Source organism: Leopardus geoffroyi, chromosome C2 (assembly GCF_018350155.1).
Source record: "Leopardus geoffroyi isolate Oge1 chromosome C2, O.geoffroyi_Oge1_pat1.0, whole genome shotgun sequence".
In the NCBI taxonomy this organism is placed as follows: domain Eukaryota; kingdom Metazoa; phylum Chordata; class Mammalia; order Carnivora; family Felidae; genus Leopardus; species Leopardus geoffroyi.
Window position 1 is genome coordinate 12004451 of NC_059333.1, and position 142614 is coordinate 12147064.

The window sequence follows — 142614 nt, forward strand, 5'->3', positions numbered from 1 at the left end:
GCCTAAGGCAGGGAATCCACTCCCCAGGGGCCAGAGGGTAACTCTGAGTGCAGGGAGGCCTGCTGGGGCCGGAGACTTTAAGCTGGAAAAGCACTCATGAGATTTATAAAATACTGGGTATATTGGGCCAGCTCACCAGCCCGCCAGTCTCGTCTTGCAGGGTTTATCTTCTGCCCTTTTCAAGGAGAATCAAGAATTGTGTATCTCTTGAACCCACTGAATTCAATTTTGGGGAACTCCCTCCTACTCTTCCCCCGCCCCCTCCCCCCCTTGTTTCTGGAAGCCAGCCTGGATGCAGATCGTCTTGTGTAACCCCCCCACCCGTCACTTTTCCTCTTTGATGCAAAGAGGGGGAGCCCATAAAGGGAAGGCCCAGCAGACATCCCTTAGCACCTGTTAAAAAGAAACCACAGGCCCCAGATGGTGTCACTTAGACCAAGTTCCCAAAGTGGGTCTTAATACCTAATCTAACTGCAGTTTCAACCTCCCCCAGAAATGTAGTCTTAACTGGGCAGGGATTTTTCCATCCGTGGCAAGGGGTCTGCCACACGGACACTCTCTGTCCCCCAAAGGAAGATGAGGTAATTTCTATGATAAGACCCCTTGCTTCTCCCCCTCGGGGAAATCCTTGCCTAGAACAATCTTATTCTTCTGCTAATACCTTTCTTGCCCCTCCTCCGAAAACTTTCCATTTTGTACAACTCCTCGAGCTTCCTCTACTTGCTAGATGGGCGGCTGCCTGATTTCATGCATCGTTTCTTTGTTTGATTACGTAGGCTTCACGCTCGGGGCAGAGCCCAACGCAGAGCCTGAACTGGTGACCCTGAGACCAGGACTAACCCTAACCCTAACCCTAACCCTAACTGGGATCAAGGGTAGGACACTTAACCAACTGCGCTACCCAGGCCCCCTATGAATCATGTAATAAAGCCTGCTTGGTCTTTAAAATCTATTCAGTTGAAGTTTTGTTATTTGACACGGCTTTGTGGTTCCAAGTGTTGGGGAGACAGAGATGAGACCAGAATATCGTCCTGCCACTCTAATAATGAACAGTGGGGACGGACGCTGCGGAAATGTAGCCGAACTAACGGGAGTTCGCTCCTTGGTGAGTTCCAGGTAGAGACTACACCAGGTGAAATTGTCGTGCAAAGGACATTTTATCTGCAGCACATAAGGAGATCGTGGGGGATAACTTCCAAAGCAGTGACTCCCTGAGTAAGGGTGGGTGGGTTTCTTCTATTTAGGGTTGGGATGAATCTTCAGAAAGCGGGGTTTTGTCATCGTGTGTAAAAGCGGGTGTAAGGTTCAACAGGCGTGCTTAGAAATCATGCCTATGCACGCATCCTATGTTATGTTAAAGAAGCTCGTGCTCCTTTTTGGGTGGAGATTTTTCCCCCCTATTCTATTCTATTCTATTCTATTCTATTCTATTCTTTCTATTCTATTCTAGGGCGCACATGAGAGAGGGAGAGGAGGCAGAGGGAGGGATAGAGAGAATCCCAAGCAGGCTGTATGCTCAGTGTGGAACCTGACATGGGGCTCGATCCGATGACCCTGGGATCGTTACCTGAGCTGAAATCAAGAGTTAGATACTTAACTGACTGAGCCACGCAGGCGCCCTTTGGGTGGAGATTATAACATTATAATGAGGAATCGGTAACTGAGACACTCAGTTACCTGTGCAGGCGTGAGTCGGTGGTCGAGCTCAAAATGGTCCAGGCCACTGGAACTCGACTTGTTCTCCCCTAAAAGATGAGGTTAACACACCGGTCAAGAAGAAAAGGGGTCGGCGGGGGGTCTTGCTGGTGACAGGTTTAACCTCATTAACCCTACGGGGCATGGTTTCAGAAAGACTGTTACAAAGTGCAAAACTGCTCTGGAAAACAGTCTGGCCGTTCATCAAGCAGCTAAACATAAAACTGTCGTATGACCCAGCAGTTCCGCTCCTGGGTGTCTCCTGAACTGAACTGAAAACACGCATCCACACAAACACCCGCACGCAAATGTTCATAGCAGCTTTATTCATGGGGATCAAAAAAAAAAAAAAAAAAAAAAAGAATGGAAGTGTCCCGATTGCTCGTCCGCTGGTGAACGGATAAGCAAAGTGGGGTCTCTCCGTACAATGGAATGACAACCAAGCAGTAATAAAAACAAATGAAGTTATGACCACACACTACAGAGCTTGGATGACTCTTGAAAACCTTACACTAAGTGAAAGAAGCCGGTTACAAAGGATCCCATAGTGTATGATTCCTCCTGTATGGAGTGTCCAGAAGAGGCGGATCCATCGACACGTCAAGTGGATTAGCGGTTGCCAAGGGCCAGAGGGGAGGGGAGAATGGGGAGGGGCCGAGAACGGGGAGGGGCCCCCTTTCTTGGGGAGATGAAACTGTTTGGCCGTGGATAGGGGTGTTGGCTGCCCAACTTTGTGAATACGCTGAAAACGTTTGCCCTGTATGCTTAACGGGTGCGATGTACTGAATTACATCTCAGGAAAGCGGGTATTACTGTTATTTTTCAAAGTGCTGAAATTGCAGTACACACAGGATGCGGAGGCGGGACCGAGGGGAGCCAACGACTCCCTTGAGGGTTCACGGAGAACTTCCTGTGTTCTTTGCACTGATAGTAGCATTGGGTGTCTGCGCGGCTTCCTGGAGGCCCTCCCAGGTTGTCATCAGCCACAGGTACGTCCCCCAGTTTCCAATAGGAACCCTCCGAGTATGAACGTTCCCTGGTTGTATTTGGCAAATGCAACCTGTTGTCCTTTCTTAAGACTGAGTTCTACACAGAATGTCTGGAAGGCTAGAAAAAGAAAGGGAAAGCAGCGATTCTTGTTGAGCTTTTCTTCCGCAGCATTTGATCCACCCTCATCATAGCTCTGTTTTTGGCGAGAGTGAAGGTATAAGTTAAATGGCGTGCCTGGTGACCGAGGCTCGAGCAAACACCAGGTGATGATGGCCGTCTCAGGATCCCGTCTTGGGAGGAAGCTTCAGAGCCAATCTTCGAGGAAAAAACAAACTTGGGGGGCACAGCAACACCTTATTCTCACATCTGCCTCTAAGGATGATCAGAGCATTCGACGTGGCCTGAGAACGCCTGACTAAACACTGACTCTAGAGAACTCCTTGACACTGGGCTCATCTTAAACGGCCAAAGCTTAAGGATGGTTTTTAATACTAAGAGTTTACCATGGGGCGCCCGGGTGGCTCAGTCGGTGAAGGGTCCGACTTCGGCTCAGGTCACGATCTCATGGTTCGTGGGTTCGAGCCCCACGTCGGGCTCTGGGCTGACAGCTCGGAGCCTGGAGCCGGTGCCTCCCTCTCCCTCTGCCCCTTCTCTACCTCCTTACTCTCCGTCTCTCAAAAATAAATAAGCATTGAAAAAAAAGTTAAAAAACAGAGTTTGGCATTGAGGGCGTGATTCCTAACGACTTTACCGCTTCTGACTACAATACAGGCTACATTTTAGCAACAAGCTACAAACGGATGAAAAATGGGGAATGGAATGGAGCTGCTGTAAACTTCTGAGTGACTTCTGATACGCAGCTGGACGTGACCAACGACTCCGTTTAAAAGCAGTCGGGGTCCCCTGACAGAACACCACCCTCTTCTTTCACCTGGAAAATTTTCACTGGTTTTGTTGGGCTCTTTTACGTGTTTTATGGCGTCTTGTTAGCCTCTTTCACGTGAGCAGAGTCAGCTCTGTTTAACCTGCGTGTTTATGACACGTGTCATTGTCACGTATTCAAGAAGGCTTCAGGTTACCACTTTTTATTCGCCATTAATTCGATAGAGGTCGCTTGGTCCGACGCTCCGTGACGGGTGCTGGCCCAGAGACAGGGGTAACAGCCCCAGAACTGCTTCCCAGGTGACCCCTGGCGAGCCGATCAGAAACCTGAAGTGGGGCTGGAGTGTGGGGCCGGGGTTAAGGTGTCGGCTTCCCAGAGATGCTCACGACCCCGGACCCCAGACGACTTCTGACCTGCCTACAAAAGCTGGGTAGCAAAAGCAAGATTAACCCTTTTGAAGGCTAAAGACCAGGAAGACAAAGGGAGGTCAGCGGGTACGCAGGTCAGCGGGTACGTAGGTCATACCGTTAAATAACAAGAACTCCACCAAGTAAATTGGAAGACCTAAGTGGTGTTATTGAACGATTCGTGAATGGTGCAGCATCCCATCTAGCGAGCAGGAGGGTGCTCTGGGGATTTTATAGAAGGAGGCGGGGCAAGACAATTATTAGCAGAAGCAAAGGACTGTTCCAGGCCAGGCTTTCCCTCAGCCTGGGTGGGGTGGGGGGGGGGGGGAAGCATGGGTTCTTATCAAGCAGATTACCTCATCTTCCTTTGGGGGATGGAGAGGGCCAGGTGGCAGACTCCTTGGCACTTGGTGGAAGAACTCCTGACTGACCAGTTAAGACTGTGTTTCTGGGGGAGGTTTCTGCAAATGGATCATGTATCAAGCCCCAGCTTGGGGACTTGGCCTAGGAGACGCCATTTTGGGCCTCCTTTTGAACAGTAGTAGCATAAATGCTCTAAGGGAGCCGCTCTTCTCCATCATGGTTGCGCCCTGGAATAACCCAGAGGGGAGTTTTATCAAATAGAGACGCCCGAATCCTGCCCCAGAGAGCTGGAAGTAACTGGTCAGGGCAAGGCCTGGGTATTGACATTTCTAAAGCTCTCCAGGTGGCCACAATGGGCAGCCACAGATGCCAAGAGGGGAAACAATGCCTTGGAGGCTAAGGGCAGCAGGGTAGCAGCCCCATGAGGAAGCGCGGTGAGTTCCTTTCCCACAAGGTGGGTCTCCCAGAAAGAGCTGGCAAGGGGAGGGATGGGGGTGGGGAGGGGAAGTGGGCCGCGCTGGCTTCCCTCAGGGGAGCCTTTTCAACAAAAACAGGACACACCTTTCTGCCACAGGGTCTTAGAATTGTCTTGGCCCACAAGATGATCTGATGAATTCCCTTCTGGTCTCAGACTTTTTGGACATTTTCCTCCCAAGTGGGATTCTTCCCTCCTTCCTGGCTGTGAGATTTGCAGCCTCGGCAGCCTGTCGGCCACATCTGCCTCAGTACAGCCGGGCTCCAGACCCTCGACAAGGCAGCAAACCCCACCCTGAACAACCTGCAGGGCTCGGGACCACAACCCTTTCCGTGCATCCTGGAGGAACTCCTTCTGTCACATAGTTTCAGAGGGTCCTACTGAAGGCTCAACCACAAAGGATCCATGAGATAATAAATCACAAAGCCTGGCACGCAGTAAGCCCTTAATACATGATGACTTGGTCAATATTATTTCTTCGTTACAAAGAAAAGAAAAAAAAAAAAAAAGAAAAGAAGGTTCAAGTCCGTTTGAAAGGAAGACCCCTCAAACGGTTCCATCACGGGAGAAAAAGAGATTTGAACAATTCTGGGGAGAAAAGCCTCTGGGGGCTTTGAGCCAACAAAAAGCAAGAACGCAAGTAAAAAGGAATCGACCAGGGGCGTCTGGGTGGCTCAGTTGGTTAAGCGCCTGACTCTTGATTTCAGCTCAGGTCATGATCTCATGGTTTGTGGGATGGAACCCCGCCTCGGGCTCCACGCTGACTTGTAGCCAGTCTGCTTGGGATTCTCTCTCTCTCCCTCTCTGCCCCTCCCCTGCTCAGTCTCTCTCTCTCTGCCCCTCCCCTGCTCACTCTCTCTCTCTCTCTCTCTCAAAATAAATAAATAAAACATAAAAAAAGAGAAAGGAATCAACTGGACAGTTAGCTAGGACCGGACTCGGTTGCCCAGTGTCCACACCTGCATCCGTGTGGCGTGTGAATGTCGCGTGAATGTCAGGAGCCCCGCTGTTTTCTGGGACTCCACCAGAAAGCCCAGAAGGCTCTGCAGGGACCCCTGGCTCAGCCCCTCCCCCTCACCACCAGTGTGGACCCTTCACATCCCAGGGCGTGGTATCCTCTGCTTCTCCCAGTTTGGGGGCCACCTCTCCATACAGGCAGACAACAACCCCTCAAGGAAGGTCCCCAGCAACACCTTCCCTGTCAAACCTTCCCTGTTACCTATCAGACAGGAAGATACTGGGACAGAGTCACTGATAAGATTAAAGCCTCCACAGATTTTTTTTTTTTTTTCTGAGACAAAGACGCATCACCTCATTCTGAGCAAATTCTATGTATTTTGAACATAGGTGGAAATCGAATACTTGATTTGTAAGTATTTGTATATTTATTATAATTGTCCCCAACTATGTCTCGTGAAAACTTTTAAACCTACAGAAAAGCCGAATGTCTAGGCACTCTGCATTCTATTAACACTTTGTCACATTTACTTCCTCTCTGTCTCTCTCTCTCTCTCCACACACACACACACACACACACACACACACACGCTTTTTAAAAAATGTTTACTTATTTATTTGGAGACAGCGTGTGTGCACGAGTAGGGGAGAGGCAGAGAGAGAGGGAGAGAAAGAATCCCAAGCAGGCTCCCCCACTAGCCTGACACGGGGCTTGAACTCACAAACCGTGAGATCATGACCTGACCCGAAACCAAGAGTTGGATGTTTAACTGATTGAACCACCCAGGCGTCCCCCTTCCTCTGACTTGTAAACTCCAACTATTATAGTTTGCATTTCTAGAGAGTCTATTTACACGATGCCCTCCCCCCTCCCCCGCCCCGTCCCCCCCAATCTGTATGGTCATTTCTCAGTTTGTAGCACATTACAATTATTGCTCCCAATTCTCTCCCTTCCTTGTAAGAGGACTGTGAATTCCTGCTTGTTGCTCTATGACTCACAGTTCCCCTCAGGAGGAGTCCTTCCCCAGTCTCTTGACCTTGGCTTTGGCCATGTCTTTGACCAAAGGAATGTGGACAGAAGTGACATGCTACATGTCCAACCAGAAGCTCTAAGAACTGTTGTAGGGTTGGCATTCCTTTCCCCATTTGGCACGTCCGTCAGCCTAGACCCTAGAATGAAGCCACTGAGATTGGAACGGACTCACAGTTGACCTCTGGCCACACATCAAATGAGTGAGAAACAAGTCGTTGCTGTTACAAGTCACTGAGGTTTGGGATTCATGTGTTACCACAATAAAGCAGAATGATCCAGCCTCTTGTGGTTCTTGATATTATCAGTGCCCTCTTACTTGTATTTAACTATCCTGTAATATTCTCTGCTGTATATTCTCTGTTTATACGATGATCTGAATGGAGTCCTTGTGGGTCTGGCTCAGCTGCTTGTTGTGTCTGCTGGTTCTTGCTCATGATGCTTTCCTTTTGGGTTTCGTGATTTCTAACGAGTTTTCCTTGACCACCCAGACAGTGTGATTTGGGGCTGCAAAGCTTTGGTTTGAGATGATTACCTTTCAGGGAAGAAGTGTTTTGCCCCTTCACTCAGAAAACACAACCAACACCCAAAAGGTTCCCTTGTAATCCCTCGTAGGGGTATGCGGTAGGCTGAATAATAACGCCCAAAGATGCCGGGTCCTAATCCCTGACACTTGCGAATGTGACTTTATTTGGAAATAGGGTCTTTGCAGAGGCGCTTAAATTAAGGACCTTGGGATGGGGAAACTGTCCTGGATTATCTGTGTGGGGCTTGAAGGCAAACACAAGTGTCCTCATATGAGAGAGGCAGAGCGGGGAGCCTGGGTGGCTCAGTCGGTTAAGTGTCCACTCTTGGTTTCGGCGCAGGTCATGATCTCACGGTTCTGTGAGTTCAAGCCCCACTTCAGGCTCTGCACTGCCCGTGTGGACCCTGCTTGGGATTCCTTCTCTGTCCCCGCCCCCCATTCTCTCTCTCTCTCTCTCTGTCCCTCCCCCCCCACACTCTTTCTCTCTCTCAAAATAAATAAACTTAAAAAGAGAGAGAGAGAGGAGGAGGAAGACACACACAGAAGGGGGGAAGGTCATGTGGACACGGAGGCAGAGACTGGAGTAAGTCCGCCATGAACCAAGGGTCACCGGCATTTGCAAGAAGGAATGGATTGTCCCCCAAAACTCTGAAGCATGTTGAATTAGGCCTAGTGATACTGATTTTGGGTTTTTGGCCTCCGGAACTGTGAGAAAATACGTTTCCGTTAAGTCACTGAGTTTGTGGTACTTTGTCATGGTAACCCCGGGGAAACAAATATGGCGGTGGGATGGGATTCATTTATTCCTAGTCACCCTGACACAGAAGGCTGGCTCTTTAGGATTTCAGATTCAGGGGAAGGGCTCCTTTAGACCCCACCCTGGGTAAGCCCCGATCTTTGTCTTCTGTCCCCTGAGGCTTCGTGAGGAGCTGATACCTACAGGGCTTGTCAAACGCCCTCAAAGGGAAAGGTCAGCTTCTGTGGGTTTTGGTCTCTGAATATTCCTTCCTTCCTTGTTAGGAAAACATTTGAAACGCTTTTTTAAAACATTACATCCAGGGGCGCCTGGGTGTCTCAGTCGGTTAAGCGTCTGACTCCTGATTTCGGCTCAGTTCATAATCTCACAGCTCATGAGTTCAAGCCCTGAGTCGGGCTCTGCGCTGGCAGCTGAAAGCCAGCTTGGGATTCTCTCTCTCCCTCTCTTTCTGCGCCTCCCACGCTCTCTCTTTCAAATACATAATAATCTCTAAAGTAATAAAAAGTAAATAAAATATATTAAAAATACCCATTACGTCCAGCATTTCAGTTGATTTCATCTGAGGGTCAGGGACATTGCATAGTCAGCCATATTGCGGGAAATGGAAGTCTAAATGGGCATTCCTTATCACCAAGATTGCCAAAGGATAGATGTGTCCCCTATTTACTGTTGCAGAAGACATGAGCCAACTGCATCATTAGCGAGGTGGACAAGAGATAAACGGAGCGCTTAAGAGGATGGGGACTATGTGGGAGGACTTTTCAGCACCAACCAAATATCGACCAGCAGTGGGGTTGGGGCATGTGTGGAGGGTCCGGGGAGCAGACAACAGGGCTTTTCTCAGAGTGCTTAGAGTCCTCGGTCCCAGAGATGCCTCTGGTTCCACCGCCACCACACAAAATACCCGGGGGGCAGGGTAGGGGGCTCACCCAGCAGCGTGGGGCAGAGGCTCTGTTGTTAGCTCTTGGCCCAGGAGAACCCCCGCTTTGATCTCCCTTTGTTCTCCCTCCCTGTGTCTCTCTCCCATTCGAGGTAGGAGACTGATGAGCCCCCCAGACTCCAGCTAGCCAATCTTGGGCTTCAACTCCTTCCCCTGAAGCCCTTCAGGACCTCCCACCTCTAGAGGGAAGGTGTTATTACCGTCAACTCCCTCTGCTGAGAAGCCAGACAGAGAGAGATCTCATTCCCACCTGCCTCCTGCACTCGCTCGGTGGATTTCCAGGACTGGGAAATCGACATCCAGTCCATTTCACTCTTGGAGGTCCCCTCCGAGTCGTAGATGCGAACACTAGAAGACGATTCTGGCCGATACAAGAAGGAAAGGAGTTTCTCAATATGATCTAGAGGAGCTCACAGATTCTCCGGAAGGCTTGGGGGAAACAGACTTAGTGGGGACCCAGGCAGGAACAAGGTCCAAATCAGACCCAGTCTGATGGGCACGTCGCTGTTGATGGTGTCAGCTCCCCTGGCCACTGGCTACGTCTCCCAGGAGCCCTGCCTCTTTCTGCTGCCCGTCTTCTAGGTCAAAGCTGGGCTGGAGCCAGGCTTGTGTGCCCTGTAGCCCAGCGGCGAGGGAACTAGGAAGCAAGCGTGCAGCATTTAGAGCCCCCAGAAAAGGGGAGGGGCTCACATTTGCAAGGTGAGGGAGATTCAGGTGTCCGGTGGGCAAAAAGAATCCAAGCGTCCGCAGTAAGAGAGGGTCGACAACGGGGTGTCTCATTTCTTCCCTCCTGAGCCAGATGCCTCCACCCGTGCAGAACTTGGCAGTCGCCCCCTCCCCCCTACTCCACGTGTAGGGAGGAAGAACTCAACCGGGGAAGAGAATCAACGTCTCCCCTGTCATGAGACTAGCCTCACACCAGAGGAAGATCTTTGGGGGCACCGAGAACTGAGAATATGTTGCTCGCTCCTTCACAAGGCTACTGAAAACGATGAAATCACACTGAAACGTCAAACGGGAGCCAGGAAGGTCAGCAATTCTCCGATCTCCCAACGTCTCTCCCCTCCGAACGCCACCCATGATGTTTCTTTTTAAAAATGTCGAGTTATTTGAAGAGTTGTTTTTCCTACCTTTGTGGCCTTCGACGCAGCTGTTTATTGGGCAGTCCGGCGCAGAGGAAGGGACACTTGTCGCTGACCTAAGTTAGGAGTTAAAGTGATACCCGTGACTGGTTATGTTGCTGGTAAGAACAGCTACCATTTCCTGAGTGCCTACTATGTGCGGGCACCGGGAGCAGCACTTTTTTTTAATTAAAAAAAAATTTTTTTAATTGTTTTTATTTATTTTTGAAGGAGAGACAGGGCATGAGCAGGGGAGGAGCAGAGCGAGAGGGAGACATAGAATTTGAAGCAGGATCCAGGTTCTAAGCTGTCAGCACAGAGCCCGATGCGGGGCTCGAACTCACGAACTGTGAGATCATCACCTGAGCTGAAGTCGGTCCCTCAACCGACTGAGCCACCCAGGCGCCCCCCCTTAGGTCTTTTCATCTCCATGTACAGATGAGGAAACTGAGGGGTCACAGGCTAGAAGTTGCCTGAGGTAGAATTTAAAGCTTTCTAGACCGATAGCTCCCAGATGCCATTAGACCCTCATATACCCGGCACAGCTCCTGGATGATGGCAGGAAGGGACTAAGGATTACCTGGCGAATGAATGGACACCAAAAATGGCAGATGAAAGCCTCATTCAATATCTGACGACTACCCAAATGTAGTACCATTAATGCATACAGACTAAACAGAGAATAAAACTTTAATAGAGTACCAGCACTATAGAAAATGTATACAGTAGAAAAATAAATCCAGGCCAAGTATCTCTGAGAACCCAAAGTTTGCTGACCACATCTGAGTTGAGGCTGTTTTTTGGAGGCAGTCTATCGGCAGTCTGGTTGGACTTTACAGCACCTCGGTTTTTATTCCTCATTTAAAATATTTCTGTTTCTTATAATTAAAACTTATTCCTTGTATTAGTGACCCTAAGAGGCTGAAAATTATACTCCCAGTGGTCAACAATTTTTTTCTTAAAGTTATTGAGGTCTTTATAAAGCAGCAAATTCCCAACGTGGAGTTATTTTTGTCAAGTGAGTCTTTAAAAATCTAGCTCTTTCATCGTTCAGATGTTGTCTCGGAATCTTCGAGATCCAGATTTGGGGTTTGCCCAGGTGGTTTCCCGCTCCATTTACCCTCAGATGCAGGCGAGAGAACCAGGGGGGTGCCCTACTCAGCTGGGTGCACTTCCCCTTCGGGGACCAGCCTGGAGGAGCCCTGCCCCGACAGGGTCCCCGGGGTACAGCCGTTGCCAGGATTCTGTGTGCTGCTTTCAGAGACTGGCGTAATGACGCTCAGTTTGTCAAAGACTTCATTGTCATCAGAGGGCGGGAAGGAGAACAGAAGTGTATTGTGATGAGGGCAGCCCAAAAACTGCAGGAAAAAAAAAAAAAAAAAGATAGTTAATGATCAAATTTTCCCATTTCTTTTTCTGGGCTTACACAGATTTTATACAGAACTCCTGGCCAGAGAATGCGAGTTTAAAGGATGTGACAATCGCAGAGGGAGAGTTCCTCAAAACGTTAAAAATAGAATTATCATATGATGCAGCAATTTCATTTCTGGATACACGTCCAGAAGAACTGAAAGCAGGGTCTCAAAGAAATATCTGCACACCCATGTTCACAGCGGTATTATTCACGAGAGCCAGGGGGAGAAGCAACCCGAGTGTCCGTCAACGGTGGAATGGATAAGATGTGGTCTGTTCATACAGTGGAACATTATTCAGCCGTAAAAAGGAATGAAGTTCCGACACATGCTACGTGGATGAACCTGGAGGGCATTACACTCGGTGGAAGGAGCCAGGCACAAAAGGACAAATGCTGTATGGTTCTACTTACACGAAATCCCTAGAGTAGTCAAGGTCATGGACAGAAAGCAGGACGGGGGTGCCAGGGGCTGGGGAGGGGGGGATGGAGAGTTCCTGTTCAATGGGGGCAGAGACTCTGGTTGGGATCGTGAAAAAGTTCTGGTGACGGAGGGTGGCGCTGGCTGCCCACCAATGTGACCCGCACTGTCAGAGCAGAACCTGACCCGGGGCTTGATCTCCCGAACCGTGACATCATGACCTGAGCCAAAACCAGGAGTTGGCTGCTTAACCGACTGAGCCGCCCAGGTGCCCCCGATGGTTCCTCTTTTAAGCTGGCATTTAGAGCAATCACAGCGCTGTGGCACTAACACAGGCCTGAGTGTCATTCCCTCTAGGAAGCAGGATGTCGCAGGCACAGGATGAACGTGTCTTGGAACAACGAAGAGAACCTCCCGTCTGTCTTCAGGCAGGGTTAGGCGGGCTCTCTTTGGTGTTTGCCAGTACCTGATGTGCCCCTAGTCTCAGCCCTCAGCCCTGTGCCGCCTGGCAGCCACGAGTCACATGTGGTTTCTGGCCACCTGAAATGTGGCTACTCGAATCAACACGTGAGAAATGCCAGATTTTGAAGACGCTGTATGACAAAAGAATGCAAATATTTCCAAAATTATAAAGACCATTGATGACCGGTTGAAATGATAGTTTGTAAATACTGGGTTACAGAAAGTATATTGTCAGTGTTAATTTCGTCTGCCCTTTTTTACTTATAAACAAATAAACGACAATGTGGCTACTAGCCAATTTCAAATACACACGGCTTGTGCTATCTTTCTGTCTAGCGCAGTGAATGCACATGGCCTTGTTTACTTCTCTCTCCTAGGGCATGGGGCTAGTTATGAGCAGGAACCCTGGTCTAACCATCCGGGGCTTTCCTGCCCTTTGAAGCATGAAAGATGCCCAGGTGTTTCCTGGAATATCTGCCGACTTCATGTTTGCCGTTTTCCTCCCGGTAGGTCCACCTACCGGGAGGATGCCCTTGGATCTTCAGGATGCCCTTGGATCTTCAGGATGAGGTGGAGACAGTCTCAGAGCTCTGCAGTTTCCCTCAACCCTTTGATGGGACTTGGTTTAATGCCGCAGGATTTCCACCTCCCACCTGATGGAAGGGAGGGGAGGGGCAAGAGGAATTACACCCAGATCTCAGTTTGTGCAAAGGAAGACACTGCGGAGAGGAGTAACTTCCCCAAACTCTCAGATCCAGTGGATTCATAAGAATGGGCCAGGGCCGCTCTTGATTCTCCTGGGAAAGGGGACAGGAAAGAACAGAGGAAGATGGGCTGAGTCTCAGGAGAGCACATGTCAGGCTGGTGTCCAGGCGGGACACATCTAGAAACGCAACAGATTGGTGTTGGATAAGGCTCCGTGTTGCTCTAACTCAAAGTCCCTGTCCCTGCCGAGTCCCCCGAAACCCAGAATTGTTCTCTGGGCCGCGGTTGGCGAACCTTTACATCACACATCAGGCTGGAGCATCCCATGATGCAATGATCCCAATCTTTGTAGTTTCCCGGTGCTTCCTTCGTCCCTCTCCCCGCTGGCCCCCTTCTCCAGCTACCCTGCCCGCATTTCTCAGCCATTCCAGGGGCTGCCTCAGCAGGCAGGTGGGGCAAGTCTTCTAGTCTTGGAGCAGGGGCTCGTTCCAACAGATCTGCTTTGATGTGCCTTACGGCAGGTGGTCCCAGTTGTCCTTTCCTGTCTGACCAGTCTGTGACGACAAGCCACAGGCAAAAACAGCAGGTGAATAGTTTTGCTTCCTTCTGGGTCTCCACTTACAAAATGCCTTCTGCCCAGAACAAAGGGTCTGCCCCTCTTTGTTCTTCCTGCTTCTCAGGAGCTCACAGAGGCCTCTTGGCTCTTTCTGGCTGAGGCGGTCTTGATGAACTGATTAATGATCTTGAGAGAAGGTTCTAACTGCTCGGAAACACTTGCCTGTGGTCATGTGTCTCACTTTCCCTCCACTGTGGACTGCGTGCAGCCTGGACCAACCCTCACGGTGCTTCTTCCGCAGCTTCTGGCAACACTGGGGCTGGCCTGGCTCACAGCAGCGTCCGGAAACTGCCCTATACAGAAGGGCGCGGGACGCCAGGGACCGCGTCCTTCCCAGGGGCAGTTGCTACCAACTGACTGGGTGGTGTGGGGACGGGGCCTGACACCAGCTATCACGACAATATGGTAACGGGACCAGAAGAGAAAGAGATGGCGAGGCCTTGGTAAGACACATGCACCTCGGAGCTTGGGAAACTCACCGTGTGGACATTCAGGGACCTGCCATATCAGTGAAGTTTTAGGGGTCCCCTGGAGTAGGACCCGCTGGACATCTTCTCTAAAGTAAAGACCAATGGCTGTGTCTCACCCCTCCCACCGCTAACAACTAGCACCATTGCTAAGTGGGCCTCTCTGGGTCTGGAGGCAGCACATTCCGTACCTGGGAACCCAACTCCAGGGTGTTTGTAGAGGGACACAGGACAGCTGCCAAGGGCAGGAGAGGCCCCCGCAGGACGAACGGGCTGTAGAGCAAGCCGCCCTGGCCGCATCTCGTGACCGGCCGACGCAGGGGCACGAAGGCCCGGCATTATCTGTCAGTGACGACGTGTTAACTGGACCCGACGAACACGAGGTGTGCGTGGCCCGGCAGATCCTTGACGGGTCTGTGGTGGGGAGCCACGCCGGGTGGGGTGGACGGCAAATCCTACAAGGAGAATCGCTAGGCGGATGACTGCTGTTTGGGGGCCAGGCCCGGCCACTGCCGCAGAGAGTTATGCCCGATTTGTAAGACGGCTCCTGGACGTTACAGGGACCCAGCAGGGACACAGCCCGTGGCCAGAAGCAAGGTCGGAGGCTGCACGTACCCGGGGCCCAGCCTCCCACGCCACCCAGGGCCCGGCCTCCCACGCCACCCACCCCCGCTGCACCAGCGCCTCCGCCTCGGTCCGCACCACGACTGCGCGGGGGGCCGGCCGAAGGAGGAGGAAAAGGCCAAACGCGGTTCACAGGGCGGCTGGCGTGGTGCGTGGGCACACACCCAAAACGGCCTGTGGCGGCACTGCGGCCCGAACCAGGGAGCCCTGAACGGCAGTGGAGAGGACAAAGCCCTCCGTCGGCGGAGTTTCGGGCCACGCATCTGGTCGTCCTCTCGTGTTGGAAGAAAAGCGGCCCCGAGACCGGGCTCCCTGTGGACTCACGGGCGGAGGTCGATGGCTGGTGGTCAGGGACCCAGAAGGGGCGAGCGAGCCCGCGGGAGAGGCATGTGTCTTGACTCAGGGGAGCGGCTCCAAGTGGCTCCGTGTCGTGTGTGGACTCTGAGACCGCCACGGGACCCCGTGCCAACCGAGCCCACGCTCTGTCAGACCTCAGCGGCGCTGACCCAGGCCCTGGCAGACAAGGACGGCAAATCATTCCTCCCACAAGCGTCCACTACAGTCAAGTGCTTTTCCGCCCCTTCTGGTGTCACCACCGCAGAATGTGACCCGATTTGGAGACGGGGTCTTCACGGAGGTATTCAAGTTAAAGAGACCTCCTCAGGGTGGGCCTCTAATCCGTATGCCTGGGGTCCTCATAAGGAGAGGCAACGTGGGCACGGGCACAGGCACACACACGAAGGACACCACGTGACGATGAGGGCAGAGGTTGGGGCGACGCATCTACAAGCGAAGGGATGGTAACGGCGGCCAGAAACCACCAGAAGCCAGAGGAGAGCTGGGAACGGACTCCCCGTCACAGCCGCAGAAGGCAGCCACCTGCCGGCGCCCCGATGTCAGGCCTCTGGCCCCCACAACCGAGGCACAATAACCTTCCGCTGCTTAAGCCACGCAACCTGTGGGGCTTTGGTACGGACGCCCCGGCAAGTTAACACGGCCCCGCCTAGTATCGCGTGAGACCGGGGGCCCGCTCACAGCAAAAAAGGCCTGGAGCGGGCACATGTCTAAGGGGCCCACTGGTGATACCACGCGGCACACGACCCAGCCGCGGCCAGCCTGGAGGGGCGGCGGACCGACCGGCGGAAGGGGCGGGTGACGCGCCAGCCGGGAAACGGTGCCCTGTGAGAACGGGGCATCGTCCCGCGGCACCCGGGGTGCACCCAGAAGCAAGGACCGTTACGTGACGCTGCACCTTCGATAGAGAACAAGGGTTCAGGAACCGAGGGGGAGAAACCGGAGTGGCCGCGCTTACCATCGCTCTCAGGGACCCACCTAGGGTGCGCGCTCAGTTTTAGGCGGAGTCTGGAGCAGGGTCCGCCAACTGTGGGGAAGCCCACGGATCAAGAACGGTTTCAGGGGCGCCTGGGTGGCTCAGACGGTCGTTTGCGAGTTCGAGCCCCACATTGGACTCTGTGCTGACAGCATGGAGTTTCTGCCTGGGATTCTCCCTCTCTCCTCTCTCTCTGCCCCTTCCCTGCTTGTGCGTGTGCGCACGCTCTTTCTCTCTCTCTCTCTCTCTCTCTCTCAAAAATAAATAAATAAATAAACATTAAAAAAACAAAAAGAGAGAGAGAATGGTTTAAAAGTTAAACCATTAAATGATTACCTATATAAGTGGTTGTATAAATACCTGCATGATATCTTGATTTTTGCCTCCTGGCCTACAAGGCCTGAAGCATCTGCTTATCTGGTCCTTAAAGGAAAAGTTTGCTGACCTCTGGTCTAGAGAGTTCCCAAAGGGGGAGCCTTCTTACCAGGGGACACAGTAGGACAGTCCTGGTAAACTTACATTATGGCCGCCACTTCTTCATGTCAGGAACCCAGCTGGCAAGGAAAGGAGTCACCGGATGTCTCAGGGTGTCCCCTGCACAGTTCTTTTTTTTTTTTTTTTTAACATTTATTTTTGAGAGAGAGAGAGAGAGGGAGCACAAGAGCGCGGGGGAGGGGCAGAGAGGGAGACACAGAATCGGAAGCAGGCTCCAGGCTCTGAGCTGTCAGCACAGAGCCCGATGTGGGACTCAAACTCATGAACCGAGAGATCATGACCTGAGCCGAAGTCGGACACTTAACTGACTCAACCACCCAGGTGCCCCATCCCCTGTGCAGTTCGAACGGCAAGTGAGTCACTGGGTGTCTCAGGGTGGTCTCTGTGCCGTGATGGCAAGTGGACAAGTGCAGCCGCCCAGGCTTCTGGTGCCCCGTGACTAGAGACTCAGAACTACTCAGGGCTGAGGGCCTGGGGCACCAATGAGACAAACAGCAGTCATGGGAGGGGAGTGGGGAGAGGGTCCCACAGGGGGGCCAGCAGAGCTGTGAGACCGTGTCACCTGTGCTCCTGAGACAGGCCCAGAGTGGCTCCATTAACCTTCCTCATGTAACTTTCCCCAGGAAGAGAGTGACTTAAGTCTCGGGGGTGCTGCTCTGGTGGGTTCCTGTATAAGGGGTGGACTGTATTAGACGCTGAGGTGTGTCCCCCCCGGATCTCCTTCTGGAAGGAGGCCCTCGCTGCCCTGGCCACCGGGGGGCACTGCTGGCAGCTGTCTCACAGCTGAGTGCCCCCCTAACGACTTGGGGCTTCAGGCAGGGAAGGTCAGAGAAGGAACAACGTCCAGGTTGGAGGGACGGTTTGCCTCCTCCCCGTGGGCTGTTCCGTGACCACAGACTGCCCCGCAGTGGTGTCCTTCTCCAGGACAGTCCGCCACGTGGGAAGAGATGGCCCTGACTTAAAAGGAAGTCCCCTTCCGGGGCACTTGGGTGGCATAGTCGGTTAAGCGTCCAACCCCTGATTTCTTGATCTCACAGTTTGTGAGTTCGAGCCCCACATCGGCCTCTGCGCTGACAGCGTGCAGCCTGCCAGCGTTCTCTGTCTCCCTCTCTCTGCCCCTCCCCTGCGTGCTCTCTTTTTGTCTCAAAAATAAACATAAAAGAAAAAAAAAAGAGGTCCCCTTCCAGTCAGGCTCCCTCGTAGGCCTACCTCTTTCAGGTGCTGAGGCAGACAGTTCCCAGGGGAGAAGGCGTGCTTGGTTTTCTTGTACAGGCACCACAGCAGGGCGGAGCAGCCGAGGAGCAGGAAGGCCACACACACCGAGGCAGCCAGGACGACGACGACAGTCCAGGACGGGGCGGTCTCTGCGGGGACGGGACAGAGGGCTACGTTACCGGCTGCTCAAGTACACACGGGCCACGTGACCTCGACACCATCCCACCGTCACCATCCAGTGGAAATGCCGGCAAGCAGGGCCATCCGCTCATCTCGGAAGGGGTGAGGAGGTACCACGGGAAAGCTGCTCAAGAATCCAGGCGTTTCCAGCAAGGGTCACCCCCTCCTATCTGTTCCCAGGTTTGGTTTCTGGCAGGACTGCTGACAGGCAGGGTAAGAGTGAGCAAGAACCCTGGGCAGTGAGCCTTCCCGTTCTGAGAAACCTCTTCTGCCTTGAAGTGGGAAATGGGACTCCCTGGGGCCCCAGAGCCCCAGTAAAACACACGCACTGCAGCGTTTTGTACTGAGAACAGCAAAAGGTCTTGGCATGACGTCTCCACCCGAGCCTCTGCGCCCAGAGACGCGCCCAAACTCCAACGTTGTCTCCTAGTGGCCTAAGGCCACGCTGCTGGGACGGGACGCCCCAGCACCTGCCTTGGGTTTCTGTCGGGGGAAACTCAAGGCTGCCAATACCCGGCCTTCCTTTCTTAGAGCGTTTACCATAAAACGTTTATGACTGTGAATCCTTCCTCTGCCCCTCTGAGATGCATACGTATCTCGTGAAACCCAGGGGTGTCCTTCTCAAGGACCCACAGGCCATTCCTCTAAACTGCAGCCATCAGGAAGGCGGGCCCCTGTCCCCCAGCCTCCGAAGGAAGGTAGGAGCTGACCTGTTAATGCCAGTTAGCAATAGACACTGATGGCCTAACTGCATTGACGCTGACCGACCCTCTCACCTGCTTTTTGTAATTTTCCTCTTCCCTGATTCTCTCTTCTCTTCTCATTTTCCTTTAAAATTTTTAAAAATGTGTATCTGAGAGAGAGACAGAGTGTGAGCAGGAGGGGAGGGGCAGACAGAGAGGGAGACACAGAACCCGAAGCAGGCTCCAGGCTCTGAGCTGTCATCGTAGAGCCCGAGGCGGGGCTCGAGCCCGCGAACCGTGAGATCATGACCTGAGCCGAAGTTGGGCTGAGTCACCCAGGCGCCCCCTTGTTCTTCCTTTAAAATGGCCAGGCAGCTCAGGGCGCCTGGGTGGCTCAGTCAGTTGAGCGTCTGACTCTTGATTTCCACTCAGGTCATGATCTCACGGCTTGTGAGTTCGAACCGTGCATCGGGCTCTGCGCTGACATCACGGAGCCTGCCTGGGATTCTCTCTCTCCTTCCCTCCCCTGATCACTCTCTCTCAAAAACAAACAAACAAAAAAGATAACCTGCCCAGGCAACTCTTTCTCTCCTGCAGCCCTCACTGAATAGGTTTTCACTGCTTCAATTAATGCCCAGCTTTACCTCTGACCTGGGTATCTGTGGTCCTGGCTCCCCTCAGGCAGCACCAGGAGCCTTCTTCTGTCGCCCGGGCCACCTACCCTCCCCGTGCCCAACGCCTGGCAACTGGCGCCACCCTCCGATCAAAACCCAAAGCATCTGGTGCTGAGAGAGGAAAGCACGTGAACCCTGCCCTCTAAGAGCAAGTCATTTTATTTTATTTAAAAAAAATTTTTTTTTCAACGTTTATTTATTTTTGGGACAGAGACAGAGCATGAATGGGGGAGGGGCAGAGAGAGAGGGAGACACAGAATCGGAAACAGGCTCCAGGCTCTGAGCCATCAGCCCAGAGCCCGACGCGGGGCTCGAACTCACGGACCGCGAGATCGTGACCTGGCTGAAGTCGGACGCTTAACCGACTGCGCCACCCAGGCGCCCCAAGAGCAAGTCATTTTAAAGAGAGTCATTTTATTTGTCGAGAATATGCTCGCACGGGGCAGACCAAGCCTGCTGGAGCCTCATCAGCTGCTACCCTGCCCCTGTCCCCCCGCACTTAGCAGTATGAGGCCTGCAGGCACCGTGCTCAGATATCTGCTCTGGGGTGGCGCCTGCAGGGGGCGCAGGGGCTGGGCCCAGCCTGCCTTCCTCCCTTGGCCCCCTGTGTTTTCATTCACAACAGTGGCCTCATCCTCCTCCTGGCGGAGGGGAACTCCTCCCAGAATTCCCTGGTGAATTCTTGCTTCATTTGCTGGACCCAGGGGTGGTGCCTTCCAGCCCCCAGTTTCAGCACTCAAACAGGTCCTTTCTCGGTGAATGCAGGGTCACGTGGCGATCGAGCTGGATGCAATGGTCCCGGGGCTGTACCTCAGCGAACGACAGGAGGCTGACTTGGGATCTGCTATCTCGGCTCTTAGGGAAGCCCCAGGCCCCTACTCGTCCACCTGTCATTCCATCTAGCATTTTGGCAGTTCTCTGTGTGGCGCACAGCAGGCTTACTCACTGAGTGCTGACTAAACACTGCTGGCCTCGACCCCAGACCCTGCGCCGTCGATGACACCGTGCCGAGCCGCCCACGACCCCCCCCCGCCCCCGAGGGCAGCGCCTGGGCTCCTTGTGATCCAGCCAGGATGTGCCGGCATCTTATTGGAGGACGTTCCATGGGCACATCTGGTTGGTGGTGACAAAATTCAAAAGATGCACTTGTGACTCACCCCGAGAGAGAAGGAGTAAGGACAGGTCACTGTGTCACACGGGCTGAGAATTACAGGAGGATCTGTGAGTCAAAACCCTCTGCTCTCTGACCTGCTGTGGGTCAGGAAGGACTCCCTTCCTCTGTGTTACGTGCAGGGAAGTCATGCCTGCGCTCGCCTGCGGAATTCATCTGTAGGCAGTAAAATTACAGGGAAGATAACCTGCTCCATCCCCGGTCATTCACTGGCTGAGCGACCGACTGGACTGACCGTGGGCAAGTTACTTCCCCTCTCTGAACCCTGATTTTCCAGTTTGTAAAAGGGGCGGGGCCCAAAGCTCTCAGGGAAAATCTGTCTTGAGGTTTAGAAGAGAAGACTGTGTTTGGGGGCGCCTGGGTGGCTCAGTGGGTGAAGCGTCTGACTTCGGCCCAGGTCATGATCTCGTGGTTCATGAGTTCAAGCCCCGAGTCGGGCTCACTGTTGTCAGTGGCAGAACCTGCTTGGGATCCTCTGTCCCCCTCTCTTTGCCCCACCCACCCCTGCTTGCACTCTCTAAGATAAACATAAATTAAAAAAAAAAAAAAAGAGAGACAACTGTGTTTAAACAAACCTAAGATGATGTTTGACAAAAGCAGGTTTTCAGCGGGTGACACTTTTCTTTTATAAAATGTTTGGGGGGCGCCTGGGTGGCGCAGTCGGTTAAGCGTCCGACTTCAGCCAGGTCACGATCTCGCGGTCCGTGAGTTCGAGCCCCGCGTCGGGCTCTGGGCTGATGGCTCGGAGCCTGGAGCCTGTTTCCGATTCTGTGTCTCCCGCTCTCTCTGCCCCTCCCCCATTCATGCTCTGTCTCTCTCTGTCCCAAAAATAAATAAAAAACATTGAAAAAAAATTAAAAAAAAAATAAAATGTTTGGATTTTGTCAGTTCGTGGGTAATCACTTACAGTCACAAAACATTTGAAATATTTCTCTTGTTGGTCAAATTGTGGGCCTCACACTGTGTCTCATGACATAAACCTTGAGGAGCACCTGACAATGTGATTGTAATAATGTCATTATTAGTAACCATAATATCTAACGTATTAAGGCCTCACTTTGTCCCAGGCACCGTTCAAGTCCCCCAAGCCCCGCGTGTGGTGGCAATACACTGCTCTCCCTATTTTGCAGATGAGATGGCTGAGGCAGAGGGCAGTCCGGGACTTGTCCCATGGCCCATGTCATGTTAATGGGGGAAGGAGGGGACACCGGGTGATCCCGAAATGTACTCAAGGTTTTGGGAAAGCAGATGACAGGTGTTCAGAGCAAAGGATGATTCTAGACCAGCGATTCTAGTGATTCAAGCAGGATAGGGGCTCCCAAGGTACAGAATTCTAAATCAAGTAAAAACGATTCAAGAGGGGAATAAAATGAGAAAAGACTCAGAGGAGGTCTATAGAAACAACATGTGGGCTAGCAAATAACTTGTAGCACACAGACAGGAGGCTTTTTATTATTTAAAGGCACTGCAGAGAGGCTCAGCCAGCTCAGACCATGGAAGCAGGGACACAGGCAGGTGGACTTGGGCACTGACCTTGGGCCTACAGATGCGAGGCACTGAACTGGGGGCTAGAGAAAAAAACAGAGTGACAGAGAATGCCCTTCAGGGAGACCGCAAGACTTTCATTCTCTGTGTGGCTCTGTAGCCCTGAGAAAACTTCCTACTACAATTGCAGATCTTTGGCTGACACCGTAAAGATCATGGACCTGGAAGATGTGAAAGCATCCTGGATTCAGGCAGAGCGCGCCTGGGTGGCTCAGTCGGTTGAGCAGCTGACTCTTGATTTTGGCTCAGGTCATGATCTTGTGGCTCGTGAGTTCGAGCCCCGGATTGGGCTCCATGCTCACAGCTCGGAGCCTGTTTCAGGTCCTGTCTCCCTCTTTCTGCCCCTCCCCCACTTTTGCACACGCGTGCATGCTCTCTCTCTCTCTCTCAAAAATAAATAAGTGTTAAGAAAAAAAAAAAGAATCCTCGATTCAGGCAATTTGTGCATTTAGAAAACAAAGGGAACAACAACAATAATAAGATTCAAGGGGCGCCTGGGTGGCGCAGTTGGTTAAGCGTCCGACTTCAGCCAGGTCACGATCTCGCGGTCCGTGAGTTCGAGCCCCGCGTCAGGCTCTGGGCTGATGGCTCAGAGCCTGGAGCCTGTTTCCGATTCTGTGTCTCCCTCTCTCTCTGCCCCTCCCCCGTTCATGCTCTGTCTCTCTCTGTCCCAAAAATAAATAAACGTTGAAAAAAAAAATTAAAAAAAAAAAAAGATTCAAGACACTACAGGCCAGCAAACTTGATGCTCATCTCCAGAAAACAATAACAAACATTCCAGAATGGAAAATTAAGGGTTAGTTATCAACACATAAAAAGGATAAGGATGGGGGCACCTGGGTGGCTCAGTCGGTTAAGCGTCGGACTTCAGTTCAGGTCATGATCTCACGGCTCATGAGTTCGAGCGCTGCATCAGGCTCTGTGCTGATGGCTCAGAGCCTGGAGCCTGCTTCAGATTCTGTGTCTCCCTCTCTCTCTCTCTCTCTCTCTGCCCCTTTCCTACTCACACTCTGTCCCTTTCTCTCAGAAATAAATAAGCGCTGAAAAAAAATTAACAAAAAAGGATAAGGATGATAACTGAAAACAATATTAGGGCACCAAGAAGCAATTAGTTCAAAATGGCTGCCTTTCTTTTCTTGGGCAGGGTAACCCGCTGGTAAATTACGGCATATGATGGGCTGGTTTTTCCCAGGCTGCGTTCCTCAGAATGCTAGTCCTCAAGAAAAGGTGGTGAGAGGTCAAATACACTAAAAGTCCTAATATACAGGGTGGCTTTTCTGACCGCGCAATCCAGCGCCCCGTCGCTTCTAAGCACCCTCAAGATTACAGGGCTCTTGTTTTGAGAAACATTCATAAATAGTCCTGGAACACAGTTGATGAGGAGCAGAGATGATGAATCAATGAGACTGTTGTTGCATCGCAGGTTTGTCTGCTGCACTGTGACACGGAGGATGAAAAGTTTTGTTCTCTCTGGAGGGAACTCTTTCTGACTCTCCTTGGTATTTCTGTAGCCCCAAGATCAGCGCCTTGCTGCCAGGAGGGCCTCGGTAAATGAAAACGGCCAGGAGTGGACCTGCCTGTATTCATCCTTCCATGGTCTGAGCTGGCTGAGCCTCTCAACGATGTCTTTAAATAATAAAAAGGCCTGCCGTTTGGGGGCAGACACGCAGCCGCAAGTTTGCATGACCCCGTATGCAATGTGCCTGTATGTAAATGATCACAGCGTCTGGGCCGATGGTACTCTCCCCTCTCCCCCTTTTCCTCCTTCCCTCTCTCTTTTCTTTTAAGAAACAGGGAGCATGGAGGCACTGCGAGGGACGGTGTTGCGATCCTGGTAGCCAAGACAAGTAGCCTTGCTGGAGACAGTGATAAAGGTCTCCAAACTCTCCCTCATGTATCTGAAGGGACTGGAGACATGCAGCCTGGGAAGGAAAGGCTCCTGGGGGTGGGGCTTGACCCTGCTGGGTGGTCTTGTGGGGGGGGCGGGTGATGAGACTCGCACCAGGAGGCCTGAGGGCACAGAATGGACACGGTGCGGGTGGGTGCCAGGGGGCAGAGCCCAGCTCAATGAACGGAAAACGTGTCCATCCGTCCCTTTGGTCTCAGAGTGTACGAGTTGCCTCGGAAGGTGGTGTGGTCTCCTTCCGGCGGGAAGCGGATCGGTGAGAGCTGACCTGGGCTGGAGTTTGAGCTGGACGTGTTCCTGTCTAAGGAACTTTCCAACGCTAACACTCGGTGGGTGTCTATAGGCTCAGAGGAGGCGGAGGAGGCTCTGAGGCTCAGAGGAGGCTCAGAGGAGGCAGAACTACAGACGGTCATTTTCAAGACTCACCGGCATTGGTTGTTGGCTCACAGACAGGCTCGCTCCATTCCCCGGTTTTGTTCCGATCAGGAAGAAACCCTTGAACTTGAACACAGTAAGTTGTCCGTGGCTCAAGATCTCTGAGGACCTCAAAGTCATACTGACAAGTAATCGGCCACTGGGAACGAAGACAAAAGTGAAAACATGCCTCCGCAGTGAAAGGACACCAGCTCTTTTCCCTCCCCTATGTGCCAGTTATAATCTTTACTTTGGGCTCAAAGCAGGCAGGTGAAGGAAGCGGGTGTTCCTCCCAGTTCACGTCAGGGGGCCCCGAGAGCATTTTAAGGCACGGGGCAAGGATGGACTGTGGTCCCGATGAACCGCTCCATTTCCTGAGTTCTCTAGTTTAGACGCCATCTAAACCATCCTACTCCTTTTTTAAAAAGAATTAAGTTGTAGGGGTTGAATATGTGTAACCAACACATTCATATGCTGAACGGCTAACTTTTAGTACCTTGGAAAGTGACTTAGTGGGAGCCTGGGTCTTTCCAGAGGTGATTAAGTTAAAATGAGCTCATTAGGATGGGCCCTAATCCGGTATGACCAGCGTCCTTCTAAGAGGAAATTTGGACACAGACATGCACATGCCACAGAAGGACGGAGGCACAGATTGGGCTGTCACTTCTACAAGCTAAGGAACCAAAGAGGGCCAGCAAGCTGGAAGCTAGGAGACAGGCATGGAACAGAGGCTCCCTCACATTCCTCGGAAGGACTGGCCACCACTGCTGACACCCTGATCTCACACGTCTGGCCTCCAGAACCTTGAGCCGACGCCTTCCTGGTCAATCTGTGGTACTTTGGTATGGCAGTCCCAGAACTGCTGCCACCGGTCATATACAGTGAGACTCTGTGTGGTTTTCCTTCTAAGTCAAGGGCAGGTGGCTGACCCTTAGCTGCCCAGCCTTCTCCTTCGAATCGCTTCTCTACTTGAGCCCCCGGGATGCTCTCGTCCTGCGGCGGCCTGCCTCCCCTGCAGGGCGCACATCACAGCCTGCCTCTGGAGGAACATCCCTGACTCAGCTTAGTTTGAATAGAAGGTATCATAATTGATATATTCCTGAATTTGGGAAACCAAGACAGTTGCCGGCAAAAGAAAGGAAACAAGAAGACGATCTACCAGCCACATCTCCATCACGGTTATCATTTCTGAACAGAAGGCTCCTACTTAATATGCGTTACACGCATAGGAACTTCCACAGAAAGTGAGCACAGACTCTTCTTTTGCTTTAGTAATTGGTTATTTTTCTTTTAGGGTTGGGCTCGTTGAAAACTTGTCTCTATTCCTTTATTGTACGAGAAAGTTAAGCTCACTGAGGACAAGAGCCGGATTATACCATCGACTAATGAAAAGCATGGTGTCACTTCCAATAATTAAATTTATTTTTTTTAATGTTTTTATTTATTTTTGAGCCAGAGAGAGACAGAGCATGAGCAGGGGAGGGGCAGAGACAGAGGGAGACACAGAATCGGAAGCAGGCTCCAGGCTCCGAGCTGTCAGCACAGAGCCCGACGTGGGGCTCGAACTCACAGACCGTGACATCATGACCTGAGCCGAAGTCAACCGATTGAGCCACGCAGGCACCCCGTAACTTCCAATAATTAAAAATAAGAAAACCCTGGCTTTCATTTCTAGAACTCCAATACCCCTAAGACCTTACGGTGCTCTTTCTTTCAAAGACTAAACTCAGGGCTGACTCACAGTGGCAGGCAGGGAAGGACAGATAGGGAGGGCCCTGTTCAAGTCCCCTCTGACTGCTTTTTTCCAGTTGTCTTTCACACCTGGGCAACTTCTCACTTTATCTGCCCACTCTCTCCCAGCAGGAAGAAATAGAATTTCCCGAAGCCTTTTATGCGATTTGCTTAGGGATCTAACATGGCAGCCTTTTAAGCCTGCATTCGAGAAGGGAACCACACTGTCCTATTCCTTGCAGACTGCTGTAACAGAACAGGTGGCTTATAAACAAGAAACATTTATTTCTCGCGGTACTCGAGGCTGAAGAGTCTCAGATCGAGGCATGGGCAGATCTGGTGTCCGGGGAGGGCTGCTTCCTCATTCACAGCCAGCCATCTGCACGCTGGGTCCTCACATGGCAGAGGGGCAGAAGGGGCTCTCTGAGGTCTCTTTTATAAGGGCACGAATCCCAAGCCTCCTAAAGGCCCCACCTCCTAATACCTTCACTTTGGGGATTAGGTTTCAACACGAGTCTGGTGGGGGACACAAACACTGAGTCTACAGCACGTATAAACCGGTAATGGTGACAGGGCAGACATCAGCGAGGGAGGAGCGGGGGAGCAGGCAGCCTCCCCAACACTCGGCATGTCACAACAACAACAACAGGCAGAAGTGACAGGACGAACGTGCAGCCAGACGCCTATCCTGTGGGCGCATCCTGGATGAGAAGCTAAAGATAAACGAGGTGTTGCATTTCATGCCTGGTGCAGGAGGCACTCAGGCACGACAGCGGTGGAAACTGATCCTTAATAAAGGTTCGCTAACTCCTGTCTTATCTTTGCATCCCAGAGCTTAACAGAGACGCCTGCACTTGATAAGTGGCTATAAAACTCATTATTCTGGGGGAGTTTGGGTGGTCCAGTCGGTTAAGTGCCCAACCCTTAGTTTCGGCTCAGGACATGATCTCCCAGTTGGTAGGATCAAGCCCTACATTGGGCTCTGTGCTGATAGCATGGGGCCTGCTTGGGGTTCTCTCTCTCTCTCTCTCTCTCTCTCTCTCTCTCTCTCTCTGTCTCTCGCTCTTTCTGTTTCTCCCTTGCTTGCGCGTGGGTTTTTTTTTTTTCCTCTCTCTCAAAATAAATAAATAACCTTAAAAAAAAAAGCCCTTATTATTCTGTATTGCTTTCTAGGCATACATTTCCTGGGATCTTGACTATAAGCAAAATCATCTATTCTGTGAAGAAGGCTGATATCCTGCGCCGTTTAATGGAGCACTTTTTGAGGGAAAAATTAACGTGAGATTCTGGGGGGCCGAGCAGTATGTACCTATAAATTTAATTACACGATTCCTAAAACAATACACATAGGTGACTCTTTCCTCCCAGACGCTTGAGAATTAAGTGATAAAAGCACCATTTAATATAGAAGGGATAACATATACATAATCTAACTTATATGACATATACATATGTCAGTTTAGGACCACGAATGGCATTCAGCTTGGAAGCAGTAAGTATAAGAACAAAACCTGACCAAGGATGAATGAAAATAGCCTTAATGCATCTACAGAAGGGGAAGGGAACCCCATGTAGTGACCATATCATTGTTCAGGTAATGGGACAAGTTTATTTTTTTTCATTATGCCATTAAACTCCCCCAAATCCTGTGAAGGAGGTTATTAGTCCCACTGTATTAATGACATGGGTTTTCATGCCCATTCTGCAGACAGGAAGGAGCTGAGGTACAAAATGTGACCGGAGTCACGATGGCAGGAGCGATATCCAACCAGGTCAAACTCCTAGCTCCTTTTTTTTTGTTTTTTAAATGTTTATTTTAATTTTGAGACAGAGAGAGAGAGAGAGAGAGAGAGAGAGGGCACAAGCAGGGGAGGGGCAGAGAGAGAGAGAGAGAGAGAGAGAAGGAGACAGAGAATCCGAATCAGGCTCCAGGCTCTGAGCTGTCATCACAGAGCCTGACGTGGGGCTCAAACCCACAAACCGTGAGATCACGACCCGAGCCGAAGTCGGACGCTTAACTGACTGAGCCGCCCAGGCGCCCCCTCCTAGCTCATGTTTTTAAAGGAACCATCCCCTGGAGAGGAGGAGAGTGATGGGGAAAAGTGGGGTCAGATGGGTAAAATGTGACACTCTTCATCTAGCATCCAGGGGTGGGGCTGCCGTGACCATGGCCTTGACTGTTCTGTGGTGTACATGGGGCACAGGGGTTCATACCGTGGAACAGCAGTTATGTAGCACGTCACCCTATTCAGCTGACTCCAACTTCCGTCAGGTGACTGCTGAGTCAGTTCTGTATTTTCCTACAACTTCCCTTCAGGGAGAGGAAGGTTTGCTCTCATGGAGCTAGTACCCTGGAAGTCATTTCCCTTGGGGCCCGGGAAGCATGAGCCAGATACTAGGCATCCTTCAGACTGGGAAGCTTCTGGCACTCAGAGGAACTGGCCTTAAACCCTTTGGACCATAAGGTGCTACCACCTTGCAAGACCCTGACCTGGATGGCCTCCTAGCTCCCTTTCTCCATAATCACGGCCTCAGACTAATACTAGGCAAAGACGGGGAGGCGACACATGAAATGCATATGATTTGCTGAGCTTACCTTTTCGTCAGAGCCATTTTTCCAATATTGCACATTATAAGCCCACGAGTTATAAATATTCCTCATGGTCCATGTTTCAGGTTCATTCTCTATTTTGGGGGCTAAGAAACGCATATGTAAAGAATTAGCAAGTGCTTCTACTTGCATTCCAGGTGGTCCAATCATGGCTAAGGAAGAGAACAAAGCAAAATGGTTGTCAAAAATCACATTTAAAAACGTCAACATTTCTTTTTCATAACGGTGCAGACCAATGGTCTACTGAAGGACTCTGCTCTTTGATGTAAGATGGCTATGACATTGACTGATGTGGCCAAGGAGGGTGGTTGGATTTCGTTTGCTCCAAGGTCAAATCTGTCATAAAATACGTGTCTATTTATTGTCTGATTTCCCTCATTAGAGTGTATACTCCACGAGGGCAGGGATTTTGTCTTGTTAACTGTTACAGCTTCTGCACTAAGAATGTGTCTGACACACAGTAGGTGCCCATTAACAACTGTACCGTGAATAATAAATATCTCTCGGTGACTGTGCTATTTGAGTCATATCCTGTATTCTTCTCTGGCTGTTGTTACTTCTTTTGAGGCTGTTAGTGGGCCTGCTTCCAGCATTCTACTCTTGTTTTTAATCTGCTGGTAGCTGAAAACCAGATAAGAAAATTTATTATTTGCTTTCAAAGCAAAATGTGTAAATAGATTTGACGTGACGTCTTGCAGCCTTTCCTGTCATGTCAACTTCAAGAGGCAAATACCCAGAGAAGGGCGGTTGTTGCTAAGAGTGTGAAGAGAGCAGCCTGGTTCTCAATCCTTGCTGGGCCACTCCTTACTTGCATGACCTTTGGGCAAGCTGCTCAGCTATTGTGTATCAGTTTCTAAAGGGAATTTCCACAGGTGGGTCCCCAAACGGGAACTGGAACCAGTCAGGACCCGGTCAGTCCCTTAGCAATTACAGGAGCAGAAGACTGGACTATGTTTTGAAAACTTGACTACTGTTAAGCTGCTTGGTATTTTTTTTTAAAATAGAGAGAGAGGGGAGGGGAAGGGGAAGGGAAGGGGAAGGGAAGGGGAAGGGAAGGGGAAGGGAAGGGGAAGGGAAGGGAAGGGAAGGGAGGGGAGAATGAGCAGGGAGAGGCAGAGAAAAGTGGGAGATGGGGAATCCCAAGCAGGCTCCATGCTGCCAGCGCAAGCCCAATTCGGGGCTCAATCTCACAGACCAAGAGATCATGACCTGAGCTGAAATCAAGAGGTGGACACTTAACCGACTGAGCCACCCGGGCGCCCCAAGCTGCTTGTATTCCTCAATGTTTCTTTTTCTTAACTTTCATAAAGATAACCTTTAGAAAAGATAATACAACTTTGATGACTTCTGACTCCAGAAATAAGAGTTCTGTTGTCCAAGGCTGGGACAGAACTGGGAAAGAGTGGAAGGGTGTCCTAGCTGCATTCCCCACCGGGGGTGGGGGGTGGGGTGAAGGGGGCGGGGGGGGGGTGGCAAAGTTGTGGGAGCCCCGGGGGTCCAGAGCAGGGAGCAGAATAAAGGCCCCACCCCGCACAGACACAAGCCTTCCAATGCTTCTCTCCAGGACTCCTCGGAAGACTGCACTTGAGTCTTGTTAGTGAGGGTTTCCGGCCCCTCCTGTCCTCTTACTCTCTCCATTGCTATAAGGTGGTTTAATTAGTTTTCAATTCCTGATGTTCTAATTATGTTCATCTTGTGACCTCTGGTGAGTCCCCACGACCCCCCAGATCTAACCTGGGAACATTCTTTTTTTTTTCCAACGTTTATTTATTTTTGGGACAGAGAGAGACAGAGCATGAACGGGGGAGAGGCAGAGAGAGAGGGAGACACAGAATCGGAAACAGGCTCCAGGCTCTGAGCCATCAGCCCAGAGCCCGACGCGGGGCTCGAACTCACGGACCGCGAGATCGTGACCTGGCTGAAGTCGGACGCTTAACCGACTGCGCCACCCAGGCGCCCCATAACCTGGGAACATTCTTTTTGATGCTTACCAGCCTGCCTGACTCAATGTACCGGACATGCACCGAATCCGTTGCTCTGTCCTTCATTCTGCGCAAGCTGGCTCTCTGCATCCGGTCAGCCTGTCTCCACACCTGCCTTGAATAACCTTTATTCTTCTGCCTGCCACGTCACATTTCCTTACGTCCTAACTTCTAACTGATTTCCTCCCAGAAAATGCACTACATTAATCTTTCCAGTTCTTTTCATTAACAACACTGGCCTCAACTCCTTCTTTACCCACAAGCCTTGACATTCTTAGATTTATATTTAATTATCGTATTGACTTTGTGACTATGCCTTCCTGTCTCTCTCATAAACTTCTTTACGACCACAGCCCTTGTTATATTCCCTAAGCTCCTTGTGCAAGGCCACCCACTTTGTGGGAGCTCAAAGAATTCTTGCTGATGGGCTACCCCATGGGGAAAAAAACCCGAGGCATGATGACGCCATTGTAATGAAATGGAAAACAAAGCGACTTACTGTCATCCACAGGACAGAAGGTGATGTTCACCCAGTCTGAGTGCTCGTCTGCAAATTCAGCCCTGACTCTCAAGGTGTGATCACCATACTTGGAAAGACTCGAGAAGTCACATTCCATCAAGACAGTACTTGTGCACATATCTTGGAATTTCTTATAACTGTAAAATCAGAAAAATACAATCATGAACGTTCTCACTCTGGTCTGAGTCTGACTGTTACTTTATTAATCCCCACTACCAAAGGATAACGGAGAATGACGTGAGAAAAATACACCAAATTCGAAATCATCAGTTTTGATGAGTAGCACGCCTCGTCTATAAGAGCATTTCCCAAACTGTGTTCCATGGGACTTGGGTGATCCTTGAGATATCATAAGTTGTTTCAAAAATAATCTGTCCAAAGTCAAACGACTTGGGGCAGAAACTAGGTTAAACATAAAGAGGCACCTGTCTTCATAACAGAACTTCTCAGTGACCTTCGCATCTTAATGAGCACGTACCTCTCCAAAACAGGGTTGAGTATTCAATACATTTGAGGAAGAAAGCTTCCCTCCTTGATTATGTGGGACACGGTTTGTGAATACTGATATACCCAGAGGAGCCAAAATAAGTATGTTACAATAATTTCAAACAATGTCCTACAAATGACTCTTGCTGTAATTCCTCTGGAAAAACCACAAAACAATTCATTTTTATACAGATGTCTTTTTTTTTTATTAATTTTTTTTAATGTTTGTTTATTTTTGAGCGAGAGAGAAAGAGCGTGAGGGGGGAAAGAGCAGAGACAGAGAGAGGGAGACACGGAATCCGAAGCAGGCTCCAGCCCCGAGCTGTCAGCACAGAGCCCGACGTGGGGCTCGGACTCACGAGCAAGATCATGCAAGATCGTGACCTGAGCTGAAGTCGGACAGTTAACCAACCGAGCCATCCAGGCGCCCCACTCCTATTTTATAGATGAGGCACAGGTATGGAGGACCTAAGAAACTTGCCCAACGGAACTCAGATCTGTTGGACTTCAGAGCCCACAGTCTTAGGAGCCACACCACCTCGCCACATTCTTGGCGACGGGGCCCAGAACAATTTCCCGCTAAAAGTAGGCAGAGATCATTGGGATCATACTACTCTACAATCTGCTCTTTTCACTTAATATAGCATAAATCTTTTGTCAATTGCCTCTTCACGGTCGCCTGACATCCCACCATTTGGAAACTCCAGGGGTCACTGCATTAAGGGGGCTTTCTCATACGTGGCCACTTCCTTCACTTAAACTAACGCATCGAGATGCCTGGGTGGCTCAGTCAGTTAAGCATCTGACACTTGATTTCAGCTCAGGTCAGGATCTCACGATCTGTGAGTTGGAGCCCCACTTAGCGCTCTGCGCTGACAGCGTGGAGCCTACTCGGGATTCTCCTTCTCTCCCTCTCTCTCTGCCCTTCCTTCCTTCCTTCCTTCCTTCAATCTTTCCTTCTGTCTCAAAATAAATACATAAACTTTAAGAAAATATTAAAAAAAATAAACTAATGCATCAACTGGCTGGAACACAGGGTATTTCAAAAGCTGTTCTGCCACAATTTCTCCTTCACGAGTCATTTTTATTGCACTTAAAAAACATTTTTCTCCGGGCGCCTGGGTGGCTCAGTCGGTTAAGCATCCGACTTCGGCTCAGGTCATGATCTCGCGGTTCGTGAGTTCGAGCCCCGCGTCGGGCTCTGTGCTGACAGCTCAGAGCCTGGAGCCTGTTTCCAATTCTGTGTCTCCCTCTCTCTCTCTCCGACCCTCCCCCGTTCATGCTCTGTCTCTCTCTGTCTCAAAAATAAATAAACGTTGAAAAAAAAATATTTTTCTCCCCGTTAAACAGGTAATATGACCCACTCCCCATATTTACATCTAGTTTTCAAAGACGATTCCATATTCGAATCACCCATACATCCTCTGAAAGTGCCCCTCCTCTGGTCACCCCTACCCAGCGCACATATATGAGAGAGTCTGTGCTATCTAACCCCTCAGGCTAAGTTCGAACAAACCTTTCACAAGCCACGGAACAGTCATCAGATTTTTCAGGATCAAATTTCTTCCCCAAGGGCACCCCCAGCACATGTTGTGTTTTCCTCAGCCCATCCCGTGCTCGGTCTACACTTCCATGCTAAGGACACCTGGAGCCCAGGGACTGACCTTTGTTTACTGGGAAGCCACTGGGAATTCGCACCTGAAAGAGCAACATCGAAACCAAACGCCTCTACCACAAGGGCACAGAACAGAACGCCAAGTAATAAACTATGGGGGAGAGAGACAGAGGGAAAGGGAGGGTGATTTTTCCACAGTGAAATCTCTACCACTGTCACCACCACAGAAACAGACATGAAATTATCGAACCAATGTCAGTGGGAGAAAATACACAGCAGGGAAAAAGGAGACACAGGACGACCCTTCCTAAATCCTTGAGAAAATGGACAAAGAGGGAAGTACCCACATTAAAGCTGCAAACCTTGACAGCTGCCCTGTGGTGATGTAAAAGATGATCCTTGCTCTTAGGAAGTTCGCCGTGGAACATTAAGGGGCAAAAGGGCATGATGTACGATAGAGAGAGAGGGAGAAACCTTAAAGGAAGGCAAGCCTTAAAAAACGGAGAACTGGATGGAGGCTATTCGGGAGTCCTTTGTACTGAACTTGAAATCTTAAAATGTTCTGTGAGCTGGGAATTACTTGGGATTCACAAGTTACAAGACAAGTAAAGACTGTCTTATCCATCTTCCTACTTCTTCTCTGACTTAGCAGGCCTGGGATAGGTTTGCAAAACAGAGCCGGACGAGAAGCGTGGGATGAATGGGGTCTGGGACCTGGGTTTCCTCCTGCTTCGCCGAAGGCGCGGTCTCCGTGTGTTTCTGAGTCACACTGGAGGCAGGTGTGCCGGCTCATCACCCTTTGGCCTCTCGCGGTTATTTGCACTTGGCATAAAGGTGCGTCACCTGCAGTCCAGACTGTGGCGCGTGACGGCAGGCTGCTGAGGGAGGGCTGGCAGAGGGAAAAATCGGCGGGCAGGGCAGGTGCTGGGAAGTCAGAGCCCCACTGAGATAATAGTCTTGGTGACACTCACCCTTCCTTCATAAGCCTCTGTGCGGTTTTCGGAGGCCAGAGCTTTTCACAGTCAGTAGGTGGCTGACTTTCAATTTGGGGACACAGCCACAGAGTAACTGAGCACCCACTGTGCAAATGATCGGCACCCCATAGCATGGGAGTGTTCTGTTATAATCTGCCGGAGGGGGTGGGTGGTCGGATGGCCAGGGCTTTCCTGTTCCGCATACCTCAGTTTTCCTGGATGGCTTCCTCCTCCAAATGGCTGACTTCTAGCAATGCTACTCTAGTAAGTGGAGACGGTATTGGTGACATTTTTCTCTTAAAAAGCGTCAAATGTGACAAACCTGATACATTCGCATTGCAACTGCTACCCCTGTGGCCAGTGACATCCATAGCCGTGTGATATAAGGTCATCATCTACCGGTGGCCCCGCGATTGTCAAGCTATGGACCAACACGACAAGAAAAAGTAAAAAGGGCTTTCCCTGTCTTTTCTCAGAGAACAGAACTTTCACGAGAATTTCCCGGACAGAATGAAGGCCAGCCGGGAGGCTCCCTGTGGGATATCACGGTCATGCAGGGGACAGCAGTCAGACCCTCTCCTGTCGTCCAGCCCAGGGACCAGCTCAGGGCCTTCCTGCCCAAGGATGCCCCAGACTCACCTTTGGTACTGAGCTGTGAAAGTCAGATTCCCTTTGGGAAAAGCAGGCACCTCCCACTGTAGAACGTTCTTGAAATTCACTGACTTCATTCTCACGTTTTCGGGAGGTGGCACCATTCCTAAAGCTGGAAAAATAAAAGGAAAAGCTTTGCAACTTGGTTCCTCAAGAGTTGCACAAGTAAATGACCACGTCCAACATGCAGGTCTCCCTTACGGCTCCATGCCTTCAAAGGGGCACACAGGCGAGGGGAAAAGACCCACCTCAGCTGTGCCGAGGAGTCTGGATTTTATCTGGGAGGTTGGGGGTGGGGTGGGGCAGAGAGTGAGCATGAAGAAGGGACAGATGGGGGTGACCTGGATTTGGGTGGTGGGAAAACGGTGTAAGGGGGGGGGGGTGGGTACACGGGTTTTTTTAGATATATTTCCAGAAGTATAGACTTGAGACGTTCTGATCCGTTTGGCGTGGAGACATTAATATTCATTCCTGGCTTAAGCACCTGATGCCCTGACTGGGGCTGGGGACAAGGACATCGAGAGTCCCATTTTTAGCTGCATTAGGTTTGAGATGCTGGAGAGCTATGCGAGCAGGGACGTTCAGGACAGCTGGAGGAAGGGGCCGGGTACACAGAGGAGAGAGCTGGGCTAGAGACAGAAATCTTTTTTTTTTTTTTTTAACGTTTATTTATTTTTGAGACAGAGAGAGACAGAGCATGAACGAGGGAGGGGAAGAGAGAGAGGGAGACACAGAATCGGAAGCAGGCTCCAGGCTCTGAGCCATCAGCCCAGAGCCCGACGCGGGGCTCGAACTCACGGACCGTGAGATAGTGACCTGAGCCGAAGTTGGATGCTCAACCGACTGAGCCACCAGGCGCCCCAGAGACAGAAATCATTTTTACAGGTGCTTAGGTGGCTCAGTCGGTGGAGAGACCACTCTTGATTTCGGCTCAGGTCATGATCCCTGGGTCGTGAGATTGGGCTCCTGGCTGAGCGTGGAGCCTGCTTACAATTCTCTCCCTCTCTCTCGCTCTGTCCCTCTCCCCGCCCCCCCCAAAAGAAAGAAACCATTTTTAAACTTTTTAATAGAAAATATCAAACATACACAAAAGCAGAGGGAAGGGTATGATAAACCACCACGGGCCCACCACCCAGCTGGTGCCAATAGAGATACATGTTTGCATCACAGGCCGGGATAGCTGGTATCGAACGCCAGGCTTCTGCTGGTATCCCCTACAGGGATAGTGCGGGGGAAGGGGGTAGAGGGCCTGGTTAAGAACTTGACCCCCGACAGGGATCTGGCAGAGGGGCAGGATCCTAGGTAGAAACAGCCTGAGAGGCGGGAGGAAAACCGGGGCACTGTGGTATCCTGGAAGTCCGGGGATGAGTTCATCAGAAAGGAAGGGGGGTGGGGGTGGGGTCCATGGTTATCTCAACCCGGGCAAGAAATCTAGGGGCGGGCACAAAAGGTTTCAGTGGATTTTGAACTCAGAAGCCCCGCAGCTGTGGAGGTGAGGAGCAGAGCTCAGGTGCTGGGGTGCTGAGGACTGAATGGGAGACCCTGACGGCCGGACCGGGCACTCGGTCACTTCCAGGGCGCCCATGGGGTCCGCTCAGGGTTGGCCCTGGGGCCATCGCTGCCGGCGTCGCGGCCCGGCCTCCGGGTCCCCGGCGCACGTCCGGCCGCGCGGCGGCCGGGAGCCCCGGAGGGCGCGGCGCAGGGACCGGCCCGCGCCCCCTCCCCGCGGACCCCTCACCTGACACCAGGAGGCAGCCGCCCAGCCAGCTCCGCAGGCCCCGCGCCATGGCCGCGCCGGGAGCCGGGAGGGCGCTCGGGGGGCCGGGGCAGCCGCCGGGCCAGCGCCCCGGTGCCCGCGCCCCGAAGCGCCCGTAGCTCCTCCTCCGCCCCCGCCGCGGCCGCTTCCGGGGGCTGGTGGGGCGGGGCGAGCCGAGGCCCCGCCCCCGGCCCGGGCGCCGCCCCCGCCCGCCGGGCGTCCTGCGCACCCCGGCACCCCGGGGAGAGAGAGATGTTGGTGGGGCCTGGCGACGGGAGACGCGGAGGGAAGGGGACTTGCTACCCCCAACTCGTGGGTGGAAAACACCGGTAGTAAACCGTTTGCAAAACTGTACGTAAGGTACCTGGATTGGCTTACAACGCCCACCCAGAGGTTCTGTTTGGGGTCATGGGTGGTGGTGGGTTTTCTTGACACCATTCCGTATCCCCCCACGTTTTCTCCAGTGAAAACTGCCTCCAGGGTTTCTCTAGAACCCCCTTTCCCTGAAAGTAAGCTGATTTTAAGGCGCTCTATTAGCAAAGACGGTTTAAAAGAGTCTACGTCACCCCCTCCCACCTAGGGGTAAACGACAGAGAACCAAGTTATTTATTGGGCAAAAACTTGTTTCTCTCACGAGATTGCTGAGAAACGTTTAATTTCCTCCTTCAAGGCTTGGGCAGTGGTGAGGTTGGAAAGTTCAGAGCAGGGTATAAAGTACGTGGTGATATAAGGCACTGCTTGACGTCTGACCCTAGAATGCTCCACCATGAGCACAGCAAGGGACGAGGAATGTTCCCTTGGTCCCTACAGGCCACCGCACACGGAGGGACTTCCGTGCAACCCTAGAGATGCCGGCAGAGCCACAAATCATCTGTGTATTTACCCCCTCTAATGAGAAATAACTCCGAAGGCATTACCCAGTTTTATTAAAAAGTATTTATTATCCTTCACCAACTTATGACAATTATACAAAACTGAAGCACACACACATACATAAACACAGCCATAAAAAGTTTATCCCAAAAGATCACTCTGGAAATCTTTCAAAATATGATAGTTGCTTTAAGAGAACGGAGAAATGGACACTTTCCATCATAAAGTTCCTTTCCTAGGTGATTTCATTAGGTTATTAAATAACCCCTTCCCCTCTCACATCCCTCTCCTTTGAATTACTTTTGTTTTTGAGAAAGGGAGAGAGAGAGAGAGAGAGAGAGAGAGCGAGCACGCATGAGAGGAGGGGAGGGGCAGAGAGAAGGAAGAGAGAGAGAATGCTAAGGAGGCTCCCTGGCCAGCAATGGAACCAGACACCAGGCTCTATCCCTTAAAACATGAGATCATGACCTGAACCGAAATCAAGAGTTGGATGCTTAACTGACCAGGCTCCCCTCTGAATTACTTTTGAGCAGTTACAAAAATATTCTCTTCAAAGTCCTTGAACTAGGACTCATAGTTGTTGTTTTCCCCCTTTTGGATGGACCTAGCAGATCTGAGAAGCCTGCTCTTGGGGTGAGGGGAGTGGGATAGGAGGTCCCGCACAATTCATTCACCTTGGGGGCCTCTCAGGGTTGCAGCACCTTCACCGGAGTCTTCAATTCCTGCGTATTTTCTAATTTTTAAAAAAGGTTTATTTTTGAGAGGGGCGGGCGGGGAGGGAGAAGAGAGAGGGAGACACAGAATCTGAAGCAGGCTCCAGGCTCTGAGCTGTCAGCACAGAGCCCGATGTGGAGCTCGAACCCACGAACCGGGAGATCATGACCTGAGCTGAAGTCGGATGCCCAACCGACTGAGCCACCCAGGCGCCCCAATTCTTGTGTATTTTCTACTATTTCTCCTAGCACCACAGGATCTTGGAGATTACCTAGTCCAGTCCCATTATTTCCTAAATGAAGAAACTGAGGCTCAGAGAGGCTCAGCAAAGTACCTGGGGTCACACAGTGAAATAGCAGAGTCAGACCTCTGAGTCCTAGTTCTTGTACTGTTTGCTACATGATGTTCTAGAACTTCTCTTCCCCTGCCCCCCCCCCCCTCCTTCCACAGGAACTGTGGTCACACATAGGACAGTTGGAATCCGTGCACACAGCTCTTCTTAAATTGCTAAGTAGGACTTCCAGGGATTTTATTTCATGCCTTATTTCCTCTGAAGACCTTGAAACGATTTTGCATTTGTTCTCTCGCTTTTTTTTTTTAATCTTAAAATTTGGCACTGAGATTCTATCCCTCTCCCTCAGGCAGATATTTCCTAGTAGTCACCTGCCTGACACTAGAGTTATTTCTATGTGCGAATGTGTCCTCCTCATTCAAATTGAGGAGAGCTGAATTCTGAGTGTAGGTGACAGAATGTGACATCGGGGAGGAGCCCAAGACTGGGCTCCACTTTCCCCACTTCCAACTCGGAACCTGTGCTTCTGTTTCTTTGTGGGTCCCCTTTCTTTCCTTCTGGTGGCCTTCCCTTCCTGCTTTTTCCCTCCTGGCCCCTTCCTTAAGCCTGCTGGACCCACCACTGCTGACTGTACCTGCTAGGAACCCTGCTGAGTGTCTTCCTTTTCACTCTCCACTCCCACCCTGGCTAATTTCATTAACTTGCAGGGTCCTGGACCACCCACGAAAGATGCAGGGGACCCTGCTCCTTACTCTGGGAGACAGGATGCAGAACCATTATAAATGCGGGGAAGGAAATGGACAGGACACTTTCCCTTGAAAGTGCATCCCTTGGGACATGTAAACAATACACTGCAGGATAGGAGGGTCCCATGTGGCCATCCTGGGAATCTGCATAGATGACGTCACCAGGAATTACCCAGCAGACTGCAGTCTCCAGCACCTTCCCTCCGACATCGCTGGCAGGCCCCGGAGGGGCTGGTGACCGTACACGGAGGGAGAACCTCATCGGTCCTTGTTAATTAACTATCCTTGGGAATCATCTCGTTATATAACCATCCCTGATGTCCGCATCTGACTCGGAACTGTCACTTTTGTCAGAAAGAGCGTCTTCAGGCCACGGGCACTCTGCAGAGGGGCTGGTGAAGGGTGGCTGTGTCCCTTCCCCACTGGCTGCCAGAAAGCTTATTTCTGTTTCATCTGAATCCTCTAGGTTGGCTGTCTCTTCCAGAAAAGATGGTGACGTTGGGGGTACTTCTGAGTCGTCATCGGGGATCCTCACAAACACAGAGTTTAAATTTACATTGAAGGTAATTTTGTCCCCAGACTCCTCGGTGGCGCTGTCATCATCCTCGGAGACGGGGTCCCGTGGCAGCCTCCCTCTCTCCTTGTAGGCCCCACTCTTGCAGCATTCCGACTGCCCGGGGCTGGGCCATGCTGCCATCAGGGGCTCGGTGTCAGCCTCAGGTTCGGATTGATCCGGTTCCTCAGCGTCCGGCTGGTTGCAGTCTTCCAAGGTGGCCGAGGAGGCGGAGGCCGGACCCAGAAGCCTGCCCGTTAGCCCGTGCATAGTATAACCACCTCCGCTTATTGGAGGGGCCACCTCATCATTGCTGTCGCTCTCATCGTCGTAATTATAATCCCACACTTTCTTCTTCCTGTTAACGTGAATCACCTCCACGAAAGCCACTGTTTCCAAGGGTGGCCTCTCGAGAAAGACCCAGGATGACAAGTTATTAAAATTCTTAAAAACAAAAGAGAGAGAATCAATTCTGAGTGTTTGCTCTTTATTTTTTGACATAATAAAACTCAGTGAGATGAACTGTTCAGGGACGAGGATGAGGACGGTGAGGCCAACAACAACAGCTAACGGTTACACCGTGTTTCCTACCTGCCGGGCACTGGTCTCTGTGCCTCACTCGTGTCATCATTCCTTTTACCCTCACGGCCCTGCCATGAAGCAGGCTTACTATTCTTATCCCCACTTCACAGATGACAAAAATGAGGCAGAGAGGTTAAGAAACATGCCCAGGGGGCACGCACACTGAGCGGCGGAGGCTGCCTGCGGCAGAGGCTATGTTCTGGCCTCCACTCCTTCCCGCGGGGCTCCCCTCACCGCTTCCTGCTGCTCAGGGGACTCCGGCCACTTAGGTTCTGGATTGCCATCTAAATCGGTCCCTTGAGATTCTCCTAGGGCGTGTCAGGGAACTGTGGGTGAGGAGAGACTCTGGAGAGCCCATTGTATCCGGGTCACAGCCCCCTGGACTGGAGGATCTTCGGGATGAAGAGGGGATCCTAAAAGAGTTGGGAGGGTTAGAGGAATGGCAAGACTGGAGCTCACTCTATTCCAGCTCTCGGAAGAAAGCACCACCAGGACAAAGCCGAGCAGGGAGCTGTGGAGAACACAGGAGAACAAGGCTGAGTCTTGCCCCGTCGGTGGGTCTGTCTCTAGGTTAACTACGGTGGGGCGAACGAGGAGGTGGTCAGGAGACTCCTTTCAGAGACCTGGAATCGTCATCAGCACCACCTTCCTATTTTCCTAAGGCCTGCTTGGGCTGCCCACTTGGGCAAACCTGCTCTTCCCCTACTCTACCCAAGCCAGGCGTAGGGACAATTTTTCTGTTGGGTTGTTCGCCTTTTTTCCCACAGGATGCCTAGGGGCGCTTCAGATCACCTGGATGCTAATTGTTTGCCGATTATTTATGTCACATGTGTTTTCCCCTAGCCCGTGGTTCACCATTTTACTCTCTTTGTGAGGACATTCGATGACAAGAAATTCTTAGTTTTAACGTCAGAAAATGTATTGATGTCGAGCCTCTATGGTGTCTGCTTTTTGCGTCTGAGAGAATCTTCCTTACCCCAAGGTCACGTAGAATCTCCTACAGTGCCTTTCATGGGACAGCCTTTAATATACCTGGAACCGGTATTTGTGTGTGGTGTGAGGTAAAGTTCCAGTTGCATTTTCTCCCATATACATACGCTTATTGACCCAGCCAATCCTGTCCCCATGGCAATATCATTAAACATGTTTCCATACGTGTGGGTCTGTTTCTGGGCTCCCTATTTGACCAAATCCTTGTGAATGTCTCTCAAGAAGCCATTTTCTCCACAAACGACCTGTAACATCCTCTGATAGATTTATTCTTTAATGTTTTAAAAATATTTTTTTATTACTATTGCAATGGTATTTAAAATCAACTATATGATTCCACTTAACTGTACGATTTCAAGTTCAAAACCAGATAAAAGGAACCTATGCTGTTAGTAACCAGGATAGTGGTTACCCTCGGTGGGGGTTAGTTACTCGAAGGTGGCAGGAGAGAGACTTCTGGAGAGGCTGATTATATTCTCTTTCTTGATTTAGGCATGAATTACATGGGTGCATTGAGTTTGCGAAAATTCACAGGGCTTTACACTACGAGTTGTGTACCTACTTAATTTCTTGGAGGTTGAAAAGCAGCTTCATGTTTGTTTTCTGATTATTGCTAGTGTATCAAAACGCAAGCATTTTTTATATTGATTATTTTGTGACCAACGTCACTAAACTTATTAATCCTAATCATTCATCTCTAGATTCATGTGAATTTTTTACTTTGCCAGTTATATCATCTATAAATTGTCACAGCCCCTACCCTTAGTCCTCAGACTTTAAGATCTAGGAGGGCAGACGTTTTTGTTTGTTTTGTTCTTTTCTATATCCCCAGCACCTAGAACATGTAAACACATGGTAGGTACTCGGTAAATATTTGTTAAAAGCAAAAAGCAAAAAGAAAAAGAAAACTTTAACATCTGTGCTTGATGAAACACATATACACACAAATACACGAGGCCTAGAGTGTTCTGCTTTGCCATTCCTAGAGTTTTTACTTAAACACAGAGCAACAATTTTTCATGAAGAAGTATGAGAAAGACACAATAACAACACGTCCTCTCAGTACTTGGGGTCAACACACTAACAGGCGTATTTATAATTGGTGTATAATTTGGACGCGCCTTAGGGATGGGAGGAACCCCAGGGAGACCTGGCGGGGGGATTAGTCCATTTTAGGTAAGTCAGGCAGAGAATTTATCTAGAAGGGAGTAGGTGTGGTAATAAGGACCTTTATATCTCAAGGCTACAGTGAGACATATCGGGGTAGGATTTGTCTAAGACCTCAAGGCCAAAGGAATAAATACTTGGCAGACAGGAAGAGGTGAATTAAGGCAGCGATAAGGCCGCAACTGACGGCTAACATAAAAGACTGAAAGATACGTTTACACTGAAGGATCAAAACTGTCCGTACTTGAAAGGCAGGGATCACAGTGTGGATGAAACCCAATACAGAGTCCTCTACGTCTAAGGCGTCTAAGGCGGGGCCAAATGCGGGCTGGGTTCAAATACTCATTGTAATTAAAATCTCCCCAAGCACACTCGCCACCCCCTAAACAGCCCCCAAACCCAACCCGAAGGAGTAAAAAGACAAAGAAAAAGAATAGTACAATTTTATCAACTGGGGAGGAATATTTAAATGGGCAGTTGTTTATAAAAATGAGAAGAAAAAGATGAAATGAGTTTAGAGAAAAATAAGATATCTCTGAATGGAAACTGATAAAATGAATATAGGAAGACAGCAATGGGATGGAGAAAATGACAAATGAGGGGCAAATTAATTCTTTTATCTTTTCATAAGATAAATCCAGGGGTGCCTGGGTGGCTCACTCGGTTGAGCGTCTGACTTCGGCTCAGGTCATGATATCACTGGGTTTGTGAGTTCGAGCCCTGCGTCGGGCTCTGTGCTAACAGCTCAGAGCCTGGAGCCTCCTTCAGATTCTGTGTCTCCTCCTCTCTCTGCTCCCGCCCCCCTCCCCCCCCCCCCCATGCTCATGCTCTATCTCTTTCTGTCTCTCAATAATAAATAAACGTTAAAAAAAATTTAAAAAAAAAGATAAACCACCTTGTGTATATGTTCCACTGAAGTAATCTAAATTGAAAGATAATCTTTATAAAATGTTAATGAAACATACTGCATTATTCATAAAGGCGAAAGAATAAAAAGGAAGGAAAAGAAAGGAAAAAGAAGTCAATTCGGATGGCCTACAGCTGGCAAATGATTAAGGGAAAAATAGGACATTAATAACAATGGGATACTATGTGACCATTAAAAGTAACACGTGGGCCAAGTATAAACAGAAAGCATCAAATCTAAATATATATTTATAGGGATGGGAAAGTCACCCAGAGTGATAATGCATCTTAGTGTTTTTAGAAAACGTTTTTTTTCCTTCTGTGAAAATAGTTAAGAATATAATAAAAATTCTTAAGTTATAAAATAAAGATAGAAATTAAAAAAAAAAGACTACATACCAAAACTTTGGGGAAATCATTTCTTAAGCATATATAACCAACCCGTTTCAGTATTAATATGGTGCTTATGAAGACAGCTGCTATTAAAAACATAATAATTATTCCTCCTATTTTGGCGGATTCTGATGACTCTGTTGATGAAAAATGAAATGACTTTATTTCAAAATAAATTCAATAAATTATCACAGATGAGTGGAATAAGATATCAAAGAACAACAAACATGGGAAAAACTATTGTTACAGACAAAAGAGTGAAAGTAATCCAAGCATACATATTCTTAAATGATGAAAATGGCAGATTTATTTTTAAAAGTGAAATTTCTTCCAGTTTATAATGATGTTTTATGACTGCCCCATGCAATACAGTAGCCATCAGCCATATGTGACTACTTAAATTTAAATCATCAAAATCGAAAAAAAACCTGTTTCTCATTCATACTGGCCATATCTCAAAGGCTCAATAGCCACCTGTTAATACGGTTAAAAAGAAAACTCAAGGCCCAAAAAGGAGTCATTGATGCCTGGCCCACATCACCAAACCGTAATCTTCACTGGTCATTCTGGAATTTCCAACTCAGCACCATGAGGTAATCCACCTAATATAATAAGATCCTTTTGTCCCTCAAAGGGAGGTGACCTCACCTGAAAATAATCCTATTTTTGGTCTGACTTCCTCGTTTGGCCTTTAAAAGCATTTCTCTTTCTGCAGCCCTTTGGAGCTCCTTTATACTTGCTAGATGGGATGCTGCTCAACGCACAAATCGTTCAATAAAGCTAATTAGATCTTCAAAAGGGACTCGAAAGTTTGTGATTGAACAGTAGACATGACGGGCAGAAAGAAGTGGAAGAGGGGAGTTTGTCTGAGAAAAACAACTGGGTTATTCTGAGGCTGGACTTTGGCCACACCAGGGCTCTACAGAGACCACTTTGTCCTACTGAGCGCCCCTCAAGTTTCTTGTCAAAATACCTTTTGGAGAATTGCAACCTTCTGACTGCAAGTAGCTTTTTAAGTTTTGTTTTTCTGTCTCTCTATTGCAATGTAAGTTCCACGTGGTCAGGAAGTGTTATTTTTATTTGTTTTGTTCACTGCTGTTTCCCCAGCATCTACAAGAGAATCCAGCAGACAGCGGGGCCCCAATAAATATTTGTCAAATGGACGGGCACAGCTTTCCCTCAGGGCCTTAGCAAAAGAACCAATCGGTTAATTTGGGACTTGACCAAAGGGGAGACATTTCTCTCAATCTCTGGACTAAACTCCCCCATACGAGTGATGCCCCAAGCTAGTGGTATTCACCACTGAGTCTGAGGAAGTTAACACTGGTCCCAGGTTGTCTTTCAAGCCCCAGCAACCCCCCCCCCCCCCCCCCCCCCGCCATCCTAACCTGTCTGGTTCCCAAGTTGGGCCAGTTGAAGGTAGTTCAGATGGCAAATCTGGACAGTGAGGAGTCCACATTATGTGAACCTGCTTGGTCCCTGAGTTTCAGACAATAAGAATTGAGACATCAAATATTTGGATAGCGAGGGGTACCTGTCCTTTCACTGTCTGGGGCAATGATACAAGAAGGGAGGCTGACTTCATGTGCAAATGATGTGTTCACACCACGTAAAGATGAAATGACACGACGCCATGCTATTGCAGGACTATTTTTAGCAGGGGAAACAGAAAAGGCAGGGCAAAAACCGAGTAATCACAGCGCACGTCAGCCTCCAGGGAACGTGTGCCTTTGGTCAGTCTTACATTCATCTTCCAAGTGGGGGCTGAGTGTTAGCCAACCATCGTCTGTCATGTCACGTTACTAATCTGAGTTTTTATTGCTGCTGTTGTGATTTACGATAAAAAATATTTACTTATTTGGTCTTTGTCCCCGGTTCCTGCAGGGCATAGAGCTCTGAGACCCCTGACAACTTTGACCTGCATGTGAGGTGGTGGTGGAGACAGTCTTGTGGGACTGAGCCCCGAACACCAGGTAGACAGTGCCAGACTTGAGTTAAATTGCAGGACCCTGAGCTGGTGTGGGAGAATTGCTTGGTATAGGGGAAAAGCCCCTCACCAGAGGAAGTACAGAAGTATTCCATGAGGAGATGAGAAAATAGTTCTCTATTCAGCTGGCTTTGTTTGTAAGATCGTTGTCTAATAATAATAATAATAGCAATACAAATATAGTAACAACAATAAGAAAAATAAAATAATAATAATAAAAATCTGGTCTTTGCCCCTGGTTCTTGGCGCAGACCATTAAAAACCCTTGGAATTTCCTGAGTGACAGGAGTGTCTTTGGGGGACCATACCTGAGTTTATGCTAATGAATCAAGGGAGGGTGCTGGATAGCTCCAGGAAGGGGGCTGGTCACCAGAAAAACCAACCTGGTGTTTAGAGAGTGGAACGGCTGGCCCCTGACTGTTGGGGAGGGGGGAGGGCTGGGGATGGGAGTTCAATCACTAGCGGATGACGATTTCATCAACCGTGCCTACGTAATAAGACCCAGTATAAACTCTTGGACGGCAAGGCTGGGGGAGATTCTGGGACAGGGAACACACGTACGTATTGGGAGGGTGGTGCACCCTGACTCCATGGGGACAGAAGCGCCTGCACTCAGGACCCTTCCAGACTCTGTGCCTCTGCATCTGGCCGTTCATTGTATTCTTATGATAAAACAGTAATCCTGGGGCACCTGGGTGGCTCAGCCAGTTAAGCGTCAGACTGGCTCAGGCCATGATCTCATGGCTCGTGGTTTCAAGCCCCACCTTGGGCTGTCTGCTGTTAGTGTGGAGCCTGCTGGGGATTCTCCCTCTCTCTCTGCCCCTCCCTTGCTCACGCTCTGTCTTTCTCTCTCTCTCAAAAATAAATAAACATTAAAAAAAAAAAAAAAGTAATCCTAAGTATAGTGCTTCCTGAGTCCCATGAGTCCTGGTGAGTTATTAATCTGAAGGGGGAGTGTGGGACCCTCTGAATTTGTAGTTAGAGCGCACAGAAGTTTGGATGGCCAGACTTGCAGCTGGTACCCGAAGAGGGGGCAGTCTTGAGTCTGAGACCCTAAACCTGTGGGGCCTGCTAACTCCAGAGAGTGTCAGAAAGGAATCGAATCACTGGACACCCGGCTGGCGTTGGAGAATTGGTATTAGGGGATACGTATGTAGATTTGTTTGGGGTTCCCATTTTCCTAAGAGCTACAGGCATAAGGAATTTATAGGCAAGTTCAGGTTTGCCCATATTTGACTGACCCTACACTAATGATGCAAGCTAATGCCTTTTTCCTTTAAAGATATTTGAAAGGAGCTACTTTTTCCTTTAAAATCGCTCCAGGCGTCGTTGGACCCTGCGGAACACGGGAGCGTCAAATCACACTGAGCATCTCCAAGCACTAGGCGCCAGGCCTGTGTCCACTGAATCCCCAAGGAAGCCATACCATTGCGGTCGCTTTCTTCTGTCCCACCTGATCTTGTCTGTACTCTGGTAAGTCAGACCATTAAAGAAACTCTCGTCGGGGTTGGGAAATTCAGAAAGGCTTCTTTGGTGGAGATTTTCACTTTTGGCAAAACAATTAGGGGCCTCGTTACTTCCCAAGCACATAATCAGCAACGAACGTCCCTAAGCCTGACTGTTCTCACTGCAGATTTCTCCACTCAGAGGAAGGTTCGGGGACTAGGCTGTTTCCTGTTCTGATGCCTTCGCAACAGGACTTTTTAGTCGTCATGAGGGACTATGTCATACGCACTGGTGAGCTTCCCTTCCATCTACAAGCTATAACGAACTTTCCTGCAAGCTGGCCACGTCCGTGGGCCACACCCAGCCTCCACAATTTGACCCTCTGATACCTGTGCGTGCACTTGGTCCCGGTAACCCTGCCTCCTCCAGCAGCTAGCTTGAATAATGGCCAACCCAAGGGCACCCAGAACTGAATTCGATCCCGACTCCCTGAGCTAAACTAGAAGCGTTGCCACTTCAGAGGATCTGACTTTATAAAGACAGACACCTGATTGTCCCTCTGCTATGGGAACTTAAAAGTTCAAACTTAAACTTCACCGCACAGTAGAGACTGACCAACAGAAAGCATCTCTGTGATGGGCTTTTCGTGGAAGGAATACCTTCAGGGCTCCACGACTTTCAGATTCTTTTCATTAACCAGGTTTTCCCTCGGAGTGAAAGCAGAACATGAGTTTTCAAACACTTATACCTGTTTCCTGTCCAGGTTGAAGGAAGGTACATTTGACTGGAGATCTATTTAATGCTCCCATATCTTTAGACTTAAAATAGACAGATACACAGTAGTTTGTGTTTGGAATCAGCTTGTCGATGACATAAGTGACATTTCCAATGATGTTTCCATTTAGCTTGGGGTGATGCTGTAAAAAAGAAGCAAAAAAATCAGGAAGGCTTTGAGTGAGAATTTCATCTGGAGGCAGGCCCTTCAAGCCTCCTTGGGGATTTGTCTTCAGATCTTAAATGGGGATAGAAAGATCTCAGGCTTGAAAAGAAAAAGTATTTTTAAGTCATTTGGGGCCAGCAATTTAGCACAAAACTAGATGCGCATTTTTAAACCATGAAATCTAGTCTAGCGACTGCACTTTATAACGAGTAGAAAAAGTTTCCACGAGGAATAAAAGTTTCCATGATGTTTGGGCACCTGGGTGGCTCAGCTGGTTAAAGGGTTGAGAGATCCACACTGAGCATGGAGTCTCCTGGAGATTCATTCTCTCTCTCTCTCTCTCTCTCTCTCTCTCTCTCCCTCTGCCCCTCTCTCCCACTTGTGCTCTCTCTCTCAGGCAAATAAAATGAAAAAAAGAAAAAAAAAGAAAAAAATGTTTCCATGATGTCACTTTTACAAGATTATTTTGTCATGCATTAAGATAATCTTGCAAAACTAAGAACATAAAAAAATGAGATTATCTTTTTTCATTAATGATATGTGTCTACTCTTCAGGAAGTGCCTTCATACATATTAACGAATGTGATTATGAAAACAGTCCACAGAGTTGCAATGATCTCCATCCTCCAGATGAGGAAACTACCACTCAGAGTGGTTAAGTAACTTTCCAAGGCCACACAGCATGGCTGTGGCAGAACTGTGGCTGATGTCTAATTCCTCATCTTCTCCCTTTAGACACCTTGCCCCTTCTGTTCCTAGGTAGTTCTGTTCCATTTTGGAATTAGAGAGATGATATGAAGTTTCTTTCAAGAAAAACAACTTCGGGGCACCTGGGTGGCTCAGTCGGTTGAGCGTCCGACTTCGGCTCAGGTCACGATCTCGCAGTTTGTGAGTTCGAGCCCCGCGTCGGGCTCCGTGCTGACAGCTCAGGGCCTGGAGCCCTGCTTCGGATTCTGTGTCTCCCTCCCCTCAGCTCTTCCCCTGCTCACACTCTGTCTCTCTCTCAAAATAAATAAAGATTAAAAAAAAATTAAAAAAAAAAAAAAGAAAAACAACTTCTGCGTGAAGTTTTATGGTTTTCAAAATACTAACAGTTCTACAAATCAGGATTTTCCAGCAGTTCATATACGGCCTTCTGTAATAATGTTTTTCTGCAAATTTCTATTTGGAAGGAGGAAGAATTGAAAGAAAGAAAGAAAGCAAGCAAGCTCTAACAAACTAAACTCTCATGCAGTGCCAATAAGCAGTGAAGAAGAGAAAGGGGGCAGATGTAGAAACAGTGTCACGGAGGGAGGGCTCTTGCCTCCAGGAGAAATAGCCAAAAGTAGCTGAGAATCAGACTATCTGGGTTTCACACCTGGTGTTGCCATTGTGTGATCTTGATGAAGTCTGCCATACTTCCTGTTTCACCAGGCAAACAGAAGCTGGCCTGAGTATTTTGCCCCCCGCCCCCGCACTCGCCTTGGATGCACAGTCCCTGCTCTGCACCAAGGTCAATCCCTTCTTGTGCTTATGAGATTCCATCCCTCCTCACTTCCTCAAGCACATGGTCCAGCAATCCCTTTGGAACATCCCATCTGCATATGAACATGCTGTAACTTCTTCCATTTTATTTTATTTTATTTTGAGACGGAGAGAGAGAGAGAAAGAGAGAGAGAGAGAGAGAGAGAGAGAGAGGATCTTAAGCAGACTCCACACCCAGCATGCAGCCCAATACGGGGTTCGAACTCACGACTGTGAGATCACGATCTGAGCTGAAATCAAGAGTTGAATCACCCAGGCACCCCATAAGTTCTTCCATTTTAAAATGTCCCTCTTATGGGGCACCTGGGTGACTCAGTTGATGAAGTGTCTGACTCTTGATTTTTTTGGTTCGGGCCATGATCTCATGGTTCATGTTCCAACCCCGACTCAGGCTTTGTGTCCTGATAGTGCAGAGCCTGCTTGGGATTCTCCCTGTCCCCTGCTCTCTGCCCCTCCCTCATTCCCTCTCTCTCTCTCTCTCTCAAAATAAATAAACTTAAAAATAAAATAAATAAAATAAAATAAATAAAATAAAATAAAATAAAATAAAATAAAATAAAATCCCTCTCTCTTGACCCCAGCTTCCCATAGCTACCACAGAGTATCTCTCCTCTTTACAGAAAAACTCCTTAGAAGAATTAGTTCTCCTCACTGTCTCTAATTTCTCTCTTCCTTCTCTTTCTGGAATCCATTCTTACCAGGTCCTCACCCCATCACTCCACTGAAATCACTCTTATCAAGGTCACCAGGACTTCCATGTTGCTAAATCCAACACCCAATCCATAGTCCTCATCTAACGTGTCCCATTTATAGCATTTGATTCAGTAGATCACTTTCTCCTTCTGGAACTTTCTTCTCTCAGCTACCAGGACATCATTTTCACCTAGTTGTTCTCCTACCATGCTGGTTGCTCCTTCCCAGTCTCTCTCTCTCTTTTTTAAGGTTTTTTTTTTTTTTAATTTTTTTTTTCAACGTTTATTTATTTTTGGGACAGAGAGAGACAGAGAGAGATGAACGGGGGAGGGGCAGAGAGAGAGGGAGACACAGAATCGGAAACAGGCTCCAGGCTCCGAGCCATCAGCCCAGAGCCCGATGCGGGGCCCGAACGCACAGACCGCGAGATCGTGACCTGGCTGAAGTCGGACGCTTAACCGACTGCGCCACCCAGGCGCCCCTTTAAGGTTTTATTTTTAAGTAACCTCCACACCCAGCGTGGGGCTTGAACTCACAACAACCCCTAGATCAAGAGTTGCACACTGTACTGACTGAGCCAGCCAGGCACCCCTCTAGTCTCTTTTGCTGGTTCCTCATTTGCCAGATCTCTCTATTTTGGGCTTCTGGGGCTCTGACTTTGGACGTCCTCTTTCCTCTCTGCATATCCACTTCCAGGTGATCTCACCTTGTCTCAAGGTATCAATATGCACCAAGAAGCCAACGACTCCCCAGGACGTCTCTCCAGCGAGGAGCTCTCCCCTGAACTCCAGACTCAGAGCATCCAACTCCTGCTCACTATATCCTCCTCGATGCCTTATTGGCACCTCAAACTTAATATATCCAGATCCAAGCTACTGATACCCAATTATCCACCTCCTCCATCTGTAATCCTCCCCATTTAAATGTTTTTAAATTTATTTTTGAGACCGAGAGAGAGAGAGAGAGAGAGACAGAGTGTGAATGGGGGAGGAGCAGGGGGAGAGGGAGTCGAAGTTGGACGCTCAACTGAGACACCCAGGTGCCCCTGTAATCTTCCCCATTTTAATCAGTGGAAACTCCATCCATCCAGACGCTCTTGTCTCTTTCTTCACCCCATGGCACATCCAACCCATCCAAAAATACTGTCAGCTCCACTTGCCAGATATATGCAGAATTTAACCACTTCTCATTACTGCCAAGTGGTCCAAGCCACCACCATCTGTCACCTGGATTACACCAGTAGTCTCTTCTTTTTTTCTTGGTCTAATTTAATCTAAAGATTACTTTTCTTGGGGCGCCTGGGTGGCTTAGTCGGTTGAGCTTCCGATTTCGGCTCAGGTCATGATCTCACAGTCCGTGAGTTTGAGCCCCGCGTCGGGCTCTGTGCTGACAATTCAGAACCCGGAGCCTGCTTCCGATTCTGGGTCTCCCTCTCTCTCTGACCCTCCCCCGTTCATGCTCTGTCTCTCTCGGTCTCAAAAATCAATAAACGTTAAAAAAATAAATAAATAAAGATTACTTTTCTTTAATGAAGAAGATGCTTATTAACCGTCATTTTCCTCTCATGGTGTTGTCAATATCCTAATACCCATAGCTTTCTTATTTTAAAAATAATAATCTCAAACAGAGTTAGTAGCTCACGGGTTGAATATCAATGAGATGTGACTGGTTTATGATATTTAAAGAAGCTTCGTAAAGTCTCTGAGCTACATAAGCTGATTTTTTCCCTCTGTTATTTTCATTTTGTTTTGATTAGGGCGTTGATTATATCCAGGTAGATATTACAGCGAAAATTGTAATTTGCCATTTCCTACTAAGCAATTACCATCTCCACAGCCTCTTAACTGGTCTCCCAACCTCCACCTTTGGCTCCTGTGGTTTATTCTCAATACGCCAGCCAGGATGCCCTGTTAAAGCCTCTGGACCTCCAGCAGCTTCATGCTACTTCAAAGCCTCAGACCCACAAAGCCCAACAAGATTGGGCCCCACTGCCTCCCTGATCTCACCTCCTTCTAGTCTCTTGTCCCGGTTACTCCATTCCAGCTCCCTGCCCTGGTTCTCAAATCTACTGGGCCCACTCCAGCCTCAGGACCTCTGCTTCCTGTGCCCTCTGCCTGACATGCCCCTGCCCCTGGTGACTTGTGGGCTGGTACTTGCAAGGGTTTCTAATCGGCAAAGGGCTATGCACATGTCAGGTGCTGTTCTGGGAGGGCCCACTTCCACTCATCCCAGCACCCTGGAATTTCGCCCTAGTGTGCTGAAATTAGCCTGTTCTCTTTGTCCACACCACATTCTTTTCCCTTTCCTGTGTGCCCCTCGATGTTGCGCATGTGGCCTCTTCTTTGAAAGAAGACCACACTGCTAGGCTAAGTCAACATATTTCCACAATGAATGAACTATAGAGACTTCTTTGCTTAAAGTCAGACCCCGCGGATTCAGACCCTTTAGGCTCAATTGCTCAAATCATTACAAATGTCTTTTTCCTTGTTTTGGTTTTTTTTTTTTAAGAAGACGGTCAAATATATTCACTGCCAGCTCAGAACTGTTTTAGCCACTTACCTTCTTAACAATCTTCCCTGACTGTTCTTCGATGACGAGCGGTAAGTAATACTGTAAGATCTCGCCATTTAGTATCTTGGGAATGACTGGTGGAAATTTCACTATTACGTTGATGTGGTTGGTAGAGCCAACAATATCAAAGTCCGGTGGTTCCAAAGACACTGTGGAGAAAACGAAACCGGAGACAGACCCCAATGATGTCAGCCAATGACTGCATCGCAGCAACGCTCCCGTGGCTGTAATACAACCTGACCTCTTGACAACTATCTTCTCTCTAACCTACGGTCTTAGGTGAGGCATGGGTTGTATTCTTTTTTTTTTTTTTTATTGGTGAAAAACCGAGACTAAAAGTGATGTGATTTGCTTACTATTACCACAAGAAACGGAAGGTTCCAGGATGGAAGTCAGTCCTTTCGGAATTTTCAGCCTGTATTCTAAACAAAATGACTTCTTATCATATCACAGTAACAATGATACCCAACCATTGCAGAAATATCAGAAAATACAGTAGGCAAGTGTCCCTGAATGTGGTTAATCGTGTTTTGTCTATATCGTATCAGTGTAAATATAGACACACACGTATATAAACGGAACTAGTGCATACACACACACACACACACACACACACACACACACATCTCATCTAAAATTAAATCATTCTTACCTACAGCTTTGCATGGTATATATTTCACTTAACTCAATTCACAAACATATCCATGCATATTTGTCTACATCAAGGGGTGGAAAATGGGCCTGTGGGCTGGAGTTTTGCACAGCCTGCCAGTTCAGAATGGTTTTTATATTTTAAAGGGCTGTGGGGTGCCTGGGTGGCTTCGTTGGTTAAGCCTAACTCTTGATTTTGGCTCAGGTCATGATCTCATGAGCCATGAGTTTGGGAGCCCCAGCATTGGGCTCCATGCTGACGGCGTGGAGCCTACTGGGGATTCTCTCTCTCCCCCTTTCTCTCTTCCCATCAGCTGCTTGCTCTCTCTCTCTCTCTCAAAATAAATAAATAAATAAATAAATAAATAAATAAATAAACTTACAAAATAATAAAAGGGTTGTAAAACAACTGAAGAAGGATAGGTGATATGGTGTATGATACGTGGCCCATAAAGTCTAAAGTATTTCTTTTCTGGCCTTTACAGAAAGTTGGCTGACCCTGGATCTTCATCGTTAACTTTTTAGGGGTGACTCTATTCCACTAAGCATCTGGCTGCACTATAATTTAACTGATCTGTTGCTTTGATTAATTTTTTTTTAACGTTTATTGATTTTTGAGACAGACAGAGACAGAGCATGAACGGGGGAGGGTCAGAGAGAGGGAGACACAGAATCGGAAACAGGCTCCAGGCTCTGAGCTGTCAGCACAGAGCCCGATGCGGGGCTCGAACCCACGGACCGCGAGATCATGACCTGAGCCGAAGTCGGCCGCTTAACCGACTGAGCCACCCAGGTGCCCCAATCTGTTGCTTTAAATAGATTGTCTCTACATTTTCTGAATAGACCCACTGTGTCAACGAGCATTCTTAGAGCTAAATCATTACATTTGTCCACAATTATTTCTGTAGGACAAACCATTAAAGAGGAATTCTGGATGAGAGCAGGGACACGGCAAGATTTGAATACATCCTGCCGCAGATTTTCAGATGTTCAAAGCACACTCTCCGCGTTTCCCCTAAGCCTGGGTATTTACATGTGCTTGACATTTACCATTTTGAGTCTTGACAAATGACGTCTCATCCTTACTTTAATGTACTTTCTGTAATCGTCTGAGCACCACGATCTACAAGTTGTGCTTTTCTTTCTTTTCTTTTCTGGACGCACACATAAACATACACACACACACAAATCCAGGGAATCTTGTCTGCGACAGTGGGATTCGGTCATTGTCACTTTGCTAAGCACGTATGTGTGAACGCACATCCACACAGCCTTTAACAGGGAGCTGAAACCAAATCTTTCTCTTGGAAACAGGTTGCAAATGAGGACCTCGAAGAAGAGCTGGAGTCTGGCCGAGGGCCACCAGCAGCCACCCTGGAGCTGTTTAACACAAGTGCCACAGGGAGCTGCCTCCAGTCATAGGGAAAGAAAGACAGGCAGACCCACTCTCGGGCTCCGGTCTCCGAATGCCCCAGGTGCACGTGTTTTGGGAACTAACATAGATAAGAACTACTGGGTTATGATCTGGGGGAGGGGGTACCGTATTAAGGAAAACATTGGCCCAAAGAGTTGGGACAGCTCAGATACAGGCCTTCTGGACCTCCCGGCCTACTTCCCGTCAGGTTGTGACAGGAAATGAACCGGAACAAACCAACCATGGCTGCCGGAACGCCTGCCTTAGACAGGCAGTGAGGAATCGCCGGCAAAGGACAGATTATCGTCCCACTTTTTGGATAAGAAAACCAAGGCTCCGAGAAGCAAACACTTCACAGGTCCAGAGCCGCGAAGGGGCAAGGCCAGCTGGTAAACATAGCCCTGAGTTTCAGACACCTCTGCAGACCTGCCTATGTCATGGGAAAGCAAATAATGATGATCTTGATGATGATGATGATGAAAATGATAAGCAGAGATGAACTCACCGTGTGTTGCCAGGAAGAAATCGCTGATACAGCTGACCAGCATTGTGTTTCCCCTGAATCCATCAACTCTGGGGATGTACGTCTCTGGCAGGACTTCCCACACATCGGTTAGGTCGCAAAATGATGCTGTGATATTTGAACAGTGCTCCACGATCTTCATATCGTCTGGTTTACTTTGAAAGGAAAAGACATGAGAAAAGGCAAACTTTAGTATTTATGTGACGGAGATTCCGTTAACTGCATGCCTCACTTCCTCATTTCTTTACGTCTCTGCTCAAGCATCACCGAATCAGGTCGCCTGCCCTAACCACCTTATTTAAAATGCAACACCCCTGGGGCGCCTGGGTGGCGCAGTCGGTTAAGCGTCCGACTTCAGCCAGGTCACGATCTCGCGGTCCGTGAGTTCGAGCCCCGCGTCGGGCTCTGGGCTGATGGCTCAGAGCCTGGAGCCTGTTTCCGATTCTGTGTCTCCCTCTCTCTCTGCCCCTCCCCCGTTCATGCTCTGTCTCTCTCTGTCCCAAAAATAAATAGACGTTGAAAAAAAAAAAAAAATTAAAATGCAACACCTTGGAAGATGCCTGGGTAGTTCAGTCGGTTAAGCGTCCGCCTTCCCCTCAGGTCATGATCTCGTGGGTTCATGGGTTGAGCCCTGCGTCAGGCTCTGTGCTGACAGCTCAGAGCCTGGAGCCTGCTTCAGACTCTGTGTCTTCCTCTCCCTCTGCCCCTCCCCTGCTTGTACTCTGTCTTTCTCCCTCTCTCTCTCTCTCTCTCCAAGATAAACATTAAAAAAATTAAAATAAAAAAAATATCTATATATAAAATAAAATGGAACACCTAGGGGCACCTGGGTGGCTCAGTCAGTTGAGTATCTGACTCTCGGTTTCGGCTCAGGTAATGATCTCACAGTTCATGAGTTCAAGCCCCGCATCAGGCTCTGCACTGACAGCACGGAGACTGCTTGGGATTCTCTCTCTCTCTCTCTCTCTCTCTCTCTCTGTTTTTCCCCTGCTTGTGCCACTCGCTCTCTCAAAATAAATAAATAAGCTTAAAAAAAAAAAAAAAAAAAGGAACACCTTACCCCATCATGTCCACCCCCTCTCTCGCTTGTCTTCATGTTCCTGCATTCCGTTACCATCACCTACCACATTATATCTTTATTTGTTTTTTTGGTATTTCTGTCTACTTTCCGAATGTCTGCTCTAGGCTCCAGGAGACCAAGGGCTTTGGTTCATGGTTGGTCCCCTGGCAATGTAGTCGGTGCTCAGTAAATATTTGCTGGGTGAATAAATGAGCAAACATTACACTTTCATGACAGAAGTCCCAGATCTCTCTGCCCCTACAAGACCATCAGGAGTGTCCTCCCTGAGACACATTCTCTCTCCAGCTGAAGATCACATGGTCCAGGCCTAAACCAGCCTGTTCTATAGGGACAACACAGATGTCTGATTTCTTGAGCCTCAGAAAGGTAAGTAGGTGATACACGTGACCACCTAACGCAGAGAGAAACTAAGACTTTGGCAGGCACCAGAGAAACTCACAAGAGGCCTTCCATGGGCCAGTCAGTGGTAGTAACAGCTGTTAGCCAGATAAACAGCAAACAAAAGAACGCAGCTACTAGTTCAAAGTGACAACTTATAAGGGTGGTGTCAGACGTCGGAAAAAGAGAGCCATAGAAGGCTCCCTCCATTACGGCATTAATCTCTGCGGCAACCTATAAGTAGGATACTGAGCTCAGAGAAGCCGAGCTCTGTGCCTGAAGGTCACGGCTGATTAGTGATTAAGCCAGACCGTGGACCTGGTCTGGGCCAGGCAGCTCTCTGATGTGCCACCGCCCGCCCCCACCGAGTAAAGAAAAGTGAACATGACATCCATATGGTCACCAGATCTTTGGACTCCTGTCCTCAGAAAACAGTGCTTTTAAACATTCAGACTTACTGAGTCAGAAAAATAATTATAAAAACCATACGCCGTAATTATTGTGCATCTGAGGCTTTGACCTGTAGAAATGGTTATAAATACAAGTTTTGTTAGAAGTGGTTTGGGAATATGACATTATTCAGCTTAATTAAAAATGGACTTGTGTCTGGGGCGCCTGGGTGGCGCAGTCGGTTGGGCGTCCGACTTCAGCCAGGTCACGATCTCGCGGTCTGTGAGTTCGAGCCCCGCGTCGGGCTCTGGGCTGATGGCTCGGAGCCTGGAGCCTGTTTCCGATTCTGTGTCTCCCTCTCTCTCTGCCCCTCCCCCGTTCGTGCTCTGTCTCTCTCTGTCCCAAAAATGAATAAACGTTGAAAAAAAAAAAAAATTTAAAAAAATGGACTTGTGTCTTGTCTTTGGACTTTTAAAGCTCTGAATACAAACCAGAGAGAGAAGGAGGAGAGAGAGGCTTTACCACAAGTAAGATGACGACTCTTCCCCACCCCCCAATTAGTAGAAAGATAAGACCTTTAGCAAGAAGAAAATTAAGCGTCAAACCAACCTCATGACTGTGTACCATAACGTATAGTGAGTTGGTGCAATCGAATGGTTTTTTAATTCCCATGACAAGATAAGCCGGAAACTGCGAAATGTCACCTTTAAAGTGCAAGATTCGTCTGACAAATCTAAAGGAAACAGGAGAAAAAAAAAAAAAAAAAAGAAAAAGAAACGCTGAATCTGGAACTCAAGGTATAGCTTGGCTCCTATCCCATCTGTTCCTTGGGATTTGGAGCCCACACTCCCAGCACAGAAGCCCCAGGGGCCTTGGAACCACAGGAAGGAAATGGTTCTGGTGGACATGAAAAATGAAGTCATATAACTAATTGATGAACAACACATTGTTAGGGCAGGCAAGCTTAGGATGCAGGAACTAGGCACTTTGTAAACAGAATTTCGGCTCACGCTTAATTATCATGGACTCTCAGTGGCCCGCTGAATCAAAATGATCTATGTTATCCTGTCCTGGGCCACCTCATTCTCTCAACTCCACTCCACCTCTTTCTGGAGTCGCCTAAGCAGCTCGCTCAGCCCTCTGCCTGCCTTCCCTCCACTGAATCTCCCACCGCACTTGTCCCCCAGTCATGGAAGGAAGGGACAGATAAATGTATGCCTAGACTGGCCCTTTCCAGGCATTGAATCTGGGCAGCAATGCTGAAGTGGGTGCTGTTAAGAGACTCATTCTACAAACTGTAAGGCTGTGAGTTGGGTTATACAATATTATGCAGCTGGCAAGAGGCAGCGGTAAATGAGACTCTGAAGCTATACCTGTCGGGCACCTGGGTGGCTCAGTCGGGTTAAGTGTCCAACTTTGGCTCAGGTCAAGATCTCACAGTGTGTGAATTCGAGCCCCATATTGGGCTCTCTGCTGTCAGTACCTGCTTTGGATCCTCTATCCGCCTCCCCCTCTCTCCCGTCCCCACTCCCGTTTGCTCTCTCTCTCTCTCTCAAAAATAAATAAAAACATTAAAAAAAAAAATAAAGCTATAGTTGCCAAATCCTGTTTAAATGCAAGTCTTTTTTTTTTTTTTCCAAATTCACTTTTTATGATTCTTGAAGCTTCCAGTAGTTGGGACCTAGGGCCTTTGCTTCTTGACTTTGAACTCTTCGTCCTCTGTGCTCATCACAAGGTTGGATATATAGTTAATGCACGGTGAGATTATGGGGGCGGATTTATATATGTAGGCAAGGTGTTTAGTTCAGAAAAATTATTTTCCTTTACCTGGCACCAGATAACGGGTGTAAGAATGCAAATTAAAGGGAAATTATGTCTGGGTTGTTTTTTGTTTGGCATAGTCTGTCTCCTCAATCTTCGATGAAGGGGCTTTAAGTTGAAAATTCCTTTAAAAATGTTTTTAAAGATTTTATTAAAGATTTTATTCTTAAGTAATCTACACACCCAACATGGAGCTCGAACTCACAACCCTGAGATCCAGAGTCACATGCTCTGCCAACTGAGCCAGGCAGGCACCCCTGAAAATTCTTTTAAGGAGTTTTAAAATGATTGGGGCGCCTGGGTGGCGCAGTCAGTTAAGCGTCCGACTTCAGCCAGGTCACGATCTCGCGGTCTGTGAGTTCGAGCCCCGCGTCGGGCTCTGGGCTGAGGGCTCAGAGCCTGGAGCCTGTTTCCAATTCTGTGTCTCCCTCTCTCTCTGCCCCTCCCCTGTTCATGCTCTGTCTCTCTCTGTCCCAAAAATAAATAAACGTTGAAAAAAAAAAATTTTTTTTAAATGATCTTTGGTGTGGGGCACGTGGGTGGCTCAGTCGGTTACCGGTCTGACTCTTGATGTCAGCTCAGGTTGTGACCTTGCAGGTCACGGTCCCCTGGGTCGTGATCTCGCGGTTCGTGGGTTTGAGCCCTGAGTGGGGTTCTGTGCTGACAGGGTGGAGTCTGCTTGGGATTCTCTTTCTCTTCCTCTCTTTCTGCCCCTCCCCTGCTCACAGGCACTCTCTCTTCCACTGAACGTAAATAAACAAACATTAAGAAAAATAAGTAAAATGATCTCTGGTGTTAATTTCTTACAAGAGTTTTGAGAGACAAATGAGAAAATGTGGCTACTGTTGGCTCCTTTGACAGAGAAAAGGAGAGTATTTGAGAAAATCTGGGAAAAAGGATTCAGACAAAAATGGGCAACAGATCTGGGATCAGAAATCAAGCTCCCCGCATTGTGGACTTCTGAATGGTCACCCCAATCCTCTGTCCCTTACACGAAATTCAGCCAAGCCAAGAAAATCTCTTACCAGGCCACGCCAATGCCACACCAACCATGAGGCTGATATACACTAGGAAGAAGAAAAACATATTAGACCAGCAAAAATACTCTCTCCAGGCTCAATTTGTAATTATTGCTCTGGGTCTGGCATTCTTTTGTACACATGGCTTAATTAACGTTGGATTGCGACATCCATGTGTTAAAAAAAAAAAAAAAAAAATGCTCCAGTAAAGGGTTCTTAGAAGGTCACTGTTTGCATCAGCAGCACATGGTCCAAGGCTTTCAACCTGAGTGAATCCAAAATAAGCTCTGTTTGGAGCTGATGCTAATACCAGGGCTGGTTGGTTGAGAGAATGTCCCGAGAAGCATTTACCTGCCTGGAAAAAGTCTCAGAATATGAATACACAGGCATGTTGTTGGTTAAGAAACGTTAAAGGTAAAGGTGTTTGCCAAGGGTGGTGTAGGAGGTGTAGGAAGAAAACTGATGGGATTTGGGGGCCCTCATTTGTTTTCGGGATGACACAGTGACTTGGGAGGGGAGGGGTTGCAGGCATTTTTAGGACGCGGAGGCCAAGGAGGTTACACGCCCCCGTGCCTAGGCGGTTTGCTCAGGGGAGAAGTATACCGCCCATGGAGCTATGGAACAGACAACACGGTGATAGTGAAATACAATCAAAAGAAAGGTAGAGAAAAAGTGGACCAGGATGGCAGAGAGAGAAAAAAAAATCAATGATAGATACACGGAAGCCAAAGTTCAGGAATGACTTCTCAGTCTGGTGACATGGTTAGGAGATAAGGGGTTTGGCCTCCTCCTAAGTATGGGAGTCGAGTGATAAACTCCTCCCTGGATTAGAATGAGGGTATTAAGAGAAACTGTTCTTCAGGTTGCTCACGAGGATATTCTCCATCACTGTGGAGCCTGAAGTCATTCTTATTTAGTTGTTTGTTTTCCTAAAATTAATAGTAGGGCAGGTGCTCCTACTGAATCCAGACCATCAATCAGCACAGGCTTCCTATCTACGTTCCATTTGGCTCTTGGCACCGGATGGGCTGATACTGGGCCCCTCATCAGGGAAAGCCATTTGCTACCCCCAACAGGGCTCCGGGTGGTGGGGTGACTGCTGGCTTGGTCCTAGGAGCACTGGGACAAAAGTGACGCTTACCCACGGGATACAAATCATGGGGTCTAATCCAGGAAGTATTCTGGCTCCAAAGCATCTTTGGTATCAAGTCTTTTCTTTACTTTCACATCTGAAAGGAAATAGATATCAGGTGATCCAAATGCTGAAGTGTTTACTTAAATTACAAAAGATAAAAAAGGACAAAGACAGGACAACGTGGGAGGAACAGGAATTTTCCTGTTCCAGGCTTCCTCTGCCTTCCCAGGAGCTGGACCTGGGACCAGTTCCCTATCTAGCTCTGGGAGAAGTTTTGACTTTAATTTTTGAATAGGCGACAGAGTTACTCGCTTCCAAAAATACACAAAAGCAAAGAGCAAAAGGTCTTGATTCCTTCAGAAAACTACTTCTATTAATTTTTTGGTGAGTCCTTCACAACATCTTTATGTATAAGCAAAACCAAATCTATGTTATTTCTCCTTCTTGTTTAAAAATGTTTTATTTTTGAGAGAGAGAGAGAGAGAGAAGAGGGAGAAACAGAGCGTGCGTGGGAGGGAGGGGCAGGGGGGGAGGCAGAGAGATAGGGAGACAGAGTCTGAGGCAGGCTCCAGGCTCTGAGATGTCAGACAGAGAGAGCTAGCGGGGGGAGGGGCAGAGAGAGAAGGAGAGAGAACCCCAAGCAGGCTCCATGCTGTCAGCATGAAGCCTGATGGGGGGCTCAAACTCACAAACAGTTGAGATCACGACCTGAGCCAAAACCAAGAGTCGGATGCCTGACTGACTGAGCCACCCAGGCGCCCCTAGGTGTTCCATTTTATTTTATTTTATTTTAATTTTTGTAATGTTTACTTTTGAGAGAGAGAGAAAGACGGAGTGCAAGCAGGGGAGGGGCAGAGGGAGAGGAAGACACAGAATCCCAAGTTCACGCATTAGTTTCACGCATTCCTTTCTGAGTTGTCTGTTTTCAGATTTAAAGGTATTTTGTTTCTTGGCATCCGCATTGTGAGTCCTTCTCTGCCTCAGGGCTTTTGTCTCCATCCAAGCGACTGCGCCCCATAGGTTCTGGGTGTCCTGTCCTCCCAACACTTGTAGCAGGCATCAAGCCCCCGCGCTGAAACTGGAAAAGGGCCACAGGGCGGCAGACCCGAGTTCAAGCTCAAAACATGAAAAAGTCCTCTCGACTATGAAGTAACAGGTCCCATCCGGGTATTCTACAGGAATCCGAGAGATTCCAAGTCAAAGATGCCTTCCCTGCTGCAGACTCCCCCACCCATGAGCTATCTAGGCTCCTCTGCTTACAACCTGTCCCACAAGACTGCACCCATTTAGAGTGTCTACAGGGATCTTTGAGACACATGACGTCATCTCCCACCATTACTCCCCGAAGGAGGGCCTGCAGGGCTGTGGACACTCCCTAGAAGCTGGCCGCAGCTAGAGTGTAGAATGCCACAGGGGGGTGGGGGGGGGGGGCGACGGGACTCCCTTACACTTGAACATCTGCTCTGCGGCTCCTCAACCCTCTGTCTTTGCCTGATGGTACGTCTTCACCTTTGTTCTACATCTGTGGAACATTCGGGTTTATTCAATGGCTGAGACACACACACAATTACACAATTAGAAGTCCTCACCCCCTGTGGGCCAGGGGATGTCGCCTCCCCTTTATTCCTGATGACCCATATTCTACTTCCAACCCAATGACTAGTAACTAGATTTCCTGCTTGCTTGGAAAATCTCACTTCCTGTCTTGGCATCCTGTCTGGGGTTGTTAATGAGGTGCCTTAAACCTCTCCCTGACTACAAATCAGCTTTCTAGAGCAAAGCTGTTGCCATTAGGAAGGGCTGGCTTTGCTCTTCCCCGATCTCTGTGCCCAGGTCCTACACGAAAAAGGGTCCACCCTCGGTTTACTGCTCTCCAATGGCTGCCTTGAAATTCTTAATAATTGTAGCGTTGAACCTGTTTTGGTAGTGAAGTCTGATGGGCCATTGGACACATGGTGAGTTTGTAGTCTCGGCTCACGCTTGGTCTCACCCCCCGCCCCCCGCTGCCTCTGGACGCTGGGCACCATTGATGCCCTTCGTGTGGGGTGGCAGCTGGGTCACATTATTGGAAAGTCCCACGTTGCACTGACGCCCTCCTGGTGTGTAAGCAGACAGAGAAGGGGCCAGGCAGAGTGGAATTTGCTCCTGTGCCAGGCTGGCAGGGCCCTGCTTTGCCCAGGGCAGGAGGGGGGAGACTAGCTGGATTGGGGGTGGTAAGCATCTAGGTCAGCCTTGATCGGGCACCTAGCATGTCCAGGGGCAGAGGTTTAAAGACCTTTGGGCATTGCCAGTGAGCTATGGGTTGAGACAGCAGGTCCTTGGGAAGGAGAGATTCAGGGCTGGACTTCCCCAGAGCCCACCCCAGGCTGGAGTGCAGGGCGGGTGGCAGAGAGCGATCCTGGCATCCTTCATGCCCAAGTGCATGTGGGCCCAGAGTCGCAAGGGGCAGAGTGGCATTGGGCACCTGCAGGGAGCCTCACTGGCCCTGATGGTAACCCAGGGAATGCTTCTTGGGCTGTGTGCCTGGGGGGGGACCTCTCTTCTCCTTGCCACCCTCCCTCATCTGGCTTGAGTTTGTTTTTCCTGGCTAGTTCGAGGTACCCTCTCAAAATGTGCTTGAGATGCCAATTGTGTAATTCGGTGACTCCCCACATGAACTAAATGCGCTTACGTTTGCATTTAGATCTGTGCGTTTGCACCATATAAAGCAGAAAGGTTGAAGCTCCTGCTGATAATTTCAAATTTTATTTATTTTTTTACTCAGGACGACATTTAAATGGCAAATACCAAAGTGACCAGTGGAGAGACAGAGAAGGTGGAAGAAAAGAAAAAGCTTTGTATTTTAATGCCTTCAGTGATGCCTTCTTGCTTTTTAAACACGTGGGCCCTGCATTTTTATTTTGCTCTGGCCCCTGCAAATTCTGTGGCCAGCCCCATCTGTAGCTCACTGTCACCTAACAAGGCATCAAGCAAGTGTCGCAGGTTGAATTCAAGGCTGTCATCAGCCTTTCTAGGTTTCCCTGGAAATCACTGTCCCCTGCAAGCCAGCTCTGGGTGCGGCTCGCCCAGAGCAACCCTTGCCTCTGGCATGTCAACAAACACTGCTGATGTCCAGGGCCCCTTCTCTGAATTCCAGCTCCTCCTAGGCAGAGACAGACAGACAGACAGCTCTCACGGAACTTGCTGCCTCAGTCTCCTGGGGGAAAACATAACGGTCTTTTCTTCTATCTGGCCTGACGCCTGGTATATCATTGGTCGTCAGGGAGTCATGAATGAACTGAATTCAGAAATACTACGCAAACACAATTACATAATTTTTTCCTGGAAATTAGGGGAAAAAAAAACCCCAAAAAAGCACAAAGAAGAAAGCAACAATCATCCTTATTTCTACCACCCAGCATCAACCACTGTTAGCATCTTGGCATGTTGGTTTCCAGTTTATTTTTCAAACGTCTCTCTTGTTTCTGTAAAATTTCTTTTCTGTGCTCATTAAGAAACATTAAAAATAATGTATGAAAGTACAAATTCCAGCATCCAGATGTTTCCATCATTAACTTTAGGTGAACATAATCCCAGACATCTTTCTATGCGCATGTGCGTGTGGGGGCACACACACGCACACACACACACACACACACACACACACACACACACACACATTTCTGTCTAAATTTAATTGTACTTGGAACAAAACTGAAGGAAAGACCGAAAGGATGGTTGAAATTTAAATTACTCTCTTCTGTAAGACAGAGTAATTTCCTAAAATATTCTTCCAAGGTTCAGAAAAAACGGTTATGGAAGACATTGGGAAGTTAGGGTATCCTATGTTCCCAGCACTGCTTACTATGTTTTTTTATTTTTAAAAAGTCCTTATTTATTTTTGAGAGAGAGAGACAGAGCGCGAGCAGGCAAGGGCAGAGAGAGAAGACACAGAATCCAAAGCACGCTCCAGGCTCTGAGCTGTCAGCACAGAGCCTGACGTGGGGCTTGAACTCACAAACCGTGAGATCATGACCTGCGCTGAAGTCAGATGCTTAACTGAGTCACCCAGGCGCCCCCAGCACTGTTTACTATTAAACCATATTTATTGATCTGTGCTTTCAAAGATGAGAATGTTGCTACTCTCCTTTTTCCTCCCATCTGCCTCCCCTATTTCCTTATTCCTATTGTTATTACTTTTTTGCTTTATTGTTTTTTGTGTCTAGATTTATATAATGATCACATTTTTTTCTACCTACAATTTCCAAACATGTCTGGTATTAATTCTACATTTAGATCAATACTCATTAATAGTCCTTTTGAGCGTGAGTTCTCTACGTCTGGGGTCTTTAGTTTGATTTATTTCTTAACTTGTTATTTGCTGGATTTTTCTAATCCAGTAGTCCCTCCCTCCCCCAAAGAGTGCTCACTGGGTCTTGAATTCCCTTTGCTCTTTTATATTTGAGAAGGCCTGCCTATTGATTACCTTGAGGGACATCTAAGCTGGATGAAAATACCCTCCTGGGGACAGTGTCCTCCATTTAGAATATTTCTCTCAGAACCATCATATTCTGGAATTTAGCACTAGAACGTCTGAGGCCAGCTTGATTTGGCTTGCCCTTCTTTTATTTACTTTTTCTTCCTGGATTCCTAAAAGAATTCTTCTTTTTTAAAAAAAAAAAATTGAAATCACTAAAGATATCTTGGGGCTCAGCATTCCCATATGAATATTTGGAAAATGGCAATTTCCCGAAAAAATGTTCTTTTGACCTACAGGCCATTTTTTCTTCATTTCAAGAAAAGTTCTTTTATCTTACTTTTGTTTGCATCTTCTGTCCCATTTGCTGGTTTCCGTGTGGCAGGGATCCCAATTATCCTAATGTTTGACTGTGCTTTTTTTTTATTTCCACGTGGAGATTCTTCCTAATTGACTTGATCTTTTTTTTTTTCTTTTCATTTGCATTCATTGGGCTTAAATCAAACCTTTCCTCTATTAAAAATGTCTTTATTTTCAAAAGTATCCTGTTCTTCTTATTTCTTCTTCAATTATGTTTCTAGGGTGCTCAAATTATCTGCTTAAGTTTGCAACTCCGTCTCCATCACATTTTAAAATATTCTAACCTTTGAGTTTATTTTACTGAATTCGTATTTTTACCAAGTCGTAGGATATAAGGCTATTGGAAACAATTTTCTACTAATCTAGGAGTAATATTGTTTTTTTAGTAAGACTCCTTGCGGGCTATGTTTTTGTTTTTGTTTTTCCCTTCCTTTTTATCCAGCCACCACACCCCACTTCTGTTCACCTTGTTGGTACTTAGATGGCTTTGTCATCGGTTACTGTGATAGAGTGGACTGAAATTTTAACCTCCTTGTCTTCCACACCAGATTCGAGTTTGTTCTGTAAAGACCGGGCAGTTTCTAGAGCCCCAAGGCCTGACGCTGGGATGGGGGAGGTGAGGTAGGGCCTCCCTCTGGTGGGGGTGGGGGGATGGGGAGGCGAGGCAGGGCCAACCACAGGGTCCTCGGAATGGTTTTGCTTCTGGCACTGCCTTTCTCCGCGACCCCCTCCCCTAGCTGACAATCCCCATCTCACTTCCTCTGACCACTGCCCCTTGCTCAGAAGGCCCTGTTTGCTTCTTTCCTGTGTATTAGGGAGCCTTTTTAAGATTGTTGTTGACTTACCAGGAAAGTTTCTGGTGGATGGGTACATTCAAATTAAAAAAAAATTTTTTTTAAACCCTCAGCATTAGAACAAGAATGATGCTTAAGCGTCTCTCTCCTATGTACCCTGGCTTATGGGGAAACGAAGTGCCCTCGTTTTCCTGCTGGCTCCGGAGACAATGTTCAGTGGCTCTCAACTGCTCCCTTCTACATTTCTCTCTCTTTTGTCTCTTCTTTGGACTTCTCATGACTGTCACTAAAGCCCACCTGCTCTCCCAGGGAACTATTGTTCTCTTATTCTTCCCAGGTCGCGTGCCATTTAGAACATGCAGACAGACAGACAGACAGCCCTCAAGGAACTTGCTGCCTCCAGTCCCCTGGTGGAGAACAAAACGGTCTTTTCTTCTATCTGGCCTGACGCCTGGCGTATCATTGGTCGTCAGGGAGTCATGAATGTCTCCGAGGTTTCATTCTCGTTAGGAATGAAGAGTCCTCAGGGAAAGTACCGTCAGGCTCTGCTTTCGTGCAGATTACCTTGCACAGATTATAAAATGTGCATTTCTTTCTGACATCCAAACCCCTCCGAAATCAGAATGCATGTTTTTTTTTTTTTTTCTTACTTGGTTACATAAAAGCGCATCCTATACTCAGTGGCATTTAGTTTTAGTAAAATAGGATGACTGGTAGCCAAGAATATATATGCCACTGGTTCTTTAATAGGTCGAGGGTTTATCAATATAATGGGAAAATGAGTTCACCAAGGCTCTGTGTGCAAGTAGGAGGGATGAGGTAAGTTTCACTTCTAGGGGCATCTGGGTGGCTCGGTTGGTTAAGCCCACCTTGGGCTCAGGTCATGATCTCAGGGTTGGTGAGTTCGGGCCTCGCGTGGGGCTCTCTGCTGACGGCTCAGAGCCTGAAGCCTGCTTTGGATTCTGTGTCTCCCTCTCTCTCTCCCCCTCCCCCACTTGTGCCCGCGTGCCCGCTCTCTCTCTAAAAACGAACAGCCATTAAAAAAAAAAAAGTTTCACTTCTAAGACTACTTCTGGGGCTGTGCTTCTCCCAAAATGTTTTTAGACAAAGCACCAGGAACCCAATTTCGGGCACATTTTAACTTTTTAAATAAATACAGGAGGAATTTGAGACGAAATACATCTAAGACCAAAAGGGCCGTGCAGATTTTTGATAATTTAAAATGAAAAACCAGCCTGTGCACTACAGGACTTAAAAAGTTCAAGCCGTTTCCTGGAACAAACGGGTCTAACTTTATCAACGTGCGCATATTGCTAGGAAATTTTAAAAGATGTTTTCTTCAGAGCCCATCTTGGTGTGGCTTCCCCTTCTGAACCCCTTTGCTCCCCAAACCCGAACAGTTCGGGGCGGGGGAGGGTGCTTAGAAACCTCGCCAAGGGGTGGGGCAGGGGGCGGCCTGAGGGTCTTAGTCCCCGGGAGACAGTCAGTAGGACGCCTCCAGGGCTCCCGGAGTCTGCACCTCCCGGCGGGCTCGTCTGGCTCCGATCAGAGCCCTCTGGCGCGTTATACTAGCTTCTAAGACCTCTTCCCAAACAAAAGCAAGGACATCAAACAAATACTAAAAGAAAAAAAAAAAAAAAAAAAAAAAGGCGGGGTGTCTAGAGTCTTTCAACAACGCCGCCGCTCACCTCCTAAGCTTGTTGAGGAATCGAACTCCTAACTGCACAGAACCGGCTGATCTCTCCGGGTTGAACTCCAGTATCGATTCGCACCGGGTTCCCCTAATTCCCCGGCCCCTCCCCACCCCCCGCAGCGAGCCCGCTCCTCTGTCTCCCCGCCCTCTCCTCCTCCCAGCTTCCAAGCGGTGAGTCTGGAAGGGCGCCGGACTCGCCACCCCCGTCGCCCCTCGGTGACCCTCTCCCGCTAGGCCACAAAGGCTGGTTAATTCCAGGGGTTCTCTTGGCGGGGTGGGGGATGGAACTCGAGGCCCGAGAGGGTAGCCCAGTTTCGCAAGGCCGGTGGATCTTGAGGCGTGTGACCCTCACACTTCACCACGGCTCACATCTTGCAGCCGCGAGTGCCCGGGTGTCCCCGGCGCCGTTGGTGGGAAAGTGGGGGCGCAGGGCCGGGTGCAAAGAAAGAAGGCTCCCGGGGGCGGCGAGGAACAGACGACGCGGGGCACAGCGGCCGGGGCCTGGCACGCCCTGCGCGGCGGTGGGGGGCTGGAGAGCGGGGGGGCCGGGAACCGGGCTGGGGGAGGAGGAGCAGGAGGAGGAGCCGGGGCAGGCGAGGAGCGTGCGGGGATTCCGGGAAGCGGCTGCAGGGTGGCGGCGTTTGCCGGGACGTCAGGCGCACCCGCGGTCCCCATCCCCCGACCCCGCCAGCCCGTTTACCTCGGCAGGGTCGCCTCGCCGCTCCCCGCGGGGGTGCCGGCCTCCGAGCCACCCCCTGCGGCCGGCGCCCTCGCACCTCCGGACCGGGCTCGGGAGCCCCGCGGCCCGGATGCGCGCTGCGGGCGGCCCCGTTGGCAGTGACGGCGGGCGCCGGCGGGCCGAGGGGCTGCGCGCAGACTCCGCCGGGGGAAGACACCGGGGTCGATCCGCGGGGTGGCGAAAGTCCCCGCTGTGGGTGCGCGCGCCGAGCGCCGGCCTCCGGCCGCTAGGGGAGGTGGAGCGCGCGGGCCGGGGGCGGAGCCCGGGATCCGCCACTCGCCTGACGTGCGCGGAGCCAGCTCTTATCACTCCCCCCAGCGCCCTCCCCTCGGGAACTGCGCGGGGCCCGGGGGCAAGGGGTGTGCGCTTTGGTTTCCTGCGGGATCCTCTGGGGCTAGACCGGTGCTTGGCCCTGGGAACAAAGCCTCGCTAGCACCTTTTATTTACTCAGTAAAAGTGGGATGAATGAATGAGTGAACGAATGAAGGAGTGGATGGGTTCTCTCCTGGCTCCCGCACCTGCCGGTTCTCTAAGCCACTCCGATCACAGCGCTCCCGTCGATGAAACAGGGATAAAAGTAGCCACCATCGAGCTGCAAAGGCTTGGTGTAGTTCCAGGTTGGAGCAGGCCTTTGCCGATACTGTCAATTCGCTTCCCTCCTCATCGGTGAGTCCTCCCCTCTGCGTTCCTGTTTCCCCAGTCCCCCACGGATCAAAGTGTTCAGGGTAGGAGAGGAAAGATAGTCCCCCGTTGTTATTTTGCGTATCTGTGGTTTATATTGGCAATTTTCAAAATAGAATATAAGGTAACTTTCAGCAAAATGTATGTATGCTTGGAACATTAAAGCTACTCATATGGAAATGTTGAAAATCCCCTCGAAGGGGAAGGAAAAGAAATACACGAACCCCTTAAGTTCTCATCGAGCATCCAATCTGACTTTCGGCTTTCTGGACTCTGAGGAAAGGGGGAGGAGGACGTTTCATAGTTTTTGTAGCTGAAAAAGGGGACATTTGCACCCGTCCAGTCAACTAATGTTTGCTGACCCTCCTCCCTCCAGTAGGCACCGAGGTGATCATGAGAGAATGTCAGTCTGCTTCATGCGTGACCCTCAGTCAAGAGGAGAATTGTCACCAGCCCCATAAGACCTGAAGGGAACTCGTCACCGGGTCAGGAGACATTCAACATTGGAAATGTGTTCAGCAGCAGTTTTAGAGAAGCTTCAGAAATAGTCCCTGACAGTGGGGGAAAAACAATACAGAACTCCATCCTTTTATAAAAACATAGTTATGAATGTAAATATGCCCACAAATAGAAACATGACAAATAGAAATATATACAAATGTTAACAATGATTATAGACTGGGTGGCCCAAGGTGATTTTTAGGTTCTTCTTTTCACTTTCCAAATGTCTAATTTCCAAATATTTTTACTTATATAATCAGAAAAAAGATTTTATTAAACATTTTTTTAATGTTCATTTTATTATTTTTGAGAGAGAGAGACACACACAGCATGAGTGGGGAAGGGGCAGAGAGAGAGGGAGACACAATCTGAAGCAGACTCCAGGCCCTGAGCTGTCAGCACAGAGCCTGACGCGGGGCTCGAAGCCACAAACTGTGAGATCATGACCCGAGCCGAAGTTGGACCCTTAACCGGCCGAGCCACCCAGGTGTCCCATGGAAAGAGATTTTAAAAAACAAACACAGTCTGTTCCAAGATGTAAAGTGCTTAGAAATTGTCACTCCACATTTCACAAGAGAAAAGCTGAGCCAACTGGAAATCTCTTCGATCCAGTAGTGAATCTCTTCTTTGATCACAGCACAAACCGCAGCCGGAAACCCGGAGAGGCAAACCAATGTAGAGAGAGAATCGGTGTGCAGGGAGCAGGAGTCTTGGAAACCGTAGGAAAAGTTAAACTGCACTTGACTCCTGCTGTTCCAAGGTTGTATCCTGTACAGTAAGCCAGCAATGGTAAGTAAAGCACTTTGGTGAGTTTTGTGAGTCAGTTTAGCGAATTTTCAAACCTGGCAGGGTGGTCATGGGAACCCCTGACTCTGTAGTCAAGTCGGAGAGAAGGGCGGGTGGACCGGGAACCCAAAACTTGTGACTGGTATCCGAAGTGAGGGCAGTCTTAGAGGACGGAGCCTTACACCTGCCAAGTCTGATGTGAGTTCTGGGTACTTAGTGTCAGCGTTGAATTGAATTCTAGGACACCAGCTGGCATTCGAGTTGGTTGGTGTCGGGAGGAAAAATACAACAACAACAACAAAAACCGATGAGTAATGTAAGTAGAGAGATGAAAATTCTAAGAAAGAGTCAAAAGGAAATGCCAGAAATTGAAACAAAACGAAACACTGTAACAGAAGTGAAGAACACTTTTCACGGACCTATCCGTAGACTGGACATAGCCAAGGAAAGAATCAGTGAGTGTGAAGATATGTGGATAGAAACTTCCCAAACTAGGGGCACCTGGATGGCTTAGTTGGTTAAGCATCCAGCTCTTGACTGGGGCTCAGGTCATGATCTCACAGTTCGTGAATCTGGGCCCCGCATAAAGCTCTGTGCTGGCAGCATGGAGCCTGCTTGGGATTTTCTCTGTCTCCTTCTCTCTGCACCTCCCCCTGCTCATGCACATACTTGCTCTTGCTCTCTCAAAATAAATAAATAAATAAATAAAACTTAAAAATTAGAAACTTCCCAAACTACAAAGTAAAAATCAATCAATAAATAAAAAGGAACAGAGGGTCCAAGAACTGGGGAACAATTACGAAAGGTATCACATTCATAGTAGGAAAGGAATATCAGAAAGAGAAGAATGAGAGAGAACGGAGTAGAAGTATTTGGAACAATAATGGCTGAGAATTTTCTAAAACTAGTGACAGACACCAAATCATAGACTCAGGAAGCTCAGACAATACTAAGAAGAAATACCGAAAAGTCTACATGGTGGCGTTTCGTACTCAAACTATAGGGAACCAAAGACAAAAAGAAAACCTTGAAAGAATCCAGAGGAATGAAACATCTTACCTTACAGAGGAGCAAGGATAAGAATTTCACGTTATTTTTCTTCAGAAACCGCAAGCAAGAAGAGTGATGTAAAGTAAAAAAACACCCCAGCAACCTGAAATTCTATATCCAGAAAAATCATCCTTCAAACAATAACGGAGAAATAAAGACTTTCTCAGGCAGACAAAAATGGAAGGTTTTGTTGCCAGTATACCTGCCTTGCAAGGAATGTTAAAATAAGTCCTTCAGAAAGAAAAAAAAATAATACAGGTTGGACACTTTTCCTGTCTAAAAATGGAAAGACTGCTAGAGAAGGAATAAGTAAAAGTAAAATAAAATCTTTTATTTTTCTTATTCTAAATTGATCGAATAGATTATTATTTAAAATAATAACCATAGCATTGAATTGGGTGATTAGAGCTTATGGATAAATGAAATGTGTAATAATAAAGTTTACGAGGCATGGGGAGGAGGAATTGGAAACATACTGTGGGTCGGCACCTGCACTACTCATGAAATGGTGTAGTGTTATCTTAAAGTGGATTTAGATTAGTTGTAAATGTACATTGAAAACTCTAGGGCGATCACTGATGATTACACTTCTTTTTAATAGATATACTAATGAAGGAAAGAAAAGGCAATCATATAAGAGGCTCAGTTAAAACTAGAGAAGGCAGAAAAGAGTAAAAGATTAAAGGGGCTCCTGGGTGGCTCAGTCAGTTAAGCATCCAGCTCTTGGTTTCTGCCCAGGTCATGATCTCACGGTTTCATGGATTTGAGACCTATGTTGGGCTTTGCACTGGCAGCAAGGAGCCTGCTTGGGATTCTCTCTCTCTCTCTCTCTCTCTCTCTCTCTCTGTCTCTGCCCCTCCTGCTCACGCTGTCTCTGTCTCTCTCAAAAATAAGTAACTAAACTTAAATTTTAAAAAAAGAATAGAAGATTAAAAAAAGAAACAAAGAACAAGTATAAATAGTAGAGTAGAAAGCAGCTACAAATATGTAGACCTTAACCCAACTATATGAATGATAACCTTAAGTGTGAATGGTCTAAATATGCCAATTAAAAGACAGAGACAGAGTGTGTAAAAAAGTAAGACCCAACGACATGTTATCTGCAAGAACTCTACTTTAAATATAAGGCACAGATAGATTAAATGCAAAGGGATGGAGAAATCTATGGCATGCCAACATTAATCAAACGAAAGCTGGAGTAACTATATCAATTTCAGAGTAGCAGATTTCTGAACAAAGAAAATTATCAGGGATAAACAGGACATTGTATGATGATAAAGGGATCAATTCTCCAGGAAAACATAACAATCCTTAAGGTGTGGATGCCTAACAAAGTGTCAAAATATGTGAGGCAAAATTTGATAGAATTGCAATGAGAAATAGACAAATCCACAATTATAGAGGCTTCATGACCCCCTTATCAGTAATCGACAGACCCAGTAGTCAGAGAATCAGTAAGCATATAGTTGAGCTGACCAACATCACCAATCAACTGGCTCTGATTGACATTTGTAGAATATTTCATCCAACAACAGCAAAATGTACGTTATTCTTCATCTTGCATGGAACATTTGCCAAAATAGACTATATTCAGGGCTGTAAAACACACCGTAACAAATCTGACAAAAATAGAAATCACACGAAGTATGCTGTCAGTTCACAATGGAATTAAACTCAAAATCACTAATAGAAAGATAGCTAGATAACCTTCAGATATTTGGAGGTTAAACAACACATTTCTAAATAACAAATGGGCCAAAGAAAAAGTCTTAGAAGAAATTAGAAAACATTTGGGCCAAAGAAGAAGGCTTAGAAGAAATTAGAAAACGTTTGGACTAAATGAAAGTGAAAATACAACTTATCGAAATGTGTGGGAAGCAGTGCAAAGAAGAAAGATATCAAATCAATAAGCTTCCACCTTAGGAAACTAGAGAAAGAAGGTCAATATAAGCAAGGAGAGGAAAAGAATGAATAAATATGAGGGCAGAAATCAATGAGATTGAAAACAGGAAATCAATAGAGACAATCAACACAACTAAAGCTGGTTCTTTGAAGAGATAAATAAAACTGATAAACTTCTAGCCAGGCTAACCAAACAACAACAACAACAACAACAACAACAACAACAAAGGATAAGACATTAATCACTACAATTAGAAATGAGAGAGGGACCAATCACTACTAATCCCATGGATATTAAAAGGATAATAAAGCACTATTCTGAATAATTTTCTATGCCCATAAATCTGATAACTTAGATGACTTAGACCAATTTTTTGAAAGACACAATCTATCAAAAGTCACACAAAGAGAAATAGATAATTGAAATCATTCTATATCTGTTAAAGAAATTGAGTCAATAGTTGGTAATCTTCCAAAAAGAAAGCCCCAGGCCCAGATGGTTTCACTGTGCATGCTACCAAATATTTAAGGAAGAAATGATGACAATTTCTTGCAAACTCTTCCAGATAAGTGAAGTAGAAGGAACACTTCCTAGCTCATTCTGTGAGGCCAGCATAACCCTAATACCCAAACTAGATAAAGACAATACAAGAAAATAAAACCACAGATCAATAGCTCGCGTGAATACAGAAGTAAGAATTCTCAACAAAATATTAACAAATCAAATCCAACTATGATTAAAAGAATTATAGACCATGTCCAAATGAGATTTATTCCAGTTATGTAAAGCTTGTACAATCTTCAAAAATCCACGTACTCTAAAATGAATATACGCTATCATATCAACAGGCTAAAGAAGAACAATCACATAGATTATATCAATAAATGCAGAAAAAGCACTTAATAAAATCCAAAATTCATTCCTGACAAAAACTCTTAACACACTAGGAATAAAAGGAAACTTCCTTAACTTGATAAAGAACTTCTACCAACAAGCCTACAGCTAACATTATAAAAACTGTATTCTCCCACCATCGGGCACAAGGCAAGGATGACTTCTCCCTCCTGCCTATTCAACACTGTGCCAGAAGTCCTACAAATAAGGAGAAGAAGGGTTACAGATTGGGAAGGGAGAAATAAAATGGTGTCTGTTTGCAGATGGCATAATTATGTAGAAGATCCCAAAGAACTCACCAAAAAATCCCAAAACAAACAAACAAAAAACCCTCCTGAGAGTCATAAGTGATTATAACAAGGTTGCAGGATACTAGGTTAATATACAAAAGTCAACTGCTTCCTATACACAACAATGAGCAATTGGAGTTTCAAATTAAAAGCATAGTACCAGGGGCGCCTGGGTGGCGCAGTCGGTTAAGCGTCCGACTTCAGCCAGGTCACGATCTTGCGGTCCGCGAGTTCGAGCCCCGCGTCAGGCTCTGGGCTGATGGCTCAGAGCCTGGAGCCTGTTTCCGATTCTGTGTCTCCCTCTCTCTCTGCCCCTCCCCTGTTCATGCTCTGTCTCTCTCTGTCCCAAAAATAAATAAATGTTGAAAAATAAATAAATAAATAAATAAATAAATAAATAAATAAAAGCATAGTACCATTGGAGCGTGTGGGTGGCTCAGTCGGTTAATCGTCCCTCAGGTCATGATCTTGTGGTTCATGAGTTCGGGCTCTGTGCTGACAGCTCAGAGCCTGGAGCCTGCTGTGGATTCTGTGTCTCCCTCTCTCTCTGCCTCTCCCCTGTTCGCGCTCTGTCTGTCTCTGCCTCTCAAAAATAAAGAAACATAAAAAAAAAAAAAATTGAAAAAACACGCATTAAAAAAAAGCGCAGTACCATTTACATTGTCACCCCCAAAGTAAAATATTTTTCTAAGTGTAACAAAACATGCAGAAGATGTATATAAGGAAAACTACAAAATTGTGAAGCCAGAAAGTAAAAAAATATATAAATAAAGAGATTTCTATATTCATGGATAGGAAGAATCAATATTGTTAAAATGTTAGTTCTTCCCAGTTGGATTTGCATTCAATCAAATCACAGCAGATTGTTTTGTGGACATCAAGAAAATGATTCTCAAGTTTATGTGCAAAGGCAAAAGGCCCAGATAGCCAACACATGGCTGAAGAAGATAGTCAGAAGACTGAAGCGAGCTGGCTTCGAGACTTACCATAAACTACAATAACCAAGACAGTGTGATTTTGGTGAAAAAACAGACAACTAGATCAATGAAACAGAACAAAGAGTCCAGAGAAAGACCCACACAAATACAGTCGCCTGATCTTTGCCAAAGCTGCAGGGACAGTTCAATGGAGAAAGATAGTCTTTCCAACAGATGGTACTGAAACAGCTGAATACACACACACACACACACACACACACACACACACACACACACAGAAAGGAAAGAAAGGAAAAGAAAGAAAAAAAGAAGGAAAAGAAAAAAGAAGCTAAATATAGACCTCGCACTTTTCACAAAAATTAACTCAAAGTAGATCATAGGCCTACATATGTGACGTGCAAAACTCTAAAACTTTTGTAAGATAACATAGGAGAAAATTAGATGACCCTAGGTTTGCCAATGAATTTTAATAACAACACCAAAGATACAATCTACAAAAGAAAAAATTGATAAGTTGGACTTCATTCAAATTAAAAACTTCTGGGGCGCGTGGGTGGCTCAGTCGGTTAAGCGTCCGACTTCGGCTCAGGTCATGATCTCACAGTTCCTGAGTTTGCGCCCCACATCGGGCTCTGTGCTGACAGCTCAGAGCCTGGAGCCTGCTTCCGATTCTGTGTTCCCTCTCTCTCTGTCACTCCCCTGCTCATGCTCTGTATCTCTCTCTCCCTCTCAAAAATAAATAAACATTTAAAAAAAATTAAAAACTTCTGCTCTGCAAAAGGCACTGTTAAGATCATGAAAAGACCAGGTACAGGCTGGGAGTAAATATTTGCAAAACTTATCTAATAAAGGACTTCTATCCAAATGTACAAAGAACTCTTAAAACGTGATAAGAGAACAACCAAATTACAAAGGAGGCAAAGATCTGAACCCACACCTCATAAAAAAAGATAGGTAGATGACAAGTAAGCATATAAAGTTCTCAAAATCATTTGTTAGCAATGAATGGCAAATTACAACAACAATGAGGTACCACTGTATACCTATTAGAATGGCTAAAATCCCAAACACTGGCAACCCGAAATGCTGGCGCAGTAGAAGGAGTCATTCCTTTTTTTTTTTTTTTTTAATTTTTTTTTTCAACGTTTATTTATTTTTGGGACAGAGAGAGACAGAGCATGAACGGGGGAGGGGCAGAGAGAGAGAGGGAGACACAGAATCGGAAACAGGCTCCAGGCTCTGAGCCATCAGCCCAGAGCCCGACGCGGGGCTCAAACTCAAGGACCGCGAGATCGTGACCTGGCTGAAGTCGGACGCTTAACCGACTGCGCCACCCAGGCGCCCCAAGGAGTCATTCCTTGTAGGTGGAAGTACAACACAGTAGAATCACTTTGGAAGACAGTTGGGCAGTTCTTACAAAGCTAAACGTACTCTTACGTCATATGATCCAGCAAACATGAACTTACTACAATGAGTTGAAATCTTGTGGTCACGCAAAAATCGACGAGCGCTTTATTCTGGAAGCCACCAAGATTTCCTTCCACAGGTGAACGTATTAACAAGTGGTGGCCACATCCGTACAATGAGATATTATTCCGTAATAAAAAGAAATAAGCTATCAAGACAAAAAGTCACGGAGGGATCTAAATTTACAAACCTGTCAGCCTGAAAAAGCTACATGCTGTTATGATTCCAATGACCTGACATTCTGGAAAAGGCAAGACTATAGACACAGTAAAAAGATCAGTGGTATCCAGTGTTTTGGTATGAAGAGGGTAGGGAAGAAAAAGTGGACCACAGGGGACTTGGGGGCGCTGTAACTATCCTACGTGATACTATAGTGGTGGCTACATGACATTATACATTTGTCAAAACCCGTGGAATTGGGTAACACAAAGAGTGAATCCCAATGTAAACTTTACACTTTAATAATATTGTATCACTATTGGCTCATCAGTTGTAACATGTATCACACCAATGCAAGATGTTAACAATAAGGGAAACCGTATGGAGGAGAAGGGTTATATGGGAAATCTCTGTACTATATGCTATATTTGGAGGTAGCGCAGTGTATTACACAGGCCAAGTTCTGCTCTCTGGTGGGGCTTATATAACTAGTGGGTGGAGGGGGGCTGGGGGTGCAGACACAGACCATAAGCAAACAAGATAATTTCAGAGTGATGTGAGGACAAAGCAACAGGTGGTAAGCCGGAGGGGGCCTGGGAGAGCTACGTGGGACAAGCTGGTCTGGGAGGGCCTCCCTCAGCTAAGAACATCTGGGCTGAGACCTGAACAATGGGAAGTCTGAGGTTAAGAGTTCCTAGAGGGCCAGGCTGGAAGAAGAGCTAAGCCCAAAAGCCCCCGGGGCAGGAACCAGCCCAAGAAGGAAAGGGAAGAGCAAGTCTAGTGTGGAATCACGGATGACCGTATCGAGGGCTGGAGCAATGCGCTGGCTACTGGATTCGTGAATTGACATGGGAAAGGCTGAGAGAAAAATGGTGTAAGGGTAGAGGATGGAAATCTAACATTCTGCCTTATAGTGTTAAGTTTGACAGGCCCCCTGATGCTAAGGCAGGTAGAGTCCTAAAGTTGCTAGGTGGGACAGAGCAAGACAGGGACCATGCTGGTGAGTGATGGGGGAGCCATGGAAACCCATCGAGGGGAGAAAGGGGGCATCCGTGAGGACAATCTTGCGTGGAGCGTCAGAGCATGCCGGAGAGTGAGGGTTGCACCCACACGGGAGAAGGGGGTAGTGTGAGGTACAAAAGGGGTGAGGAAGGAATTCTCATGGGGACAGCCCAGGTGGGTTGAGGAGGGCATTCGTGCGAGAAAGGGGGGGGGGCAGGGGAGATTGGAGATTGGTTACATACTACAGGGGGGATCAGACATACTATCAATCTACCAAGGCTAATGGGAGCTAAGGTTCTGTTGGAGAAACAGGTAGTGAGAGGGAGAGACTAGAATCAACTCTGCGGTGTTGGATTGGAATTGGAGGCGTTGATGTGAACTCATGGTTTTCTCTAGATGGATGGGTAGACCCATAGAAAGATAGATATAGACATAAAATGTAAATAGGCATAATAATATAATAGACACAATAGAATATATAAAAGATAATATGTACAATATAGAATGTGCACATGTGAATGTAAATATCTATAAGTAATATAAGTATGTGTGAGGCTATATATTTCTGTATATAATGGAAATATATACGGGCGCCTGGGTGGCCCAGTCGGTTAAGTGTCCAACTTCAGCTCAGGTCATGATCTCACGGTTCGTGAGTTCGAGCCCCGCGTCGGGCTCTGTGCTGACAGCTCGGGGCTGGAGCCTGTTTTGGATTCTGTGTCTCCCTCTCTCTCTGCCCCTCCCCTGATCATGCTTTCTCTCTCTCTCTCAAAAATAAATATTAAAAAGAAATATATATAATTATAAAATGAATATATCTATATCTATCTATCTATCTATCTATCTATCTATCTATCTATCTATTTAACTCTGCCCTCTGAGATATGAATGCATACATGTATGTGTGTATTTCCCCCCCTAGCTTTGCCCTCTGAGGGGCTTGGTGACATTCCAATAGTGATAGGCATACCTAGTTCCTAGATGTTTGATTCGAAATATAATTACCCAGTAAAAGAAACTGGTTCCTTGGAGATTCCAGGGTAGGGGCAGGGAAAGCACAAGGCAGATCTGGAACACCTTATGCAGGAAAGCAAGGAAGCTCTCAAAGAATGACAGGGGCATGTCAAAGGGACTGGCCCAAACAAGGACAATGGGAGTATCAAAATAAATAATGCCAGTAATGGATTATAACCCACTTAATAAAAAGGGACATCGTGAGTCCACACTGGTGTTTTCCTTGTTTTATATTGAGTAAGTTGAAAGTTTGATGAAGAGTAAGATGTTTACCTCCTTTCAAAGCATGTCCCCACAAAACATACTTATTAATTACAAAGGTGAAAAGAGTAACTTTACGGTGGCCTGTGTTGTCAGAGTTCATTTTAAATCAGATGATGTGATTGAACACCGTCAATGTTGGGACAACACTGCATAAATTGCATATGGCTCAGCAGGGAGCAATGTCTTCTTCAGATAGCAGACCACATTTGCGATGCTCCTGCCAAAGGTGTATAACCAAATATAATGATATTCTAGAAGATAATTGGCCAGTAGTCTTCTAAAGTCATGAAGGTCAAGGTCATGAAGGTCAAAGTCGAAGGAAAACTTCAAGACTAAAGGAGATTAAAGAGGCATGACAACTAAAAGCAATTTGTGACTGAACTGGGTCCTTTTTACCAAGAGGACTTGACTGGGGACCCCTGAAGGAGGTCCAGGGATTAGATGGTATTAACTCATTAAAGTTAATTTCCTTATCATGAATGTTGTGTTATAGTCATGTGGAAGACTGTCCTTGCTCCTAGGAAGTAAACATGAAAGTATTTAGGGGTGATGGGCCACAGGAAATGACTCAGAAAAAAAGGTCTTTGTCCCATAGTTCAATTTTTCTGTACCTTTGTGACTGTTTAAAAGTAAAAATGTATTGAAGACGTACAAAGAAGGTAGTGAGGTATACAGTTTTTGGCGTTGGCGTAAAGGTATAGTCTGGAATTCTAAATTTGCACATCGTCAGCATAGAGCTGGAGTATTAAGTCATCAGATGTGTCGGGTCACCTAGAGAACAGATGGAGAAGAAGGCTGAGGACTGGCCCTGAGTCTCGCCAATGTCTAGACATCCAGGAGAGAAGCGAGGCAAGGGAACTGCCATGCATGGTCAGTTGGATGGTAGGAAGAGATTGGATGTCATGGAAGTGGAGGGAAGAGACTTTCTCAATCAACTCTGTTGACTGTGGCTGATAGATTGAACCCGATGAAGGAGTGACCATTGGGCTTTGCAACTCAGAGGCTGCCAGGAACCTCTTGCCAAGAGCTGTCTCAGTGGAGTCCAGTTAGAGAGTGTGGCAGGCTGAAGAATGGTCCCCCCCCGCTCAACCCAAAGACACCCATCCCCTGAACTCCAGAATTTCTGACTATGTTACCTTAGATAGTAAAATGGATTTTGCAGATGTGATTAAGGATCTTGAGATGGACAGATTATCCTGGATTATTTGCATGAGCCCAAGGTAATCACAAGATCCACATAAGAGAGAGGCAGGCGGGTCAGAATCAGAAGAGAAAGATCGAAGTACAGAGGGAGGGGCCATGTCCTTGAAGACAGAGGGTACGGCATGCAGGTGGCCTTCAGAAGCTAGAAAAGGCAAGGACGTGGATTTCCTGCTGCAGTCCAGAAGGAAGGGAGCTCTGTCCTTGATTTTAGGCCTTTTGACCTCCCAAACTGTAAACTAATACATTTATGTTATCTTAAGCCACTAAGATTGTGATACTTCCTTTTCGCAGCAGCCAGAAACTGAGAGAGAGGAATATGTATCTAGAAAGAGAGATAGGGTTGGGAACAAACACGGAAGGTGAGAAAGCAGCTCTGGAAAAGTTTTGGAGGGAAGTGAGCAGAGAAAGGAGGGGGGAGCCAGGATGGCCCCTGGAGACACAGGTGAATAGTTTTATTTTTACTCTTTAAAATAAATGATTTATTTTTTTAGAGCAGCTGCAGATTCACAGAACAGTTGAGTGGAAAGCAGAGCATCCCCACGTCACTCCTTCCCCGAGTTTCCCCTGTTAACATCTTGCACTAGTGTGGGACATTTGTTACAATGGAGCTATACCGATACATGATTATCAACGAAAGTCCACCCTTTACATTAAGGTTCACTCTTGGTGTTATACATTCCCTGAGTTTTGACAAAAGAATAAAGCCCTGCATCCACCATTGCGGCATCTAGCTGCCCCCTCTTGTGTCCTGTGCCCTACTTGTCATTCTCTTTTTCTCCTCTCTAACCCTGGCAACTATTAATCTTTTTACTGCCTCCATAGTTTTGCTTTATCCGTCATGACATATAGTTGGAATCATACAGCGCATAGCCCTTGATAGCTCCTTTCTTTTTAGTGCTGAATAATATTCCGTTGTAAACGTGTACGACAGTTTGTTCATCCACTCACCTATCGAAGGACTTCTTAGTTGCTTCCAAGTTTGGGCAGTTATGAATAAAGCCTCTCTAGACAGCTGTGTGCAGGTTTTTGTGTGAACAACTCATCTGGGTTTGTATCAAGGAGTGCAGTCGTTGGATCATATTTTAAGAGTATGTTTCGCTTTGTAAGAAACTGCCAAGCTGCCTTCCAAGGTGGGCGTACCATTTTGCATTGCCACCAGCAGTGAACGAATGCCCCCTGCCCTTGTCAGCTTTGGGTGGTGTCAGTGGTTTGAATTTTTGTCACTCCAATTGGTGCGTGGTGGTATCTCACCGTTGTTTGAAGGGGTGGGTGTTGTTTTTTTTTTAGAGTTTTTATTTAAATGCCAGTTAGCTAGCATCCAGTGTAATGTCAGTTTCAGGCATACAATGCAGTGATCCAATAGGTCCATACAGCGCCCAGTGCTCACCATAACAAGTGCCCTCCTTGATCGCCATCACCTGTCCCCTATTTCACCCATCCCTTCACTCCCTGTCTCTCTGGTAAAAGGGTGGGAGATTACCAGGCATGTTCACAGTCTAATTGAGGATGATCTTATAGAGTGACAAGTTGATAATGGGGAAACAAGGAGATAAAGGCAAGAGTGAAGTTGTTCAGATGGGAGGGGGATCCCAAACACTGAAGGGGCTGGTTTGGGGTAGAGGCAGGGACCTTTTGTCCTTTGCAACAGGACAAAGGAAGGCAGAAAGAGTGGGTAGATTTGAAAACGGAAGGGAAGGATGTATCTGACAGCTTCGGCACTTTGCAGGAAGCTCAGGAAGCTGTATGGCAACATTTCTGCTAATGAGCTGAACAGAAAGGGTCTTGAAGGAGGTCTGCGGAGAAGGAACATTCTAGACGTGAAATACCCTGGTAGATCAAAGTCTTCATGATGGGAGGTGACCCAGTGAAAGCACTTCTCTGGGCTGGAGAGAGTACTAGTGGGTTTGATCCTTCTTTTCATAAATGCGGAATGCTATGCCTTCCAACTCTTCTCGGGATCAATGGAAAGAAAACCGAATCAGGAGCCTGCAGGACAGGATCTGGCCTCAACTCTGGCATGAACAGTTTCATTAGTCAAGTTTACTTCTGGGGTGAAATGTTCAGCTCTAGCTTCCTCTTGGCAGCTCGTGGCTGAGGTTGTAGATGGCTGTGCCCATTATAAGCCATGAGCTCTTCCTCAAACTTGCATGTGTGGGGACAGTGTGGGCCAATTCCCCTGCCCCCATCCCCCCGAGTCTCAAACTGAGAAACCATAGTTCAACCGCACCAAGTTTTTTTCTCTCTACAGCTGCCTTCTGTGGCCCAGGCAGGTGGAAGGAAATGGGCCATGGAGGGGCTGCTTCTTCCGGCTCAGCTGCAAAATGTCTCTGATAATAGTTCCGGGTGTTCCAGCCTTGGCATTTGGGCCATTTTCTGGCCCTGGGTGACAAAGAGGCCCTGCCTCCATCACACCCAACCTCAACTCAGAGACTAAGCCATATGCACATGACCTCTGATTCTCAGAATTAGTCATTTCCTTCCTCTTCAACTCTCTTTTTAGGCTAGCATCATTCTCTAGGACTTGGCTCTGTTCATGCCCTCACCCTACTAGGGTCTTTATGAGTAAGGTGTCAGGGTCCTGGGGCTGCTGCAGTGCTCTGGAGCCCAGATCATCTTCCAAGATTTCTTGAGAAATGGGTGTCACCGGGGCTTGAAGGGAAAGGAAAAAGGAAGTAATGGGATTTGAGACAGCATTCTTATCCAGAACATGCCAGCGGACCAAGTGATTGCTAAAGTCTCTTGAGCCAATACGATGGCAATGAGTTAATTTTACCTATGTGTTATTGAATCTCAGCTAGTGAGTCGCTATGGAAATGTGGATTCATTTTTTAAAATCCCTAAACCTCACTGTTTTCTCGTGTACCTTGACTCTCTCAATGTTGCTGTCAGTGCAGACCCCGACGCAGGATTCTGTCTCACGAATGGTGAGATCACGACCAGAGCTGAAATCAAGAGTCGGACACTTAAGTGACTGAGCCTCCCAGGCGCCCCAGAGCTGATGGATTTCTGGAAGACCCTAGGATTTTCTAGAGGAGTGGCTCAGGAAGGCAGGCAGCTCGTGTGAGGCTGGCAAGAGCCTATCAAACTGCCTTGACTGGATCCTAGGTCCTGGTGTAAGTGCTGGGGAGCGATAGTGTTTTTGGGTATGACAACGCTCCAACTCCCCTGATCTCACCAGAGAGGATTTAGTCAATGTCCCCCAGAGTGAAAGCTGTAAGGAACTCTAAGGTGAATGCTAAGGAGCCCTCATGAATGACATTAATGTCCTTATAAGAAGAGAAAGAGTCTCCCCGGGAGCCGATTGGCCAACACATTGATCTTGGACTTCAAGCCTCCACAGCTATGGGAAATGAACATCTGTTGTCTCAGCCACCCAGTCTAGGGTATTTTGTTATAGCAGCCCAAGCAGACTGAGACGATATGGTTTTTTTTTTTTTGATTTTTTTTTTCAACGTTTATTTATTTTTGGGACAGAGAGAGACAGAGCATGAATGGGGGAGGGGCAGAGAGAGAGGGAGACACAGAATCGGAAACAGGCTCCAGGCTCTGAGCCATCAGCCCAGAGCCCGACGCGGGGCTCGAACTCACGGACCGCGAGATCGTGACCTGGCTGAAGTCGGACGCTTTAACCGACTGCACCACCCAGGCGCCCCTGAGACGGTATGGTTTTAATGTAATTGACTTTTCTAGAATTGTCACTGTTGTATAAATTAGATTGCACTGTTTCCTTCCAAATGTAAACACCAGTTCTTCATTCTAGAAAAATTGCACACCAGTAACACCACTCCTGGTATCTGAGCCAACAACAGATCATTCCTATATCAGACTGGGTGCTCATGGTGGTCTAGAGCAGGAAATGATCACAGGCCAGTTTAAGATCAGCAGATTCACTCTTCACTGTGTCCAGCGAAGGTGAGACCGGAAGGGCAGAGGGTGGGGCCGAGGCTCTTGTCGTAGCTCAGATGTGATGGGGCCCTGGACCAGGACGTCTATGGGTCAGAAACGTGTGGGAACGTTAGATAGTGGTACCATTTTCCAAGATGGTACGTGTGATGGGTAATTTCCTGTGTCACCTTGGCTAGGCCATTGGACCTGGGTTTTGGCAAAATGCCAGTCTAGGTGTTTTTGTGAAGGTATTTGTTAGACGCGATCAGCATTGACGTGAGCAGAGTGTGAGTAAAGCTGATCACCCTTCTTGTGGGTGGGCCTCATCCAGTCATTTGAAGGTTGTACGAAAAGAGAGTGAGGTCCCTTGAGGAAGGAGAACTTATGCCTCCAGACCGTCTTCGGACTTCAGCTGCAACGTCAACTCTTCCCTAGGCTTCCTGCTTGCCGGCCTCTCCAATCTTGCGAACTAGTTCCTTAAAAGAAATCCGTCTCTCTCTGCGTATCCCGTTGGCTCTGTTTCTCTGGACAGCCCTGCGAATAGAGGACAGATCAGGGAAGGAGCAGACGTTGGGGGGGGGGGGTGGAGGAAATGGCGAGCCCAGCTTGGGGTACAGAGGGTTCTAGGTACAAGGGTTTGAAGACGTTTCCTGCGGCTAGTTGGTTCTATGGACCCAGAGTGAAGAAGGTTGAGAGCAAGGGAGGATCTGGAGACTGACAGCGTACAATTGGCAACTGTCCCTTGGCATTTAGGGGACAGTGGAGGAAAACGAACCCGTGGATGAATCAGAAAAGGAGCGGTCAGGGAGGTGACAGCTTCTAAGAAAAAAGGGTTCCTGGAGGAAGTGGTTGACAGAGTCAAAGGATGCCAAAAGGCCAGGAAAATTAAATGCCAGCGGTGGTGGGTGACTTGGTGGAGGAGGGCAGGTTTTGTGCAATGGAGAGGGCGAAAGTCAGGTGGCCGGGGGTGGCCTGAGGACCGAGACTCAGATTGTAGGGGATGTGTTTGCCACACCTTTCGCTAGTGTTGCTGCTGGAAGGATTTTGGGGGAAGAGAAGTCTTGCTTCATTTCCTGCCCCACCTCTCCCCCCTCCCCCCCCCCCCCAGGAGAGCCTTGGGTATGTTTAAATGCAGGGGCACAGGAGCCAGTGGCATTGGGGAAGAGAGGAAATAGAAAACAGGGGTAAGAGAGTTCAAGGTCTGAGTGGGTAAGAGTGGTATCTGATCACTGCAGATATTTTCAGACGAGGCTTTTCTAACAAATGGCCATTTCGACTTACACTTTGGAAGTTTTCCAAGGTGGTGAGGTTGCCCTGAGGAAATCAGTCACTGCCTCTTTGGTGCTATCCGGAATCCAGCTGCCTCCCCAGCCACGGAGGGAATACACACATCCTTTTTTTTTTTTTGATGCTTATTTATTTTTGAGGGGGTGGGGTGGTAGCCGGGGGAGGGACAGAGGGAGAGGGAGACAGAGGATCCAAAGTGGGCTCTGGGCTGACAGCAGAGAGCCTGATGTGGGGCTTGAACTCAAGAACCGTGAGATCAGGAGCTGAAGTCGGAGGCTTAACAAACTGAGCCCCCCAGGCGCCCCTTTAGTGGTTTTTAATTCAGGGTCTTTGGGACTCTAGTTTTTCCCTATAATATTAAATTGCTAAGGAGAATCCCACCAGTTGCTGGTGGCTGTAACTCATCCCATTTGAGCTACATAATACTCATCAGGTGAACAGACCATTGAGGACAGCGGAAGAGTAAGGTGGCCACCTGGGCCCTGGTACACGCACCTTATTCAGTCGAACACTAATCTAAGTGCTGCTGTGATGGGAGTTTGCAGATGTGATTCAGGTCCCAAACCAGTGGATCTTTTTTAATTTTTTTTTTTCAACGTTTATTTATTTTTAGGACAGAGAGAGACAGAGCATGAACAGGGGAGGGGCAGAGAGAGAGGGAGACACAGAATCGGAAACAGGCTCCAGGCCCTGAGCCATCAGCCCAGAGCCTGACGCGGGGCTCGAACTCACGGACCGCGAGATCGTGACCTGGCTGAAGTCGGACGCTTAACCGACTGCGCCACCCAGGCACCCCCAAACCAGTGGATCTTAAGAAAGAGAACTTGACCTAATCGCACAAGCCCTTTATCTCTGGGGCCAGAGTCAGAGATTTAAAGGTGTGGTGAAATCTCCCGACTAGCTTTGTAGAGGAAAGCGGTTATGCTGTGGACAGGGCCATGTGACAGGTGGCCTACAGAAGCTAAGAATGCCTGGCCGACAGCTATCAAGAAAGTAGAGCTTCTGACCTCCAGCCACTAGCAATCGATTTCGGCCAACGACCAGTGAGCTTGCCAGCAGACCCCAGCCTCAGCCGGGCTGGCTGCCTGTCCAGCGGCTTGAGCCGGCCTGGGGAGACCCTGAGCAGGGAACTCAGCTACCGCCTGTCCAGACTTCTGTCCTACGGAACTTTGGGGTAATAGATTGTTGTGTTAAGCCACTAAATTTGTGGTAATTTGTTACACGGCAGGACAAAACAAACTCACCCGTGATCTTTTCTCTTACTTTTCCTTGATGAGCTTTTAGGTTATTTCCAGGTCCCCCCCCCCCCCCCCCCCCCAGTAATCTCTACCATCAACGTGGGGCTTGAATTTACAACCCTGAGATCAAGAGTCACATGCCCCACCGACTGAGCCAGCCAGGCACCCACAGGTTTTTCTGACTGAGAGCAGTCCCGCTACAGACGTTCTTGTATATTTTGCCTGATTTACAGGTGCAGGAGCTTCAGGTATGTTTCTAAGAGTGAAATTGTTGAATCGTAGGGTATGTGGCTATTTCGCTTTAGGCAGACTTGCTAAACTTTCCCCCAGTGTTCTCACATCAGTTTGTATGCCCACCGGCAAACGTGCAAATATTTCTGTTTATAGTAGCTTCTATCTCAGTTGCGTCTGGTCAAGAAGGTCTGGTTTGTGTGATATTGATTCTCTGAAGTTCGTTTGGGGCCTTTTCATGGCTTGGTATATGATCAATTTTTGTAAATGTTTCATATGTGATTGAAAAAACGCATTTTTAAAGCTTTGGATACATAACCCTGTATGTATGTTTAGGTGACATTCAAACCTTTTATATTTTTGCCCGAGTTTTTGTTTGTTTATTTGGCCCATCATTCACTGAGAATGGTGTGTTAAAATCTCCTATCATGAAGGTGGAGTTGAACAATTTCCCCCTATATGTCTATCAAAAATTTTAAGTTGAAGTATGATTAACATACAGTGTTATATTGGTTTCAGGTGTACAACATGACTCAGTAATTCTGTCCATACTCAGTGCTCATCACGATAAATATGGTCACCATCTATCACTATATGTTATTACAATATTATTGACTATATTCCCTATGCTGTACTTGTTATCTCTGTGACTTATTGATTTTGTAACTGGAAGTTTGTACCTCCTCATCCCGTCTACCTATTTCACGCACCCCCCCCACCTACCTCCCCTCTGGCAACCACCAGTCTGTTTCCTGTGTTTAAGAGTCTGTTTTTTTTGGGGCGCCTGGGTGGCGCAGTCGGTTAAGCGTCCGACTTCAGCTCAGGTCACGATCTCGCGGTCCGTGAGTTCGAGCCCCGTGTCGGGCTCTGGGCTGATGGCTCGGAGCCTGGAGCCTGTTTCCGATTCTGTGTCTCCCTCTCTCTCTCTCCGACCCTCCCCCATTCATGCTCTGTCTCTCTCTGTCCCAAAAATAAATAAACGTTGAAAAAAAAAAAAAGAGTCTGTTTTTTTGTTTGTTCCTTTTTTCTCTGTCTTATCGGGGTTTTTTGCTTCATATAATATCGAGGAATTAAAACTTTTATAATTAAAAAAAAATTTTTTAGTGTCTTTTATTTATTTTTTGAGAGAGAGAGAGAGACAGAGTATGAGCGGGCGAGGGGCAGAGAGAGAAGGAACACAGGATCAGAAGCAGGCTCCAGGCTCTGAGCTGTCAGCACAGAGCCTGACGTGGGGCTTGAACCCATGAACCACAAGATCATGACCTGAAGGGAAGTCAGACGCCCAACCACCTGAGCCACCCAGGTGCCCCAAACCTTTATAATTTTTAGAAATCCTTCTTATCCTTAATAATACTTTCTGATTTATTTCGTATTGCATGACTGACCATCCATCTTGCTTTGCTTAAGACAGTCCCAGTTTATTTCTCTTTTCCAGCTGTAATTTTTTCAGGTTTATTTATTTTGAGAGAGAGAGAGAACCAACCAGCAGGGGAGATCAGAGAGTGAAAGAGGGAGAGAGAGAGAGAGAGAGAGAGAGAGAATCCCAAGCAGGCTCCATGCTGCCAGCTCAGAGCCTGATGTGGGGCTCGATCCCACCAACCACCAGATCATGACCTGAGCCAAGATCAAGTGAGTCAGAGGCTTGACCGACAGAGCCACACAGGTGCCCCCCTCCTGCTGTCATTCTTAAGAATACCTTTTGTTCTCAAAGATATGCTGCTTTAGACAATAAATTATGTATGGTTATTCTAATCTTATATGATATTAATATTGTTATATACCAGCTGTCTTTTGGCTAGCATTTGCCTGGTATGTCTTTTTCCATGCTTTTGCCTTCAATCTTTGTGTGGTCTCGTGTTGCAGGTATTCAGATATTATAAGACAGCATACATCTTGATTTTGTTCCCACTCAATCAGCAATCTGTATCTTTCACTTGGTGCATTTTGTTCATTTACGTTTATTGCAGTCATTACTATATTTGGGACATTTCTTCTGTCTTAAGCAGGGCTGGGACTAGTGTGGTGAGGCAAACATGCTTCCCAGGCACAAAATTCAAGGAGGCACTCACTCGGGATCAGACGAGTTCAAGGTCGGCACCTGAGAGTGAGTGCTTCTCTAAATTTTGCACCCTGGGAACCATCCTGTGTCCCAGTTTGGCTCTTGATTTATTACTCATTTTGTCCCACCTTTGTAATGTCTTTAAATACTAGAATTTGTTTCCTCCATCAAAGAAGACGAATACTTAGCACACTCTCATAGTTCTTGGTGCCCTTCATTTCCAACACCATCTTATTGATATTTAGAGCAATGTTGCCCAGTACGAAGCCACTCACCACACGTGGCTATGGAGCCTTTGAATTGAGACAGGCTCTGAGTGCGAAACATACACTGGATTTTGAAGAGTTAGCATGTGACGGGGTAAAAGATCTCATGAACAGTTTTTAAAAATTAGTTACATGTTAGGGGTGCCTGGGTGGCTCAGTCGGCTAAGCATCGGCTCGGGTCATGATCTCACAGTTTGTGGGTTCGAGCCCCACATTGGGCTCTGTCCAGACAGCTCAGAGCCTGGAGCCTGCTCTGGATTCTGTGTCCCCCTCTCTTTCTCTGCTCCTCCCCCACTCGTGCTCTGTCTCTGTCTCTCAAAAAAAAAAAAAAATAAACAGTAAAAAAATTAATTATATGTTGAAATTATATTATTTTGGACATAATGGGTTAAATAAACATATTATTAAAATTAATTTCACCTGTTTCTAATTTTTCACTGTGGTTTCAGTTGAAAGTGACCTAGGTGGCTCACATGGCATTTCTGTTGGACAGTTCTGATCTAGACTTCTGGGTAACTATAAATGTATTTTGTTTCCTGTTCTTAGGCTAAGACAACAACTGACTTTTCTAAGGTATTCAGTCACTTGTATTTCTATGTTTCTTGCAGCAACTTCTTTTTTGTGTTGTTTTTGTTTTTTAACGTTTATTTATTTTTGAGACAGAGAGAGACAGAGCATGAACAGGGGCGGGTCAGAGAGAGAGGGAGACACAGAATCTGAAACAGGCTCCAGGCTCCAAGCTGTCGGCACAGAGCCCGACGCGGGGCTGGAACTCACGGACCGCGAGATCATGACCTGAGCCGAAATCAAGAGTTGGACGCTCAACTGACCCAGCCATCCAGGCGCCCTGATAGTTGCATATTTTAAAATGCTTTTATTTATTTATTTATTTATTTATTTAGTACAAATGGGGGAGGGACAGAGGGAGAGGGGGGCAGAGAATACGAAGCCGACTCCGTGCGGACAGCAGAGGGACAGCAGAGACCCCGATGTGGGGCTCAAACTCACGAACCGTGAGATCGTGACCTGAGCTGAAGTCGGACGCTTAACCGGCTGAGCCACCCATGTTGGCACTTACACATAAATCACCCATGTTTCTTTGCTTTCCTCTAATGGTTTCCTTTTTTTTTTTTTTTTGGCCCTTCTTTTAAAGAAGTTCCTCAGGCTGGATTTCCAATTCACCAACTTGTTCTTGAATCGCATCCAGTCTGCTATTTATTTCCATCAACGTGTCTTTACTTCAACTATTTATGTATTTTTACGTCATATGCTCAGTTCCTTTTTTACGTTGTTTTATTATTGTTTCATTTCCCCTTCGTCCTTTCTTTTTTTTAAAGATTTTATTTTTAAATTTTCTTCTTAATGTTAATTTATTTTTTGAGAGAGAGAGGCAGAGCATGAGCAGGGGAGGGCAGAGAAACACAGAACCTGGAGTAAGGCTCCAGGCTCTGATCTGTCTACACAGAGACTGATGTGGGGCTCGAACTCACGAACTGTGAGATCATGACCTGAGGCGAACTTTAGACGTTTAACCCACTGAGCCACCCAGGCTCCCTAAAGATTTTTTTAAGTTTATTTCTTATTTTGAGAGAAAGAGTACAAGCAGGGGAGGGACAGAGAGAGGGAGAGAGAGAGAGAGAGAGAGAGAATCCCAAGCAGGCTCCATGCTGTCAGCACAGAGCCCAATGAGAGGCTCAATCTCATGAACTATGAGATCATGACCTGAGCCAAAATCAAGAGTGAGGCACTTAACCAACTGGGCCACCCAGGTACCCCTCCCCTATTTCTTAATGATTTATCAGGTCAAGGTTTTAAATATAATTTATTTTTTTAATTTACATCCAAGTTAGTTAGCATCTAGTGCAACAATGATTTCAGGAGCAGATTCCTTAATGCCCCTTACCCATTTATGCCATCCCCCCTCCCATAACCCCCTGTTTTTATATTATTTTTGCTTCCCTTCCCTTGTGTTCATCTGTTCTGTGTCTTAAAGTCCTCATATGAGTGAAGTCATATGGTTTTTGTCTTTCTCTGAATGACTAATTTCACTTAGCATAATACCCTCCAGTTCCATCCACGTCGTTGCAAATGGCAAGATTTCATTCTTTTTGATTGCCGAGTAATACTCCATTATATATATATACACCACATTTTCTTTATCCATTCATCCATTGATGGACGTTTGGGCTCTTTCCATACTTTGGCTATTGTCGATAGTGCTGCTATAAACACGGGGGTACATGTGTCCCTTCGAAACAGCACACCTGTATCCCGTGGATCAATGCCTAGTGGTGCAATTGCTGGGTCGTAGGGTAGTTCTATTTTTAGTGTTTTGAGGAACCTCCATACTGTTTTCCAGAGTGGCTGCACCAGCTTGCATTCCCACCCACAGTGCAAAAGACATCCTCTTTCTCCGCATCCTCGCCAACATCTGTTGTTGCCTGAGTTGCTCACGTGAGCCATTCTGACAGATGTGAGGTAGTATCTCAGTGTGGTTTTGATTTGTATTTCCCTATCAGGCTAATTTTCACGTCTTGGACTTACAAACATTTCTGCTTCCAATGGACTCTGTAACCTAGTTTTTGTTGTTCTTTCCTTGCTTGTTCGTCTTGAAAATGGTCATGTCTCTCTAATGCTTTTTGCTACTTTGACCTGTGAGCTCATTTTCCATGGCGGGGCTGCGGGGCACTGGTGTCTCTCTCAGACAGTGCCTAGGCTACCACTGTCCCAGGGAGATAAGGTGGTGGATGCATCAGTCCCTGCAGTCACTCCATACTCAGCAAGACAAACTCCTCAGGTTGGCTCCCCATCCTTTGCCCCAGGGAGATACTATTCAGGAAGAGTTTTAGATTGTGATTCCTTTGGCGTGGAGGTTTGAAAAGGGAGCTGTCAGAGAAGGGAATCAACTGTGTGTGTGTGTGTGTGTGTGTGTGTGTGTGTGTCCCTACTGGTTTTTCTTAACTCCTCACAAGCACAGAACTACTGAGATTTTTCTCCCCGGGACAACTGGACCACAGGTCTTAGCATGGGTCTTAGCAGGGTTACCATGGGTCTGGGGAAGTCACTGTTTGTCCCTGACATTGGTTGGGGAGGAATAATCACAGAGCCCATGGTTTCTGTTCTGAGTGTTTCCATAGACCGCCTGCCAACTCCTGCCTCTGGCCAAATCCCGCCCCCCCCCCCCATTCCTTTCACAACCGTGTTCCCCCAGGGCTTTCGCATAATTTTATCACTTTTCTCCTGGGTTTATCTCCGGGAAAATCGGCACTCTCGCTGGGTCAGCATCTGAAACTAAAACTGGAATCCATGTATTGGCTATGTCCTGAGTGTCCACTCTGCTAGGTACTGTGCTGGGAGCCACAGGACCCTCACCGAAGGAGGCTGGCTCATTCCTCATCCCAAGGGCTGCTTTCAGAGCAGCAAAGAAAGACATTCAATAAAGAGCTGCACAACCAAGTAATTCATAACAATGATGATCCGTTCTGGAAAGGGACAGACTAGGAGCCGTGAGAATGTATGGGAGCGCTCCCTGAAAGATGTGACATTCGAACCAACACTAGGTAACTAGGGAAATGTTAGCATTAGCCACTGGCGGGGGTGGGGTGGGGGGGGAGGTTGGTGGGGGAGGAGAAGAGAAGGAGAATTTGTTAAGGCGGGGGTGTCTTAGGATTTTTTTGTTTTTGCTCGTGTGATTAAAATTTAAATGAATTGCTTGTGTAATTATGGAGTAAAGATTTGGTTAACAGAATAAAATGTTCTTTGTTAAAAAACAGCGATTAGAGGGGTGCCTGGGTGGCTCAGTCGGTTAAGCATCTGACTTCGGCTCAGGTCATGATCTCTCAGTCTGTGAGTTCGAGCCCCGCGTTGGACTCTGGGCTGACAGCTCAGAGCCTGGAGCCTGCTTTGGATTCTGTGTCTCCCTCTCTCTCTGCCCCTCCCCTGCTATCTCTCTCTCTCTCTCTCTCTCAAAATTATATAATAAAACATTAAAAAAAAACTTTAAGAAAATAGTGATGAGATGGTTTATTTATTTCATGAGCGGAAGCAGTAAGTGTATATTTTTTCACCGATAAGTGTCAAAAATGTTTCTCGGCACCAAAACTGTTATTTGAAGTGACAAAAGAGTTATCATAGCAGCCAGTATGTAGGGTGTCATGGACGAGTGGCAGAAGGTGGCTCAAGTAACTCAGCAAGGGTGAGCGATGCTGAAGAGACGTCTTCCTCACCGGCAGTGGTGAGGGTTTGGGGGCCGCATTCTGAGAGCAGCGGGACCCATGGGCCAGGTTGAGCCGGGGTGTGGGAGGACTGGAGCTGCCGTTTTAGAAGATGATTCCAGTTGCTAAGGACGAGGACGCGGAAGCACTAAAGGCTGCTGATGCAGCCTCCGCTCCATCAGTGTGACGACCCCAGTCTGCCCAATCACACATTTCCCACGCCACCTCCCCATGGCGGCCTGTTGCCTAGACAGACTATATAGAACAAAAAGAGAAAAGGACCCAGGATGGAACGTGCCCATTGAGGTTTCGTAGAGGAAGCGGAGCGGGCAAAGGAAGTTGAGAGGTGGCCAGAGAGACGGAAGAAACGCCAGGACTGTGTGACGTCAGGTGGGAGCCGAGAGAAGGGTGTGCTTTAGGAAGAAGAGAGAAACAGATTGTATTGGACGATGTCAAGATGTCAAGCAGAGAACCAGAGTGTGTCTGTTGCGTTTTAGCGCCTGGAGATCGGTGAGGATCTTGGCAACGCTGGGTCAGCAGAGTGTGGGCCAGAAGCGCAAGCCGGGGGGAGGTGGGTGGACCAATGGGGGGGGGTGAAGACAGCAAGGGGGGCTCCGTGCGCCTTCCTACGTGTGTGCACCCACGTATGTCCAGACGTGATGGCTCTACGTTCTGGATTTTTCTAGCATGGCACTCTTGAAAAAAAAAAAAAGTAATTCTTTCTCACGAAGGTAATTCACAAAAAAACACACTTATGTAGATTTGAACTTTGTGATTTTCACATAAATCGTGTGCATCAGAACAATTATCAAGTTAAGACCCCTTGTCGTGGTTTTTAGTTGAGAAAATGTTGTTTTTTTTTCTTTTGTTTTCAAGACACAAATCCAATTCGTGCTGAATAGTCCAGGAGCCCTGCTATTTCTCTGTAAACTCCTGACACACAGAGGACCGAGCTGCGACTTGGTGGGAAATTCCTGAAGCGGGTTCCCACATGTTTGGAGCCGTGACCCGTAGCTGGCAGGAGCATCTGTGTGGAAGAGGAAAGAATGATCCTGGCCTGAGGGCTTCTGAGGTGACTGGTAGGAGGGTGAGTCACTCCAGAACTGGAGGCCCTTTCCTACCCAGTCCCCCGGGATGCAGGAGGAAGAACGGCTGGATTGAACAGCAACGAGGAAAAAAGTTGGCCAAGTGAAGAAACTGCTCAGCCTTCGCTGAGTCATCATCTGGCAGAGTCCGACACGTCTGTGGGGGCTGGATCTCTTCTGTATTTCTCGGTCTGGAGTTTCTTGAGTTGCTCCGTTCTGTAAATTCTGTGTCTGAATCACTGGACATGATTGATTTCCTCTGTCCTGCTTTTACAGCTTTACTTATTTAATGGCTGTTTGGAAGTAAAAGTTACACACAGCACATGCATGCACACACACACGGACACACACCAAATAAATCAGTACTTATCCTTACCATGTGCTCTGCCTGTTCTATTCTCTATTCTATTCCATTCCATTTCATTCTTTCTCTTCTCTTCTCTTCTCTTCTTTTCTCTTCTCTTCTCTTCTCTTCTCTTCTCTTCTCTTCTCTTCTTCTCTTCCATTCCTTCTTTCTCTTTAATGCTGTATGAGACTCACCAAAGTGATTTCATGACCCACTAATAGGCTCCAAACTGCAGTTGGGAAAACACTGATTTGGAGAGAGGCACAGGAAACCCAAGGCCACCGTAAGCAAAAAGGTGATTCAAATCAAAATCTTCTTAGGGTCAGATTAGCCATGCAGCGAGGGGCCCTTTCCTGCCAGCTGTCCTGGCAGGCTGCGAGGCCCTGTGTCTCCGCGTTCCTACGTGGGGAGGTGGCTGTGTGTCATGTGTCTGAGCCGCGGCCCAGGCTGTGGCCCCACCTGAGCCAAACACACCCTGCCTCCGGCCCGCTCTGTTTCAAAGCCCCACTTCGGGACTTCCTGTGCCTCCCTCTAAGCCAGTGTCTTCCAAAGGGCAGCTTGGGACTTATTAGTGGGTCATGAAATCACTGTAGTGAGTCACAGACAGCCTTAGGGAGAAATGGAATGGAATGGCATAGAAGGAAAAAAGCACAATAGAAAATAGCCCGGCACTTAGTGCATAATATGATAAATACTGACCTGTTTCAAGTGTGTATATTGTGTATGGTGTGTGTGTGTGTGTGTGTGTGTGTGTGTGTGTGTGTGATGTGGGTGTATTGGGCTGTAATCAGAAGTGGCTTTATCCCGAGGCCAATGAGGCTTGGACTTCAGGGCCACTAGCCCCTTGCAAAGCCCTGCCCCTGTTTTGGCATTTGTAATGCCATTTCGTGTCATTTTTCTTAAAGACGAAGACGGTTGTGGTGCCGCTTCGCTCCCCGTGGGTCATAGGCAAACACAAAAACTACAAAAGCCCATGCTCTCGCTAGCTTTCCACACAGCAGCCAGCGCTGTTTGGCCAAAATGCAAATGCCATCCACCTGCTCCCTTGCCGGAGGCTTCTGGGCTCCCGTCATCCTTGGAATGAAATGCAGACTCCTCCCCGGGCCGAAGGAACCTGCTCTTGTCCCGTTTCGTGCTCCAGTCTTTGGGCCACTCCTCATGCCCACGAGGCTAAATTAGTGTCCGCCCTTGACCTCTGTGTTCCCTCCTCCCTGTGGGAGTGTGCGTGCAAATGCCGTTCCCTGTCCCCCAAAGACCCTTCAACTTCCTCTTTTCTGGCTCCTCCTTCCCTTCTTGGACTCTGCTTAGCTGTCCCTTCCTCTGGGAAGCCTCCTGCTCCCCAAATGTGGGCCAGGTGACCCCCCTGTAACGCCCATGGCACCCTGCACTTCCGCCATCAGGGCACTGAGACACGCTGAGGGTTTACTTGCCCTGGGCTGTGGTTCCCTGGCTCATCCTGTGCCCACCACACAGCACCACTGACCGCACTCTTACTCATGCTGGTGTTGCTGGTGCTCCCCACCTCCTGAGTCACGTGCCCAGCCCAACCCCGAGGGTCGGGAGCTGTTAGCACGTTCCCCACTTCACAGGTGAGAGAACAGAGGCCCAGAGGGGACAAGCAACTTGCTCAAAGTCACACAGTAAGTGTGAATCCAGGATTCTAACTTTGGGGTCTGGCTCCAGAGCCCCCTTTGTGACCGCCTCGTAGAAGGCATTTGGTGAGAACAGGTTAAACAGATTGTTAAGAAAACAGAAAACACGAAAGCTATATGCAACCTTAGCTGATCTTTGAAGGTGGCTTGGGGCACCTGGGTGACTCAGTCAGTTAAGTGTCTGACCCTTGACTTTGGCTCAGATCATGATCTCGTGGTTTGTGAGTTCAAAACCCTGCATGGGGTTCCGTGCCGACAGTGTGGAACCTGCTGGGGATTCTCTCTCCTTCCCTCTCTCTCTGCCCCTCCCCTGCTCACTGTCTCTCTCTCTAAATAATTTTTTTTGTCAACGTTTATTTATTTTTGGGACAGAGAGAGACAGAGCATGAACGGGGGAGGGGCAGAGAGAGAGGGAGACACAGAATCGGAAGCAGGCTCCAGGCTCTGAGCCATCAGCCCAGAGCCCGACGCGGGGCTCGAACTCACGGACCGCGAGATCGTGACCTGGCTGAAGTCGGACGCTTAACCGACTGCGCCACCCAGGCGCCCCTCTCTCTCTAAATAAATAAAGAAACTTAGAAAAATAAAAAGCGTGGCTCTTGTTAAAAAGAAGGTTCAGGTGAGCCCCTAGATGGGGTTGGAAATAAGAGGTGGTGAGAGGGCTGGGGGAGAGCTGGATTCCCTGCGTGTGTCCGCCATAGTGATATGTGGGCTGGGGGTAGCCCTGGGAGTGGGGAGGTTGAGGATGGAGGAGGGGGACTCCAGTGAAGTGGACACGATGTGGGAGAAGGGGAGAGAGAGAGAGACAACGCTCAAGAGTGAGAGAGCTATTCCCCACCTCCCCTTGCAGGACACAGGAAGAGTCAGAGTATCAAAGCACATACTGTGAGGTTGTTGGCTGTGGATTATATAATGTAACCATTGAGTACTACCTTCCCCCCGCCCCAATAGGTTATTTTCCAAGTGCTCATAACGTATTTTGTATGTGGGTGTGTGTGTGTGTGTGTGTGTGTGTGTGTGTGAGTGGATTCCTTTGGCAGAGCTTAAAGAAGCCTCGAGATCATACTCAGGTGAAGGGAGGGAGATTCCAAGGATACATGTCCAGGGCGCACACATTCTGGGTCATGATATGATTATGATGGGCCTGGGCCAATCACGCTTTGAGCTCCAGAGGGAAAGGGGCCCCAGCTGACTTCTGGGATCTGGAATGAATGGCTGAGCGAACCATGTTGATTCAGAGCTCCTCGTACTTCATGAGAACTGCCCCTGTCCTCCAGACCTGGGGGTGCGGAAAGGCTTGCTTGCCTCTGGATCCGGACTTGGGCTTTAATCTTTTTCAAAAATTAAACTCTACCTCAACTGTCCTGACATGTGCAGTAAGTACAAGCAGTTTTACAGGAAAGCAGGTGCACCGTAAGCAAAAGAATCCTACTTTAGGCAAATACGTGTCCTTTCCTGGTCTTATTTACTGTATGAGTGGTAATGGTGCATTTTGCATAAATCCTCTAATACCTGGATGTATAAGGAAGTACATACAATAATTTTTGAATGACATTTATTTGCAATAAACTGATTGTAGGGTAAGACAACCGGTTCCTATTTAGATGCATTTGTTCATCCTTAAGACAACTCTTCAGATTGGGTAGACCACATTTTAAGACGGCTGGGTGAGATACGTGGCGAGTCTAGGGGCCAGTTAACTTGACCCCTTAAGACACCTCTAACTGCCCGTGTCCAGCTCTAAGGCTCTAAGTCAGGGGTGTCTTAGACTAGGCTCTGTGCCTGGGGAGCAGAGCGTGCTTCTCGGTCAGATTGCTGTTGTCTAACTGAAGGACTGATCTGGCACCCCAGGCTGTGAGGTGTCCCCATGCAACTCTAGGCTAGCCAACAGCAGAACTTCCCCAGCCTTGAGTGTATGAAGCTTCAGGGAGAGAAGGGGAAATCAAGAGGGAAGAGAGAGTTTTCGAGACTGGATTTGCCGATGCCTGGGGTAGCTCTTATTATCATCTGCAACTTCCCATTCCATGCCCAGAGACCTGACGTGGCCTCTTTAGGTGGCCACTGTGTCCTCGCCTCATGGACTTCCTTCTGTGTCTTTAGCTATGTGAACTTGCATGACTTTCCCTAGAGGTGGCTGCGTCTGCCCTTTCTGTCAATCTGAGCAAACCATTGATGTGTGCCAATATGGCGGCAGACAAAGACCTTTGAACCATGGGTTTATCACCATGGGAGTTAAAAAGAGTATAGGTTGAGCGAACGTTTAGAAAACAGTGGAGACACATTTAAAAATATACAGCTTTTTAAAAGTTCACAAAATTGAAAAGAGCGAGGGGGGGGGGGGGGGGGAGGGGGGGCTGTGATGAGGGAGCCTAAGGCAAGCTGAGGACAAAGCACAAACTAACACCCCCGCCCCCCGCCCCCCATGGGATATGTGTGATATTCTGGCTGTTCAAGAACAAAGGAAAGAGGAAAACAAATGTTAACAGGACACGAGTCTCCATCAGTTTACAAATGTCTTGGTAAATTATAAGAAGAAACGATAATTATAAGAAGAAATATATATATATATATATATAAAATTATAAATTATAAGAAGAAACGATACCTTATTAACATCACCCTGGAGCCCCAACATCACCCTCCCCTCCATAGTGATGTGGGGGACAAAGACAAGAAGGAAATGGCAGGTAAAATTAAATTTCTTTATAACCTGCAGCCCATTGACAGATACTTGAGGCAAATACAGAGTATACCATTTCTCCAGGACCCCCTACTTTCTTTTTTGTTGTTGGTTTGAGAGAGAGAGAGAGAGAACATGGGAGGGGCAGAGGGAGAGGGAAAGAGAGAATCCCAAGCAGGCCCTGCACTGTCAGTGCAGAGCCTGATGCGGGGCTCAAACTCACAAACTGTGAGATCAGGACCTGAGCCCAAATCAAGGGTGGGATGCTTAACAGGCTGAGCCACCCAAGCACCCCTCCCTACTGTCATAATAGTTAATGCCTTACTTGAGGGAAAACAACCTTAGCTTGACAGTATCAAGGCTTCTGGTATGCCAGAGTCCTCTTTAGCATAAGAAAGTCCTTCTGGAGGCCTCTCTTTTGCCTCTACCTCCCCAAACTCCATAGTATATAACCAGTCACTCTTTACAACCCCAGCGCAGCTCTTTCTGCCTACAGGTCCCGTCCCCACGCTTTAATAAAATCACCTTTTTTGCACCAAAGACGTCTCAAGAATTCTTTCCTGGCCATCAGCTCCAGACCCCCACCACTCTAAAACCCCATTGGCTGTTATAGGCTAAATTGTATCCCCCCCCACCCCCCACCAATCCATATGTTGAACTCCTAATCCCCAGTATCTCACAATGTGACTGTAATTGAAATAGGCCTTAAAGATGTAATTAAGGTCAAATGAAGTAATTAGGGTGGGTCCCAATCCAAAATGACTGGTGTCCTTATAAGAAGAGGAAGTTGGGACAGGACACACACAGAGGGAAGACCAGGTAAGACAGAGAGAAGTTGGCCATCTGCAAGCCAAGGAGAGAGGCCTCAGAAGAAATCAACCCTGGTGACAACTTGATTTCGGACTTCTGGCCTCCAAAATGGTGAGGGACAGTACGTTTCTAGTTCCCATTGTTTAAGCCTCCCAGTCTCTGGCACTTTGTTATGGCGGCCCTAACACAGCGGCCATCTTGTGTTTCAGAGCAACTTTTATGCTGGGAAATGGCTCCCTCTGCTGGGCCTTTATGCTACAGCCAAATGCCCTGAAAACAATGAATTTCCTGTTCAGAATTAAAAACAAAGTACTTAGATGCTACTTTATAAAATGCTTTATAGAATCTTTACAGAATTCTTCACCCGTAATCAGGGCTGATATTAAAAAATATACAACAACTGGGGTGGGTCCCTACTGTGCCAAGCAGAGGATGCTGGTCTGTGAGGACGGGGTGGGAGGTCTTGGGGGAGGGCTGCTTGGCCAGGGCCCCGTGGGGAGGACAGGGGTTGGAGGAAAATTCTGCACCAATCTGTATGGGAGATGCAACTTCCCAAGCTGAAGATCAGCTTGTAATAATATAAATAGTTTCCTAATGCCTCCTTATGAAACTGGAGATCTCTGGGGGCTCCCGGTAGCTCAGTCAGTTAAGCTTGACTCTTGATTTCGGCTCAGGTCATGATCTCACAGTTTGTGAGTTCGATCCCCACTTCAGACAGTGTGGGGCCTGCTTGGGATTCTATCCCTCCCTCTCTCCTTGTCCCTCCCTCATGCTCTCTCTCTCAAAATGAATAAACTTACAAAACCACCACCACCACCACCACCACCACAACACCCTGCAAATCTTTAACCTCGTCTAGTGCTTCCAGAAATAGTCCACGAAGAATACCCTTTTGTGAGCAGGAAATCACTGTCCTGTTGGTCAACACACATCCTTTGTAAATTGGATTAATGTTATTCATTTTTATTTTTTAAACATTTTTTAGAACGTTTAATTTTACTTTTGAGAGAGCGAGAGAGACAGAGCAGGGGCAGGGGAGGGGAGAGAGAGAGGGAGACACAGAATCCGAAGCAGGCTCTAGGCTCTGAGCTGTCAGCACAGAGCCCGACGTGGGGCTCGAACTCACGAACCGTGAGATCGTGACCTGAGCCGAAGTTGGACGCTTAACCCCTTAAGCGTAACCGGCTGAGCCACCCGGGTGCCCCAATCAGATTAATGCTATTAACCGCACTCTCCTTGTCATGGTCAAGTTGCACTGCTAGAGCTGTGAGCCGGACAGCAGGTCTGGACCAAGTCTGGTGCACCGCAGTCAAGATGTCAGGCTTTCCACCACTCTCAGCCTGTGCTAATGCTGTGAAACGGAAGCAATCCACACAGCTTGGGCTCCAAAAGCTCTCTCGAGCATGGAAACATCAGCCACTAGAATTGTGCTTGGCGCACCTAGGAGGTACCCCAATAAACGTTTGGGAATAAATGCGGGAAAGGTGACCAGACGCCATGAAAAGAAAACACCGGCAGCCGTGTATTCCAAATGTGGGTAGTCCCTTGCCTGTTGTAGTTGGCCTCTATGGCGTGAGGATTTTTCTTCTCTTGTACAGTCTGGGAAGCACGTTTTTGTAGCATGCGCAGAGTCCATGTCTTCCGGATGCAAACGAGAAAAATAGGGGTGTGAGCACAGACGAGGCTGGTTTATTCGGCCTCAGTTTCCGCCACCCAGCCCGATAAGGGGACCCAGCACGTGATATAGGGACTTCCCTGATATGTCCAGGCTGCACGGAGCGGGGAGTGGGGTCAAACCATTCCCTTTAGAAGGATAAGGCGGCTTCTTCTGACTCCTCTGTTGAACCTTCCATTCATTCCATCATGCACGTCTTCCGGAAGCGTTTACTGAGTTGTATCTCCTGTGCCTGGCACGCATAGGGCTTCCGGCAGTGAGCGGGGGGACACGTACCCTCCTCTCTAGGAGCTTACACACTCATCAGAGAAAGACAGTTCCACAAATACTGTGATTGTGATGAGGCTAATTAAGGAGGAGCACAGGGTGACGTGCAAATGGAAAACGAGCAAGTTCAGCTGGGAGAGGCTGGGGAGGCTTCCCCGGGTCAGTCACCTGTAAGGTGAGACTCGTGGTGGTGGCGTGGAGAAGCATTTCAGGAAGACTGAACAGCCCGAGTAAATGCCCAAGGAAGCTGGTGCCACCAGGACAGGGCGGGGTGGGGGGCGGCGGTGCATGGGGGCTCAAGTCCAGCCTGGCGGCCATTTTACCCAATTCCCATGGAGGCGTCCTTTTCACGCCAAGCCCACAGCGGGGCTGTCCTGGCTCAAAGGACACCTTTTTCCTTCACGTGCCCAAGTGGCCTTGTGGGCCGGCAGGTCCTGAAGTCTGGCTCATTCAGGGAACTGAAAGTTTGCCCAATCATGAAGAGCTAAAGCCTCTTTGCCAGCTACCAGTCGCTTCCCATAGAGGACGGTCCTCCTTTTCACCTGTTCCCAGTCCTCAGCTCTCCATTCAGGTAAAACCCGTTTCCATCCTTTGGGCCCTGAAGGGAGATATCACTGATTCTCTGTTGTCCTAGGTGCCTGCAGGTCAGTGACTATAAAAAGGAGGCAGGGGTCCCTGAGGGTGGGGTGGAAAGGAGGAGAAGAGAAGGCTAGCAGGGTAAGACACATGGAAGGCATGGACAGTTGACAACGGGCTGTGAATCCACCGTCATCACTGGGTCTGGAGAGGGGTCTCGCCCGATTCCAGCCAGGATTAGCTAAGCCACTGCTGCCGTCGTTGAGGCTCGCTGCACAACACTTTTTCCAGGAATGTGTGCCGTGTAGACATTTCTGCTTTTCTGCTCCTGTTCATGCTCGGTGGTTGCCTCCGTGGCGTGACCATCAGTCCCGAGCCGGGCTGGCTTCCTCCCGTTTGCTTCCTCCTCCTTGGCCTTGGCTTCTGAGACAGTGCGGAACTAACGCTGTCGATTCTGATCACATGCAAAAAAACTGGATAACCAGGGTCAGGCCTTTCTTTCTCAACTTCTAACTAGCTGCGACTTCGTGGTCATCACTCAACCCTGAAAAACATGATTTCCCGAGTATGAGAAGATACTGTACTTAAAATTGAGAAGTTCCTTGCTTACACAATATATTATTATTTTTTTTCTTTTTCTGGCAGCTGCCTCGTGGTTCAGATGTCAGATCGTAACTTTTCCTTCCCCAAAGGGTCAAGCCAACTCTGGTGTCTTATTCCATCTGGGTCTTTTCTGACTGCTACCCAGAAGCCAAAGTTCACAGACACTTCCTCCCATCCCCCTGGTATCCAGGCTCTTTCCTTGGGCTCTGTCCTAAAATAACTCAGCTGTCATCTCGAATATGTCTGATCACCCCAGCCAGTATCATTCCTGTTTTCTGTATGGAGACCATACTTTGTCCCTTGACACATCAGCAAGTATTTATGTGCCCAGCATTCTGTTCGGGGGGAGGGGGGCGGGTACAAAGACCGGAAAATTGATCTCGTCAACTAAAATCAAGTAGGCATATACGAATGTAGGGAAGTGTGAGTTACACAGCCCAGGGTCCCTTGGCACTGAACAGTGGCTCCCCACATCTTTCCTCAGTGATGCACGGGGCACCTATTTCCAGATACGACGCATCCCCTGGGCTAGCACTTTCTCTGTGCCTTTGTCCAACCGAGAGAACCTATGGAATTTAGGGAGCGGTGGGATATTATCAAAGGGACAATTAAAAAAAAATTTTTTTTTCAACGTTTATTTATTTTTGGGACAGAGAGAGACAGAGCATGAACGGGGGAGGGGCAGAGAGAGAGGGAGACACAGAATCAGAAACAGGCTCCAGGCTCTGAGCCATCAGCCCAGAGCCTGATGCGGGGCTCGAACTCACGGACCGCGAGATCGTGACCTGGCTGAAGTCGGACGCTTAACCGACTGCGCCACCCAGGCGCCTCAAAGGGACAATTTTAAATGTTCTATACTCTAGTTGTAGGAAGTGTCATCATTTCGAAATGGCAATGCTTAGTAACAGATCGCCATATCACACCTTATCCTGGGCCTCATCCAACAGCGGCTTGGGTCACTGCAACTGAGGACGGCTGGCAAAGACAGGGCCATTTTCTGCCTACGGCTCACGCTTCAAAGAAATGAGCCATGTTCTCAGACTGCCTTTGCTTCCAATCTGCTGATTGCAACCGGCAGAAAACACCGTGCTGAGACATGAGCTCTCGAAAAGGGGCAGTCGCTATCATGTTCGTGGTTGACCGGGGTCCATCCGTACTCAGGAGGACCGTGTGAATGTGTGTGTGTCTGCATATTCAAGCCTGGAGGCCGGAGCTGTCGTTCTGGGCCTCTCTGACTCTCAATTTCCTCGTGCTGAAATATGCGGATCTTAATTCCTATCTTGCAAAGGCTGTTGTGGGAATTCAAGAAGAATACTTCTGTGAGAGCCCTCAGCACTGTGTTGGCATTGAGGGCACTGAGCGGTTGGTTGCTCAACAAATATTTGCAGTGTGGAAAAAAAAAGAAACCATTATTAACTCAAAGAGTCTGTTGTGTAATTTTCCTTAGCAAAAGTATACAAGTGCCGTCTCCAAATGGTGTCTTACTAAGATAAGAACAGGTGGAAACTGTCTCAAGTGGAAGTGTCAAAATAGGTATCATTGTTTGATGGGCTTCAGTTAATCCTGTATGTTCCTTGCTTCCTTTCCTTCCACTAGGAATCGTTCTGTGGGTGAGCTCTGTTGGCTGGGGGCGATGATAATTAGGCCAAGGTCGTGCATCTGTCCCCTGTGGGCCAGTTAGCTCAGCTTGGTGCCATGTCCGTACACATTGATCTTAACCTAGCTGGCCGGCTCACAAATGTGTGGCCACATCCCAGAGGACACGAAGGGGACGGGTTTCTGTGAATCTGGCAAATGCCTCTTGCCTGCTGGAGAAGCAATGCCCCAACTGCTCTGTTATGGTCATTGTGACCTGAAGGTGGCGCTGTTTCCCAAGGAAGAAACCGCATGTGGCTGCTGGAGCCTTAGGTTAAAGGACGTGTGAAGTGATAGACTGTCGTCGGGATTGGAGAGAATCTGCAAAGTAATTTGATTCAGTTCTCCTTTCTTAAAGGTTTATTTTATTTTTGAGAGAGAGAGAGAGAGTGTGAAAGCAGGGGAGGGGTGGAGAGAGAGGGGGACGGAGGATCTGAAGCAGGCTCTGCTGACAGCATCGAGCCCGACGTGGGGTCTGAACCGACAAACCGGGAACTCATGGCGTGAGCCAAAGTTGGACGCTCAACCGACCGAGCCACCCAGGTGCCCCTCGGTTCTCTCACTTTCTAGGCAAGGAAACTGAGGCCCAGAGATGTAGGATTCTTCCCTGAAGCCAAACCACAGAGGTGAGGCTAAACATAGGTCTCCCAGATTATAAACTTTTGGTGATATTTCCAAAGAATTCAATCGTCATTGAATTTTAAATGCCTATTATTCCTAATCACAGGCCAGATTTAAGCTGTTTATTTTATATTTAATTTTTTTAAAAAACACATTTATTTATTTTGAGAGCAAGAGAGTGAGAGCACCCTAGTGCACAGGCATCTGCACAAGCAGGGGAGGGGCAGAGAGAGAGGGAGAGAATCCCAAGCAGGCTTCGAGCCATCAGCACAGAGCCCGATGTGGGGCTCAATCCCACAAACCATGAGATCATGACCTGAGCCGAAATCAAGTCAGATGATTAACCCACTGAGCCACCCAGGCGCCCCCCCCCCCGCCCTTTTTTTCAGAGAAAGGGAGAAGGGTAGAGGCAGAGGGAGAGAGAGAATCCTAAGCAGGCTTCATGCTCAGCACAGAGCCTGACGTGGGGCTGGATCCCACGACCCTAGGATCATGACCTGAGCTGAAATCAAGAGTTAGAGGCTCAACCAGCTGAGCCACCCAGGCACCCCTGTTTCGGTTTTTATTATAAGAAGCATTTGTATATATCTGTGCCTAACAGATGATTTATTTTCCTTTTCCATACTTCCGAAAGAAGAAAAACAGTGGGCATGGGTGGAAATTTATTCTAGTCTACCTTTTTTTTTTTTTTTGAAATGTCGGTAAGCATGAGTTCTGTTTAAATTATCACACCCGAGACTGCATGTAAATTTTAAAAGGTGTTCACGGATAGCAGCCTGATCATGAAAAGGACTCCGTGGTAGCTATTTTCAGCTCCTTTCATAATTCGTAGAACATGGAGCATATTAGGGATGGGATGTCACAGGTACGTTCCCACATTCCCAGACTCTGAATTCAATCTTTTAGAAGGTTTCTTCCGAGAAAACAATTTTTTGTTTGTTTGTTTGTTTTGGTGAGCTTTTGCTTACTTTCTGGGCACAGAAGTGAGGAAAGTGTCCTAGGCTTTCTTGGTGAGCACCGTCAAGGCGTGGTCAGTGAGGGTCCTCCAGGCGTTCAGCACCTGTCATACGGAATTCAAGGCCACCAAAAAAGGCAGGCACCGCACCTCTGCTCGTGGCACCTGTTAACACTTGTGTCACCGCGCTGATGAAATCATCTCTGTGCCAGCAGGCACCGTTTCCTCTCTTCCGCGGGGAGAGGTGGTTTTTATTATCCTTGTATTCGTTTTTGTTTGTTTGTTTGTTTGTTTCCTTCAGAGGTAAGGGAGCTTTAATAAGAACAGTTTCTGAAATACGGGCCTACTAGCTTCAGGATGACTGGCTCTCTATTTTCTGGAAAATATTGTTTTATCAAGTAACTTAGATCCCCCCGCCCATTGGTACCTTCCTTTGAGATCACAGAATTGTGGGATCTTCAGGTTGTGATCTCTTCATTTTTACCTTTATCTGTGCTTTCTTAAATACTCCCTTTGCCACGGGAGCTGGTTGGTTAGGAAGGCAGAATCTGGAGCCCGCCTCGCACCTATGGGACGAGCAGGTGAGTTGCGCGCCCGTGAGCATCCGGGGAACACCTGCCGGCGGATCTACTGGGCGAGCCGCTCAACTGCGCCGGGTTCCCTTGGTTCGGTCTCCGCTCTCAGGGCAGAGTTTTGCTTTTGCCCACGTGGTCACTGCTAGTCACGCCATGCCACAGATACTTCCCGAGGCCCGTGGAGCAGCGGGCGCTAGTCTGAGGGCTGGGAGTAAAAATAAAAGTCCTTGGGGGCGCCTGGGTGGCGCAGTCGGTTAAGCGTCCGACTTCAGCCAGGTCACGATCTCGCGGTCCGTGAGTTCGAGCCCCGCGTCGGGCTCTGGGCTGATGGCTCAGAGCCTGGAGCCTGTTTCCGATTCTGTGTCTCCCTCTCTCTCTGCCCCTCCCCCGTTCATGCTCTGTCTCTCTCTGTCCCAAAAATAAATAAACGTTGAAAAAAAATAATAAAAAAAAATAATAAAATCTAAAAAATAAAAAAATAAAAAAATAAAAGTCCTTGGCCTTGTGGAGCTCATGGGGGAGGGGGCGGAGAATGAAAATAAGCTTTACTTATTTGAAAAAAATTTTAATGCTTATTTTTTATTTTTGAGAGAGAGAGAGAGAGAGAGAGAACATGAGCGGGGAAGGGGCAGAAAGAGAGAAAGACACAGAGCCTGAAGCAGGCTCCAGCACAGGGCCAGATGCGGGGCTCAAACCCACGAACTGTGAGATCGTGGCCTGAGCCCAAGTCAGGACACTTAGCCGACTGAGCCACCCGGGTGCCCCTAACCTTTACTTATTTAGAGTGCATGGCGTGTCACACAGTGATAAGCTCTGGAAAGGAGGCAGGCAAGATGAGAGTGTGGGAAGGGGTGAGGCGGTGTATGCATGGTCAGGGAAGGCCTCTTCAGTGGGGGGGGGGGCTCTGAGCAGGGAGGGGTAGGAAGTGGAAGGGGGGCCACGTGGAGGGCCTGGGGCCATCCCCCCACTCTCTGAAGTCGCTGTATGCCGGGGTTGCCAGATTTAGCCAATAAAAAATACAGGACACCCCATATTTCTGAATTTGAATTATATGCTGCATTTCAGATGGACAATAAATGAGACTTGGGTATAGTAAACTTGTGTGTAATATTGTAAGTATATACAATTTAGAATATGTCCTGGAGCACAGTACGTGTACCAAATTATAGTACGATTTTCCGTTTGTTTGTTTTCATGTTTATTTTTTTATTATTTATTTATTTATTTATTTATTTATTTATTTTCAACGTTTATTTATTTTTGGGACAGAGAGAGACAGAGCATGAACGGGGGAGGGGCAGAGAGAGAGGGAGATACAGAATCGGAAACAGGCTCCAGGCTCTGAGCCATCAGCCCCAGCCCGACACGGGGCTCGAACTCACGGACCGCGAGATCGTGACCTGGCTGAAGTCGGACGCTTAACCGACTGCGCCACCCAGGCGCCCCTCATGTTTATTTTTGAGAGCCAGCCAGCGAGCCCAAGCGGGGGAGGGGCAGAGAGAGAGGGAGACAGAGGATCCGAAGCAGGCCTTGCGCCAACAGCAAGAGAGCCCGACCCGGGGCTTGAATTCACAAATCACGAGATCATGGCCTGAGCCGGAGTTGGACACTTAACTGAGTGAGCCCCCAGGTGCCGCTCTAGTGTTTTAACATTTGGGACACATTTATAACTAAGAGATTACATTACTCACCTGATGGTCGAATTTAACCGGGTGTTCTGTATTTTATCTGGCGAGTCTCCGGGTGACCAATGGCACTGGCGCAGGCCATGGCCGGAGGAGGCGGCTTTCTTAGCTGAATCACCATTACACTTCTCGGTCAACCTTTCACCTGGCTCCCTGTGGCCTGGGCAGGGGCACCGGGGACACCGTGGCTGCCTGTGGTCTTGTGGCGCCTGGATGTAGCTGTCCTGAACCTGTCAGGCGAGTCAGGCTAGAATTTCATGAACTACATAACTCCTAAGAAAGCCTTTGCAAGTAGAAAACATCTTAGCGCACATCTAGGTAGCCACTGCTTTGTGAATGTATCATGCCTCGGCCCCTGGGGGGAAAAATGCTAATCATTCCTTTGTCTCATGTGTCCAGGAGAAACCCATCATGTATTTTGCAGGCAACCCCAACACCATGCAGTGTCTGCAGTTTTCCAAGTGCCCTTCCTGATGTGGGATGGGCAGCCCCTCCTGCCTCTTCCCGGAAGAGTCTCTGGTGGAACATCTGTGGGTCTGTGCTCAGAGTCAAGCCGTTAACCTTCCAAATTTAAATACGGGGAAATCCTCCCCGCGCCCCCCCCCCCCCCCCCCCCCGCCTTCATCCTACTCTGTCTTATTTATTTATTTTTTTAAAAAACCATGCCAGTTGGCAGCGATGTGGCTGCTGCAGTAAAAACAGTGTTACATCGCTTTTTGGTAATTACCTCCAGGGGAGTCCAGACTTGGAGAGAAGGTTCTAGAACTGGAAGCTTTTGTGTCTTCTAATTCGGGAATGATGACCGTCGACAGACCCCCTGGCCTAGAGAAGATAACCTGAGGGGCCACTTTGCCGGCTTCCCTCTCTTGTGCCTCCAGACACCTGCCTTTGCAGGTTAAAATAATCAATAATCCCCAATAAAAACAAACGTCAGCTGCATTTCGCGAAAGCAAGACCCGCCAGTGAGGGGTTACAGCTGAGCTCAGGAATAGCCCTTCCTCTTCGCATCCTGACGTGGGACCTCCCGGCTCGGCAGCAGGAACTCCGTCAACCTGTCGCCATGAGTCTGTAGGTCTGGAACCGCAAATGTGACCGTTTCCTGGGGCTGGAGGGGTGGGGCAGCAAACTGCGTCTGCAGAAATGTTGTGTACAAATAACACCAACATTGTGAACTCAGCTTCACAACAGTCTTACATACGTTGATTCTCAACTGCCCCTGGAGCCAGAAGTTTTTCCCAAGTAGTTAGGAATATACTTTATCTTGGTTTCTCAGGCTCTGTTTTCAGCGCAGAAGTAAGAAGGTTGCTGTTTCCAGCAATTGGTGGCTCCACTGGAGATGTCCGTGAATGAAGACTTTTCTGTTGTTCTCTCCTGCGCTAGGGGCATGTTTGCTGAACTGGCTTGGTTTGTGATTTTAAAAAACGATTTCCAAATTTGGGATCCGTGTGTGTGTGTGCGCGTCTGTGTCTTGCATTTATATTTTTCACATTCTACAGGCTTTCCTACTCATTAGTTAGCACCCGGATTTATACAACCGGGACCCTTTGTTAGAAACGTCAGGATAACAATATGCTCAATAAAAGTGACGAACAGGAAGTCCTACCACCAAAGATCAAATGAAAACCGACCGGCTGACCAGCTAACCGACCAATAAGTACATACACACAAGAAGGAACAGCTACGTTGTCATTCCTCACTGGGATATATCAGGGTGAATTCGAAAACATTTAACATAAAAGCAAAATTAAAAAAAAATTTTTTTTTTCATGTTCACTTATTTTTGAGAGAGAGTGAGAGAGACAAAGTGAGAGCAGGGCAGGGGCAGAGAGAGGGAGACACGGAATCCGAAGCGGGCTCCAGGCTCCGAGCTGTCAGCACAGAGCCTGGCATGAGGCTCAAACCCACAAACCGCGAGATCATGACCCGAGCCGAAGTTGGACGCTCAACGGACTGAGCCACCCAAGCACCCCAGCAGATGTTTGAATATAAAATGTAAGTAGGGAGATTGATGGCAATATTAAATATTTTGTTTACAAACATAGTTGTCACATTAAATATGCAAAGTGAGATTACATGTAATTTTCACGTGAACTATAGACGCGATGCTATTTGTTGCTTTTTTTAAAAAAAACAATTGTTTCCTTATTACAGTCATGATACACACACAGTGTAGGAAATTGAGGACACAGAGATAAGCAAAAGAAAGACAAAATCACAGGAATCGTACAGTAGACGGAGAGGACCTTGGGGAATTTCGGTGTACATCTTTCCAGTTTTTGTCTATATGCATGTGTTTTTAACAAGTGGTGTTGCTCAGATCATTTAATTTGTGTATGACACGGGGAAGGGCAGGACAGCCGAATAGATGGGATGGAAGACGAGCTCTCTCAACGACTCTGATAATGACATACGAAACAAAGAGCCCCTGGACAAACAGAAAGCAGAGTGCCATAGTTCTCTGCTGCTTTTATCGATGTCACGGTAACAGTCCCTGAGATCCTTAAATTTCCATCGGCACAGCCACTGATATTTTTTTTGCGTGGGCTTAAAAGCACATCTCTGCCTGATTTCAGAACGAAGGAGTAGGATTTCTTTTTTAGCTGTGATTCATCACAGAAACCTCTGAAAGTTCCATCCTTGTCCTGTTTGAACCTTGCAACTCAATCCCATGGAGTTAGGGGTTAAGACGCTAGCACACTTTCCTCTGTTTTTCCGCAGACGAGAGCACCTGCCAGGAAATGTCTAGCTTCCGGCCTCCTGCACTGGGGGCGCGCACGATGAAGGAGAGGCTAACGCAGCATCAGGACATTTCCACCCAAGCCAGAGGCACCCCCGCCACGAGAGCCCTTCTAGATTAAAACGCCGCTGAAACAAAATGTGCGGCAAAGAGAAAGTGAAAAACCTCACGCGTTCGCTCACATCTTGCAAATAACCAGGTAGCAAACGTGCTTCCCAGAAGGGTCCTGCAGCGGCCGGCACGCAGACAGAAGCCGGCGTGGAAAACAGCGAGGACAAAAATAGCCCTGTGTTCCAGCTGGGTGTGTCACCATATTGTGAGGATATTAATTTCACAGTTTTCACAGATAAGTTTAAACATAGGAACATGTCACAAATAAGCAGCAGTCTCTGGGAGGCCCCATCAGCTGGGATTTCACAGTCTGCAATTTTTACATTCAGCCGGGTCCCCAAGGACCAATCAATATTGGTGGCAATTATTCTTAGCGCACGGTCCAAGTGAAATGGGTGTGTTTTCTCTTCTTTTTTATCAAGGTGGGAGGCTGTGATATAGAAATAAGCAAAGTCCCTGGTGGATGGCAATTGGGCCTCCTACCAGCTGCAGCAAGTTGGGTGTGGGCGTCTGCTTCCTGGTCCTCGGGAATAGCCCCATAATGACCACATTATTTTAACCCTTCCGCGTGAGCCGTGTTTGAGGGTTAGGCTTGGAAAAGCCTAGCGTGCGTCAAACAAAGAGAGGATGAACAATAAATAAATAAATACATAAACAAACAAACAAGCCAGGGGCACCTCCCGAAGCAGCTGCCGGGAGCATTGCTTTATACACAGGTTTTATTCTCCTGGGTGGGGGGTGGGGGAGGGTCCAAGTTTGGGTCAGTTGGCACTAACCTTGAGGGATCTGGCTAGCCCTACGAACAAAACCCAAGGCATCGCGGGAGAGAAGAGGGGTTGGAAAAACGGTTTCCTCCGTTGCAACAAATAAGGATTGCGTTTGAACTTCCTAATTCTCGGACAGGGACTTCTTCCGTCTTCAGCCCTGTCCCCAGTTGGGCTTTTCTTTTTTTTTTTTTAATTTTTTTTTTCCCGTTTATTATTTTATTTTTGGGACAGAGAGAGACAGAGCATGAACGGGGGAGGGGCAGAGAGAGAGGGAGACACAGAATCGGAAACAGGCTCCAGGCTCTGAGCCATCAGCCCAGAGCCTGACGCGGGGCTCGAACTCCCGGACCGCGAGATCGTGACCTGGCTGAAGTCAGACGCTCAACCGACTGCGCCACCCAGGCGCCCCAGCCCAGTTGGGCTTTTCATCCAGTGTGCGTTTTTATCTAATTTCTCACGTAAAATGTCAGGGTGCTAGGGATCTAAACTTTTTCTAAGGTCATTTTCTTTAGCTGATAAAAACCAAACAAATCAAAACTGTCTCTCCCTGTGTGTTCAAACCACCGGGTCTCCTAAGAAAAATGTCACGGGGAATGAAAATTTCTGGAAAAAAGACCAAGATGTAAGCAGAAGAGGGTCCATAATAAAAACAACCCGGTGGTTCTTTCTATAGACCCCATAGTCCATTCGCCATCTTGGAATTAGGGATTCTTCTCGTAGAATTTGGTTATTTTTTCCCTCACATTGAAACGAAAACAAATGAATGAAAGGGAAATTTTAGGAGAGCTGAAGATCATAAAAATTGGGGCACCTGGGTGGCTCAGTCGGTTAAACGTTCTGATTCTTGATTTCAGCTCAGGTAACCAACCATCTCATGGTTTGTGAGTTTGAGCCCCGCATGGGGCCCTGTGCTGGCATTAGGGAGACTGCTTGGGATTCTCTCTCTCTCCTCTCTCTCTCTCTCTCTCTGCCCCTCCCCTGCTCGCTCTCGCGCTCTCTCTAAAATAAATAAAATAAACTAAAAAAAAAAAAAAATCATACAAATCTATTTGCCCTCTAAAAGTTTTAGGCACATGTGGGTTCTTTAACTTGGGGGCGGGGGGCTCAGGAGGGAGGTGGGGGTCGACGTGTGAACAGAACTGAGAGCTGTTGAATCTAAGAGGGTATGTAATTCTCTGTCGCCTGAAACAAAGGTATGGATGTCTTCATTCACCTACTATTCTCTGTTGCCTTGTCAATCACAATTCTTTCAGTTTCTTAGAGGGAGTGGATCAAGGTTGCTCGGAACTGGTGGTTAGAAGTCGGTATTCTAAAGCTCAAAACGACTTTGTCTTCCGCTCCTCCTCCCCCACTTTGAAAATGTGTGAGAATAAAGGTTCCTGATTGCAGTGGTGATTTGTGGTTAATATCATTAGACTTCTGGTTTGGATTAATGCTGCTAATTAGTTTCTGTCCTTGACTTTTTCCAATTAAAGCATAGAGGCCTCGGTGCTAAACACCTGGGCAGATTACCTAATTAGATGACAGAAACATAGACAATTGTTCTCAGGTAATTATTTTAACTTTTCACTGCTTGTTTGGTATTAAACACGCCCATGAACGGGGCATCGTTTCTACTCTGTGAACCACAGAACAGCTCCTGGGCTAAGAAAGTGGTACTGCCTTCCAAACAGAAAATGTTGAGTCCTTTTTTTTTTTTTGGTAAATATGTGCAGAGGGGACAGATTTGGATTGTTTTTCACCCAGACATAGGAGAAAACGCACGTGCTTGTGGCTCCCACTCTTTTCCCCACGTGGTCCTTTGAGAAGGCAATTTCCTTTGAGGAGTCAAGGAGTTAAAACTCTTTGGGTGCAGTGTGCTCTTGGGCATTCTGGGAAGCGTGCTTATCCGTCCCAAAGCTGAAGAATATTTGGGGGCCCCCACTGTGCTCTAAAGGTGGGATATGTTCGCTGTCTTAGAATTCAGAATTGAAAACCCAGCTTCTACATTCTTTAAAAAAAAAAAAAAAAAAAAAAAAGACAAAAAGCTACTAGGATCTTTTCCACCACGAGTGTGGACCCCATGGATCATTCCCAGCACAAGCGTGCTCGAGGGAAGGGTCAGGCCCAGATGCTGCTGAGCAGGAAGCACCTGCACTGAATCCTCCTGGGACCCAGGGAATAGTTTAGCCTTGGAAACGCACTGAAAGCTTGTTGCAACCAACCTTTGTAATTCACGGACCAGCCCAAGGACACCACTGGCCACCTGCGAAGCATGCTCTGCCTTTCCCTACCTCAGCTTTTGCTCTAACTCCCCCCTCCAACCACACCTTCCACCCCATCTTCATCCCTTGAGACTCTCTTCCTCCTCAGAGACCCCTCTCCCAGGGTATTCCTTCTCCCAAACCTTTCTGAGAACCCTCAACTGATTTATTTCTCTTCCCTTTTTTTTTTCTTTCTAAATTTTCAATGCTTATTTACTTTTGAGAGACAGAGAGAGACCGAGTGTGAGTCGGGGAGGGGCAGAGAGAGAGGGAGACACAGAATCCGAAGCAGGCTCCGGGCTCCGAGCTGTCAGCACGGACTCAAGAACCGCGAGATCATGACCTGAGCCGAAGTCGGACGCTTAACCGACTGAGTCACCCAGGCACTCCTATTTCTCTTTCCTTTGAAGCTCTGTGGCTTTGTGTACCTTTCCTATGGAGTTTAGTATTCTGTCTAGCATTAATGTTGCTCGAGGTCCCCTCTTAGCTCTCTGGTATTAGCAGCCTCTGGACTCATCTGCTAAGCAAGTATTGACCGAGTGCTTGCTACGTGCTAGGTGGGCACCCTTCTAGACACCGAAGACTCAGTGATGGCAGAACAAATTCCCTGCCCGCATTTGAACTTGCAGCCCGGGAGGAAGCAGCCCAGACAGCAAACCCACCATAGCGAACCCACCAGAGATGTAATACGGTCACACAGTGATAGCAGCTGGGAAGCAAAGGATATCACTAGGTAGGGTGACGAAGGAGCTAATTCAGAAAATAGTACCAAGCGCTCACGGAGCAAGGCCTGTCGTCGTGATCGCTACCTCTAATTTGTCGGATCCTCACAATAACGCTATGAATTAAGCACCACTAGTAATCCCATTCTAGCGAAGAGAAGCCGAGGCCCAGAGTAGTTAGGGAGCTTGCCTGGGGTCACACAGGAGTCAACAGCAGAGTCTTGCGGTCTGGCTTCTGAGTCACGCTCTCAGCAAGCACCACCTGCACTTCCGAGGTCCGTCCTTCCCTCTCCTCGCGGCCACAACCATGCCCAGAGCAGGACCTTGGTGGTGGCAGGCCCTTGATGGACTATGTGGGTCACACGCCCGTGGGCTTCTTCCTCTAAAATGACTCCGGCGTCTGTCCCTTTTCCCCTCCCAACCCGCCACCCTAGATGACGTCTGTAAGATCTTGGACTGGGACACCCGGCTTCTGCCTTTCTCAGTCTGGTCTTCCTGGTTTCCTGCATTTGAGCAGGTGCCCAGGCCTTGGGGGGGGGATTTGGCTCTATTGATGAGATGAAAACTAATGGGATACCCCCCCCAGCCCTTAAGCTGATTCCAGGGAACCCCAGCAGGGTGTGCGGGGGTCTGGTCAGAGGGGAGCCGGGCTGCTCAGCCTGGGGGCAGCGCAGGAAGGCCCAGCCAAGGCCCCGATGCAGGCAAGAGGCTGCAGGGCCCGTCTCTGCCTGGGAAGCTCATAGATCAGGAAGCCGGCCACCCAACCGGATGGAATTGGGCTCTGCTGTGACCCTTGGAGTCCCTGGCTGCCACCTTGGACCCAAGTGCCATCTGACCCCACCTTGTCCTGCCACCCATTTTCATCCTGCCCCGTCTCACCTAGATGTCGTGAGCCTTCCTTATTTTTGCCATCTGGTAACGTGGATAGATAACCCTGAGGACCAGACAAGGGTTGAGGCTCCTCTGGGGCCAGTGATTCCCCGGTCTAAGGCTTCCCTGATCTGTGAAATAGGCCAATAATAGGAATGCTGTAAGGATTCAACCAAATGACCGAGTACTGAGCCGAAGGCCTGGATCCCTGTAGGTGCTCAATAAATGCTAAGTCCGTCTCTGCTCCAAGAGTTCTCCAGGCTGGCACGTGCGTGGGCTTCTAGGCCAGTCCTCCTGACACAAGTCCTGATCACGGTCACCGGTGCAGCAAACCCTCTTCTGGCCCCTGTGCACTCGAGAAGACGAAATGCAAATAACTGCCGTCGAAGTTTCCCATCAGCTTTCTCCTACATCAACCCCGCGGTCAGCGCCTCATTGTTCCCCCTCGTAAGGGGTCTGAACTTTGGTCCCATCACCCGTGCAAGAGGCTCCCCCCGCAATGGCCTATTTCTGCATCCCGCTAACGGGATTTCACCTGTCTGCAGGACACGCGCCCCAGGGATCTGCATCCCTTCCAACCACCCACCTTTCGGGCCACAGCGCAGTCCCGGGAGCTGGTTTGGAGGGGTGGGCGCTCTGCGCATGGGTGGCCATGTGACCCAGGAGGGCCAATCAGATTTGCTTCCCCAGGAATTTGGTCCTGGGGCGGAGTCAGGCGCCCCTGGGGGCTGTACTTAAACCTGGTCGTGGCTGCTGTGGACAGTCATCGCCTGCTGTGGGAGAGGCAAACCCAGCCCAGCACCTCCCTTTCCTCTGTTGCACAACACCTGTTCTCTTTGTCGGCGGTCTTATCATCCATGCTGCACATATGAATGGGGCTCACCAGCTTCCGCCCCCCACCACCCCATGTGGATGGTTGCTAGTTCTTCTCTTAGCACGGCCCTGGGCTCACAGGTGGAGGTCAGTTGTTGAATAAATGCACGAATGAATGTTGGGGAGAGACGTCCTAATGCTAGCTCAGGGAATCGCTTGGAGAGTATGTTACATGCTGATTCCCTGGCCCCAACTTGATTTAGTAGATCCCAGGTGGCACCTGAGAATCTGCTTTGTAACAAGATGTTGCAAATATTCTGCTAGAGATGGTCTGAGGATCACGGGAGACCAGTCAGCTGTGGACTCCTGGGTGTGGTAAGGATACCAGGTCTCACGGAGCATCGCATGCAGCCCACGCACCAGGTCCCAAGCCTATGCCCAGGTCCTTCCACACACTGTCCCACCCTGCCTGAGAGTCCCGTGAGGTGGCTGTCCTCTGCTTGGGCAGTGTTGAGCCACGGGCAGGTTAAGGGCTGGTCTGAGCTTTCTGGCAAGGCGTCCACAGAAATGCTCTGGCCCTTGGGCTCCTTTGAGCACCCTTTCGTTGTTGGGAGAAGTCTCCATTTCTTGGGTCGGCTTCTCCTCTGGAAGCACCCAGGCCGTTGCCTTCCCAGCCTTCTTTGCCAATGGGGCACGTTTGCGGGACCTGCCAGTCAGATGTCCCACTCGGGGTTTGGTTTAGGCTGGCAGACACCAGGAGGCTGAATGTGCACAGGGCGCCTCTGGTTGGGAGGTCAGCGGAGACATCCGGCTCTGGGGGCACGGCCATGGCAGAAGCTCTAGAACCGCATGCAGCGTCTATGCTCCCGGGATGGAGCTGGGGGTCTCTGCCCGGCAAGAGTGGCACAGGGTGTTCACTGCGGCACCCCGTGGGCCGTGCTTTTGGCTGCAGAGCTGATGTTCTGGTCATCTGTTGTTGTATGAGGAACCACCCCCAAACCCTACAGGCTGAAAACAATGGCAAGATTTATTTTGCTTGTGAATCTGCCGTTTGGGCAGGACTCCACAGAGACGGTCGTTTTGCTTCCACCCAGCGTAGACTGACTTGAAGGTGGGGGTCTGGGACCCTCTCAAGCTTGCTCACCTGCACAGCTGGCCGTTGCTGCCGACTTTGGCTGGGCCCTTAGCTGGGGCCAGGGCCAGAACACCTACGTGTGGTCTCCCATGCGGCTGCCTGGCTTCCTCACGCCATGGCGGTGGGGCGGGGCGTGGGGAGAGAGGGAGCAAGCCGGGCAGAAGCCCTGTCACCTAGCTTCAGATGCCATGCAGTCACTAAGGCCCACATTCGAGTTGGGGAATTAGACTCCGCCTCTGATCAAATATCCAAGAATTTTCAGCCAGTTCTTAAAACCAGCACAGCTGACATATCTGGTTTCCTACCTTTCCTGGAGCTTCCAAGAAGTAACTAACTAATATATATATATATAATATATATAATAATATTATATATATGTATATATATAATAATATTATATACATATATAATATATATGTATATATAATAGTATTATATTATATACATATATAATATATATGTATATATAATAATATATATATTATATACATATATAATATATATGTATATATAATAATATTATATATATTATATACATATATATTATATATGTGTATATATATAATATATACACATATATAATATATATGTGTATATATAATATATATACACATATATGTATATATACATATACATATGTATATACATATATACATATACATATGTATATATACATATACATATACATACATATATATACATATACATATACATATGTATATATATACATATACATATATACATATGTATATATATACATATACATATATACATATACATATACATATGTGTATATATTATATACATATATATTATGTATAATTATATTATATTATATTATATTATATTATAATAATATATACATAATATATGTATATGGTGTGTGTATAATGTGATATATTATATAATTATATATAGTATATATTATGTTCTATATATTTATATATTATTGTATCTATGTATACAATATGTATATAATTATATATATAATATAATATAATACTATATATAATTATTAATATAATATATAATAAATTACATATGCTATATACTATATTATATATAGTATAACATATAACTAATATAATTAATATATCTATATAAATATATATTTATATTTAAGCCGTCTAAAGTGGTTTCTATTATCTTTATTCATATAGCTGGTATGGGTGGGGTCAGGCTGCACACCACGTCTGTCTGATGCCAAGATCTGTTCTCTGAAGCCTACACTGTAGCTCCAGGAGGGCACAAGAACAGAGCTCTTTAATAATAGAGCTATTGATGGAATTAATAATGGCCAATTAATTAACCAATCAAAACTCACACATGTAACGAGCACCTCCCATTTGTCAATCCCTGAAGATACCACAGTGAAACGCTTCCCTGCATTATGTGCACAGTCCGACGAGAGGTACAACAGGCAGTGGGGCTACCTGTAGTGACGGGTGCTAAAACAGGGAAATTTCAGAAACATAGGTGATATACCTAATCCAGATGAATTGGGGATTGAGGAAGTTGTCCTAGGGAAATAACATTAAATCTGGGACTTGATGAATGAGTATGAATGAATTAGGCTAGCGGTGGTGGGGGTCATGGCAGTGGTAAAAGAAAGCTCCAGCAGAGAGAACAAGATGTGCAAAGGCCCTGGGGCAGGAAGAGCCCCCCCCCCACACACACACACTTAGAGGAGTGAAGGGAGTTCTATGTGGCTGGAGCACCATGGGTGAAGAAGGGAGAAGACAGACATGAAGTTGAAGATAAGAGTTGGGAGCAGGTCAAAAAGGGCCTTCAGTAGCCTGTCCTTAATTTAAGGGCAACCATGATGTTGGACGTCAGAAATACTTAAGGAAAAAGTAGAATTATTTGATAAAGTCAGGGACCCACATTTAAATTCCACATATTCAAATCATCATATCGGAATATCATTCTGAAACTGCCTCAATTGATGCCCATTCATTCATTCCACATAAATTTCTTCCACAGCCTACTACGTCCCAGGCCAAACCCAGCTCAGTCTGAGAAAAGAATAGCCAGCATGGCAGTGTTTGTTTCTCTGTGACCCGGAAGGGGAATGTTGCTGTCTTCTCAACGGATGTTCCCATCACCCTGCGATCAGGAGGAGGTGCCAAATTAGTGCCAGCAGGGTGGTGACAAATGCCAACTGGCCAGGGTCACAGATGTGGTGCCATGAAGCTACCCAGGCCTTACCGTCTTGGCTGTAAGCAGGCGAAGCCAGCTGGCTGCCTTCTTGTTGTGGAAGCCCCAGAACATCAGCATTTCTCCATACTGAAAGGGAACAGCAAACAGGCTTTTGGATTGACGGCTGCAAAGAGGCAGATATGCATGAGAATTGAAGAAGGCCTGATGATGGCTGTAGACGTGTAGCCAGACCACCCCCACCACGCCTTCCTGTTTCTAGTTGACTCTGCCATCAGGAGGTTCTGTGAGTTCCTGCTGGCAGGGCACCGTGGGAGAGGATGGCTGAATTCCTCTTTGCACAGATGTGTGCATGGGTCCCAGACCATCAGTTGCAGAAATGAGTGAGAATATAAAGCTAAAGCCCCAGAGTTTCATTGCTCGAGATCAACATGGCCAGCACCCTTGGTTCGTTCAAACAAAGAAGGCCAACGCTGGTGGGCAGGCTAGTGAGGGGCTGGGAAACTGAGGTGTCTTCACCATGCAGGAGCTGATGTCCTGTTGCTGTGCCATGTGGCCCACCTGAGAGTCTCACGCAGTAGTTGCCAGTGTATGCAAAGTGGGAACTGACCCATGACTTAACTGATGCAGAACAATAAGGGGAAATTCTTAGTCAGCTTGGGCTGCTGTAACACAGAAGATACCAACACGATACCATAGATGGAGTGACTTAACCAATGGGAAACGTATTTCTCACAGTTCTGGATGTTGGGAAGTCCAAGATCAAAGTCCAGTCCAGGCAGGCCTCTTCCCTTGACTTTAGGTGGCTACCGTCTTGCGGTCTGTCTCCTTACATGACCTCTTCTTTGTGCACTCAAGGAGGGAGACAGAGCAAGCTCTCTGGTGTCTTTTCCTCTTCTTATAAGGGCGATAATCCTATCATGGAGGCCTCACCCTCATGACCTCATCTGATCCTCATTACCTCCCAAAGACCTCATCTCCAAATGCCATCACATTGGGGGTTAGGGCTTCAACATACGAACTTGGTGGAGGGGGGTGGGGAAGACACAAGCATTTAGCCCATTACCGCAATGGTGGAATAAGCTTGCTGGCCTGCATGAAGGTCAACCTGTAGGAACTCTCTTTTCATATTCGATCAATCATCTGAGAATTTGAGAGGATCATGTGGAATACAGGAGTACATAGATTTCGCCTTATTGAGTCCAAGAAGCTGGACAGATTTCGCTTTATTGAGTCCAAGAAGCTGGATAGATTTCATGGGTAAGCCTCAGGATCTCCGATGAAGTGGATGGAATTCAGAGGTTGCAAACATGACACCAGAAAAAAGCAAGTCAGCGTTTAAATATTACAAGATCTCACATAAAATTTTAGAGTTATGACTTCTCTTGAAGCATGGCAAAGATCTAGCTCAGTCTTGACATGTGACAATGGCTACAGCAGCAGCTGCCCACTGCTGGTCATTTTTAGCTTCCCCCACCCCGGGCTTTGGTGGGGTTCCCTGGGGAGCCGACTCTGAGATGGGAATTTGCAGTCAAGAGTTTTTTGGAGAGTGGTCTTAGGATCATCACTGGTAGTGGGGAGGAAGAGGGAAGGATTGGATGGGGAAGTGGAATCATGATGGGGCGGATCGGTCACAACCAAGGGCTCAGTCTATCCCACAGAAGGTAGGATGGTCTGTCTGGGTTGTTTTGCTGCAAGGGCGGGAGCCAGACTTTTACGTCCCACATGGAACATTTCTGGATGTGGGCTGCTCCGGGAAGGGGCATGCCCTTGGTCAAGATAGCTATTTTTTTTCGTTGACGGCAATCCCCAAAGAGTGAGTTGCTGAGAGCCACATCAGAGACCAGTGGGTCAGCTCTGCGGGGGGATCTGGGCAGCACAGCACGGCACCCATCACACCACCACCCTTTTCCTTCCTGAGCTGGAGCCATGAGCCACTTGTCATGAGCAGCTGTCCTTGTGCTGCTGTCTGTCTTATGATAGGAGGCTGTTTCTCTTTTACCCGAGTCTCCAGCAAAAGTGACAATGAAACTTCAGGGAAGGCTGCCTGTTTCAAAAAAAAAAAAATGGGAGAACACATCGGTCCCTTTGGGAGTGAAGAATGTTCATTCCCACGTGATTGATTTGCAAATACTCCACCCACTCCGTTGGTTCCTATGACTTGCCTTCGCCCCTGTTAGTGTTGGGGTGCGTGACCCCCGGGAAGGCATGGGCAGAGCTGGAGTTAGGGGAGCCATTTTGCTCATGGGGTTCTCTTGGAAGGAACCTTTTCTTTTTAAATATTTATTTATTTTTGAGAGAGCACGAGCAGGGGTGGGGTGGAGAGAGAGGGGACAGAGGATCCGAAGCAGGCTCTGCACTGACAGTGAGCCTGATGTGGGGCTTGAATCCATGAACTGTGAGATCATGACCTGAGCCAAAGTCGGATATTCAACTGACTGAGCCAGCCAGGTGCCCCTGGGAGGAGCCTTTTCAACAGGAGCCAGGCTTCTCTGACTACACTGTTCTTCGAATTTATGCCCAGGATGGACCAGACCTGGAGGAAGGGCTTTTAAATGGAGTTCCTCTCGAGGCGTTGATTCTGCAGATTCCTGCAGTGGATTCTCTTAGTTCTCTGTTGGCTCTACCAGAGCAGTGTCATGTTGTGTACTTCTGCATAACGTATCACTCCAAAATTCCATGGCGGAAAGCAATAATAATGTATCAGTTCTCAGGACCCCATGGTTTGGGAGGCCGGACAGGGCTCGACGCTGCCGAGCTGGGATGTCAGCTGGGATCACACGTGTGGCTACATTCACTTGGGAGCTTGACTGGGGCTGACATACCCAAGGTGGGTCCTCTCTGCATGGCTTCTCATCCTGCAGGAGTCTGGCTTAGGGCAAGGCAGCTGAGCATCGAGAGTGAAAACAGAGACGGTGAGACCCTTTAAAATCCAGATCTAGGGGCGCCTGGGTGGCGCAGTCGGTTAAGCGTCCAACTTCAGCCAGGTCACGATCTCGCGGTCCGTGAGTTCGAGCCCCGCGTCGGGCTCTGGGCTGATGGCTCAGAGCCTGGAGCCCGTTTCCGATTCTGTGTCTCCCTCTCTCTCTGCCCCTCCCCCGTTCATGCTCTGTCTCTCTCTGTCCCAAAAATAAATAAACGTTGAAAAAAAAAATAAAAAAATAAAATCCAGATCTAGAGCTGGCAAGGGTAACCTGCCAACATGCTGTTGGTCAAAGCAACTCATAAGACCAACTGGAATCAAGGGGAGGCGAAACAGACCCTTCAGTGGAGGGACAGGAAGAATGGATGGCCATCTGAAATCACTGTAGCCACAATGTTCCCGTTCTATAGATGTCTGATGAACCACTATTAGAAGCAGATAAAGAAAAAGAAAGGCACGTAGCCATCCCCTGCGTCTGGAAGCACCTTTGGGAACCCTTTCCTATGCTTCGTGATACTGGCCATACATGCCCTCGCATAGGTATAGAAAGATAGACTGGCTGTCTCCAGGGAGGAGTTTTTCCAACAAACCCTGGGGAGGAATCCACAATTCTGTAAATTTCAGCATCAGGAGAGTTTGACGTTTAGCTTAACAGCCCTATGCATAATTTCATTCAATTGCTCCCAGTTGTGATCATCATCATAGGCGTCACGTCATCATTACTGTCATCAGCAGTGCAGAGCCTTTATTAGGCACCCAATTGCATGTGGTGTGGTGCTGGGAGACATAGAGCAGGTACAGGAAGGCACCGCGCGGGTCTGCATGGCTGGTGCCCGAGGCGGAAGCAGCGGAGCCAGAACTCACGGGGACGCCGGGCAGGCCAGGACCAGAAGTGAGAACGAGCACCCAAAGGCACGGCGACAAATGGCTTACGTGATGGGAGGCAGCTCAGCGAAAGCGACTCAGTGTCGGAGAACAGCCGCCCAGCATTTTGAGTTCAAGTTCTACTGCTTCTGCCGGTTATCAAGGGTCAAGGTCAGTGTGCAGAAAATTCACTCACAGAAATGGGCCGGGACAGATTCTGATTTTGCTGCAAGAGGCAGAAACAGAGGCAGGACATAAATCTACAGAAAGAGGACGGTGAGATTCACACAAGGCCCAGCTCACGCACCCACGTAGAAACATCACGCAACGGGCGAGTGCTTGAGCCCAGAAATGTGAGACACCAATGCCAACATTCGGCCCTGCCAGACCAACCAATTTTGGGCAAACCAACTGCGGTACAAAGACTGGAGTGAAATTGTAATAAATCTACAGGGAAACAAAGGCTTCCAGAAATCATCTACAAGTTCGGCAAATGACTGTGCAAACATCCAGGGAGGCGGTCACTCAGCCCCGGGGATCACGCGGTGAGTTGAGTGTTGGTGACTCATCCGGCTTCCATGCACTGCTCGATGACCTTGGGCTCATTTTCTCACGGGTAAAGTGGAGACGACCACGTAGTTGCTACCCCACAAGATAAGATAACGTATGAAAAAGTGCTCGGGAAAGTGTAAAGCAAATAGAAACATTAATCTTCCAAGGGAGGAGTAAGGACATTTTAGCGGCAGTTGAGGTAAAGGTAAGTTCACAGAGAAACAGGGCAGGGAGGTGAATCACGTTTACCTCCGGAGAGTGTGCAACTTGTCCAAGAGTCTCTGTCCTCTGGGCTTCTCTGCACGTGAGAAACAGGTTCTGCTCCTCCTAGGGAGATTTCATGGCAGAAATAGATTTTCAGAAACTTCCTGTTGCACTCAAATTTTTCTTTCTTCCAAAGTTCACTTCATCTCTGCTCACTCTCCACCTCTCTTGAGTGCTTGAGTCTACCTTTTTTCAAAGTTTATTTATTTATTTTGAGAGAGACGGGGGCAGAGGGACGCGGAGAGAGAGAATCCCCAGCCGGCTCCGAGCTGTCAGCGCAGAGCCTGACGCGGGACCCGAACTCATGAACTGTGAGATCACGACCTGAGCCAAAACCAAGAGTCGGACGCTTAATCGACTGAGCCGCCCAGGCGCCCCTTGGGTCTACCTTAATATGGGCTGGAAAGTAGACGAAGTGGCCCTCCCATAAGAAGGTGGAAATTTTATCTGAAGCTGCACATATCACCTGGGGGATGTGGCATGCTGAGAATGCCAAGTGGCTCAGCTGTCTCCGAGTTGAAGGAATGGCCATGCCTGACACAGGCCAGCCCCAGGAGCTCCCGAAGAAACACTTCACTTTCTTTCTTCCCTCCCATCTTTGATACAGGCAGGCGTCACTGACCGTGACTTAGGCGCTCATCCCTCCATCAAACTTCCGTGGAAACCTGGAAAGCACCAGGCACCGTGCTGGCCCTTGTGCTAGATGCAGCGACAGCTAAGAACAGTTCCAGAAAGAAGTGAACAACGCCAAACACAGAAGAGCAGCGCGCCTAAGTCCGGGCCAGTCCCCAGTGTCAGAGAGCGTCTCTCATATACTTCCCATGCGGTGGACGGCCCGCGGATGCCCTCTGACAAGTCTGGCCCGAGCATGACCTGCCTTTGCCGGTGAGGCAAAAGGAAATGGGAATGAAGCTTGAGGCCGCTGGTGGGAAGAACTGAACCCCGATTAGACCCAGAAGCTCCTGGTTGGGCAACCCGTTTGGTGCATTTGCTTTCAAGCCACTCCGCAGCCAGGCCAGATGCCTGGGGCCCAGCTTTGTCACCTCAGAGGGCCCAGCACACCTCCGCCCCAGCCCCTCGGGACGAATCGGGTGCTCCCTCCTGTGTGTGCCAGCAGAAGTCCCTCTTCACTTCTGTAGGAACACCTGCCCCGTTGTCTGCCCACCTGACCACCGAGAGCCCCCTGGAAACAGACACGTGCAGGAAAGGCGGTCATCGCTTCCCCGGGGCTAGCACGGTGGCCTCCCATGAAGTCTGCGGGAGGGCTGAGTGCACGGATCACAGTAAGTGATTCCTGCCTGTTTCCAAAGATGGGGGACAAAAAGGAAGTGGAGTGCAGTTCAGGAGCTCCGGGGGCTGGCCCGTGTCGGGCAGGACCGCTCCCTGTTGATGGTAGAGTTCCTTAAGGCGGCTTGTGTCGTCGACATTCTTTCCCCGGGGGAGTCAATCTGATCCCGGGGCTTAAAATACCATCTTTGTCCAGGTGACCCCTGAATTGATTTCCCCTCAGGTCACGATCTTACGCTTTGTGGGTTTGGGCGCCGCGTTGGGCTCCAGGCTGACAGCGTAGAGCCTGCTTGGGATTCTCTCTTCCAATCTCTATCTCTCTCTCTGCCCCTCCCCCGCTCTTTCTCAAAATAAATATGCTTAAAAAAAGAAAATAATATGTTAAATGCCATACACCCATCACACACATCCAACAGTTGCCAACATTTTGCCACACACAAGGGAGCCTTGTAAGTGAAGGAAATGTTCTCTATCTTGGCTGTGGTGGTGGTAACATAACTGTATATGTTTGTCAAAACTAGGCAAATTAAAACAATTTTTTACTGTATTTATTTTTGAGAGACAGAGAGAGACAGAGCGTGAGGGGGGAGGGGCAGAGAGAGAGGGAGACACAGAATCCGAAACAGGCTCCCGGCTCCGAGCTGTCAGCACAGAGCTCGTCACGGGGCTCGAACTCACAGACCGCGAGATCATGACCTGAGCCGAAGTCGGACGCTTCACCGACTGAGCCACCAGGCACCCCAAAACTAGTTAAACTTTAAAAAGGGAGAATTTTATTGTGTATAAATTGTGGATCAATAAAACCGATTTCTTAGCTATTCGCCATTTTTGTTTTATTTACCCCTTTTAATACGCTAGAGTGTTTTTAAAGCAAATCCCAGACATCACATCAGTTAATCTTGAAATACTTCAGTATGTAACTCTAAGAACTGAACATTTGCTCACAAAGCCACAAGCAATTACTTTACCCCACAACACGGATCCAACTTCTTTGGTAATATGCTGGGTATACTATCCAGCCCATAATCACATGTCCCTTCTTGTCGCCAAAGTGTCTTTGTATTGTTGGTTTGTATAAGTCAGGATCCAGGCAAGGCCTCCACATGGCCTTTGGTTGTTATGGCTCTTAGGTGGCTTTTAATCTAGAGCAGTCCTCGTCGTTTTTCTTCTTTTAATCTCCTTCCCCTTGATTTGTTGTGCAACCCAGATTAGCGGTCCCGGAGGAGAATGGCCCACATTCTCCACTTGTCTGTTTGCTTCCTTCCGGTGTCATTTACTTGTTACCTTGCCAGTAGGTGGAAGTCAGCTGGAGGTTGGACTGGGTTCGGGTTCATGTTTCTGGGGCAAAGGATACCTCATGAGCGGTGCTTGTGTGCGTTTACATTCATGTGGGGGCACACGATACCTGGTTGTAAACAGATCTTTAGATTTCTTTTTTTTAAAGCTTATTTATTTAGGGGGCAGGGAGGAGCAGAGAGGAGGAAGGGAGAGAGAGGGAGAATCCCAAGCAGGTGCGTCGCTGAAGCTCGGAGCCTGATGTGGGGTTGCATCTCATGAACCGTGAGATCCCGACCTGAGCCGAAATCAAGAGTCTGACGCTTAACTGACTGAGCCACCCAGGTGCCCTTGGCCTTGGGACTTTTGAAGCCAATCCTTGGTGAGGAATGGAACACATATGGGCATAGCTATCAGATATGAGAACAAGCATAATGAGGTAAAAACAGGCTCTTTGTCTCTGAAATAAAAAAAGGAGGTTCCAGGCTGTGGGGAGAGGTTAATCGGAGAAACGAGTGTACAATATTTGTGGTTCCTGGGAGAAAAGCACTCTGCACCCCTCTCCCTTGCCAGCTGAATCTGGGTGGAGGGTAAGGAAAAGGTTTGTGGAATGAAAGAATAGAGAAAGCTTGGGCCATGCTCTAGACAGATCCTAGAGACGGGGCAAGAGCCCGGACAGAAAATGAGACACTGGGGTCCAGGGGGGCTCGGCCTCAGGAGCCTCGCAGACACCCCTGCAGGCCAAGTGCTACAGGTACGGCAGCTGCCACAGCTGGTGACCAATGGCCAGGTGTGCGTTCCCTCCTTCCCTGTCCCCGTGGAGCCACATGAGCCTCGTGCCCTCCTGGAAATCGGAGAAATTTTCCTGCAGAAAATTTAGCCAAGAAATGGACCGAGCTGCCCTCCTGCCAGTTGAATGGGGCCTTGAAGGAGAGTTTAGGTGATGTTACTGTTGTCATCATAAGGAATTTGACTGGCTTTTGTTTCTGGTTGTGAGAGGGAGGCTCTAAGTCCTTGGGATTTCCCAAGTAACAGGAGGGGTTTCCTGAGTTTATACTAACTGATGAGGTGATTCAGGATGGGGACTGGTCACCAAAAGCCCAGGCACGGACTTGGAGGGTTGGGTTTTGGGCAAGCCTGACCTCTGGGGGTGGGAGGGAAGCTGGAGATGGGCTTCAAACATGGCCAATGAGCCAGTCAATTGTGCCTAGGCAAGAAAACCTCAGTGGAAAGCTCTGGACATCGAGGGCGGGTGGAACCTGCTGGTTGGTGATGCCAGCATCGATGTGCTAGGGGGGTGACGCACCTGATTCCGTGGGGAAAGAGCACAGAAGTTCTGGATTTGGGACCTCTCAGACCTCGGCCTATACGTATGTTCATTTCGCGCCTCCCAGTTTGTATCTTTTATAACAAAACCCTAAGTAGAGCACTTTCCTGGGTTCAGGGATTTATCCTAGCGAGTTACCAAACCCGAAGGGGCCACGGGGACCCTTGAATCTGTCGCTAGTCAGTAGGAAGTGCAGGCAGCTGGTGTCCCAATAGTCACCACAAAAACAAAGTCTCGCACTCACAGAGGAGACCCAAGTACCGCATAGGGTCGGGTGTCGAGAAGCGGAAGCAGGTAAAGCAGTTTCCGCAGAGCCTGGGACGCAGAGGATCCTGGGTAAGCGTCCGCGTTTATTGTCTTACTGTTAATATAGTTTTGGGGCAAAGCCTTGACGTCCGACTCTTCCCTCAGGTCAGTTCGAGGTCTTTCCCTCCACCACATCACCTTCCTTTTCCCAGTGACAGGAGGAGTGGGCGAGGAGGCAGGAAGCACTCTTGAAAGATGCATCTTCAGCCCTTGTCTTTCTTTCACGGCCAGCCATTCATTCAGTTAATAACTTATTCGCAAACCGTGTCTGCTGTGTGCCTGGTACCATCCGAGGCCCTGGGATGTAAAAGTTACCGTGTTCCTGGCGCTTACCCAGTTACCCTGAGTGCGTCAGGGGTAGGGAGCGGAGACCGACTACACAGGAAACGCATGATATCCTAGGTAAGAAGGGGAGGGACGTCATGGGGTAAAATGGCGCAGGGTCTGGGGGATGGGAGTGCTGGGTGGAGGTTACAATTTTCGATGGGGGAGGTTGGGGCAGGCCCACTGAAGAAGCATCTCCTGGGCAAAGATGGAAGGAGGTGAGGGAGTGAGTCACGAGGACGTCCCAGGATGTGTGCTCCAGGCAGGAAACAGCCTTGGCGTGTCTGAGGAACACGGGAGGCTGGTGTTCAGGGAGAAGAGTCGGGTGGGGGAGAGTTGTAGGTCCCGGATGGGGTCCAAGAGGGACGGAGGATGGGGTGCGGACGGGGGCGGATCTTGTAGGGCCTCAGGGCATTGCAGAGACTTTGGCTTTGACTCTGAAAGCAGTAAGGGAATCCCTGGAGGGGTCAGAGCAGAGCGGCCTGGATCTGACTAGGTTTTTAAGGAGACATTCTGACTGCTGTGTTAACATACATTTTGACTCGGAACGCCTGGGTGGCTCAGTGGGTTAAGCCTCCAACTTTGGCTCAGGTCAAGATCAAGATCTCGTGGTTCTTGAGTTCGAACCCCGCATCAGGCTCTGTGCTGATGGCTCAGAGCCTGGAGCCTGCTTCGGATTCTGTGTCTCTGTCGCTCTCTGCCCCTCCCCTACTCACACTCTGTCTCTCTCTCGCCTTCAAAAATAAATAAACATTAAAAAAAAAAAAAAAAAAGGGAAAAAGAACAGACTGTGACTTGGGACACCAGGTGAGACAACGATAAGAATCCAGACGCCCGGCATCATAGGTAGATCTGGTGGCCGTGGAGGTGTGAGAAACGATCATATTCTGCATATACTTTGAAATTTAGGATTTGCTGGTAGTTGGATGCGAGGTAAGAGAGAAGAGTCAAAAGTGCCCCCAAGGTTTGGGCCTGAGCCACAGCTGCCCCCCACTGAGGAGGGAAAGAGGGCAGAGACCTTTTAGGGACCATCTGCTGGTCCCATGGAGTCCCTGCCAGCGCTGTTGTCCCCAGGTGGGTTTATCACTTTTTATTTCTACCAGAATAGCCCCATGTGTTCCAGCCTTTGGTGGAACTTCCCAAAAAAGAGCTCTGGCTTTAATCTTACAGACAAATCAGCTGCTCTGCGTAGGACACGCTTGATTTGTCCATGGAGCGCTCCCTCGGAAGTCATTTATTTCGAGTGTTTGCTTAGGAAAGGGGGCAGCTAGCTTGAGAAGAGGGTGGGAGATGGTGAACGTCCTCAAGTGCAGAGCTAGATCTAGATGTTTCTTAAGAGTGCCGGGGCAACCAGGGGTGCCTGGCTGGCTCAGTCGGTTAAGCGTCGGGCTTCGGCTCAGGTCATGATCTCGCTGTTTGTGAGTTCGAGCCCCGCGTCGGGCTCTGTGCTGACAGCTCAGAGCCTGGAGCCTGCTTCGGATTCCGGGTCTCCTTGTCTCCCTGCCCCTCCCTGCTCACGCTCTGTGTCTCTCTCTCTCTCTCTCAATAATAAATAAACGTTAAAAAAATATATATAAAAAAAAGAGGGCTGGGGCAACCATTATTCATATTTGCACCTTTCAATACAACAGAGTTCTTTTAATTTTGGGAAATGGTGGGGAGCTGTTCGATGGTTGTATGACCTTGGTTACATTATGCGATCTTCCCAGGCTTCAGTTTCCACAGCTATAAAATGGGGATAATACCAGGGACGCCTGGGTGGCTCAGTCGGTTAAGCATCGAATTTTTGATTTCAGCTCAGGTCGCGATCTCATGGTTTGCGAGTTCGAGCCCCACATGGGGCTCTGTGCTGATGGCGTGCAGCCTGCTTGGGATTCTCTGTCTCCCTCTTTCTCCGGCCCTCCCTGCTCATGTTCTCTCTCTCTCTCAAAAATAAATACATAAACATTAAAAAAAAGGAGCAAGATTTAAAAGAGATGGGAAATATTAGCAGTCGCTGTCTGAGGGAGTACATACGAGGATTTTATGAATAATTCATATTTGTTCTCGGTCAATGGTTCTTATAATAGGCAAAATAATATTTATTATTTTGATTCTTTCCACCTTTCCCTGGAAAAGGGCTGTTCCCTTTCATATATGATAAGTATATGTATACACACATACATGTACATACACACGTATATTTACACATGCATATGCACACACACCTATACGTATATTTAACATGTACATTAAATGTATATGTAAAAACTACTTTTAGTTTTCCATCCTTCGGAGTTGAGCTCTCTCCTTTTACAGTGATTCTGCTTCAGTGATAAATAATGACAAGGTAATTTTCCTTTTTTATTTGAAAATACACTTGACATATAACATGATACAAGTTTAAGGTATACATGTTGTTTTGGTACATTTATTTAGGGCAATATGATTACCATCATAGTATTAGCTATCACCTCTATCATATCACGTATTTACCATTTATTTTTTGGGGTGGGAAGAATTCAGATCTAGTCTTTTAGCAAGTTTGATGTTTATAGCACAATATTGTCCATAGTCACGATGCTGTGCGTTAGATTTCCAGCACGTATTTGTCTGCAAGTTTCAAGGTCGTACCTTTAAATGACATCTCTCCCCTCCCCCCCCCCCCCCCCCAGTCCCTGGTAACTCTTTTTCTCTTAAGTCCATCCCTCCTGACTCTAAAAATATTATATCCATTGCACTGGATTTCCAAGGTCATTTTGGAATGCATTTGGAAATACAGGCTCAGCATTTGTGAAATGGTTTTGCTTGCTCACGTTCCAGGCTAAAGGCGGGTTATGTGACACCGCTGTGTGTTCCCTTTTGGAAATCTGCTGATGACCCCTTTAACAGGACAACTCGAGTCTTTCGGAGAGCCTTTGGGAGCCCACTAAAATGCCCAGGCCTGCTGACTCATTTTACTATTCAGCTCATTGCCACTTATTTGAATACTATTTACATAGTAACAATGTAGGTACTCAATTGTCTTTTGAGATTACAATCAAGGTTTACATTTCCAGAGACTTTAAAATCATGCTTCACCACAGAATTTCCAAATTGTGCGGAAAAGGTGTAGAATGAAAACCTTAACAAGTGGTCACGGCTAAAAGCATCCTACCGACCAAACATGGAAGATGTTCCTTCACTCCAACACAGCATCATCCGAAGTAAAAGCATCTGTTCACTCCCCCCTGCTTCACATTTTGTGCTAGACTTCTTGAAGTGATGGAACTCTGTTAGAAATTGGTTATTAACATCTTCTGTGACGCTTGTTTCTAAAAACCATTTTTCCAAGAGGGTTTGATTATTTCCCACGGTGTGGAGCCATGGAGGGAAGCATTGTCTTTAGGATTGCTTTGCTATTTTTTCTTTTTAGTCAGTAGAAAAAGTCATGGAAATAGTAATGGAATTTATCATTACTCATTTTTGGTGGCTTAGAGTTTGCATTTGCAAAGTATTGGGGAAGCGGCAAAGAACACTTTAAAAAATTTATTTATTCCTTTATTTTGGGAGAGAGAGAGAGAGAGAGAGAGAGCGAGCAAGCAGGGTAGGGCTGAGAGAGGGAAGAGAGAGGGAATTTCAAGCAGGCTCCGCACTGTCGGCACAGAGCCCGGTGTGGGGTTCGAACCCATGATCCGTGAGATCATGATCTGAGCCGAAATCAAGAGTCAGACGCTTACCCAACTTGAGCCACCCAGGCGCCCCGCCAAGAACATTTTTGAACATGGGTGCCATGCGTATTATACTTCTTGGCTGGGATATGTGTGTGACATCCGTGTCCTAAGAGGGTAGGACACCAACCTTGTGAATTGTATGCTTCGTTTTTTCTAAAATTTCTATTTCGTTTCAATTAAATTTTTCCTAGGATCGCCTAATGAAAACACCTTACAGTGGACAATTTCAAACGTAGTTTTGAAATTCAGCTTCTAAAGTAGAGAGAACAGTTCTATGAATGCCTGTGTTCCCATCAGCCAGCTCCAACAGGCGTCCACGCGTGGTTAGTCTTCCTCCATCCATGCACCCAGTCTGCTGAGTGTTTTGAAGCAAACCCACACATTAGGTAATTTTACCCATAAATACTTTAGAATGGAAAAATGGAAGAACTTTAAAACACACACACACACACACACACACACACACACACACACACACGATGAAATAGGACAAAGGAAACGTATTTTGGATTCTGGCTCGGGGACGGGTGCTGATTCCAGCATCGTTTTATCACTCTCTGTTGACTTGCATCTTGGGGCAGGCTTGCCCCATTCAGTAAGCGTGCATAGGTCAGCTATTGTTTGCAAATTCTGGGATTGTATTTTGAAAGGCGGATTTATGTATTCGACAAAAATTTACCAATTCCTACTCTGAGCTAGGAGTGTGCTAGGCCCCGGGGACTCAGAGGTGGCCTGGAGCTGGGAGACAATCAGGCAGACCGGCCTCAGTAAGCTCGTTGGCAGCGGTGTGTTTGGGAGCATCTTGCTTACAATTTAAAAATGCACCTTGATCCTGGTCAGATTGCAAGTGTTGAGTATGAATTCATTGATATACATAATATACAGCCCATTTCACACGTCTATGGGTTTATCACACACAAAAAAATCCGGACCAAAGATGTCTTCCTTTTTTACTTTATTTAAAAATATTTTTTTTATTTTTATTTTTTTAAATGTTTATTTTTGAGAGAGAGAGAGAGAGAGAGAGCAGGGGAAGGGCAGAGAGAGAGGGAGACACAGAATCGGAAGCAGGCTCCAGGCTCTGAGTGGTCAGCACAGAGCCTGATGCGGGGCTCAAACTCACAGACCGCGAGATCATGACCTGAGTTGAAGGACGCTCAACCGACTGAGCCACCCAGGCGCCCTGTCTTCCTTTTTTTAAAAAAGTTTATTATTGGGGCGCCTGGGTGGCGCAGTCGGTTAAGCGTCCGACTTCAGCCAGGTCACGATCTCGCGGTCCGTGAGTTCGAGCCCCGCGTCAGGCTCTAGGGCTGATGGCTCAGAGCCTGGAGCCTGTTTCCGATTCTGTGTCTCCCTCTCTCTCTGCCCCTCCCCCGTTCGTGCTCTGTCTCTCTCTGTCCCAAAAATAAATAAACGTTGAAAAAAAAAAAAGTTTATTATTTAGAGCATGTGTGCGTGTGTGTGTGTGTGTCTGCACGTGGGGAGGGGCAGAGAGAGAGAGAGAGAGAGAGAGGAGAGAGAGAATCCCAAGCAGGTTCCACGCTGTGAGGGTAGAGACCCACGGGGGGGCTCAATCCCACAAACCTCGAGATGATGGCCTGAGCCGATATCAAGGGTCGGGTGCTTAACCGACCGAGCCACTCAAGAGCCCCCAAACTGTCCTTCCTGACGCAAGCAACTCCAGTTAAAATTAAAAGGCCGGAACTATTTCCCTTCAGTGTCCTCCCCAAACAGCACACACACCATCTCTGGTTGGAGAGCAGGAACCGTTACAATGAATTCTGTTCTTGGAAGCCAGGGAGGAGCCAGAGAGGAAACACGGAGAGGGGAGGGATGGGGGGGTGGGGGGTGGGGGGTGGGGGGTGAGGGGTGGGGAGGAGGGGATGGCGGTGGGAGGGTGCCAGCAGCCACCCGGGTTTGGGCATGAAGTGACTGAAAAGTTGTCGCATGCCTGTCACGTGCACACACACACACACACACACACACTCACACACACGCAGTCTTTCTGAGGTTCCGTTTTTATTGGCTCCAGGGCAGGTGGGTGGTGGCAACAGCCCTCTCAAGCAGAGGGCCCTCACCCTTTCCCCTGCTTTCCTGCCCCTCTGTTCCTCCCCCTGGGTCCCTGGCACCGGGGGATAAGGCCCGGATCCGGGTTAGAAGCTGCCGCTGCCTGGCCTGGACAGTGGAGAGATGACCAGTTCCTGGGGCTTCCCTCTCCCTCCTCCTTTTCCTTTTCCCTGGGCTGGGGTCTCGGGGCTCGGTGGGCTCCTGGTTGTGCGCAGCCACGGGCTCAACCCCCAGGGGCCTCGGGCAATAGGCTTGGGCCTGAGCTGCTGAGCCGCTTAATTAGCGCTGGTCCCCAGAAAGCCCCATCTGTTCCCGGCACACACACTGTGCCGCCCCAGTCCGCCCCCTCCCTCACTCCCAGACCAGGCAGGATTCCTGTCCTCTTGCCCGGCCATCCCTGGAGATGTTCCCTCCTTAGGGGCCTTGTCACGAGTCCGGGTTAATCCTGCTCTCTAGCCTGTCTACAGGACAGGCAGGATGGGTGGGAGGGACCAGGGGAGAGGCAGCTCTCTTTGGACCCTCGGCTGCCCGCAGACCCTGCGGCCACCTCCCTCCTTGAAGAACAGGCACAGGCCCCGTGAGGACAGTCTGATGGCAATCCTGTAGTCTGGGTTGGGATCCCCCGAGGCAAAGCCCGAGAGCTGCGCTTGGGTGTAGGTGGTTTATGGGGGGGGGGGGGGGCGTGGGGCTCCAGGAAGCAGGGGTGAGGGAGAAGGAGTTGCAAAACAGAGAGGGAGGAAATGAATGCCAGCGAGAGACTTGTTATTAAGATTTTGCTGCTGCGGCAGCTGGGATCCTGCAGGTGAGAAGGTCTTTAAGAAAGTTCTTTCCCCGTGTGGGTTCAGAATGGGTGAAGTCTTTCTGGGCGCCTCCATCATCACCCAGAGGGCAGGGGAGGGTCAGGGGACTCTAGGGAAGCCCCGAATTGCATCATAATGGTTCTAATCCAGACAGTGGGTGGAGATTCTCTCTCCTACCTAAAGTGACTTAAACTCACCCAATTTAGCAAATGTCGGTTGAACGTGTCCTACTGTATGTAGTGGAATCTTAAGGTACCCGTAGGCATGTTGCTGTTTTAAGAAGCACCAAGAAGAAAAGCTGCCGATTAAACCATAATACACTATCAAATGCAAGACACTCTCCTAGTTCGGAGATGAGAAAGTGTGAAAAGAAAGTGGGTTTTGGGGTAGGCACAGTGTCCGTTACACCTTAGTAGTAGGGGGGATTGTGATATAGAAACTGCCTTTGCGGGGCGCCTGGGTGGCTCAGTGGGTTGAGCCTCCGACTTCAGCTCCGCTCATGATCTCATGGTTCACGGGTTTGAGCCCCATGTCCGGCTTTGCGCCTATAGCATGGAGCCTGCTTTGGATTCTCACGTCTCTCTCTCTGCCTCTCCCCTGCTCACACTCTGTCTCTGTCTCTGTCTCTCTCTTAAAAAGAAATAAACATTAAAAAAGAGAAGAAATGGCCTTTGCTCTTGGGAGAGGAAATGGCAAAGGAGAAGAGGATGAGGGGGAAAAATCAAGTGCCTCAGCTCACAGAGGAGGGAGAGAATCGTGCTGGTGGGGAGGAGTCAGGGGGGCCTTCCTGGAAGAGGGATGGTATGTGAGCTGGGCTCAGAGGAAATCAGGGTTTGGACTGCCGGGGATGGGGGAGAAAGACACTCCGTGCAGTGGAAACAACACGGAAAAAGGCTCGGGCTGTCCTAGAAATTCAGTGGTCGTACTTGTCTGGAATGTAGGGTTTGTGGGTGAGCGGAAGAAAAAAGTTGAGAGTCAGGACAGCAATGAACATACCGTTTGGCCCAGAAATGTCACTCCTAAGTGTTTCCTCCAGAGAAACTCCTACTCGAGTGCTCCGGGAGACAAATGTATCAGCGTTGATAGCAGCCCTGTGAGTGGCAGCAAAAAAATGAGGATGCCTGCTGGTGAGAGAAAGATCAGGAAGGGTCTCTTGTTCAGATTGTTTCTTTAGGAAAACCAAGCTGGGGGAGGGGGGAGGAGGGAGGTCAGAGCGGGAGACCTTCAGGGACTCGTTCAGACCAGAGGCACTGAAGCCACATGGTGGCAGTGGCGGTGACAACAGCCAGGAGGGAGCAAGAATGGATGCCACCGTGGGGGAAAGGCGACGGTGGCAGTGGCGGTGACAACAGCCAGGAGGGAGCAAGAATGGATGCCACCGTGGGGGAAAGGCGACGGGACTTGGTGACAGGGAAGGAGGTGCCAGGAGCAGAGTGGACACTTAAAAGACAAAGCAAGCCCGCCCTCATTTTCTTTAAGAGAGAGAGAGAGAGAAAGATGACTGATCTGGTCTTGCACGCGAAACCCTCCAGGGCTCTGTGTCTTTCAATCAATCGGCTTCCGTGACCTGGTTCTTCTGTTTCTCTTCTCCTGGCGCCTCCTTCGTTAGCTTCTCTGGCCTCTGAGCCTCCGGGTAGCCGAGGGCCCTGCCTTTGGGTCAGGTGGCTCCTCGCTTTGTCCACACACCCGCCCTGGGGCTTCTCATTCTGTCCCCTGAGCTCCACCTCGGGCCTGACCGCTCCGCAGACCTCGTCCCACATCTTGTGACGGTCCCGCAGTCCTTTCCATTTAGCATGTCGCTAACGAAGCCCCTTATGGTTCCAGTGCCCATCCCCAGGGGGACAGGGCGCCACCACCCACGCGATTACCCACTCCAGAAACTGGTCTTCCTTTCACTTCCCCTGTCTGGCCAGCTTCCCGGACCCCCCCCCCCCCCCCCCCCCCCCCCCGCCTTTGTGCCCCTTCTCGAACTCTCTTGGCTCCCCTCTGGGCCCTGGGTGTTGCTGTGACCACAGCTCTAAGGTGTGTCCCGACAGGGCAGGGGGTACCACTTGCTTTCAGCTCAAGCCACTCGGGTACCACTTGCTTAGCCATTCTGGCTCCCGTGTAAGCTTGGAAGTTCAAGAAACATGACATTCTTTCAGAAGAACCTTGACCAGTAGGAGGTGGGAGGTGTTGGGTAAGCGTTTCCTCCATCCGTGTTCCGAGTGGATGACTCTGGGGTCCCTACACACTCCTTCGAGGGCCCCCCGGGGATCTGGATCCCACTGCCCACTCTGGGAACCAGCCCAACGACACCCCCTTGACCTGACTCTTCTCCTCTCCCCAGCCTCCCCGCCCCCCCTCCCCCCCCAGCCACTGCTGTTTCTGGGACCCCTTCCGAAACTGCCTGCCCAGTAAGTGCTTGTCACAGGCCCTGCTTCTGGGGGGAGTTCAAGTTCGAGGCCCCTGAAAGATCCCTGAAACCCTTCCTCTCCATCCAGCGTACTTCCTCGGCCCCAGCCTCGCTGTGTGACAGCCCGCCGCCTCTCCTGTTCTATTTGAATCCATCCCCCACATCTTAGCCAAGATGATCTCTATTAAGCGAAAACTTGTCTTTGTTACTCCTTTGCTTTAAGTCCTTGAGAAACATCCCAACGCCTGGAGGCACAATTCTAAGCTCACTGCCCCAACTTGCCTCCCAGACCCGCCTGCTAGTTTCCTCTTCTTGACTCGGCTGCTAATTTTTTTTTTATGTTTATTTATTTTTGAGAGAGAGAGAGAGAGACAGAGAGATAAAGAGAGAGAGAAGGAGTGGGAGAAGGGCAGAGAGAGAAGGGGACAGAGGATCCAAAGCATCCCGATGTGGGGCTCGAACTCACGAACCATGAGATCATGACCCGAGCTGAAGTTGGGCGTTTAAATGACTGACACACCCAGGCACCCCTCTCGTCTGCTAATTCTAAGCTGCTTTCCGTTTTCTTTTCTTTTTTTTTTTTTTTTTTTAATTTTTTTTTTTTAACGTTTTATTTATTTTTGAGACAGAGAGAGACAGAGCATGAACGGGGAAGGGGCAGAGAGAGAGGGAGACACAGAATCAGAAACAGGCTCCAGGCTCTGGGCCATCAGCCCAGAGCCTGACGCGGGGCTCGAACTCACGGACTGCGAGATTGTGACCTGAGCCGAAGTCGGAGCTTAACCGACTGAGCCACCCAGGCGCCCCTGCTTTCCGTTTTCTTGCACGTGCTACACTGTTTCGCATTCTGGTGCTTTTGTTCTTATGCTTGCCTGGATGCTGCTGTCTTCTCTGGCCCGATCTTACCATGTTCTTTAAGACTTGGGCAATAACCTGCAACCCCCCCCCCCCTCCCGTCACCATGCCCCTGCCAACCCAGAGCTCTGCTCCTCCCCACTGCAGGGCAGGGCTCCCTTGATCTGAGTTCCTCCGGGGGAGGAACCACATCTCTTTGCCTTTACCCACCACCACTGGGTCTGGTATCTTTTTGGACTAAGTCCTCAATGAAATCACCATTGATACAAACTCTATGTCATAGTGCTTGGTCCCATGCACTACGTACTGGGCTGCTGGGAAGTCTTGGGAGGAAGGGCTGGGAAAGGTGTCTTCGGCTGCCGGGGGGAGGAGAGGATTGCACCTGCCCTGTGTGGGTGCCTTGCTTTACATGAACACTGCCCTCACCATCCGGGCCTTTGTCTAGCTGGCTTCTCTCTTCCTTTTCCAAAAAATTTTAAAGGTCATTTATTTCTTCTGAGACACAGAGAGAGAGAGAGAGCATGAGCAGGGGAGGGGCAGAGAAAGAATCCCAGGCAGACTCCACCCTGTCAGCACAGAGCCCGATGCAGGGCTTGAACTCATGAACCATGAGATCATGACCTGAGCTGAAACCAAGAATCTGACGCTTAACCGACTGAGCCACCCAGGAGCCCCTCCTCTCTTCCTTTTCAAAAACAGCAACCGCCCCCCCCCCCCGCCAGTACCAAAATGCGTATTAGTTTTGCCATCACAAGGTACCACAAACTGAGCGGCTTAAAACAACAGAAATTTACAGTCTCACACTCTAGGAGTCTCAAAGTCCAAAATCCAGGTGTTGGCAAGGCCATGCTCCCTCCAAAGGGTCTATGGGATGATCTGTCCTTGTCTCTTCCAGCTGCTGATGGTGGCCAGCAATCCTTGGGGTCCCCTGCCTTGTTGTTTTATCTTCCCAATCTCTGCTTCTATGGCCACGTGGCCATCTTCCCTCTGTGTAACCGTGTGTCTCCGACTTGCCTCTTCCTCATAAGGACACCTGCCCTCAGATTTAGGGCCCTCCGTACTCCAGTAGGACCTCACCTTAACTTGATTACATCTGCACTCATCCGATTTCCAAATAAGATCGCATTCACAGGGGTCAGGGTTGGGACTTCAACATATCTTTCGGAGGGACACAATTCAACCCACGACTGCGATTCACTGAGTATCTTTTATGTCTCAGGGATTGTATATGTGTATTGCCCATAGAATCATATTTAAGGGTCACAACCCTCCTGCACGTGTCCTGACTCATGTTCAAGGACACTGGCACTGAGAGAGACCACCCAGCTAGTTACGAAATAAGCCCACCCTGTGCTGTGTGTCATACATCAGCGGACCCGTGGGTGCTCTGAACATGAGGGTTTGCAGGGGGTACAGAAAAACAAAAGTCCAGGGCTTGATTTTCAGCAAGCTTAAATTTGATGGTGGAGTCAGGATCAAAACAAAGAAAACCTGAAGAAAAGGGGAGAATGTGCATAAGGAAAATAGATATGCAATTACCAACGGAGTATCTTAGAATCAGAGGTTGAGTGAGGCTACTTTTATTTGCTGAAGCTCCTGATACATGGGGGTGGGGATAGAAGGATGCCAAAACGGGGTTACACAAAGCACGGGGCATTTTATTTTATTTTTTTTAATTTTTTTTTCAACGTTTATTTATTTTTGGGACAGAGAGAGACAGAGCATGAACGGGGGAGGGGCAGAGAGAGAGGGAGACACAGAATCGGAAACAGGCTCCAGGCTCTGAGCCATCAGCCCAGAGCCCGACGCGGGGCTCGAACTCACGGACCGCGAGATCGTGACCTGGCTGAAGTCGGACGCTTAACCGACTGCGCCACCCAGGCGCCCCTTTCTTTTTTCTTTTTTTCTTTTTTTTTTTTTTTTTAAATAGCACGGGGCATTTTAAACGTTTACATCGAACAACTGGTAATGTGTCATATCAAAAACACAATGTGAGCGTGTGTAGCCTCCG

The 142614-nt window shown here is 48.4% G+C and overlaps 2 protein-coding genes and 1 long non-coding RNA gene across 7 annotated transcripts; 1 reads left to right on the forward strand and 2 right to left on the reverse strand.

Annotated features, from left to right (window-relative positions):
* Positions 1 to 10816: 10816 nt before the first annotated feature.
* Positions 10817 to 36924, reverse strand: IL10RB (interleukin 10 receptor subunit beta). Its single transcript, XM_045501515.1, has 7 exons — positions 36772 to 36924; positions 35022 to 35145; positions 31287 to 31444; positions 28791 to 28957; positions 24476 to 24623; positions 17885 to 18039; positions 10817 to 11502 (listed from the first exon to the last, which is right to left on the reverse strand). Exons 1-7 carry the CDS (start codon positions 36818 to 36820, stop codon positions 11299 to 11301), a joined length of 1005 nt encoding a protein of 334 aa, XP_045357471.1. The 5' UTR covers positions 36821 to 36924; the 3' UTR covers positions 10817 to 11298.
* Positions 36925 to 38875: 1951 nt separating this feature from the next.
* On the reverse strand, positions 38876 to 69864 carry IFNAR2 (interferon alpha and beta receptor subunit 2). Of its 5 annotated transcripts, none has more exons than XM_045501510.1 (10): positions 69582 to 69794; positions 62549 to 62650; positions 61585 to 61672; positions 60450 to 60491; positions 58213 to 58336; positions 55737 to 55909; positions 53155 to 53315; positions 48187 to 48355; positions 44012 to 44142; positions 38876 to 40411 (listed from the first exon to the last, which is right to left on the reverse strand). In XM_045501510.1, exons 3-10 carry the CDS (start codon positions 61637 to 61639, stop codon positions 39707 to 39709), a joined length of 1560 nt encoding a protein of 519 aa, XP_045357466.1. In that variant the 5' UTR covers positions 61640 to 61672; positions 62549 to 62650; positions 69582 to 69794; the 3' UTR covers positions 38876 to 39706. The 5 variants fall into 5 exon arrangements, with proteins under 5 accessions (XP_045357466.1, XP_045357465.1, XP_045357467.1 ...); XM_045501509.1 differs by having other exon boundaries at positions 62549 to 62656; XM_045501511.1 differs by lacking the exon at positions 62549 to 62650 and having other exon boundaries at positions 69582 to 69864.
* On the forward strand, positions 69852 to 96412 carry LOC123610642. Its single transcript, XR_006718235.1, has 2 exons — positions 69852 to 70286; positions 95829 to 96412. It is a non-coding gene; the product is annotated as an uncharacterized LOC123610642 (long non-coding RNA).
* Positions 96413 to 142614: the final 46202 nt, after the last annotated feature.

What these genes read in the sequence shown, in the direction of transcription:
- IL10RB (XM_045501515.1), bottom strand. Translation starts at nt 36,820, where the DNA reads ATGGCGCGGGGCCTGCGGAGCTGGCTGGGCGGCTGCCTCCTGGTGTCA. An exon ending in CGGCTGCCTCCTGGTGTCAG is followed by an intron (nt 35,146 to 36,771) that starts GTGAGGGGTCCG and finishes TTATTTTTCCAG; the next exon opens with CTTTAGGAATGGTGCCACCT. An exon ending in TGCCTCAGCACCTGAAAGAG is followed by an intron (nt 11,503 to 17,884) that starts GTAGGCCTACGA and finishes TTTTTCCTGCAG; the next exon opens with TTTTTGGGCTGCCCTCATCA.
- IFNAR2 (XM_045501511.1), bottom strand. Translation starts at nt 61,639, where the DNA reads ATGCTTTGGAGCCAGAATACTTCCTGGATTAGACCCCATGATTTGTAT. An exon ending in TTATGGTACACAGTCATGAG is followed by an intron (nt 55,910 to 58,212) that starts GTTGGTTTGACG and finishes TTCCTTTCAAAG; the next exon opens with TAAACCAGACGATATGAAGA. An exon ending in CAGGGAAGATTGTTAAGAAG is followed by an intron (nt 48,356 to 53,154) that starts GTAAGTGGCTAA and finishes TCTTTTTTACAG; the next exon opens with CATCACCCCAAGCTAAATGG.